The 144,179-nt window shown below is 42.3% G+C and overlaps 1 protein-coding gene across 2 annotated transcripts; it reads left to right on the top strand.

Annotated features, from left to right (window-relative positions):
* The first annotated feature begins 574 nt into the window (after nucleotides 1–574).
* Nucleotides 575–73,705, top strand: acsl3 (acyl-CoA synthetase long chain family member 3). 2 transcript variants are annotated; one of them, XM_033031126.1, is made up of 16 exons: nucleotides 575–710; nucleotides 17,425–17,850; nucleotides 23,155–23,208; nucleotides 35,484–35,661; nucleotides 46,111–46,220; nucleotides 48,043–48,181; nucleotides 52,310–52,460; nucleotides 54,906–55,029; nucleotides 55,445–55,516; nucleotides 57,134–57,273; nucleotides 58,680–58,852; nucleotides 61,726–61,800; nucleotides 62,829–63,020; nucleotides 64,104–64,218; nucleotides 65,909–66,066; nucleotides 71,008–73,705. In XM_033031126.1, exons 2-16 carry the CDS (start codon nucleotides 17,512–17,514, stop codon nucleotides 71,163–71,165), a joined length of 2,178 nt encoding a protein of 725 aa, XP_032887017.1. In that variant the 5' UTR covers nucleotides 575–710; nucleotides 17,425–17,511; the 3' UTR covers nucleotides 71,166–73,705. The 2 variants fall into 2 exon arrangements, with proteins under 2 accessions (XP_032887017.1, XP_032887019.1); XM_033031128.1 differs by lacking the exon at nucleotides 23,155–23,208 and having other exon boundaries at nucleotides 71,008–71,300.
* Nucleotides 73,706–144,179: the final 70,474 nt, after the last annotated feature.

The following is a 144,179-nucleotide window of genomic DNA, read 5'->3' on the forward strand; positions in this document are numbered from 1 at the left end:
GAGGACAGTGGAGGCCAAGTCACTGGATGGATTTAAGAGAGAGTTAGATAGAGCTCTAGGGGCTAGTGGAGTCAAGGGATATGGGGAGAAGGCAGGCGCGGGTTATTGATAGGGGATGATCAGCCATGATCACAATGAATGGCAGTGCTGGCTCGAAGGGCCGAATGGCCTCCTCATGCATCTATTCTCTATGTTTCTATGGCTGACCCACCAAGGCCTGCGGGCCGGGCCGTCGCCATCTTTGGTCGCCAGGGACCGTCCTCGCCGTCACGTCACCGCCCTGCCACGCCCCCCCCCCCTCCTCGCCGTCACGTCACTGCCCGGCCACGCCCTCCCCCCCCCCCCTCGCCGTCACGTCACTGCCCGGCCACGCCCTCCGCTCGTCTCGCCACCGTCCGATTTGAACGCATCACCGGCCTCTCCGCCAATGAAACCGTTGCTTTATCCTCCACCAATCACTTTGCTAGTTCACCCTCCGTCAATCGCATCGTTAGTTCCAGTCTCCGCCAATCAGGACACGGGTTCGGCCTCAACCTATCAGGTCACGGGTTCAGCCTCAACCTATCAGGTCGCGGGTCCACCCTCCCGCCAATCAGGTCACGGGTTCACCCCTCCGCCAACCGTCAATCCTACTGACGTCGCCGCCCAACGGCGCAGGCGCGCGACCTGGGCCGAGCGCGGCGACGGGGACGGGGAGGCTGCGGGAACCGGTGAGTGCGGCCCGGGCAATGGCGTGTGTGTGTGTTTGTGGTGGGAGAGCGCGGCTCCAGAGTCACTGCGAGGAGGTTGTGGCGAGGGTTCTTTTCAGAGTTTACAATCTGTAACCCCCACCCCCTTAAGCCGTTGCCGGGTAGAACCAGCGTTACTTGTCCTGTAGGCCACCACCATGTCATGGGGCGGCTGCTCCTCACTTGCTTGCCCAGCTGCCTGTCGCCGGCTGGCTGCCTCCCTCCCTCCCTCCGTGCTCAGGACCTCGGGCCTTCTTTACAGGTATTTAACCCACATGTTACAGCCACACTAAAGGCTACCTCCTCCTCCTCCTCGAATATCTGCTCGAACTAGACGAGAGAGATAAAATGACGGTACACAAAAAAGCTGGAGAATCTCAGCGGGTGCAGCAGCATCTATGGAGCGAAGGAAATAGGCAACGTTTCGGGTCGAAACCCTTGACAATCGTCACTCTTCACTGCACGATTTAATTAGTAATGAACCAAGAGATTTCCTGGGCTCCTGTAATTATAAAGGCAGTGGTGGTAGGCGATGAGCAATGATTTAAGTCGGTTCATGTTTCTTTTATAATTTTGCTGTAATCCAAGTCTTAACAGTTGTTACCCATCTTTAAACTCCTTGAGATGGTGATGCTTGGACTAACAGGTGAAAATTAATTATCTGAGTGTAGTTAATATATCGGTATGCAATCATCCTTAATGGTTTGTTACTGATGACAATGTGTGCCGTGTCCTTTCCCAAATATCATTAATAAACCTACTGGAATCTTATAACAATCCAAAGACTTTGGGGATTTGTTTTACTGATATTAGTTTTTAATTTAATTCCCTAAATGACTTTTTAAAGTCTCTGGACTATGTGTCTATTAGACTAAAGTTTGCAGTACCCAACCTTGCCTGTTTCATTTGGCGATGTGACATCATCAGTGTGTCTGAGTATAAAAGTGTAAAATATGTATGCCAGTGTAAAATTAACATTATATTAGTAATTGTAGATTAACCTCTAGATAACGTAATTGGTTTAGAAAATATTTCCAGAAACATTAATTTGCTGTGGATCTATATATATTTATATAATTAGTTGAGTTTATTGTCACTTGTACAAAGAGGTACAGGGACAATGAAATACTTGCTTGCAGGGTCACTATGTAAATAACTGCAGAATGCCAGGTGATATGTGGTTTATTTTTGTTTAAAATTGAACTGTATGTTTCATATAATTGTCCTCTGCAGCTCTAAGGCAGAAGAAACTCAAGGATCTACCTAGCAAGGCAATTAGAATCTTCTGTGTCTCAGTGTAAATGTTTCATTCCTCTTAATTCCTTGAGGCTCAGTCCACTTAATCTTCCATCTTTCTTCCAGAAACAAATTTTGTTATCTTTTTCATTGAGTCAGGTTCAATCCCGTTACACTACATTACAAGTATGGAGCAGGGTCACTTAGTTTTATACCATGTATCACCTAGCTTCTCTCTCCCCCCCCCATCCCATAGAAAAAATCTGAAAACAAATGCTTTAAATAAGAATCAACTAATTTTTGAATTGTTGATAATCTTCTGTCATTGTCCTGGACCAGGACTAAAATAAGCTGTTGAAGTTAAAAGATATAAAAGTATCTCGGTACTATTTAAGAAGGACCCCCCCTCCCTTCCCCCAGAAAAAAACATAATGTGATCTAGTGTATTTGCAGTGTAAGACTTGATGGGTGTAGGGGTTAAAGACATTGCTGGAGAGTGAGCCTTGTGTTGTTATGGGTCTGGTGTGAATTTGTGCTAGGATCATAGAACTTCTGCCGAGAGAGGAGTGGCCAGGATACGTTTAGTTTGATCAACGATATTCTGCTCTGGGCAAGTGTGGCGGAGTGCTTGTGTTTGGACAAAAGAGTTAACTTATTATATCCTCAAATTAGTCATTTATAAACCCGCGACTACGTCTTTTTGTTTGTCGAACAACATTATTAGCGAAGCAGAGGTGCTTCAGTAATGAATATTTATTTGTTGAGGTGCAAATGTGTGACTATCATTTCTGAATCACAACCTCAATGACTCCAATTCAATCTAATGTGCTGTGTGGAGATTTTGCGTTCTCTCTGTAACTCTTGATTTATGCCGTGTGCTGAGCTTTCCTCCCACGTCTCAAAGACATACTACCAGGTTAATTGGCAACTGTAAACTCTCCTAGGTGTGGTTAAGTTGCAAAAGGATCAAAGGGAAGTTGCTTAGAACATTGGAGAGAATAAGTTGCAGGGCCACGGGGAAATAAGGAGTGGCAAATAGGACTGATGCGAGTGCTCTGTTTGGAGCCAATCTGGACCTGATGGGACCTGTGTAATTATTTTGAACTTGTAGGAGCAAATAATGCAGGGTTGGCTATCTTTTTTAAAGAACAATATCTTGAAGTTGGTGAGTGCACTTAAGATGGGATCCAAATATCACCATTCAGAGAGAAGTAGAAATGCAGTGGAGAATGCTGAATATAGTGCTTCAGGTGGTGAACTGCAGTTTTCCGGCAGCCATTCCAATCCATTGGGGTGCTCAATGCTTTTGTCATAGCTCAGGTATCGTAGCTTGCATAAAAAGTGAAAATGTTGGAGATACTCAGCACGTCACATAGCATCTTTGGGTAGAGGGAACTGTTACTCATCAATGAACTTTCATCAGATCCAGCTAATTCAGACACAAACTGCAGAAGCTGGTTATCTGAAATAGTATAATTTAGTGTGCCAAGTCAACTGATCAGTTTTTGTACCTTCGTGTATTGGATATTAGAAGAATGTCAGGGTCAGAAGATGTTGAGGTCGGAGTATGATTGAGAAGTGATGCTTGGGGGTCACCTCGTGAACTGAATGGAGGTATTTTGCAACGTGGTCAGTCCGGTCTGAAATTGATTTTGCTGTTTAGCTGGCACTCTATGCACGCTAGGGGGAAATTTAGAGGTTAATTAACCCAACAACTGACGCTTCTTTGGGGTAGGGGAGGAAATCGGAGCACCCGGTGAAATCCCCGCATAGGTTGGGCACACTCCACACAGGCGGCATCCAAGGTTGAGATCCAACCCGGGTCTCGAGTTGTAAAGCAGTAGCTCTACCAGTTGCGGAACTGTAGATATTTGCACGTGCATTGCTATAATCCAAGTTCCTGCATCGCAGAAGATGCCTGCAGCCAGTGCATCCACCCTGCAGGTCTCCTAACTTTGTTTGTGTCCATAAGTCAGACATTAATAACCTCATGAGGATCTGTATGCTATATTGGAAGTGGTGGTGTGACTCCCTGCTTTATCTTGGGTGTATTTGGGAGGGAATGAAGTAAAATAGTTGGGATAAGGGTAAGCATGAGAGTGCAGTGAAAAGGGGAGTACATGTTGGTGACAGGAATATAGTGCTGGGACATAGTTTGGAAATTGGTGGCACACAGTTTCCAGTAATATAGGGATCTCCACATTTATGCATGTACATGGAATAACCTAAAGATGCTGGTGTTTGTCGAAGGAGAGTTCAATGTGGAATTGCCTGTTAAATTACAACCCAAAAACAGATTTTCATAAATGTAGATTTGAAAACAATACCAGTGATTGCTGCAAATAGGGGGAAAAAACAGCATTATTTTTAAATGTACATAATTGGAGTAAAATAAATGAGTTAGCAAATTAATGCCTTGTACTGTAATATGTTAGTTCAATCAATTTTTAAATGAATGGTGAGTTTGTCATGTGGCTGCATACTGCTTCTGTAAAAAGAATGGAACAATCAGAATAATTGTTGAGGAATTGGTGCAGAGAATCTAATATAGAACTCTAATATAGACAATACACTAATGTAACGGTTGTTTGACCCAACTCGTACGTGTCGACCAGGGTGCCAACTCAAACTAGTTCTATTTGCCTATGTTTGGACCATATCCACTTACATCTTTCCTATCTGTGAATCTGTCCAACCATTTTTCAACTGCTGTAATAGTACATGTCTCTACCACATCCTCTAGCAGCTGTTTCAATGTACTCACTGCCCTCTAGTAATAAAAAAGAACCTATCCCCTCCAGGTCTACTTTAAATCTTTCTGTTCTCACTTTAAACCCCTTGCCCCCTCGTTTTAGACTGCTGTGATGGAGTGGGGGAGGACTTTAACCATCCATCTGATCTATGCCTCTCATGACTTTGTGAGGTTACCTTCAGACTCTTTCATTGCAATGAAAAGTCCAAATCTATCCAATCTCTCCTTATAACTCAAGCCTTCCAGATTTGTGATTCTCTGAATCTTTGAATAGTTTGAGTCATTCCTGTTTTATGAAAAAAAAAATTTTTCTTAATACCTCGCTAGTTAGTTAGATCATGGTTAATCTGATCTTGGCCTCGACTCCATTTCACACCTGACCATCAAGCCTGAATTGCCCTTAGTCCGGCCATCATTTTATCTCGGCCTGGACAAGTTTGCATCTGCTGTCTCTTGGGTGGACAATTCCAGAGTTGAGAAGGCCATCACATTGCTTTCCTAAATTGGGTTTCTCTTATTATGCAATTGTGCCTAAGTTCTAGATTCCTGAGAGTGTATGCTTAATTATTCCATGCTTCTTCTTAGATATCTAGTGAACTTTGTATGTAGTCCCTCCAGGATAAATGTGTGCTTAACTAAGAAGATTCAAAGTTTGTGCGTTCTTCCAGATGTATTCTCAGCAAAACACTGGTCTTCTCTGGTTAGAGAACACTTGCATAAGTTTAGTTTAGAGATGCAGTGCTGAAACGGGCCCTTCGGCCCACCGAGTCTCAAACGCCCAGCTATCCCCGCACATTAACACTACCCGACGCACACTAGGGACAATTTCCATTTATACCGAGCCAATTAACCTACAGACCTGTATGTCTTTGGAGTGTGGGAGGAAACTGAAGCTCTTGGAGAAAACCCACACGGTCACGGGGAGAAGGTACAAACTCCGTACAGACAGCATCCATAGTCGGGATCGAACCCGCATCTCTGGCGCTGAAAGCGCTGTAAGGCAGCATCTTTGCCACCGTGGCGCCCTTTTTGCTACAATAAAGAGTTGTATTTAATTTATTATTTAAAGGTTTTATTTGTTGCAGTGAAGAGTGAGGAATGCATGTAGAGATTGTGTAATTAACAAGCAAGGGATTTAGAAGTTGTGGGAGGAACTCTTTTGCCCATGCGATCTTTCTGGCAAGGATGGCCACTAGACAATAGGTTTAGTAGTAGACCATTTGGCCCTGCAAGCCAGCACCGCCATTCACTGTGATCATGGCTGATCATCCACAGTCAGTACCCAGTGCCTGCCTTCTGCCCATACACATCCCTTGACTCTGCTATCTTTAAGAGCTCTATCCAACTCTCTCTTGCAAGCAGCCACTTGGAGTTTAACTCTGGAGTTTAGAAGGATGAGAGGGATTCTCATTGAAACATATAAGATTGTTAAGTGCTTGGACACGCTAGAGGCAGGAAACATGTTCCTGATGTTGGGGGAGTCCAGAACCAGGGTCCACAGTTTAAGAATAAGGAGTAAGCCATTTAGAACGGAGACGAGGAAACACTTTTTCTCACAGAGAGTGGTGAGTCTGTGGAATTCTCTGCCTCAGAGGGCAGTGGAGGCAGGTTCTCTGGATGCTTTCAAGAGAGAGCTAGAGAGGGCTCTTAAAAATAGCGGAGTCGGGGGATATGGGGAGAAGGCAGGAATGGGGTACTGATTGGGGATGATCACATTGAATGGTGGTGCTGGCTCGAAGGGCCGAATGGCTTACTCCTGTACCTATTGTCAGCCAGAGAATTGGCCTCCACTGCTTTCTCTCTGGATAATTCTCAGCTCCAGCTTGTCAAACAAGCATGGTTTGATTTGAGGCATCCTCAGTTGGAAAAGGTCCATGTACTTCCATATCTTTTAACCACCCAGGGCAGCTGGTGCACCTATAAAAGTTAAGGATTTACTGTAGTTCCCACTATTTGAGTTTGTTGCATATTAAAGTGCCCTTGAGGAAGCTAACCTATTTGTTAACTAGTGGAGTTATGATCAGCCCAATGCACTCGTACTCCACTGATCAAAGGATGACTGCATTACTGATATGTGAACATTTCAAAGAAGGCACAAATTTATTGTCCATCCTTAATCTATTAGGGGCAGCACAGTCGTGCAGCGGTGAAGTTGCTGCCTTACAGTGCCAGAGACCCTGGTATGATCCTGACTATGGGTGCTGTCTTTACGTAGTTTGTATGTTCTCCCTGTGACCACGTGGGTTGTATATTCTCCCTGTGACCACCGGTGGAGGCGCTGCGAGTCATTGCCAGCAGCGTGTTAGTCATTTCTACTTTTAAATTTTTTTTTTAGTATGCCCAAATGTGTGTTTTAATGTCCTTTGGTGTGTTTTGTGTGGGGGGTGGTGAGGGAAGGGGGGGGGGGGTAAGGGGGAAACCGCTTTCGGTCGCCACCTCCACGGAGAGGCAACTTTTTCCATGTCGCCTCCCTCGCGGTCTAACACGGTCGGCCCGGAGCTTCAGCAGCGGGCGCAGTGTGGACGTTTCATCGCGGAGCAGGGTGAACCCATGCCGGGGTCGTCAGAAGGGAGTGCTCCGATCGCTGGCCTGCGAACTGTTACAGCCTGAAGCCCGCGAACTGTTACAGCTTCTAGCCGTGGGCGCGCCGTACGGAGCCTGGGACCCGTCGTTGGGGATCCCCGGAGAAAAGCTCCGACCGCCGGCCTGCGGCCTACAACATCCTGAAGCCACGATCTCTGGTAGGGAAGCAACGATTCGGGACTTAACTTCCAGAAGAGAGGGCCTGTACATCTGGCCGCCCGCAGCGGCGACTGAGGAGGTTTATGGTGGATGATTGTGTTCAATTTTTATTGTGTATTGTGTGTTCTTTTTTGATTGTACCGCTGCTGGCAAATTCATTTCACTGCACTATAGTGTATGTGATGAATACATCTGATTGATTGACTTATGGTGTTCCGGTTTCCTCACAAACTCCAAAGACGTACAGGTTTGTAGGTTGATTGGCTTTTGTAAAATTGTAATTTGTCCCTAGTGTGTAGGATAGTGGTAGTGTGTGGGATGGTCGACGCGGGCTCGGTGGGCCGAAGAGCCTGATTCCACACTATCTCTAAAGTCCAAAGTAAAATTATAATTCCATTATCAGATTTGTCGTCTTTGATCCAGCATCAAATAGATATTCTCACGGCACATTAGTTTTATAAATTGCATGCATGTGATTTCTGCAGAAAAATATTTAAAAACATGCAAAAATGATAATAAGGCACAGGTCAAGTGGTCCATCAACCCTGCTAGAGAATAATGAATATACACTTCCTATGGTACACAAAAATGCTGGAGAAACTCAGCGGATACAGCAGCATCTATGGAGCGAAGGAAATAGGCAACGTTTCGGGCCGAAACCCTTCTTCAGACTTCCTATTCCCTGCTGCCTTCTGCAGGAAGCAAAAATATAATGGTTAGGGAAGAAAGACCTCTGGAAAATTTCCCTCTTAGCCTCACAGGCTATCAAAACCAGTACAGGAGATTATTCTGACCGTTCATGTTCACTCTTAATCCACTTAGTTGTTATGTAATGATGATCTTTGCCCCAATTCCTCTTCAAGCTATGTGGAAAATCAGAATGCATCACATTAGTTTACAAGCTTTTGGAAACTCCTTATTCTGGGAAATGAACTGCCTAAAAACTTCACGTAACTAACTTGCAACCAAATTGTACCTGCATGTGTTTTGTCAGACTGAAATTAATTCACTCCAGTTTCAGTTTAATTTATTGTCACGTGTACTGAGATACAGTGAAAAGCTTTTATTACGTGCCAACCAGTCCGCAGGAAGACAATACATCATTACAATCTATCCGTTTACAGTGTATAGATACATGATAAGGGAATAAAGTTTCGTGCAAGGTAAAGTCAACAAAATCAGATCAAGGATAATCCAAGGATCACCAAAGGGGTAGATAGTACAGCACTGCTCTCTGGTTGTGGTAGGATGATTCAGTTGCCTGATAACAGCCTCTTATGATAACATTCTTCTGCAGAGCTTTATCAGTTTGCCTTAACTTCTCAGAGTTAGCATTGTTGCTTATACTCAGAGTTAATATTGTTGCAATTGTAGTTGAATTTTTATGGTGGGGGGGAGACAATGGGGACCCGGCTTGTGGGGACCACCATGAAGAACAAAGGAGGACCCAGTGTGGGGGAGGGGGGAACCACTGTAGTTTTAGAATCCTCTGCGCAGGGGATAAGTCTGCGTGCGTTCGTTTGTTTTAGGCGCATTGCACATGGCAGCCATCCAACAGTTGCTTGAGCTTTTTTTTCACTTTTAATTTCACAATTTTGTGTACCTTGCGCGTTGTGACTGTTGGCAGAACAATTTCCCTCTTTGGATAAATAAAATTTAGCGTATCATATTGTATTGTAATTAGTTTAAAAGTGTTCACTTAGAATTTATCTGTAGTCCTGTTGCCATTTTATTTGCTGATACGCACCCAAAAAATTGTGGTCTGCTAAAACGATACTAGGAATTAAATGGGTAGTGATTTGGAAGGTGTGAAAAGATTTGTATCCATTAGAAAGTCAAATTGATTTTTGTATTACGAAATATAATATGTAATCCTGTTTGACATATTAGTCATAAGGGCGCCTCTCTACATCCTTATGACTAATTTTGTCAGAGTTTTGTAATCGCTTTGGGGAATGAAATCGGGTGTCTTCCCAATTTTCTACTTTTGCCTATGTCAAAAATTCTCCACCGGGTGGTGCCAGCTATAGCTGCCTCGCTAACAGTCTGTCTGTCCCTTTGTTGTTTTAATAGTATGTGTTAAATGTATGTTTTTAATGGTCTTTAGCTTGTTTAATGGTTGGGGGGGGGGGGGTGGGGAAAACTTTTTTAAAATCTCTTCCCTCAACAGAGATACGATCTTTTTTTCCCCCTCCGTATCGGATCTCCGTCCGTACTGTGGCCTAATATCGAGGAGTTGCCGGCCTTTCCTGGAGACCAACTTCGGGAGCTCCAACCATGGGAGCCTGTGGACTTGACATCGCGGAGCTCGCGGTCTCTGGTTAGAGTCCGACTTCGACTGCGAGAGAATAAAGAGGAAGAGGATTGGACTTTATTGCCTTCCATCACAGTGAGGAATGTGGGGATCCGCTGTGGTGGATTTTTAAGTTAATTTTTATGTAGTTGTGTGTCTTGTTGCTTTTTTTAATATGGCTGTATGGTAATTCACAGATCACTGTACCTTAATTGGTACACGTGACAGTAAAAGATCTTTGAAACCTTTGGACCGTTGAAATAGTCCCATTCTATTTTCCTATTTCAATCAAGAAAACCTCAATGCTTTTACATTTGTTTCAGGTTCTTGCTAAATACTTGTTTCCTCTGCAAAGAGGTTATGTGAATATTTAACTTGCTTTTTCCTTGTTTTTGCAGATCTCCCTGCATTGACCATATCAACCCTTTTTTATCTATGTTCATGATTTTCTTTAATCACATTATGAATTGATTTAAATGTCCATTCCAATTTCCGTTGAACTCTATTACAATCATATTCTTATTATGTGGCGATCAGAATGGTACTTAACTAACCAACGTTTTATATAGTTGCTCCATACCCTGTCTCCTGTATTCTCTGCTCTGGTTAATGAAGGCAAAAATCTATATGTGCTGCTGCCTCCAGAGATCCTTGGACATTTACACTGAGGTCCCTTTGTTTGTCAGTAGTTTCTTGGGTTCCTTTTGCTTATTTTTGCAACACCTTTTTTCTGGAATCAAATTCTATCGTGCTTCTGTGCACTTTATCATTTCATCACTATTACCCTGGAGCCAAAGGCTGCCATATTCACTGTCACCATCAAATTCACATCCTGGTTGTTAATTTATATGTCAAACAGCAAGGGGCTCAATACCAATCCCTGTTTAATGGATTTCATTTTTGATGGATACAGGTGGTTGATTGATGCATTGTTAATTTCAATAGAACGCAATTTTGTTGAATAGCAAAACACTAGATGCAAGAAACACAAAAAGAAGGCCTCAATGTTGGGAATACCCAGCTGGATTTTGAACTATTACTTTTACCTGCTAGTGTATTGATTCTGGTTATATCAGAGTGTACCAAAGACAATGGTAATTTTGTAATGTGGTGGTCCACACAGCAATGAGGTAATCTCTTAAAGCATGAATATCAGCCAAGACACCCAGGAATACTCTTTTGTTTGTTTAGGTCTATTGAGAAAGCTGAAGTACTGTTTTGCAAACTGCACCTTTTAATGTATAAATATCCAATTATTCTCATGATTCTGTGTGCAAATTTCTGGATTGGGTTTTGAACATTTGAAGCAAGAGTTGACACGGAAAATATTTAAGTTGCTTCAGCTGTATGACAGACATATAAATATATAAAATTACTTGATCATCAGGATTTATAATGCGCATACTGCTTTTTGCAAAACAATTTTGTCCAAAATTCAATTATGTTTGATGAAAGCAAAACCATCCAGGATAAAAAATATCAGATTGATACAATAACAATTCAGTGCTCTTTTAAGAGCTATTGTGTTGCTACTTTGCCTGTACTTTCCCTATTACTTATTTTTGTTCTTTCACGTGTGATTTGAACACTGCTCTGAATCTGCACCCCTCCTCCCCGACCCCCTCTTTCATGATAACAAATCGCTGCATTAAAAAAAAAATCTGCACTCTACATTTGCATTGGCAATCTGCGCCTAGTGGGATGTAATGGGGATCAATCCTGGGGTCTCAAATATTTACTATTTTCTTTCGTAACTAAAATGAAGAGCATTATAATCAATTTGATGGTACAAAGATAAATGGGAAAACATGTGCTGAACAAGTTAAAGCCTGCAGAAGGCTTTAGATAAGTGACAAAAATCTGGCAGCTGGAATGTAATACGGAGATGGGTGAAGTAATGCATTTTGATGGGAAGAATAAAAAAACAGTATATTGCACAAGATATGCTAAGAGCGATCTGTGGTGCACATGTCACTTCATTCTGGATTTTCAAGCCAGTGCACTTCAGAATTACTGTGTAGTCGACCTACAGTTTATAGTCCAGAGGCATTGCTGAAGGGCCTGAGTTGAGGAGCCAGTTACACTGCCAACACATAGTGTCGTGTTTCATTTGATTTCAAAAAATGGTAAATGATTTGGGTTTTAATTTTTATCAGAATTGTTTAAACAGGTTTTAGTTTAGTTCAGAGATACAGCATGGAAACGGGCACTTCCATGCCAGCCAAATGGCAACCTGTTCACACATAGTAGGGGTAATTTACAAAGGCCAATTAACCTACCAACCTGCATGTCTTTGGTCTGTGGGAGGGAACTGGAGCAGCCAGAGGAAACCCAGCATGGTCATGGAGAACAAACTCCGCAGAGACAGCAAACAAGGTCAGGATCGGACATGGATCTCTGGTGCTGTGTGGCAGCAGCTCCACCAGATGTGTCACTGTGTCACCCCTAATTCGTCATTAACTTTTTTTTGCACCAATGTATCTCGCAATGTCTCTGATGAGGAAATGACTGCAGTAATTTTCAGAAAACCATTGGGGCAGTTTACGGGTTGGATCTCGGCTTCATCTCGAGGTATTAAAAGTTGCATGGCAGCAAAAGATTCCTGTAAATGAGGACCTAGTGCATGAATGGCTATGAGGTGGTTACTTGGTGTAGTGAGATCATAAAGTTAGTATGCAGGTGCAGAGAGGAATTGAGAAGCCAAATGGAATGTTGGTCTTTATTACAAGAGTGATAGAGTACAAAAGTGAACTTTTGTTATAAGTCTATAGGATTTTGGAGCAATCACACCTGCAGTGCCCTCCTTAATGTTTGGGACAAAGATTTCCACAATTTGAGATTTGTAATAGAAAAAAAATCACTTGTGGTTAAAATGCACATTGTCAGATTTTAATAAAGGCCAGCTGTGTTTATACATAGTCCCCCCATTTCTGGACACCATAATGTTTGGGACACATTGCTTCAAAGGTGTTTGTAATTGCTCAGGTGTGTTTAAATTCCTCCTTAATGTGGGTATAAGCGAGCTCTCAGCATCTGTTTCTTTCTTCTAGTCTTTCCATCACTTTTGGGAGCTTTTGTTGCAGTTCAGGAGTCAAGTGTGGATTTGTCAATGATGTTCCAAACAGTTGATTTTGGTAAGCCCAAGATTTGGCTGATGTCCCTAACAGTTTTATTCTTGTTTCTCAGTCTCAGAATGGCTTCTTTGACTTTCATTTTCACAACTTCGGTCCTCATGTTGATAAACATCAATAAAGGTTTCCAAAGGTGATGGAAAGACTGGAGGGAAGATTAGGTGCTGAGAGCTCTCTTTTACCTGCATTAAGGAGGCAATTGCCTGTGAAGCCATGTGTCCCAAACATGGTCCCCTGATATGGGGGGGGACTATGTGTAAGCACAGCTGTAATTTCTACATGGTGCAACCAAAATGTATAAAAATGGCCTTTAATAAAATCTGACAATGTGCACTTAACCACATGTGATTTTTTTTTTTCCTTCTATTACAAGCAGGGCTCAAAATTAACGATTGCCCGGTTGCCAATGGCTACCTAAAGTCCTGCCGGGCAACCTAAAAGCAGTGTCATTTTGCACGGCTTGGCCCCCTCTCTATCTTTCTCTCTGTCACTCTCCATCTCCGCCCACCATCCGTGTCCGGGCTGCCGGGTCTCCGCTCTCCAGCCGCTCCTCATCTGCCGGCATGGCCGGCCGGCCGCCTTGCACATACGCACTGCCACGGCCAGCACATCATTGGCCGCCCTGCACATGCGCACTGCCGCGGCCACTGGTCTGCGCTGGGCACTGTCTCCCTCCCTTTGCATTGTGGGAGATCTGGCTGCCATTGCTGTCAGCTCGCCGCGACCGCTGAAACCCAACGCAGAATCACTCCCTGGAGCTGGAGTAACTCCCTGGAGTAACACTTGCTTCTTGATTTCCTGGTCCTCCAAAAATATTCCAAATGGAATTCAAACTGGAGGTGGTGGAGGGAGGACTTAAGCAAAAAAGGGTTCTTGAGGGAAAAAAGAGCTACCTTAAATTTAGTTGCGTCTGGTTGGGTAACTATGGTAGGGTGAAGACTATTCCATGCTTTAATTGTGCGGGGGAACTCCATGGAGCAGCCAGCATCTCCCGAAAGAAGAAATTAGCTGACGTTTCAGGTAGAGACCCTTCTTTACACTCCCTCTGGTTTTAGTGTTTTTAATTTAACTTAAATGTTACAGCGCGGAAACAGGCCCTTCGGCCCACCGAGTCCACGCCGATAGTGGCACAGCTGGTAGACTTGCTGCCTCACACACTAGAGATCTGTGTTCGATCCTGTCCTCGGGCACTGTCTGTGTTGAATTTACACATTCTCCCTGCAAGCGTGTGGGTTTCCTCTCACATCCCAAAGACGCATTGGCTTTGTAGGTTAACTTGTCTCTGTAGAATTGTCCCTCGTGTGGGGAGTGGGTGAGGAAAGTGGGATAACAGAACTTATGTAGACAAAAAAGCAGGAGAAAATCAGCGGGTGAGGCAGCATCTGGAGCAAAGGAATAGGCGATGTTTGGGGTCGAGACCCTTCTTCAATCTGATGTCGGGGGGCAGGAAAAAGAAAGGAAGAGGCGGAGACAGTAGGCTGTGGGAGAGTTGGGAATGGGAGGGGAAGGAGGGAGAAAGCAAGGACTACCTGAAATTGGAGAAGCCAATGTTCAAAGGTCGGATTCGCAATGGGAAGGGGAGTTGAAGTGTTGAGCCACCGGGATACCAGGTTGGTTATTGCGAACTGAGTGGAGGTGTTGTGCGAAGCGATCGCCAAGCCTGCGCTTGGTCTCACCGAGGTTGATCATACGTTGAATAATCCAACCACATTTTTGTTTGGTGGAAAGAAATAATAGAAATTGCATTCATTGCAACGTGTAAAAAGAGTAGAGATACTGTATTATAATTTTGCTGCATGTCATTGTGGTATATATCATGTCTTGATTGGTGAATATGTTTAGTTTGTGACTTTATTTGAAGCAGAAATAATATGTGAATGCTTCATTGAGCATAATTCCGACTGGTAACTACGCACTTTGTCCGAGCACATTATCGCACGCGTCATGGAAGCCGTCTTAAATGACCACCTAAACTGTTATTTGGTAACCTAAAAAGCTGCATAGGTTGCCCGGCTAGCAACAGTGAAAAAAAGTTAAGTGAGAGCCCTGCCAAGTCTTAAATTGTGGAGTAGAGAGGCAAATAAATAAATGATGAGTCTTTGGCCCAAACATTATGGAGGGCACTATTTATTTTTATCCAGTTAGAACATTTGCCAGTGTTGAAGGTCCATGTTGGTGTAGCTATATGTGTAGGAACTATGAAGACTATAATGAACTGTGTAAGCATTCATTTTGCGTTACTCTCGTTACTACATAATTCTCTTCTGACACTTGTTACCTCTCCCTCACTATAGGAAGGAAATCAAAATGTAAGGTTGGCAAGGCAAAGGTAGTGAAAGTATTTATCTGTAGTAATGCCTACCCTACCCACCCTGTTATATTTGCAAGATTAATTAACATCAGATTCACAGTGGATTATTGACGATAAATTTCTGAACGGTTTGAATAAAATTGACGTTCAACATAAATTTCAAAATCGTACTGTGTGGAAAAACACCAGCACATTGTACGAACATTTGGGATGTGACTTTCGGCTTTTGTTCACGTTTTTCTTCAAAACCTAAACCGTTTTAATCATTTGTGCATTTGTGTAAAGGTGAACTATGTATCTGTAAAGTAGTTCAAGTTTGTTTTTAAACTTTAGACCGTTTCCTTAAAATGCACTCTTTCTGAAGTCGTTGCAATAGTTATCACTTTTTGATGGTCAATTAAAATTGCGAGAAATTATGACACTGCACATGAAACTTTTATACATTAGTGAATAGTGAACTTTTTTGGTGGAATGTAAATGAGTCCATATTTTTTCTTTCACATATGAAAAGTATAACTTGTCGAATTTTACAAGATGCATTTTTTTTTTCCATTTTGGCACGCCCTTGCTCAGGTCTGCTCAGTATTGAATAAAATTCTGATAGCTTTTAATTTGGCACTTTCCTGTACTAACCCCATATCTCTTGATTCCCTATCTTAAAAATCTGATCTGGTTGGAATTTATTTGTCAATTGAGCTTACAAGGCATTCTTAGTTGCTGAATTCCAAATATTTCCCATTTCCCATTCTCTAGGTGAAGATCCCCCCCCCCCACATCTGTCCTGAATGGTCACCCGTGTATTGTAAGGCTTTGATCGCTAATTCTAGGGAACCATCAACTAACTCAACATCTACCATGTCAAGCCCTGGTGAACATTGCCTTGTCTGCTTAACCTCTGCTCTTAGGACAGAGATTAATCTGGTGAACCATTTTGTTGCAGTTGATAGGAAGAGAATTTTCCAAGTGTGTTCTCGCATGAGCCGCAATCAGGACAAGGCATCTCCACTCTCACATTGGTGCATATAACAAGGAATTACATTTTAATTTCTGGATGTTCAATTATGCTAGAGCCCATTAACAGTTTTTTGTAAACCTCCATACTCCTCCACTGCAAGGCTCTTCTAGCTGGCCTCATCCTCCATTTAACCTCATTCAAATAACTTTTGTTATTTGTCTTAGCCAGTACAAACCCCCAATCACCCATTCTTTTTAAGTTTTAGTTTAGTTTATTGTGACGTGTACCGAGGTACAGTGGAAAGCTTTTGTTGCGTGCTAACCAGACATCAGAAAGACAATACATGATTCCAATCGATCCATTTACAGTGTATAGGTACATGATTAGGAAATAACGTTTAGTGCAAGATAAAGCCAGCAAAGTCTGATCAAGGATAGAGTTAGAGAGGTAGATAGTAATTCAGTTGCCTGATAACAGTTGGGAAGAAACTGTCCCTGGACCTGGTTTTGTGCGTTTTCACACTTCTATACCTTCTGCCGGATGGGAGAGGGGAGAAGAGGGAGTGGCCAGGGTGGGACTCGTCCTTGATTATGCTGCTGGCCTTGACGCGTCGGCATGGGGTATAAATGGAATAGTCAATAGAAGGGAGATTGGTTTGTGTGATGGTCTGGGCTACGTCCACAATTTGCTGCAATTTCCTGCGGTTTGATGTAGCTGTTGCCAAATCAAGCTGAGATGCATTCTGATAAAATGCTTTCTATGGTGCATCTGTAGAAGTTGGTGAGAGTTGTAGTGGACATACCAAACTTCCTAAACTTTCTAAGGAAGTGCATTAGGTCTTGATTACAAATGCTCCCAATATTAGTTGCTCCATGTGTTATGAATTTCTTTCAGCTTTTGACATCATTGGGATATTTATGAACATATTCATTTGAAGATCTCTTCGGGATTGTACCTTTGGGCATTTGTCCCTTTGTTCGAGATTTTCTACATACGCATCGTTTCCAGCTTTGCTTTGTATTTTAAGATGCTTAATAAAACCAGTTTATTTGACTAATTCTTGTTTTGCTCAAGTTTGGAGGGACTTTATTTTGTTTACCACATTTAAGCCAGATATTAAAGGTTAAATAAATGGAAATTATTAGCATGTAATGATCTCTTCAGCAATCAATATGCTCTCTTCAGAGTACATAAAAACTTAGTTTCAGTAAGTGTCTTGGATTAAAACTAATTTGTGGTATATCATATCTAATGTTTTTTCATTTTCTACTTTCAGACATAAAATTGCAGACATTAGATCACTGGCCTCAGTCTTGGAAGTATTCTGGTTTTCTGATAACAACAATCAAGGCCTCCAAGCAAAATGAAATTGAAGAATGGTGTCAATCCCGTATTTTCATTTTTTTTGCAATTCATGATCATGGCATGCAATCTTTTATTTATTCTGCCATTACAGCTCTTCGGAGGTTCGCAACGAAAATCCAGAATAAGAGCAAAATCAATTACTAATCATCCTGCTGGCCCTTATAGATGTGTGGAAAGTTTGGATAATCTGTTAGCAAGTTTGTATGGTGGTACCGATACCCTGGATAAAATTTTTCAGTTTGCTACTGAAAGCTTTAGGCATAGGAATTGTTTAGGAACTCGTGAAATTCTTAGTGAGGAAGATGAAATTCAGCCAAGTGGAAAAGTCTTCAAGAAGGTAATTGATGCATTTTCTTGCACTTGAGCTTTTGTTTTATTATCTTGTATTGTTATCCTGAGTGTTTGTTTTTGTTTAAGGTGATTTGCACACTTTTGCCTAATTCTTATTTGTTCAGTTATTATTTACCTGGCCAGTGAAGATCTTACTGCTCCAATGGATAAAATTGGTTACGTTTTCTTTGATTTCTTCACATTTTTAGTTTTGGATTCTGCTCGCTGCATATTAGTAGCCTAAATTTTGGGAGGATAAGGGAATTTGATATTAAGCATAACTTGCAATGCACAGATTATGTTAAGTTCTACTATTTCCTGCACTCAAAAACATTTAGTTTCTTTAACATACCTGCTCAATTACTTTTGAATACAGCCATTCAAGTTCACTGGTTTAAAAAATTAACCTAATTTAGTATTATATTAAAAAAACAAACACATTCTGCTAAGTAATAAATCCTACAGATAACTGGTGGAGCAGTGGTTAAAATCTTTGATCGTCTGTCCACAACTGGACCACTTAACAAAAATTGCAAATTCACGTCCCACCATGCCAGTGAGGAAATTTACATCACGCTTCTGGAATTAAAAAGAATACATAACAGTAACTGAAATTTTCATGTTAAAAAACCTATCTGGTTCATTAATGTATTTGGGGAACAATTTATCATCCTTATCCCCTGGGCATCCTGACTTGCTGATGTGGCTGTCTGTTAACTGATTCTTAATTCCCAGGCAATTGGGATGGAGCTGGAAATGCTGGATTCTTTAAGGATGGCCACATCCTGTGGAAAGTAAGGGAAAAAAGGTCATTTATGGTTTTGAATCCTATGCATAGCTAGTCCACCACTCTCTAATGTGGTTATCGGATGAGTGAAAAGGTGCAATAATCAAGCCTTTTAACTCATTTGCTAAATGCTAAAACAGTTGCTCTTCAGCTTGTTTGAGAACCGTTAACTTTGGCATCAAGCCATGCTCTGGTCCGCCTTCCTCATTGAAATTATAGGAACTCCAAGAAAGGGTCAAACATTATTTCAGCCAGGAACTAATAAAGATTTGGAGTAAGACAAAGATCATATCTTCACATGCTGAAAATATAGATCAATATTTAACTCTATCTACTTCAATTGGTGGACCTTGCTTTGTGAATTACTTAAAGCATCTTGCACTTTGGGCTAGAAGTTAGTTAATTAGATGATTGTACCACTTATTATTACATTAACCCATTCTGTGCACAACAATACGAAACCCTTCTGTGTACAACAATGTGAATTTGACACAAACATCTGGATTGTGAGGATGGTCTTGTATTTGTGATGAGATATGGCTCTTCAAATCTCTACTAATGTGATCCTATACATGAGCAAAGAATTTCAGTGTATTTTAGCTCTTGGTCTACTTTGAGAATTTGTGTCTGCTTTTCTTTGTGATGCAGTTGTCTAGATACTGAACCAATTTGTCTTCCAGCTTGATCTCGTTCAATCTTTATCCCCCAAAACATCATTATCCTCTGCATTCTTTCTGAAATCCTTCAAAGATAACCCCACATATTTATTTGTCTCTTAGCACTAGCTCTGAAGAAACCATTCAGGTACTCATTGCAGCAACCATCTCTTTTGCTATGTATCCCTAATGTTGGCAACTATTCTCTCCAAACGCCTCGCTAGCTAATTCATTCAGTCCCACATTGAATTGCTGGAATCTGCTAGCAAGTAATAATCACTACTGCTTTCTCCATTGCTTATTAGAATTCTCATTCACTGTCAAACTTGGTATTTAACAACCATGACCTTACCGTAGAAAATTGCACCTTTCTTCCTTGATCTCGTTCTTTGCATAAATTCATCTACCTGTAATCACACTCTCTCAATGTTGCCATATTCCAGTGGTGCCTATGGCCTTCATCTCAGATTTATCTGTCTACACATCTTTTTTTGCATCATTATCAATCACTTATTTTCTGCTTCCTTTTTGCCTTATCTTGACAAATACTTTTATTCTTCTACATTTTCTCATGAAAGCATTTTGTAAAGTTGACGGCCAAATCTTAAACTCTTATCTTAACCTCTTCATCTGTTGAAGCACTTAATCCATTTCTCCAGGGCAAAGCCTTTCATTTTCTGAGCCCTTCATTCTCAACATCTCACTTGCTCAAGTACAATCTTCCTTTCTGAGCTCCCTTCTGCCTTCACCTACCAGCGCTACCATTCTTTTTGTCCAGAAAGCCATGCATTTGTTTCAAATGCCCTCATCTGTGCCCAAGGCCTGAACTAGTGTCTTGGGTTTCTGCAATGCCCTTGCTCATGACACCTAAAATGTACTATTTTCTATCTTGACATAAACCTGAAAATGTTCCTACATTTGGCATTCGCTCCATGCTTACTATTAATCCAAATCATTCTGCTTGTGCAGGAGCTGTCCTGGCTGTTTTTAAAACTGCTTAAGTAATGTACTCTTGTGCAATTTGCATGTGTAACCCATCTACAATCATTCCTCTTAACTGTTATCTCTTCTCATTTGTGTCTTTTCGTCCTGCAAATCCATCTAAATTCTGCTTCTGTTCCACATACTGAAACTATTCCCACCCAGGATTGCAAAGTGATATCACGTGTGGCATGCTGTGTAGCCTTGTTCCGTCAGGGGTATGGGGGAGTGAGTGCAGAACTATGGGATGCAGAGGAGACACAAGTGAGGAATCTATGAGACACCTCTGATGTCGTAGAGTGGAAAGCCTCATCTTGGGAGTAGATGAGACAAAGAGTAGGGGAAAGCTTATTTGCAGGAGGCAGGCTGAGAGGAAGTCAAGTCCAGATAACTGGGAGTCGGTGGGTTTATCGTAGATATCGGTCAATAGTCTGTCCCCTGTGATGGAGATAGATTGCAAAAGGGGAAAGAGGTGTCCCAGGTGGTTCATGTGAATTTGATGGCAGGGTGGAAGTTACTGGTAAATTTGATGAAGTCCATGCATTATGCGTGGGTCCAAGAGGCAGCCCCGATGCAGTTGTTGATGTAGCAGAGAAAGAGTTTGAGAATGTTCTGTTCTCTAGCTTTCCCTGGAGTAGAATTGTACACTGAGTAGAATTGTACTCTGCTTTTTAGAGGGGCACCTGATTTGCACATCCCTAATACTGGAGAATATGGAGGGTGGAGAGTACACAAAAATGCTGGAGAAACTCAACGGGTGCAGCAGCATCTATGGAGCGAAGGAAATAGGCAACGTTTCGGGTCGAAACCCTTCTTCAGACTGATTGAGGGGTGGCGGGGAGAAGAAAGGAAAAAAAATATTTCTAGCTGCTGCACCCGCTGAGTTTCTCCAGCATTTTTGTGTACCTTCGATTTTCCAGCATCTGCAGTTCCTTCTTAAACATTATGGATGGAGAAGTTTGTGCATATCAGGTATACATATTCCCAATAAACTCTTATTCTTGGATAACTATTGGGATGTCTGTGCCCTTCTCCCTCCATATGCATGCATAGCATAAAAGATATTTTCAAACCACACAAGGATGAATTGTTTTGGTTGGAGTGGGTTAGTGGTATGATACACAGGCTTTGTCCATTAAGATGTCTAGCAGCCAACAATGAAGTATAAAAGGCAAGTTATTGTATGCAACATTTGTGCTATCAACTTTGGCAAAAGAAACTGGGACATTTTAGCACTACAGAGAATAGCTATTTATCTCATTGTTAAAGCAACTGAAATTAGAACCTCTTTCATTGTAACCATTTTTTTAGAATTACATTCAAATTGTTTTTGTATAAACCTAAAGAGAAGAGAGTCTTAAGTGAATTATTCAACTGGAAACATTTCAGTTCAGCTGTTCAGTTCATATGAGGTTTTTTTGTCCCCTTCAATAGGTAGTTAGACCAATTGCAACATCAAAATGGTACTCTAGCTAACTTAACAAATTGCCAAAAAAAACAACCCAGAGCCATCCACATGAATATAATTTTGTGGGAAACTACTTGGGAGGGACTATTTTTTTCTATTTTGATATAATTTTATTTGAAAATCTTGAATTTTAAATGTGTTACAATATTTTCCTCATCTAGGGGCATGTCACAGAATTAAAAAATCATTGAGGAACTAGCTTGGCAGATATTTAATTGTAAATGGCACAACATTTTTATTGACGGCTCAAGATTTTGAGTTTGATGGGTCAATTCGCAATTCATTCTGGGTTTATATTTCTCTTCTCCCACAGTACTCCTTCCTAAACTATTGTAGAAATGTCCATGATCTGTAAAGAACAAATAAAAAGCAAGATTGGTTACTTTTGCCTGGTCCCAAATCTTACATTTTGAAATTTGCATTTGATGTTCCTGCTTTCCCTTTAACATTCTGATGGTTATAGCATTGCATCTGATTTTATGAGCTTAAATGCATTTCAAGTCGGTCATGTCGTGAGCACAGATAGTCCAGTGAACTGTTTTCATTGCATTCCCTTTACAATTTAGGTGTCTTTCAATACTCGTGCAGTATTGAAGAAGTATCAAATTGAGATGAATAGCTACGAGATGTTACAGAATTATTCGTATCCAATTAGATTGTAAATAAATTCAAATTTTGCTGAATGAACACATTGTGGGGTGATTTTTGCTAGACTAATGTGCTTTACAATACGTGGGACGAAATGTGGAACATGGACATTAATGAAGAGAAAAATTTAGTTTTTAAATGATAATTGATTTTGCTTTATCACAAATAGTTGATTAGAATGTTTTGTTCCACTTTGGCTAAAGTGAGTAATCTAATACTATTTCATAAACACAAAATAATTGTTAATCCAAATGATTCCACTTTAATTACATTTAATTAGTTCTGAAATTTTTCATATTTTTAAAATGAGAGAATTCATCATTTTGGTAGAAGTAATTTATTTTCCTATTTTCTACCATTAGCCTCCTTAATCTTCCTCACTGAATTAAGACCATGAAAGAAGGTCTGCCCACAGGTCTGTTCGATATAAAATTATAAATACAGTCCGTCAGCACCGAGCACATGTATTTTCATACAACTTTGGGTTATACCATTGCTGTCAAGCACCTGAATATGTTGTATTTTACAGGCTTTGTCTTGAAGTAGTTCAAGTTCTGATATTCTCCCATGTGACATTTCTGTGGAATACAGTGATGGCGTTGATTTTAATGAAGTATAGTGTAACTAGTTCAAGTGTGTGTGAGTTAGATATTTTATATCAAGAAAAATGCATTGGGGGGGAAAAAAGGGAAAAAGGGTAAAAACATAGGTTTCCTGTCCTACTGGACAGCTACTCCTTTTACAACTGTTTTCTGACCCTTCACCTTATAGAATTCTTCAGATGAGACAGCGCAGGAAGAAGACAAGGTCATAGTGACAGAGAAAGTAAGTTTGATCACAGTCTATTAGAATATTCTAGGTATTATTGAAATTCGATTAAGCATCAAATTCACTTAATCTGTAAAGCAAAAGTATAGGTGTAAATGCAGTATGAGGAATTTATGAATGAGCACCTGCTGTATTTAGTTAGGTGTGTTTCATTTTTTTTCCCTGAGGTATGCTGTTTGAACTTTTTCTCAAGTAATTTAACTGTTGGTAAACTGCAACTTATTAGGTCGGCCATTGGCTTTCAAGATGTATAGGGGCCTGTAATTTATCAGTGCTCTGTGCCATGCAGGTAACATCTTCACTCTTATTTGATTCGGAGCAATAAATGAAAGGTTAGTGAATATTATGCATTTTTGTATTTGTTTTTAATCAATGAGTCCTAATCATCATTGTGGTAAACTATTATAGGTATGAATGTCATAAATTAATTAAGTCCAATAGAGTTTTCAAGTAGCTGCAGTTTAAAATTGGAATTTTACAAGAATTATTGGTAGAGAGAAATATCCTAAATATATGATTTTTGCTCATGGTTGTGTTTTAAGGATATGTCGTGTTACATAGAAGGTTATGGGAATTGTTTCTATAACTTGCTATGTAACATGACAGATTCCTAATACTGCCAGAGAGGACTTCTTAAGTATTTTTATTTTCTAAAATAAAATATTTAAAATCAATATTTACTAATTATTCACAATTTAATTATCGGAGCAAAAAAGGCAGATGTTAGCTGGTATGACACATGAATTGTATCCCATTGTACAATGCCTGAATGGGAAACTTTGTCAGAAAAGAGTTTGCAGTGAGTTGTCAATAATAATGGATGATATAAAAGATAACTTGTTTTTGTTTAAAAAAAAAATTGTGTAGCATGCAATAGACAATAGGTGCAGGAGTTGGCCATTCGACCCTTCGAGCCAGCACTGACATTCAATGTGATCATGGCTGATCATCCCCAATCAGTGCCCCGTTCCTGCCTTCTCTCCATATCCCTTAACTCCGCTAGGCATAAAAGCTTTATCTAACTCTCTCTTGAAAGCATCCAGAGAACCAGCCTCCACCGCACTCTGAGGCAGAGAATTCCACACACTCACAACTCTGTGTGGAGAAAGCTTTTCCTCATCTCCGTTCTAAATGGCTTACCACTTATTCTAAAACTATGGCCCCTGGTTCTGGACTCCCCCAACATTGGGAACATGTTTCCTGCCTCTAGCGTGTCCAAACCCTTAATAATCTTATATGTTTCAATAAGATACCCTCTCATCCTTCTAAATTCCAGAGTATACACGTCCAGCCGCTCCAATCTATCAACATATGACAGTCCCGCCATCCCGGGAATTAACCTCGTGAACCAACTCTGCACTCCCTCAATAGCAAGAATGTATTTCCTCAAGTTTGGAGACCAAAACTGCACACAATACTCCAGGTGTGGTCTCACTAGGGCTCTGTACAACTGCAGGAAGACCTCTTTGCTCCAATCCTCTTCTTGCTATGAAGGCCAACATGCCATTCGCGTTCTTCACTACCTGCTGTACTTGCATGCTTACTTTCAGTGACTGATGAACAAGGACCCCCAGATCCTGTTGTACTTCCCCTTTTCCCAACTTGACACCATTTAGATAATCTGCCTTCCAGTTTTTGCCACCAAAGTGGATAACCTCACATTTATCCACATTAAACTGCAACTGCCCACTCGCCCAACCTGTCCAAGTCACCCAGCATCCTCCTCACAGTTCACACTGCCACCCAGCTTTGTGTCATCTGCAAATTTGCTAATGTTACTTTTAATCCCTTCATCCAAGTCATTAATATATATTGTAAATAGCTGCGGTTCCAGCACCGAGCCTTGCGGTACCCCACTAGTCACTGCCTGCCATTCTGAAAGGGACCTGTTAATTTCTACCCTTTGTTTCCTGTCTGCCAACCAATTTTCTATCCATGTCAGCAATACCATGTGCTCTACTTTTGCCCACTAATCTTCTATGTGGGACCTTATCAAATGCTTTCTGAAAGTCCAGGTAAACTACATCCACTGGCTCTCCCTTGTCCATTATCCTGGTTACATCCTCAAATTCCAGAAGATTAGCCAAGCATGATTTCCCCTTTGTAAATCCATGCTGACTCGGACTGATCCTGCTACTGCTATCCAAATGTGCAGCTGTTTCATCTTTTATTATTGACTCCAGCATCTTCCCCACCACCGATGTCAGGCTAACTATATAATTATAGAAAACAAGGAATTATATTCTATAATTCCCTGTTTTTTCTCTGCCGCACTTCTTAAAGAGTGGGGCCATTAGCTACCCTCCAATCCGCAGGAACTGATCCTGAATCCAAAGTACATTGGAAAATGATCACCAATGCGTCCATGATTTCTAGAGCCATTTCCTTAAGTACCCTGGGATGCAGACCATCAGGCCCTGGGGATTTATCAGTCTCCAGTCCCATCAGTCTACCCAACACCATTTCCTGCCTAATGTGAATCTCCTTCAGTTCCTCCGCCACTCTTGATCCTCTGGCCACTAGTACATCAGGAAGATTGTTTGTATCCTCCTTAGTGAAGACCGATCCAAAGTACCTCTTCAACTCATCTCCCATTTCCTTGTTCCCCATAATAAATACACCCTTTTCAGTCTTCAAGGGTCCAACTTTGGCCTTAACTAGTTTTTTCCTCTTCACATACCTAAAGAAGCTTTTACTATCCTCCTTTATATTCTTGGCTAGCTCACCTTTGTACCTCATCCTTTCTCCCCGTATTGGTACTAGCTGGAAAGTAGTCCCTCTTAGTACTAGCTGGAAAGTAGTCCCTCTTAGTACTAGCTGGAAAGTGGCTCTGTATTTTTGGCTTGATCTATTTGCTAATCTATTTTCAGCCGCTTAAAGCTACTAACACTGTAAAGTATATGAAATGCTTTTGATAATCTCATTTTGGTAACTTAACTTTTCCCAAACATGAACAATACTCTCACTCAAGAATTGAGAACTAATCTCAAAAATGAGACCACGCTGCAGGCTTAGTCTTTGCAGATATTTAAATCATATATACAAAACCCTTTCAAGTTCCTGGTTAATGAGAGTACTGTGCTGACTGAGCTTGGAATAAAGGATCCTTGCACTCAGAACAAAAATGACATTGTATTATTAGAAGCATAATTTTCACTGGGGTGAAATGTTCAATTTCTCTGTACTACTATTTCATAAATATCCCTACCGTTTGCTTCCACTTTCCAGTTAAATATGAAGTAATAACTTTATTGCTGCCGTCTGTATTTTTTATTGTAATGTGCACATTGGTGCTGAATTGTATGCATTTTTGTTTTTTTTTCCAAAGGTCCTGTTTGCATCCAATGGCTCTATTAACTCCAGCTCATCATATGATGGTCTGATGGCATAACCACCAATTCAATTTCTAGTACACTACATTGATAGTTCAGACTGCCAGAAATTATTTATAGTGTGATAAACTAGTTCTAATACTATTTTTTTTTTTAATTGCCTGTTGTAGACAGGATTTGGACTGAATTAATGTAGTGAAGTAATTAATTGCTAATTTCTGTGGGGTAAAATCCAGTCTTTAAATTGGATAAATAAGCAAGTAAAGCATTTTGCAACAAACATTTATAACATGCTGATATTTCAATTTGCATAAAACGTCAGATTTTTGAGACACAGGAGCTGCAGATGCTGCTTTACAAAAAGACATAGTGCTGGAGTAACTCAGCATGTCAGCAGCATCACTGGTGAACATGAATAGGTGGTGTTTCAGGTTAGGGCCCTTCAGCCTGATGATAGTGGGGGGGGGAGGGGCTGGAGAGAAAGCTGGAAGAATGGTGGGGGTGAAACAAAGTTTGGCAAGTGATGGGTGAAAACAGGTGAGGTGGTGTTTGTTTGGCAGGTGGCTGACAAAGTTAGCCGATTATAGGACAAAGGCCTGAGATGAAAAGGCAAAGTGTGAGATGAGGATAGAAGATATGTGAAATGTGAAGCTAGAGGAGGGAATATATGTGGAAGAGAATGGAGAGGGTTAGTGGAGAAATGGATGTGCATCCACGTGAGGCTCAAGGAAGAAAGAGAAGGGGAAAGGGGGGGTGGGGGGGGGTTCATGGGTCACCTAAAATTGAAGAATTCAATGTTCATACTGATGGGTTGTAAGTTACCCAAGTGGAATATGAAGTGCTGTTCCTTCCATTTGTGTGCGGCCTCAGTCTGATGATGGAGGAGGCCCAGGACAAGAAAGATCAGTACAGGAAGGGGGGTTAAAATTGTTGCCGGCCGGGCTTTATTGAAAAATTGTAGATGCACTCCAAACAACTTAACGCATGCAACTATTTAGGATTTCATATTTTGCGCTGATTCCACCGGGTGGCGCTTCGATGGCAGCCTCGCCCACAGTCTGTCCTTTTCGTCTTTTTTTTGTTATTTGTTTAGTGTGTTTTAAAAATTTGTGTTAATGTTCTCTGGTTTGTTTTATGTGAGGGGTTGACGGGGGGTCGGGGGAATTTTTTTTCCATCCCTTACCTTGCCGGAGATGCGATTGTTTTCCAGATCGTATCTCCGGTTGCTCTGCGGCCTAACATCATGGAGCTGGAAGCCTTGCTCGGGACTGACATTGAGCCCCACCGCGGGGCGTGGACTTGCCATCGGAGCCGATTCCTTGCGTCGGATCGACGCTCCAACCGCGGCCTGCGGACTTTTACATCAAGGAGCTCGCAGTCTCGGATTGAGACCGATGTTGGGAAGTCCAAAAGACTCGTGACGTTCGAATTGGGGTAGATCGCCCGGCGCGGGGGAGCTGAGATTTCTCCCCCCCCCCCCCCCCCCGATGCAGGAGTTTGATCGCCCCGACGAGGAGGCTCGCCACTGGCTACGGGAGTAAGATCGTCCCGTCAACGGAAGGGTAGAGGCCTCCAACCGCTGGAGGACTAAGAAGGGAGAGATCCAACTTTTTTTCGTCTTCCATCACAGTGAGGAATGTGGAATAGTCACTGTGGTGGATGTTTATGTTAAAATGTATTTTGTGTGTTCTGCTGCTTTTTATTGGTATGACTATGGCAAATCAAATTCCTCGTATGTTGCAAAACATACTTGGCTAATAAGGTATGATTATGATTAGATTGGTTGAGTTTATCCTCTGGAGCAAAGGAGGCTGAGGGATAATGTTTATAGAGGATTATGGAAATTAGGAAAGGATTTTTTTTTCCCCCAGGGCTGGGGTCTGGAACTGCATGGCCTTAAAATGGGAAGGGAGATCTGAGGGGTAGAATTTTCCACACAAAGGATTATTAGATATCTGTGACTATCATTAGAGGAAGTTGTGGAGGCAAATGCAATCAATATGTTTAAAAAGCATTCCAGACCGTTAATTGGATAGGAAAGATGTAGATGAATATAAGCATGATACGAGTAAATGGGGTTAGCTGAGATGAGCACCACTTTTGGCATGAATGAAATGTGGCAGAAGGGCCTTTTTTTAATGATGAGAGGGAAATTCTCCCCTGGCTGAGAGTCCTTTAAATTTTCATTGAAAGAGCAGGAAAGTTAAGGTCAAGGTTAGATTAGCCACACTTATTCAATGGCAGATTAGGATTGAGGGGCCTACTGCTGCTATCATTGCCTGTGTTTGTGGCAGGCCATGCATGCTTCCACAGCACTGAAGCAGCTTGACACCATGAAGAGCAAAATAATCTGATTATTTGGCAATCCATCCATTATCCTAAACATTTGTTTGCTCCATCACTGGTACATCCTGGCTGCAATTTGCCACCAACAAACGTCAGACTTTTACTTGCACAATTAAACAAACATACAGCAAGAAGAGTAACAGTTGCATTGAAATATCACCTCCTGCCTCGGAAAGAAATTGATTTCATTCTCAGTGTTGCCTACATCCTGGCACTCCCTTCGCAATAACATTGCACTATCAAGCCTTCCTGTCGAGCTGTGCGGAAGAAGACTCCCGTTGCGGAACCGAGAACTGCTCCGTCGGACGGCCAAGTGCGCAAATGGGCTTCACCCGTCAGCTGAAACTGGCAGAGAGGCTTCGCCAGGCGGTAACCTCGCTTGGAGGCTCCTCAGAAGTGATATCACCCGAAAACCCGTTGGATGGAGTCACTGGAGACATTGGGCTGGAGAACAAAAGCCAGTAGGGGATATGAATCGGGGTAATACCTCCAGCGCCTTTAAGGTATGCTGCAGGACGTTGCCCCCGGGACACAAAGGTGGCCAGCGAGGAGAGAGTTGACTGTTCGCGAGCCGAGCAGCTCGTGGGCGACGGGGGATTGGCAGCCGCTCGGGTGGAATGAGCACTCGGGAATCTGGACTTTGAACTTGATGAAATGGTGGCGCCGGCATTAAATGCAAAATGAATTTCACAATGCAATGTAACCAATGTCACATACGCTGCCCAGTTTCACTTGGTGTGAGGTGATGGTGTGAAAGCCCTCTCACAGCTATTAGTTGTCTGTCCATGGCTCCAGCTTAGCTCTTCACTGGTTCTTGGTGCTCTTTGTGACCTTCAGGAACTCGCACCTGGACTTCTTGGATGATACTAGATCACCAGTCGTGAACGGCACAGATCTACAGATCTAGCCCTCAGCAGATTACCAGTCTCTTGGTTTGTCCAAGTCTGGTTGGGAACACTCGAGTGTTTTTGTAGTTATGCACTCGTCCATGTGTTTCTTTATGAAGTCGGTAGTGACTGGCATATTTATTCGGGTCTGCTGACAAATCCTTGAAAGCGGCACAGTCCAATATCGCAAAGCAGTCCCGTAACCCCTCCTTTAACCAGCACAATATTATCCTATTCGGCTGTGCTACTCTGTTCAGTCTCTGTTTGTAAGCAGGAAGAAGCACTGCTGGGTGGTCAGATTTCCCAAAATGTGGACGAGGGATGGAACAGCATGTGCCCTGATGATTGTATGGCAATGGTTGAGTGTGTTGCATCCTCTGCTGTTCATGGTGATATGTTGATTGTAGTCCGAGCTAGCCTGGTTGAAGTCGGAGGGAATGGCTGCTTTGGAATGCTGAAAAAAGAAGGCACAGTCCGCTCCATAATGTTTGGGACAAAGACCCATCATTTATTTATTTGCCTCTGTACTCCACAATTTGAGATTTGGAATAGAAAAAATCACATGTGGTTAAAGTGCACATTGTCAGATTTTAATAAAGGCCATTTTTATACATTTTGGTTTCACCATGTAGAAATCACAGCAGTGTTTATACATAGTCCCCCCATTTCAGGGCACCATAATGTTTGGGACACAGCAATGTCATGTAAATGAAAGTAGTCATGTTTAGTATTTTGTTGCATATCCTTTGCATGCAATGACTGCTTAAAGTCTGTGATTCATGGACATCACCAGTTGCTGGGTGTCTTCCCAGTTTTCAATTCAGCATATAAAAGGCATGCTCAATTGGGTTCTGATCGGGCGATTGACTTAGGCGATTGATTGACTTAGCCACTCAAGAATTTACCATTTTTTAGCTTTGAAAAACTCCTTTGATCCTTTAGCAGTATGTTTGGGATCATTGTCTTGCTGTTGAATGAACTGCCAGCCAATGAGTTTTGAGGCATTTGTTTGAACTTGAGCAGATAGGATAGAAACATAGAAATTAGGTGCAGGAGTAGGCCATTCGGCCCTTCGAGCCTGCACCGCCATTCAATATGATCATGGCTGATCATCCAACTCAGTATCCTGTACCTGCTTTCTCTCCATACCCCCTGATCCCTTTAACCACAATGGCCACATCTAACTCCTTTTTAAATATAGCCAATGAACTGGCCTCAACTACCTTCTGTGGCAGAGAATTCCACAGATTCACCATTCTCTGTGTGAAAAATGTTTTTTTCATCTCGGTCCTAAAAGATTTCCCCCTTATCTTTAAACTGTGCTCTCTCTTTCTTCTTAAAGATGTTCCAAACAGTTGATTTTGGTAAGCCTAAGGTTTGGCTGATGTCTCTAACTGTTTTATTCTTCTTTCTCATAGTGGCTTCTTTGACTTTCATTGGCACAACTTTGGTCCTCATGTTGATAAACAGCAATAAAAGTTTCCAAGGGTGATGGAAAGACTGGAGGAAAGACTAGGTGCTGAGAGCTCTCTTATACCTGCATTAAGGAGGCAGTTAAACACACCTGAGCAATTACAAATGCCAGTGAAGCCATGTGTCCCAAACATTATGGTGCCCCTGAAATGGGGGAACTGTGTAAACACTGCTATAATTTCTACATGATGAAACCAAATGTATAAAAATGGCCTTTAACAAAATCTGACAATGTGCACTTTAACCACATGTGATTTTTTTTTTTCTCTATTCCAAATCTCGAATTGTGGAGTACAGAGGCAAATAAATAAATGATGGGTCTTTGTCCCAAACATTATGGAGGGCACTGTATGTCTGAATGGAATGAAGATGCTGAAAGTTATGCCAAATAATTTGAGTGTTGCCACTGATGGATTGAAAGTGAGGACAGTGATAGCCTAACCTAACTCGGTGGGAGAAGTGCAGAAAGCAAAATATTTCTGTATTTATTTTATTTAGTCTTGTAGGGTACATGCTCTTCTGTTAAAATAATGGAAAACTTAATTTCATTGTTTTGCGCAACAAAGTAAAAGAAAATGCTAATTGGAGCCAAATAGCACCTTTTAATGGTGTGTACTCTATTTTTATATGGAGATTGCATATTACATCACATTTTCAAGGATGTGTATTTTCGAGTTGAATTCGTTGGTAGCACTTAGACTTTCTTGTCACTGGATGGCAGTGTTGTTGTTCCAAGCAAGTGAACCATTGGATCAGTACATAACACTAAACATTATTTTTATGCCAGAATCCAGTATTTTTCAGTGCTTGTTGTCTTGTTCTTGGGCAGTACTTTAGGATGAATGATGAATTGCTTCCATTCTAGTTCTGTGGAGTTTCAGGTGAGAGAAGCCAAAGTTGAAACTAAATTTTTCCACTGACTTGGTGGGAAATGGTCAACAAGATGGATGGGTAATTGTGAGACGGTATCCTTTTTTGCAAGGTTCTTCTGTTTGTTCCTAATACATAGACTCGTAGTTCTATATACCATCCTGAATGCTCTGTCTACACGTTGAATGGTAATGGTACATGGATTCTACCTTTCCAAAGAATCTGCACTCTTGACCAGAAAATAGGGTGAGCCTTGACTTGTCCTTTGGTCTCTGGTCCCCGAGTGTATCAGACCAGGCCCAGTGTTGCAATGGTCCTGGGGACATGATCATTGTATTGGGAGGACCCTGTGGAAATAGGTTTGTCTTTCTGGTAGGTCTCAAAGAGCAAGATTTTCACATTCAATTTGGCAGGCAAATGATTCAGTGTAACTGTTCATTCATCTTATGCCCTTTTGCGTTTCTATTGTGCAAGTGCAAACTCTTGTTTTTCAGTGACAAATTCTGCCCTGGTATTTTTCCCTCTGCTTCTAGGCACGGCCATAATTTTTGAATCCTCCAAATCATGTAATGCATATTTGAAGTGACAATGGTCTTCCAGATTCCAGTAAATTAGTTGAAAGCCCTTTTGGATTTTGTTGTATTTTCTTTGATCTGTATCCTTCAGTGAAATGCATCTTTGGCTCTCGCTCTCAATCAGATAATTAACATTTTGGGCAGATTATCTCAAGTGTGCAGTCTTATTGGTTGTCGATACAGCTTCCTGCTGTGTAACAGAACACAATTGTCACACACACGGCATTTTGCCTTGGAATAAAATATGCATTCATTGAATATGTAGTCATCAGTTGTAGATGTTTTGTAAACATCCTGTTAATCCTTGCCAGCATCAGAGTTTTCTGATGTTTTCTCATGTGTCATCTGTGATTCTAAATCCTGTGATTGCCATTTCAAATTGACAAACTCACATTTCCCAGCAGGCAGAGGTAAACGTAAGCCAGAACAGGCCAGTAGAATGTACCAGTAAGAAAGTGGAAGTTGTATGTTTGCATTATTACTGAATCTATAAGAAATTTACAGGATCATTTCAGTGAGAAATGAAAGTTGTTCACCCGACTAACAAGACCAGACTGACAATGACTTTTCCATTGTAGTGTAGAGACACTGAACATAGTGAGCATTACTGTTTATTTGTGTATTTTCGACATTTGTTGGCAAGTACAGTTTTGGTTTGATTAGATTAGGTGTGAATTTCTGTCTTTGGTACCTACAAGGTTAAACAACAAACTCCCTTTACAAAAATGATATAGTCCCACTACACAAAGAGCAATAACAGAATTAATTGTGGTAGTGAGACACAAATGCTTGAGCTAATTATAACATTGTCAGTCTGCTTATACTAATCAATGTAAATTTTGGTTTAGCTCTAGTATCGATTTCTAAAGTCATTTTGTTGCTCATTGAAAATGAGTCTCCATGCTGCTGCTTTACTATCTTGCAATTGGCTGCATAACCACTGTGCAATGTTCTTGAAAGATAAAGCGCAGTGATGACAAATCATTTGAGTTGTTAGTTTGGAGGATTCTGGTCAAACTAAATGGCGCAATATGTAACTTCACAGATCAAGATTTAATTTGATGCATGTTGAAAAGAGCTTATTCGTTGGGATCAGAGTTCAATCTGATATGCACTCAGAAGCATTTTTTTACAGTGTTAATTATCCTCATTGGAAAATCAGCTTGAATCTTCTGTCTAGCAGGTTCTGCATATGAAATCAGACGTATGTTGGACGAGCACTGAATTGTTTGGAAACAGGCCCTTCTGCACTGAGCAGACCCGTTCACTTTAGTTCTATGTATTTCCACTTTCCACATCAACTCCCTACACACTAGCGGAAATATACAGAGACCTGCACGCCTTTGGAACATAAGGGGTGGGGGGGGGGGGGGGGATGAAGGGAGGGAGGGAGGGAATCCATAACAGTCAGCAGAAACCCACGCGGTCTAAAGTAGAATATGCAAACTCCATGCAGTCTAAAAAACCTGAGGTCAGGATCAAAGCCGTGTCTAGTGCTATGAGGCTGCAGCTGTGCCACTGTACCACTCAATATGAATTTGAATAGTTTCAAAATGAAGCTTGCTATATATGGAAAAATGCAAAAAGAATGAGGTTACCAACGCGTTCTGGTGGCTGTCTGGATTTGCCGAAGATGGAAGTGCTTGGTTTAGAGCAGGGGTTGGCAACCGTGTTGTGCATAGGGGCCGGGATGGCAGGCCACATACATCATGTATACTCATGGATCCCGCTCCGGAAGGTAGGCATCAAATCACATGTTCACAGAAGGTAGACAAAAATGCTTGAGAAACTCAGTGGGTGAGGCAGCGTCATGCAATCCTTTGTTGACCTCCACTGCTCGGGGCGCCCGGCCGTCGCTTGGGACGCCCGGCGGTCCAGATGATTACGGGGGAAAAAATCTGCCTGCGGGCCGGATGATTTCTGGTTACGGACCACAGGTTGCCGGCCCCTGGTTGAGAGGGTAGTTCGGTGGAAAGAGGAAATAAAGTTCACGAAGTTGTTCCCACACATCCGTTGTAGCTTTAGCAGAGTTCGAGGGATCTTGAAAGGGTATTCATAAATTAAGCAAACTGAAAAACCGCTGGTAATTGTACTTTGATTTAATTAACAAATTCTCTGTTCTTTTGCTTGTTTATGGACATCTAAATCTTTCCTAACATTGTTGCTAAAGTGATGAAGGCTGGGAACAGGAGGGAAATTGGACATTTCAACAATAGGATGGTTTTGAATGTTGAATATGAAATTGTGACATCCTGCTCTCAGTGGTGTTTGGTGCACCTGCTATAGTGTTACACTATAGTATTTGTCTGAACATCAGATAACCTGTCTAACCAACATTCAACTGATTAAGAGTGGCTGGATTGGAAAATAATTTGTGTAGGAAGGAACTGCAGATGCTGGTTTAAACCGAAGATGGACTCAAAATCGCTGGAGTAACTCAGCGGAACAGGTAGCATCTCTGGAGAGGAGGAATGGCTGACGTTTCGGGTCAAGACCGAAGAAGGGTCTCGACCCGAAACATCGCTCATTCCTGCTCTCTGGAGATGCTGCCTGCCCCGCTGAGTTACTCTAGCTTTTTGTGTTTATCTTTGGAAAATAATTTGACTGTACTACTTTTTACACATCATATCTGCACATCAGTCGCCATATTTTAAAGTAATAATAAATATAAGAATTATGCTGTTAATTTTTATATGCCTATTGATTTTGTGCGTATGTAATTTTTTTAAATGTTGCCTTTATTAGTATTTGAAAATAATGATTTCTATATTCTCTTTTGTCCAAACTAGTTAATTCTTGGGGATTACAAATGGCTGACCTATGATAAGGTCCATCGCCGTGTTGTGCATTTTGGCAGTGGGTTGGCTGTATTGGGCCAACGACCCAAGTTCAACATAGCCATCTTCTGTGAAACCAGGGCTGAATGGATGATAGCTGCACAATCCTGCTTCATGTACAATTTTCCCCGTGAGTAAATCTTTTCTTAATGTATTGCACTAATAAATGGTGAGGTGGCTGGGGATACAAAGCAGCCATTAACTGCATATGAGGCGCAAATGGATAAATACCACAGAGCAAATGAATTGCGTTTTAGCAGTGCTGAGGGGAAAGATAATGGGCCAACAAAAATGGGGAAATCGAACTAGCTTAGATGGGCACTTTGGCATGGACGTGTTGGACCAAAGGGTCCGTTTCCGTGCTGCATGAATCTGTGGTAGCTGTTGCGTTGTAATGAAACCTGATTTCCGGTCTGGAATGCCGCATGTGGTATTATACTAAACCACTTGGTTTAGGGCATCTTGAAATTTTATCCATGTTTTCCACTTAGTTGGCATGCAGTAATCCCTGATTTAAAATTGTTTACTGTGGGGGTGTCCTATGAAAGCTAGGTCATGCAGTGTTGTGGTGACCATACAGACAGATATTTCTGACAAAATACCAACTCGGATAAATGGAACTCAGCTGATGAATTGTACCATGGGGTAGTTTGCTGCTTTCTTCAGGGGAAGAATTATAATATGGAAAGTGAACAAAGCAATCGGCTTGCTTTGTATTTGTGTGCTTTCCTGGCAAGCTTAAAGCTTGTATACATAACTTGTTCTAGATTTTATTATTTTTTAATTATCTGGAGGTTTCAAATTCAAGGTATGTTGTAATTTTAGTCTAGATCAAACACACTCTGTGCAGCTTTGACTGTGTAGTGTACATTTATTCTCCCCGCAGGTTATTATTGGTATGCTGCTGTATACCTTCAAAATCCACTTGACTACCCTTTCATCTCCCTAATCCTCAAAATAGCTCCAATATGTACATAATGTACTTCTCGATGTCCACATACTGTGTCGGTTTTTTTTAATCCTGAACTAATATTCCAAGAAGATTACTTCCTCCTATTCCTATAATTTTCTGTATCCTTTTTGATGCACATTACATAGAAATAGTGCGGGATCTTAAAGCCATTCAGCATTGCTGAGTCTGGGCCCCTTTCCATTATTTCTAGATCTCATGATGCGTGCACATGCTGTTCATTCAGTGTACCAAAATATTAACACTTTTTGTCCTGGGAATCTCCACTTTACTAAATAACCCCACAGGAGTTGTGCAAGTAAGTGTAATGTTCTTTGCAGCTGTCAGGAAAGGAATATGATTTTTATTGACCATTAAAACATGGGATTACATTACTGAGAAGTTCAATAGATGACTTAACTTGTCGTAATAAGAGAAAATCCTGCAACATAAATTTTTGGTGCAAGGCGAGGCTCAGATTTTGATGAAATAACTGTCACCTTATGCTTGGATCTATTGGCCTGAATAAAGCTATCAGAAATAAACTTAAGTAAATTGCCATTGATCCAAACTTGAAAAAACAGATTTATTTTCAGTGTACCTCTGTTGCAATATGTTCATATTTCCCCTGCCATGAATTGTGCAGTATAAATGTAAAGTGCTTGGTGCTATCAAACCCAGAAAAAAAACTTAATTTTGGCTACAACCTGCCCCAACTTCATGTATTTCATAGAATTCAAAAATTAAAGAAATCCTAAAGAAATTTGGCTACTTTTCAACACTCAAATGACTTGTGTTTTTTTTTTTAATGAAAGTCAAATATTTCCAAGTTTTTTATAAATGACTTTTGAAAAGTCACGAGAAAGTCTTTTAAATTGAAAAGGCTCTGTTGGGGAACTGGCACTATAACCTAAAAAAACATTCTTTGTGCATTGGACTTGGTTGATAATATATTCCTGATGAGTTGCTTCCATGAAAAGTGGGCAATTAGTCCAAATGTCATTCATTTGTTGAACTCCATGTTGAATTCAACTTGGAGTGAAGCCAAGAGGTTCTAGTTGAGTCACTGTTAGAGACCAGCATTTCCAAGTTCAAATGTGCATATGTGGGAATGCCAAAATTGCTGCCGCATTCACATAGTAGTAGTGGCAAACACCACTGCCTTTGCTGCCAATACCCTTTCAAAATCTAAACTAATTGTTTTCATTAACAAATTATACCAGTGAGTTTAAAGAGAGACACAAAACAGACAAAGTAACAGGCTGGAATTTGCTGGGGTGTTTTTTTTAAAGCCCAGTCGGAAAAGGAATTATATGGTCAAATGTTTTCTTTCCTCTAAAAATAAATTATTCTGTCCAAATTTGTGTGTAAATCTTTGTTTCACTTCATCAGCGAAAGCAAAATATCAGAATTGCAAATTTAGTTGTAACATAATATGTGCGGTTTTGGTACTAAATATTATGGTTCTAAGGCTGAACTTGCAATATTGAAGCAGTTGCATTTAGTCAGTGAGGTTATTTCTTTCAAGAAAGCTATGAGCTGGTTCTTAAATATAACGAGCATGTTGTATTTAAGAACATGCTCAAACTTCACCATCAGCTGAAGTTTCCCATTACCGCTGACGGCTACCTGCGAGGGGTATGTTGGAGGCGCAGTGCAACTTTGGGACAGGAAATGTGAAAGTGTCAGGATAATGATACAGCCTTGTTTAATGTTGGTCTCCACTGAGAGAGGTTAGGATTACGATCATGATGGAGGTGAGATTCTGTGAGCATATGTATTTGAAAAGTCCACCCTTCTGGTTAATGGAGTCAATAGCTTTTGTGATGTTGAATGAAGCCACTTGTAGTGCTTTGTGCAGCTTGCAATGTTTCTCCTGAGTTGTTTCTCAGTGAAGTTTATGTTCTCTGCACTCCTATTTGGAGAGCAGCCCTTTGACCACGGGGAGCAGGTGTCATAGGATAATACAGTGTGGACACAGGCCCTTTGGCCCAACTTGCCCACACCGGCCAACAATGTCCCAGCTACACTAGTACCACCTGCCAGCATTTGGTCCACATCTCCAAACCTGTCCTATCTATGTACCTGCTTAACTGCTTCTTAAATGTTGGGCTAGTCCCGACCTCAACTACCTGCTCCGGCAGCTTGTTCCATACATCCACCATCCTTTGTGTGGAAAAAGTTACCCCTCCGATTCCTATTAGATCTTTTCCCCTTCACCTTAAGCCTATGTCATCTGGTCTTCGATTCACCTACTCAGGGCAAGAGACTCTGTCCATCTACCCAATCGATTCCTCTCATGATCTTATATGCCTCTATAAGATCATCCCTTATCCTCCTGCACTCCAAGGAATAGAGTCAACCTCTCAGATTCAGATTCAGATTCAACTTTAATTGTCATTGTCAGTGTACAGTACAGACACAACGAAATGCAGTTAGCATCTCCCTGGAAGAGCGACATAGAATATGATTTCAATAAATAAATCTATTTACATGCATACATAGTGTTTTTCCTGTGGGAGGAGTGTCCGGGGGGGTGGGGTGTGACTGGCAGTCACCGAGGTACATTGTTGAGCAGTGTGACAGCCGCAGGGAAGAAGCTGTTCCTGGACCTGCTGGTCCGGCAACGGAGAGATCTGTAGCGCCTTCCGGATGGTAGGAGGGTAAACAGTCCATGGTTGGGTTGAGAGCAGTCCTTGGCAATGCTGAGCGCCCTTCGCAGACAACGCTTGCTTTGGACAGACTCAATGGAGGGGAGCGAAGAACCGATGATGCGTTGGGCAATTTTCACCACCCTCTGCAGTGCTTTCCGGTCGGAGACAGAGCAGTTGCCGTACCATACTGTGATACAGTTGGTAAGGATGCTCTCGATGGTGCAGCGGTAGAAGTTCACCAGAATCTGAGGAGACAGATGGACCTTCTTCAGTCTCCTCAGGAAGAAGAGACGCTGGTGAGCCTTCTTGACCAGAGTTGAGGTATTGTGGGTCCAAGAGAGGTCATCGGAGATGTTCACCCCCAGGAACCTGAAGCTGGAAACACGTTCCACCTCCGTCCCGTTGATGTGGATGGGGGTGTGCGTGCCGCCCCTAGACTTCCTGAAGTCTACAATGAGCTCCTTGGTCTTCTTGGAGTTAAGGGCCAGGTTGTTGTCAGCGCACCATGCTGCTAGGAGCTGGACCTCCTCCCTATAGGCCGACTCATCATTGTTGCTGATGAGGCCAATCACCGTTGTATCATCTGCATACTTGATGACCCTCTATTCCTGGCAACATCCTCGTAAATCTTCTCTACACTCTTTCCAGTTTGACAACAGGTGGTCGAGGAAGACCCTGGCAACTGCAGATGCTGGTTTACAAAAAAGACAAAGTGCTGGAGTAACTCAGCTGGTCTGGCAGCACCTCAGGAACACATAGATACAGGGCCTTAAGTCAGACCCAAAACGTCACCTATCCATGTTCTCCAAAGATGCTGCCTGACCCGCTGAGTTACTCCAGAACTTTGTCTTTTTCTGGCGAAGACCCCCTTGTGGCAGACATCAGGGTGAATGAACCGTGTAGTTGCAACAGCTGGACTTGCCTCCTTTTCTTGAAGATGGTCAAGATTACAGCATCTGTGAGGTCCTCTTTATGCTCAGATCATGGATGCTGTAATTGTGACAATGTGAGGCAAAAACAGCTTCATCTGTAATTGGGTAGTGTGGTATTTTACCTGGGCTATAATAGTGATTACAGAATAAAATCTGATTTGTGTTGCCGATTGTTACGATGTCTGTGTTCTCTGCCATTCAAAATCTCTGAAAAATTGTTCTGAATATATTTTATGGTATACGAGTGACTTCAATTACCATTTCACATTGGTAGGTACTTTGCTTATCAAACAATTGAGTTTTTTGAAGAATGTTTTTTTTTTCCATTCCTCATCCATTGTTGATAGGTTTCCTTTGCATAATGCTTAAAATGCTGCACAGTAGATTACTGCCCTTTTAAATGGCCTCAGTCAGCCTGATTGCAGCAGCATATGTGCAATCTGAAGTTTATACTCCAAAGAAGCTTTCATGATCTTGCACACATATCCATTCGGCAATACCTGAGAGAGTGTTAGGTGCCTTGAATGAAAGTTAATAGTAAGATTAAACGAGAACTTACCAGTTTGAAGTTTGATCTGTATTTTATGAGGAGTTACGATGAGGGATTACGTGAAGAACCCCGCCACGACGCATGCGTGTCATTCTTCAAAGCAGCGGTGTGAAATCACAGATAACTGTAATGACTAAACATAGTAAGATTAGAGAAGAGATACCAGTTAAGTATATGATCAAGGGTGGGAGCGGAGGGCACGTAATCCCTCATCGTAACTCCTCATAAAATACAGATCAAACTTCAAACTGGTAAGTTCTCGTTTAATCTTACTATTTTACTTCGGAGTCACGTGAGTGACTACGTGAAGATTTTAAAGCTCTGATTTCATGCCGTGGAAACGAGTCCATGTATCACGTCTGCCTTGATGACTGTAGGAGGAATTGTGTTAACATAATTTGGACATGAATTCGCCATTGAAATCATAAAATTTATTAACACAAATTTATAACCCCTTTTTATGGGTTTAAATTAATTTACAGAACTTAAAATTGTTTCTGCAAACGTTCCAGGTTTCATTTCTGGTTTATTGTAAAATAATTGGAATGTTTTTTCCCCAGACCATCCTGCTGCCTTGAGGATTTGGTCCATTGGTACATCCAACTGTATCGCTGCCAATGTAGCTGCAGCTCTGGTGGAATGAGATTTAAATATTAGTATCCACCCCAGCCTGTGTTAGCACCTGTTTCAGCCATCTTGAGATGGTCTGGACCGTCACTCTTTTGTGTGGTTGCTAGTGGCTGACCAAAAAGTGCCTTCTCATTGCCTCTTAGGATTTTCGTTTTCTCCATATATAACGACAGATGTATTACTATACACAGACGGTCATCTGTTGGGTATGACCTAAATTGTATATTGAGGCCTGCTGATCCCTGTCTGTTCTGCTTACTAACTCATAGATATGAAACTTAATATTTTCTGTTGAGGAAGTCATGTTGTCCAGTCTTAGTTTATGCAGTGACCAATGCCATTAGCATGACTGTTTTTAATATCAGTCTGTGTAGGGACAGAGCTGTTGCTTGAGACCAATTCCTGAGCATCTTCAGGATAATAATTACATCCCATATTTGGGAGTACCTGGTTCTTGGGGGATTAGAATTAAAAATTCCCCTCATAAGTTTTGTTACCAGTGGGTGAGTCCCAACAGAGTAACGCTCCGTCCCCTGCCATAGGTAAGTCGATAGGGCACTTCTGGCGCAGTTGATGGCACTGTAACTGAGCCCCTCATCATAGTGGAGGCCTGCCAGATATTCCAGAACAGACGGGATGTTCATGTCTCTGTAGGTGATGTTGTTTTTATGGCAGTGCATCGCCCACTTCCTGATATAGACCAGATACTGTTTTTTGGTTGACTATCTTTGGGCCGCCGAGATCATGTTCACTGTTCGGTCCATCAGTCCCAGTTGTAGTAGAGGTGTTTTTATAACTCTACAAATTAATAAGTTCAAATGTTTATGGCATGGGTGGCTATCCCTTGTTACGGGATGTAGCAATAAATCTGGTCTATGTGGGATGGTGATACATGGTTCTAATACCATGTTTAATACCACTGGGAACCATGGTTGAGTAGGCCAATCGGGTACTACCAATACCAGACGCAGAGTCTTGTTGTATTTTCCTTAATACCCGACTGATGAGGCAGAAAGGAGGGAATGCGTAAATAAGCAATTCCCCCCCCCCCCCCCCCCCCCCCAATGCAGCGAAAATGCACCTGTCGCCGCTGCCCCAGGGTCTGGTTCCCATGAAACATAATTTGATAACTGGTGGTTAGGTCTGGATGCGAATAGATCGATATCTCGTGTTCCATATTTTGCTGTAATATCAGCAAATACTTTTTTATTCAACATCCATTCGGTGTTTTCATTAAATTTGCGTGACCTGGTGTCTGCCACTAAATTTAGTCTTCCTGGTAGGCAAGTGGCTGATATCCAAATATCTCTCTGGATACACCATTGCCAAATTGTATTAGCCAGATTGTCACATGATGCCGATTTGTTTCCACCCATGTGGTTAATGTATGCTACCACGGTGGTATTGTCTATCTGTAGTCTAACATGCTGGTGATATGACCCAGTACAATATGACTTTAGGCCACGTAATGCACCCAACATTTCCAGGTAGTTTATGCCCAGTGTGAGTAATAATGATGCCTCCTGAGCAGTCCATCTACCTCCACAGCTGGTGATGGTATTGGTGGCTCCCCACCCAAGTGCACTGGCATCAGTTTGTAGTACCATGGAAGGGTTACTGACAATGATTGGATTGGAACAAAGCCAGATGTTATCTATCCACCATTTTAGTTCCATTTTAGCTTGATTGGTAGTTTCATAGGTCTGTCAAAGTGACCTGCATTAATTTAGAGTGCTTGTATTTTTGCTCTCTGTAAGTTTAGGTAATGTAGAGGTCCAAATTGTGTGGCTGGAAAGGCAGCCACCATTTTGCCAATTACTTTTGCTACCAATCTGATGGATGGTTTGCTGATGTCAATGAGGTTATTGCAAGCCTCTATTAAATCTCTAGCCTTTCCCTTAGGCAGAGTCACCGACATGTGAACTGAGTCAATGGTGAAACCCCAAATAGTCCATAGTAGTGGAAGGCGTTAGTTTAGATTTAACTGGATGGATAATAAATCCCAGTTTTTCAAATAACTGTTTTGTGGCTGTTACAGTTTGTTTGGCCAATTCCAAAGTTTTGCCCACAATGAGTATGTCATCTAAATATGCCATGACCATGTGTTTATGTTTCCGTAGAAACGCTAGGGCTGGTCTCAAAATTTTTGTGAACAGCCTGGGGCTGATGATAATCCATTTGGCAGTGCTTTATACTGCCAGAGTTGTCCCATCCAGTTGAATTTTAAGTAACATCTGTGGTCACCTCGTATAGGCACTGAATAGTAAGCATCTTTTAAATCGATGCTGGCCATGAAGTAACCTTTGGAAATTAATTGTTTAGCAGTAACAAAGGTATCCATTTTGTCAGATCTATGATGATGCGACAACCACCATCTTTTTTGTTTTTGATAAATATATTGGACACGAATTCTAATGGTTCGTGTTGAGTTTTCTCAATTACACCTTTTATGTAAAGCCGCTCCAGTTCAGCTTGCGCTTTTGATTTTTCTTTATCAGAAGGCACGAACATTCGGTTCAGTATATGTTGAACTGGAGGGCTATATTTGTGTATAAACTCTATTGTATATCCCTGGATACTGCTTAAGATGTAAGTATCGGTTGTTAGCATGCTCCATGCCTTCAGAAAAGAGTGTAATCTCCACCCAACCTCCATGCTCCCTGTATTTTGTAGGGAACCAGACCCACCTACCTCCATAGTTACCAGTGGCAGGTTTACTTATTTTTGTAGGTTCTTCACTGCTGTTGTTGCGCTGGTGTCTGGATTTTCGGTTTGGTTGGCGTTGGAGGTCCCCGCATCTTCCAAGAAGGCCGGCCTGGGCCATGGCCTAAAAAAGACTCATGTTTTGAGTACCGGGCCTTCGAGCTTTCACCAGTTCTGCTGGTGGGTGCGTAGGGTGCTGTCTTTGGCTGTAGTGGGTTCCAGTAGGTTCTCTTGTTCCTGCACCCCTTGCACACTTGTCTTTCCTTCTGCGGACCCCTCTTCCAGGTCAGCCCAGAACTGACCCGCAGTGCTCCCCTCTGATGAGGTAGAAGCACTGTGCAGCCCTTCAAGAGGTACTGCTGTGGGTTTATCATAGGGCCCCACAGTGACCCGACTCCATCTCCAGGAGTCTGTCACGTTGGAGCAAATGCTCCACACACCGCTCCATCCGGCTCAAGTGCTCTCGGGCGCTGGCCGCCCGCGGTTGTTCAAAGTCGGACTCCTCTGAGTCCACGACCTTGTTTGTTTTTGTGTCTAGCCTTACCGCCCGGCCGCGTGGATCTGGCCGGTGCGGAGGCGACATCAGGCACAGCTGATCCCACTATCGGTGATCCGAGTGCCGCTGGCTGCTGCTGGCTGCCCGCTGCTCCGCGGTCCTCCCTCACCAGCTTTGTCCTTACTGCCCTTCCGTGGAGTGGATCTGGCCGGTGCGGAGGCGACATCGGGCACAGTTGATCCCATCTAGCCCACCAGCTTTGTCGCAGCCCGTTGGTTTCTCCACCTGTAATCAGCATGGTAAAAACACAAAAAGACCGCAGCTCTTACCTGCAGGTCCAGGTTAAAATTGTCGCTACGGGGGAACGTCGTTCCACCCCGTCTCCTGCCGTTTTTGACGTCCAAAAAGTCGACGGCCCCATTTGAATAGTCTCCCGCCCGGCCGTGGTGTTCTGGCCGGCGCGGGACCAAAAGTCGGCACAGCTGATCCCTTACGGGGCTTGTGCCTTCAGCTGCTGCTGGCTCCCGCAACTTTGCGGTCCTCCCCAGCCAGCTTCACTCGCAGCACTTGTGGACACTATTTTGTCCAGCTTCCCCCCCCCCCCCCTGTGTAAAAACAGCGCGGGGAACAAAACTACCGCAGAGTAAATCACTTACCTGCAGGTCGCGATTTCAAACTTACCGCTGCGGGGGACACTCCACCCCGCCTGTCGTTTCACAAGCGTGAAAGCGATATGACACGCATGCGTCGTGGCGGGGTTCTTCACGTAGTCACTCACGTGACTCCAAAGTAAAATGACATCCAGGCCAGTGACCGTGTTAATTAAGTAACTCTGTCCAGCTATCCTTCCTGCTTTGCTCCATGACGTCAATACATAATTGTGAAACCTCAACTATTTAACCCTTCATGTTGCAGTTTCACAAATGTTTATTTTAACAATCATTTGTTTGATTGCCTTATGAAATATGTACAACCGATCTGTTTGTATGGAATGTACTTCCCTGATTAAAGATATCATTTTCCTCTATTTTTGTCAAACAGAAATGGTGAGCTTTATGGTGAGTGTTCAAAGAAATAAAGTGGGTAACATTGTTCTTGCCAAAATAAAAGCACCTGTAGGATATTCTCGCCCTCTTTCTCTCTTCATCCTTCAATCCCCCTCCTTCTCCACACCACCTGCTAAACCAAATCCTACCTCAGCCATGGAACACTGCAAACCACCTCTTCTGCTATCGTGGGTTTATTTTCTAATTGTATCATTTTGTACTGATGTCTTTTAATGGAACATTTTTTTTTGTCATCTTGTAAAATTTGTGTGCAACTTGTAACTGTTTGGAATTTGTATGTAGTCCATGTTTATATGTATGTGATACTGCTGCAAGCAATATTTTTCATTATTTAACTCACTGTACTTGTGCATTTGACAATGAACTTGACTTGACGACTAAACGTGAATTGCCTCAATGTTTTTGTTGAAGAATGTGTGAAAATAGGTGTTGTTGATGCTTTTGACCTTTAATTTCAATTTATAACCGGATCATTTTCTGGCATTTTGGTTTGTTCTGACTGTTCAGAGGACTTATTGATTTGTTATTTTGGTGAATATTGGTACAGTGTGTTCAGTAGTATAAATAGTACTGAAATTATTTTGCTTTTAATTTTCAGTGGTTACCTTGTATGCAACTTTGGGAGGTCAAGCAATTGCGCATGGTTTAAATGAAACTGAAGTGACTCACATCATAACTAGCAAGAAACTGCTTCAAACCAAGCTGAAGGTAGGTCACAAAATGTCATTGCTATTTGAAGATTTTATTTTAGTTTGGTTTCGCTGCAAGAGATTTTAAGCATTAATGTGACTTGCGAAACATTGACAAGTAATTTCTTTTGTTAGCATACTTGCAATCGGATAATATGGCAGCCTTTCAATATGTAAAAATGTCTGGAAATGAACAGCAATTCTAACTTTAAAAAATATATATTTAAAATTGCATTCCAAATATTCCCCTATTTAGGATAGTTTAGGATATTAAACATTTATTCTTGTTCCCAAAAATCTAAAATTCAAGGGAACTGAGGGATAGGGATCACCTGCAGGAAGAGGAGATCAGTTTAACATGGGCGTGTGGGTTAAAGGGCCTGTTCCTTGCTGTATTGTTTTATATTCTAATTTATTAGTTTACATGCCCACATTCTAGTATTGTAGCCACAATTTTTGGATGCTCATCTTTGCACTATTTTGCATTGATATCTTTGTGATATCCAATTTATTTTATGCTATTTATTTCTGGTTTCTGTGTCCTACCCTAAGTTAAATACATTTTTTTGGAACCCAAAAGAGTACTAAATATTTTACTTTCACTTTATTTCACCACGATTTCTACTTTTTTGATCTTGATCCTTATCTTAACAGCTTGAGTTTTTTTTTTAAACTTGACTTCATAGATCGGCACTCGTAGAGAGCAGTTTCTTAAATGCTTACAAATCCATCCTGTAACTAAATATTGGATTGAGTTTTAATGACAATCCGTAAACCAACGCCACTTTGAAGAAATCTGCTCCACAGGGATCAAACAATGTCTGTGGCACAGACTCGACATTTTCCAAATAGTTGCTGGCGGCTATCACTTCAGTGGAGGCCAGGATTAATGGGTTGTATGAGATGTATGGGTTCAAATCCCCTTGTGGCAGATGGGGAGTTTATGAATTCAATAAAATCTGTGGTTTACTCATGTTTGTGGAATGAAGCAGAAATGCATACCCCAGTTGACGTATGTGTAACTCTAGCTTATGTGGGCATCTCAAAAGAATCTACTAGATTTCAGGGATTCACACAGCGAACTAATAAAATAAATAAATAATTCAGCAGCAATTAAATCATCAACTTGGCTGAGAGACTTCACAGACAGCAAACCAGAAAAATAAAATGCGAATGGTTAAAATGATTGGCAAAGCATCACCTACTAAAATAAATTAAAGGCAAAATGCTGAAATATCAACGATTAAAATAAAATATTGGAGATGGCTGTCAGGCCTGGTCGTATCTATGGAAAGATCTGTCATTGACCAGAAACTTGTATATTTTGGGGGACTTATCACCTGCATTAGTTTGTTTAGTACTATAGATTTGCAGCATTTGATGTTCACTGTTTTAAATCTCATTTAAGAAAATGTATTTTTTTCATTGCATTTTTCAGTGTAGTTGAAGTTGGCCTATTCACTCATTTCCACAGAATCCCTGTAGAAAGTGACAAAACAGAGCACTCAGTGAAGTAGCAGCAAAAATAGCACCAGCAAATATTGGGAAAAGGTGCCCTTCAGTGCCAGGGCAACAAACAATGAATATTTTGTTAAATTGAATCTGTAGAAACCATTAAATTTTAGTGTAGCTTAATGAATGCAATGCAGCATCTCTGAATCCGAAGGAAAGTGTTCCACTATTTGTCTTGCAACATTACCCAAGTTTAGATATAGCAGCAGGTACAAGAATGTCATAAATATAATGACAGCTGGATTCCATCAAATGAACATAAATTTATCTTGCAGTTGAGATGAACCTATGTTCACTCTGAACTTTTCTTTTCCTTTCTTTCCCAACAGGAAATCCTCCTTCACGTTCCAAAACTGCAACATATCATAATTGTAGATGATAAGACAACTGCATGGGCTGATTATCCTCGTGGAATCATGGTTCACAACATGACAGGAGTGGAAGCATTGGGTGCAAAACCAGAAAACTGTATGTCATTTGTTTTATTTTCTCCCTACTTAAATTTTTTTTTTCCATGTTTCAAAATCTTTTTACATAAGGTAAAGGAAAGAAAGCAAGTTCATAAGTTCTAGGACCAGAATTAGGCCATTCAGCCCATCAAGTCTATTCTGCCATTTAATCATGACTGATCTATCTTTCCCTCTCAACCCCATTCTCCTGCCTTCTCCCCATAACCCATGATAGCCATACTAATCAAGAACCTATCCATCTCTGCCTAAAAAATATCCATTCTTGGCCGCAGCCTTCTGTGGTAATGAATTCAACAGATTCACCACCCTCTGACTAAATAAATTCCTCCTCATCTCCTTCCTAAAGGAATGTCCTTTTATTCTGAGGCTATGACCTCTGGTCCCAGACTCAACCACTAGTGGGAACATCCTCTCTGTCTGCTCTATCCATGCCTTACACTAAGTTTCAATGAGTTTCCATTTGTTTTCATTTAATTAACAATGTGCATGAAATGAATGGCTGATCAATCAACATTTGAAAGCGAAAACAATATAATATTTCAACTGAAGCCACTGAAAGAATTTCTACTTTAAGTAGAAAAGTAAGAGGAGCTGAACCTCTTCTTTGCTCGCTTTGAAGTGGAGCCACCCGAGACAGCCACATCACACCACATGGTCCACAGCAGCCTAACCCTCAAGATAGAGGAGCATGAGGTGAGGCGCACGCTGCGGGCCATCAATCCAAGGAAGGCTACTGGACCCGACGGCGTCTCTGGACGCGTGCTGAAGGACTGCGCTGACCAGCTGGCTGGAGTCTGTACGAGGATTTTCAACCAGTCTCTGGCCCAGTCCACTGTTCCACCCTGTCTGAAGTCCGCAACCATAGTCCCCTTGCCCAAAAAACCCCACATTTCCAGCCTCAACGACTACCGGCCAGTCGCACTCACACCAGTGGTGATGAAGTGTTTTGAAAAACTGGTCCGGGGTCACATCACATCACTCCTGCCCCGAAGCTTTGACCCCCACCAGTTTGCGTACAGAGCGAATAGATCTACAGAGGACGCTGTAGCCACAGCTCTCCATGCTGCACTGTCCCACCTGGAGCAGCGGGGGAGCTACGTGCGGATGCTCTTTGTGGACTACAGCTCTGCCTTTAATACCATCCTTCCCCACAAACTGGTGGACAAACTGGGGGACTTGGGACTTCCACACTCCACCTGCATGTGGATAAATAGCTTCCTGTCGGGTCGCAGCCAGAGAGTCAGAGTGGGCCATCACACATCCACGGCCCTCAGCCTCAGTACCGGCTCTCCACAGGGCTGCGTGCTGAGCCCCCTGCTCTACACCATCTACACACATGACTGCATCCCCGCCCACCACAGAAACACCATTGTCAAATTTGCGGATGACACTACGGTGGTGGGACTCATCTCCGGGGGGGACGAGTACGCCTACCGGGATGAGGTGGAGCAGCTGACAGTGTGGTGTGGAGAAAATAACCTGCTCCTTAACACCTTAAAGACCAAGGAGATAATAATAGACTTCAGGAAGAATAAAACGGACATGGTACCATTAATTATCAGAGGGGACTGTGTGGAGAGGGTGGCGGATTTCCGCTTCCTGGGAATCCATATTGAGGAGGACCTGACGTGGAGCGTGAACACCTCTGCGCTGCTGAAAAAGGTCCAGCAGAGACTGCACTTCCTGAGGGTGCTCAGGAAGAATAACATCACTCAGAGACTGCTGCTGTCCTTTTATCGGTGCTCCATTGAGAGCCTCCTAACATACTGTGTATGCGTATGGTACACCAGCTGCACAGCGGCTCAGAGGAAAGCGCTCCAGAGGGCCATTGACAACGCCCAGAGGATTGTCGGATGCCCTCTCCTTACCTTGGAGGACTTACACAGTTCCCGCTGCATCAAAAAATCCCAGAGTATTATAAAGGACATTTCCCACCCCGGACACTCCCTGTTTGAACTGTTACCGTCAGGCAGACGGTACAGATCTACAAGGACAAGGACAAACAGACTTAAAAACAGTTTTTACCCCACTGCTATAAAGGCACTAAATGTAGCCGCCAAGGAACGCAGGGGCGATACATACATACATGAAATCGACAGAAGGATGTAGGGCTGGGTGTTTATGCGTGCTATTTTTATGATATTTATTTTAGTTGTTTATCTTTTTAAATATTTTACTTTGTATGTATCGTTAGCTTTTAGAAATGTTTGAATGGTGCACTGACTGGCTGACATTTTACAATTTCGTTGTACATGGTTCATGTTACAATGACAATAAAGAAACTATTCTAAACTATTCTATTCTATATTCTAATGTTTTCTCGATGATTAGCTGATGTGTATTTCCTTGTTTCAGAATTCTAACATTAGATTTCTTTGCATCAATTGAATTTACTGATTTCTTAATTAGATATTTTGCCTTGTTTATCATTTATTTGGTATTGCCGAAATAAATAGGGACGATGAATAAAGAAAAGATTCTCTTCCCTGCCATTTGATTTTTCATTTCAATCTGTTCGGGTGCATTTGTAGAACAACTTGAACAATATGCATCAATTAAAGGATCACTGCCATGTGTATCTTAGTTGCATCAATGTGGTATTTATATTTCCCTCGATCAATAACAGAAGCAATGGCTTTGCCATGGCTTTTTATGCTTTTGGTTCCATTAAGACCTTTTATGAATTGCCAAAATGCTTTGCATTGAGTGCAAGGTTGCTTCAAAACATGCAACCAAACAGTACAATTTTGAGGTTTGCCACAACTTGATTTAAACTAGAGTCCACATGAGAAGACAAATGCAATGTTTTGTGAGACATTTATGCAGCAGTTTTAGACAGGGTGCTATACAATTCTATTTCGAACAGACTTCTGAGTAGAATAATCCAAAATGAGATCCCATCAAATGCCATCTTATTTTTTTTTAATTTCTGACATGGACTCGATGGGCTGAATGGCATTTCCGTATGTTGCCTTTCAGAGCAATCTCATTCTCCAACTTTATATTTCCCTAAGGTACACAAAATTGCTGGGGAAACTCAGCGGGTGCAGCAGCATCTATGGAGCGAAGGAAATAGGCGACGTTTCGGGCCGAAACCCTTCTTCAGACTGATGGGGGGTGGGGAAAGAAAGAAGGAAAAGGGGAGGAGGAGGAGGAGCCTGAGGGCGGGCGGATGGGAGGGTGGGAGGAGACAGCTAGAGGGTTAAGGAAGGGGAGGAGACAGCAAGGGCTAGCCAAATTGGGAGAATTCAATGTTAATGCCATAAGGACGCAAGGTCCCCAGACGGAATATGAGGTGCTGTTCCTCCAATTTCCGCTGTTGCTCACTCTGGCAATGGAGGAGACCCAGGACAGAGAGGTCGGATTGGGAATGGGAGGGGGAGTTGAAGTGCTGAGCCACCGGGAGGTCAGGTAGGTTATTGCGGACTGAGCGGAGGTGTTCGGCGAAACGATCGCCCAACCTACGCTTGGTCTCACCGATGTAAATCAGTTTATATTTCCCTGTTGCTCGTTCTTTCCTGCAAGCCAATCAATTCTCTCCCGAAACTCCTCCAACAGACCTACACATGGGGTAATCTGCAGTGGCTGAGTAACCTATGAGTCGTCGTGTATTTAGGATGTGGAGGGAAGCGTATGTGGTTACAAGGAGAATGTGCAAACCTGGCACAGGCAGCACCTGAGGTTGGGTTGGAATCCAGGTTGATGGAGCTGTGAGGCAGCAGCAGGACTTGCTGTCCCCTCCCCACTGATTGGAAATGCCAGAAGCAATCCCCAAAAGGAGAAGTTGTTCCTTATTCATTGAAACATGAAAGCATTATTTAAAAACTGGAGATCGACATGGCAGAAGTGAAATTTGTATGAGAAATGTCATTATGTGCCTTTTAATGCACTTTGGAAGCCAAAGAGGAATTTATCAAAAATGAAAGCAGTAGCAGTAGAGAGCTGCAAATCATTGTACGTGGTAGATTAAATAATTGCCAAATGGATGGTATTTGGCACTGGGAATTGGTAAAACAAATAGATTGCTTGCAAATGGTGAATGACATCAAGCAATGGGGCAAATTGTTTTTAATGTTTGCTTGTCTTTTAAATTATTTTTATAAATTTAATAATTTCTTCTCCCTAGTGAATCGAGCTCGGATGAGACCTACAACTTTAGATATTGCAGTAATAATGTACACAAGTGGTTCCACAGGACTACCAAAAGGAGTAATGATTTCACACAGCAACCTCGTTGCCGGAATAGCGGGGATGGTTGCCCGAGTTCCTGACCTGGGGTACGTGTTATTAATGATCATTCGGGAAAGGTTTGTTGAAAGGTTTGTATTGGGGAAAGTTAAAATATATGACAATTATGCTTTTTTGACTTGGACCTTCATTGAAGTGGAGAAAGATCTACACATTTAAGTACCAGGATGGAATTTAAGAAGCTGTTTTTAAAATTAAGTGACCCAACAGAGGCCCAGGTTCAATCCTGACTATGGGTGCAAACGGTATGGAGTTTGTACGTTTTCTCCGAGATCTTCGGTTTCCTCCCACACTCCAAAGACATATAGGTTTGTAGGTTAATTGGCTTGGTATATATGTAAATTGTCCCTAGTGTGTGTAGGACAGTGTTAATGTGTGGGGATCGCTGGTCGGTGTGAACTTGGTGGGACAAACGGCCTGTTTCTTCGCTGTATCTCTAAACTAAACTAAACTGCACATTAGTCTGGGGATAATTTTTCTCATTTGATCACTCAATGGAGATATGACTCCAATCTGAATGTTTTGTTTTAGGAATAGAGGCTATTAATAACAGGATTTCAAATGCAAATTACATTATACGGTATCCTTTGTTGAGCTATATCTTCCTTGAGTGGTTCCTGTACCTAAGAGGACGCGTTCGAGCTCCTCCAATGACTACAGACTGATGGCGCTGACTTAACACATCATGAAGTCCCTGGAGAGGCTGGTGCTCACTAACCTGCGACCACTGGTTAAACCCTACCTTGACCCCCTGCAGTTTGCTTACCAAACAAAGATGGGGGTTGATGTCACCATCATCCACCTGCTCCATCATATATGCTCACCTGGATAAGCTGGGAAGCACTGTGAGAGTCATGTTTTTCACTTCTCCAGTGCTTTTAACTGGCTCCTCTGTGGTAGCCAGTGACATCTTCCTCGCTGTCGTGTGCTGGGGCAGCAGGACGAAGGTCGTGGGCGCCAACAGGATTAACCAACTCATCAGGAAGGCTGGCTCTGTCCTGGGGAGGTTGGATTGATGGGAGATGGTCTTGGAGGGGAGGATGCTGCTCAAACTGCAAATAGCATCTTGGACAGTACAGCTCACCCCCCTCCGTGACACTGGTCAACTTGAGGAGTACCTTCAGCAACAGTGGTTCCACCAAAATGCAGTGCAGAACGCCACAGGAAATCCTTCTTCCCGGTAGCTATCAAACTGTACAACTTCTCCCCCTTCTGTCGTGCGGTCGACTGATTTTCTCCTCCCCCCCCCCCAATCTTTGCACATCCCCAATCCTTTCCACTCATCACTTTAATTTTATATTTCACGCATTGTGTGTTTTATGACTGTTGGAAGATCCCTCCTGGGGTAAATAAAGTTCTATCGTATCATAAAACACTGTATTGGAATCTTCCACTTAATTTACATTGCTTCATCTGCAGTCGATGCTAATTCAAATCCAATCTTCATGAATTCAGAAACTTTACATATGTGTAATATTCAAATATAAATTAGCATGTTTGCTGTAACTTCTCTTAGAAGGAAGAAAACTTGCTTGCACATTCACAACGCAAGGACATTTTGAAATTGCAACAATTAAAATATTGTTGAAATGTGACATTCATAATTTAGTGATGTTCAGTGACGAAAATATAATTCTGAAAATGAGAAAATAGAAACGTAGACATAGAAAATAGGTGCATGAGTAGGCCATTCGGCCCTTCGAGCCTGCACCGCCATTCAATATGATCATGGCTGATCATCCAACTCAGTATCCTGTACCTGCCTTCTCTCCATACCTCCTGATCCCTTTAGCCACAGTGCCACATCTAACTCCCTCTTAAATATAGCCAATGAACTGGCCTCGACTACTTTCTGTAGCAGAGAATTCCACAGATTCACCACTCTCTGTGTGAACATTGTTTTTCTCATCTCGGTCCTAAAAGATTTCCCCCTTATCCTTAAACTGTGACCCCTTGTTCTGGACTTCTCCAACATCAGGAACAATCTTCCTGCATCTAGCCTGTCCAACCCCTTAAGAATTTTGTAAGTTTCTATAAGATCCCCCCTCAATCTTCTAAATTCTAGCGAGTACAAGCCAAGTCTATCCAGTCTTTCTTCATATGAAAGTCCTGCCATCCCAGGAATCAGTCTGGTGAACCTTCTCTGTACTCCCTCTATGGCAAGAATGTCTTTCCTCAGATTAGGAGACAAAATGTTGCCATTGTCTCTTCTGTCCGCTGAGGACGGATTGCAAGCTTGATTTAATATCTCATTGGAAAATCCTGACCTCTTACTGTGCAACATTGGATCAGTACTATGCTAAAATGTTGGTCAATATTGTACAATCAAGTACCTGCTGTGAGCTGTGAATACTGTATCTTCTGAAGAAGTCACCAGTGAACTATAATATTGTGTCTAATACTGTTAAATGTAATTGGGGATTTTAAGATTTTTTTGGTGATGTTGTTAAATAATATATCAACATTTTTTACAGACCAAAGGACACCTATATTGGTTACCTGCCCTTGGCACACGTCCTGGAGCTGAGCGCAGAAACGCTGTGCATGGCTTGTGGCTGTTGTATTGGTTACTCTTCCCCCCAGACCTTGGCAGATCAGGTACACGTTAAGCAAATCGATTATTTTTAAAAATCATATTAATATTTGTTTTACCTCTAAGAATTTAAACTATATTTTAAACTAATATTTTGGTTTGGCCTTAAACATCCTACCAATATTTTCACATTATTGCAGGTTCAAAGTGCATTTTGTGTTGACTTCCGCATGCACCAACTAGTATAGCTGATTTTTCACCATGCATTTAAAAGCTAAAAAATGCTGATATGTATCTAATTTGTGAGGATCTTAGTATTTTTCTATACATTTGATATGTATTTTGAAAGCTTATAAACATTTATCTTTAAATGCACATCATGTATGCTTGTCTGAATTGCAAGGACAATTAAATTTAATTGTTCATATGGAGACAATTAAATGGTCCTATAACTTTATTTATATTCAATTTATTTTATAGTCTGCCAAAATCAAGAAAGGAAGCAAAGGTGATACAACTGTACTTAAACCAACACTATTAGCTGCTGTACCGGTGAGTTCTAAAATCTGAATTTCAATAAATACTAGAGATGGTGATTGCCTGAAATATTGAAGTGTTGCTTATTTACAGACTGCTCAATCCTAGTTCTCTTGTGCTGCACTAACTGAGTGAGACAAGGAGTATATTTTTGCTGCTGGGTTATGATCATTTCTCTTTCAAGGAGGGATTGGCACATGTGTGATTATCCATAGTTTGATATTTTCCCATGGATGCCAAGGATAATCCCATGTTTTTGTTCTTGAATACATATGGAACCATTTAGTCGAACCCAAGCAATATGAAATTCTATCTTCCAAGTCTTTTCTGACCACATCTTTCTGGCTTGGCTGCAATTTAGTGCAGAATTGGTGGTTTCACAAGGATCTGATTACGTCAAAGCAAACCTGAATAAGAGTCAGTGAAGAGAAGAGCCAGCAATCTGGGTTCTTGTCAGTCCCACATTTGACTGTACATTAATCCAGCAATAATCTTTTATTTAAAAAGTTTAAAAAAAAAATAGATATTATACAGTCACAGTCGTAGTTTACGGGGGGGGGGGGGGGTCACAGAGACTTGAGGCTGAAATCTTAAGCAGAAAACAGTTGGAGGTATTCGGAGGGTCAAGCCGCATCTGTGGGAAGAAATGAATAGACAACGCTTTGGGTTGGAACTCTTCAGAGTTTAAATGGAATACAGGGAACTGATAGATGGGAATTGGGGCCCTGGCAAATGGGCGGTGACTTCAGCAAACATCACCTGGTTAGCTGGATTACAAACTGCATGGAGTTCTGAACCGTCAGATAGCAGATCATCAGAGTTTTATTGAATTGCCATTAAATTAGTGCAAACTCAAAAGGCACAATATCTCTGCTGGAGTATAGTACTTTTCCAACTTTTTTTTCTTCTAAAAAAGACTACCATTGTGGTAGTTTACCATTGAGATGTTAGTGATGCAGTCTAGATATTTAGATAAATAATCAGCATGGTGAGATGCCTCTAGTAAGTGGAGCGGTTTGAAGTGTGAATTTTATTGTTTTATGCTAGTATCTATAAGCCTGTCTTCATTGACGGGTCAGCAGTTGAGAGAGTCAATAATTTCAAGTTCCTGAGCATGCATATCTCTGAAGATCTGTCCTGGGCCCACCATATTGCAATTGTAAAGAAAGCCCATGAATGCCTCTACTTCCTTAGAACAATGAGGTCTAGAAACACATTGCTCAAATATAACAAACAAAAAAATAAGTAAATACATTTTAAAAATGATTAGTGCAATACAAATGGCAAAGTCCCGAGTGCAGCCATGACAGTTTCTATTTTAGTTGATGTTTGTAGTGTTCAAGAACGTGATGGTTGTTGGGAAGAAGCAGTTCCTGAACGTGAAGGTGAGTTTTCAAGTTCCTAAATCATTTTCCCGATGGCAGGAGTGAAATGATCTAGCACGGAAAGCGCCCTTGATGTTGGCTAGCTTTTTGAGGCAGCACCTCCTTTTAATCCCTTCGCAGTGTCCATCAGTTTTTGTAATCTTTGTTTCTGGTCATTCAAGTTGTCGAACCAGGCCGTGATATATCCAGTTGATATGCTCTCTTTCCTGCTCTTGAATCTACTTTATTTCTCATTTTGTGCCAACAGGAAATTATGGATCGAATTTATAAGAATATAGTAACCAAAGTAGAAGACATGAATAGCATACAGCGAACTCTTTTTGTCGTTGCCTACAATTACAAGAAGGAACAGATAGCTGTTGGGTATAACACACCTATATGTGACTGGTAAGACAATTGATATTGCTAAATTGTATTTAACAAATGTATGAATTTATGCGACTGATGTGAATAGAAACAAACAAACATGCGTCATTGTTATACTTAATGGTGCGGTAGAGGTTTGGGTGGAAAAAAATCACATCAGTGTAAAGATTCTACCATGAATTAACTTGTCAAATGCCTTAACATCTATCTAGAGATCATCCATTGTCCTACTCTCAACAATAACCTGTGTGTTGCCTCCTCAAAAACTCCTTTCAAGTTTATATGGGGATCTGACCCAGCCAAACCCCTGCTGTCTTGTCTTTAATTCACCCATTCTTTTCCAAATATGAGTAAATCCTTCCCCTGCACATACTTCCCTCTCTCAATGTCCTGTGCCCACTCAGACATACTTAACCCAGGCACCAGGGAAGTAACAGGCAGTCCTGAGTCTCACTTGCTGCAACAGAAACACCAGTCTGCGCACCTGACTAGGGATTCCACCATCAGTATTGCTCGCCTAGACTTGACCTTAACCTGCTGTTTAACAGAGACAGATGTGATGCCACTGTTCTGGCTACTGTTATTGTTCATCTTCCTAATCACAGTATGCAAAACAGTATACTTGTTTGAGGAGGGAGATAGCCACAGGAGACTCCCAACAGATTTGGAGGGCAGAGGCAGCATAAAACATTTGTTCTTCATTTTGCTTAAAATTATTGGGGAAGAAAATTATTAGTACTGAAGATTATGTACCTACTTTATTATTAAAAATAATATTAAAACGATTCCATTGATTGCAAAATCTACAAACCATTTTACAAGTGGAAATATTCTCTATTTTCAATGACTAAAACATTGCAAATGTGAAACTGTTAATGCAGTATTCATAATTGGTGATCAGAATATTGAAATACTCATGTGTGAAGATGAGAGGTTTTTAAGGATAATGGATATGCTGCCCAGAATTATTTTATCTATAGCATCTTTGCACAAATCCTTCTTTACAGTCTCTCTATTGCAAATTACTGATCATTCTACCATCATGCTAGTTCCATCCTCTTCCACCACTTCCAATCCTACGCTGCCTTTTGTTCCATTTGCTCTGACTTTCAGGGACATGTTTTAATCCTATTCAAAAGCCACTTCTACCAGCTCTCTGGTTACCAGTCATTAAAATATGAACCCTTATTGGCAAATGTCTTGAGAGTTTTCACTATGTTACAAGCTGTTGCAAGAACAGCTTGTAACAGAGGCATTGGTGAATAACTATAAACAGACAATTGTTTTATAACTTCCCTACTATTGGTCGTTTATACAGTCAACTATGTTACATTATTGCAATATGTTTAACTTATTTGCGTTGAATGATCCCGAGTCTGATGCTAACAGGCAGATAATTAAACTGTTTTTATTTTTCATTCTTGTAGGTTGATTTTCCGGAAAATACGTTTATTGCTCGGAGGCAAGACTCGACTCATTCTGTGTGGGGGTGCTCCATTATCACCATCCACACAAAGTTTCATGAACATTTGCTTTTGCTGCCCTGTTGGACAGGGATATGGATTAACCGAGACGTGTGGAGCAGGGACAATTAGTGATGGTTAGTCATCTCCTGGGAATTGTACTTTGTCGTTGCTTTGTGTTTAGCATGCCCATAGATTTATGTTAAGAAGTAAACTCGTATAGGTGGCTCAAGGAACTCCTCTTTGAGAAAACAAAAATCATTTATTTATTTTGCTATTTTTCCCCTGTAGATTCAATGAAATAAATAGTTAACTTGTCATTTTATAGTATTAATGATTGATTTAACACAATATAAGGTAACGTCAAGTGAAAAGTAAACCATTACTGAAGAGTGAACGTTTATAGACATGTAATCATGATTGCAGTTGGCACTTCTGTAAATATGAACTAATCTAGGTTAATTGTGGCAGTTAATTCTTGGAACATCTAATTTTCATCAAAGGCCTATTTCCATCCTCTGACTAACACCATAAAGTGACGTGAATATGGACTTTCATGTTCATGGATTATACTTGAAAACCCTTGACATAGAAAATAGGAGTAGCAGGCCATTTAGCCCTTTGAGCTACATTATTCAATATGGTCATAGATGATTATTCACTTCAGCATCCTTTTCCTATCTTATCTCTTGATCTCCTAAGCATTAATACATTCAATAACCTTGTCTCCATGCGTTCTGTATTAGGGCATTCCATTGAGTCAACAATTAGGAGAAAATTCTCCTAATCTTGGTTCTAAATTCCATAGTCTAAGTAAGGCGATGATCCCAGTTTCTGGATTTGCAGCAATCAAGAACCCTCCTCCTCTCCCTTCATTTAGTCATTCTGGTCTTGTTGATATCTTGTAGACTTTGAGATCCAGTGAGCATAAATAAGCCAACTGCTCAATCCTACCATTTCAGAGTCTGTCTTGTAAACTTTCCTTGCATGGAGACCAAAGCTACACTCGCACATTTGCAGAAGGCTTTTCATCAAGGCTTCATGGATAGTTAACAACATGGAAACAGGCCCTTCGACCCAGCGTCCATGCCAACCAAGATGCCCCATCTGCACTAGCCTCATTTGGCACATATCCTTCTAAACCTTTCCTATGTATGTAGATGTTCAAATGTCCTTTAAATGATGTCACAGTACGTGCCTCAACTACTTCCTCTGGCAACAAGGGACAGGTGTTGCATCCCCTGCGGTGACCTTAGTGAGAGCTTCATCTATAATGGAAGAGGGGAACCCACGATCCCTAAGGAATGAGGACCTTCGATGCCCTGGTATGGAAAACCTCATCCTGGGCGCAGATGCGACGAGGACGGAGGAATTGGGAGTAGGGGATAGAGTCTTTACAAGAAGCAGGGTGGGAAGAAGTGTAGTCAAGATAGTTATGGGAGTTCTATTACAACATCTATTACAAACCTACTGGCTCCCATTCTTTAGGGTACGGGGGTTCCTCTCATCCATTATAGATGAGGCTCTCACCAGGGTCTCCTCGAGATCCCGTAGTTCCGCTCTTACTTCCCCCTCCCCCCACTTGTAACATTGACAGTCCCCCTTGTCCTCACCTTCCACCCCATCAGCCTCAAACATTTGCACCACCTCCAAAGGGATCCCACCACTGGCCACATCATCATATCTCCACCCCTTTCTGCTTTCCGCAGGGACCGTTCCCCCCATAACTCCCTGGTCAACTCTTCCCAAACCACCCCCTCCCCAGGTACTTTACCCTGCAACCGCAGGAGGTGCAACACCTGTCCCTTTACCTCCCCCCTCAACTCCATCCAAGGACCCAAACAGTCTTTCCAGGTGAGGCAGAGGTTCACTTGCACCTCCTCCAACCTCATCTACTGCATCCGCTGTTCCAGGCGTCAACTTCTCTACATGGGCGAGACCAAGCGCAGGCTCGGTGATCGTTTCGCTGAACACCGCTGCTCAGTCTGCATTGACCAAGCTGATCTCCCGGTGGCCCAGCACTTCAACTCCTCTCATTCCCAATCTGACCTTTCTGTCCTGGGCCTCCTCCATTGTCAGAGTGAGGCCCAGTGTAAATTGGAGGAACAGCAACTCGAAACTTCACCAATTGAATGAATGAATAGGTTTATTAGCCAAGTATTACCATACAAGGAATTTGCCTTGGTGCTCCGCCCACAAGTGACAACATAACATACAATGACAGTTAAGAATGATACATAAAACATTAAACATTGAAACATTAAACATTCCTTCTTTCCATTGATGCTGCCTCACCCGCTGAGTTTCACCAGCATTTTTTGCCTACCTTTGATTTAATCAGCATCTGCCGTTCTTTTTTGGAACTTATCTCGGCTTGATGAAGGATTTTTACCCAAGTAGAAAACAAATCAAAAATGCAAATCAGTAGTAGAAGAGACTTCATTTAGCTCTTTGCTCAATCATTCCATTGCTTGCGGTATTAATCTTGATACGGAAAGTTAAGATGTAGTCTGGCATGGTTTAAGCAGAAAACCAGCTTGTGTAATATTAATGACTAACTTTTTTAACTCTTTCGCTGACCCTTGAATCAACAGTTTAGAATAGAGACAAAGTTGGGAGGATATACAGAGTAAAAAGCGATCATCATCTTTATGTTGACTGTAATCAGGCAACTGAACTGTCGTCTCACCCACTAGGGAGAGGTCCTGTTCTTCTACCTACCGCATTGAAGATCATCAAACTATCTTTAATCTGACTTTATCTTACACTAAATGTTAAATCCTTTATCTTGTATGTGTACACTGTGGACGACTTGATTGTAATCAAGCATAGTTTGTTTGCTGACTGGATAGCAAGAAACAAAGTTTGTCACTACCTTTGTACACGTGACGATAAACTGCTTCTAAATGTAAAGCTAATCTATATTCAAGTGTCCATAAACTCCTGTACTTTGGTGTCTTTTACTATTTTTAAAGGAAACTTTCATTCAAGTAACTTTTTTTGTTTTTAGTATGTGACTTTACCACTGGCCGTGTGGGAGCACCTCTACCCTGCTGCGAAATTACTTTAAAAAACTGGGAAGAAGGTGAGCAAAGTCTATTGTTTGAAATGGAAATATCTAGTAAGAAATAAAATAAATGATTTTCAATTTGTTTCATTTAAATTGATCTTGGATTTATTCTGGAACAATTTTTCAGTAAAGAATGATAATGGTTCCATCCGTACTAATTTATAGTTACATTATAAGGTTTTATTGCATGATATCATCTTGTATTTACATACAAAACATGGAACAAATACAGCCCTTCAGGACACAACAATTAAATCTGAAATAATCCCCTTTGCCTGCAAGAGGACAATATCCTTTGTGTCGGAAAGAACTGCAGATGCTGATTTAAATCGAAGGTGGACATCAAATGCTGGAGTAACTGGCAGCATCTCTGGAGAAAAGGAATAAGTGACGTTTCGGGTTGAGACCCTTCTTCGGAAGGAGGGTCTCGACCAGAAATGTCATCCATTCCTTCTCCCCGGACAATATCCTATTCTCTGTATGTTCATGAGTTTGTCCAAATGCTTCTTAACGGTCAGCATTAAGAAGCATAAGACTCTAACTGTCATCTGCTTTCCCCTGGCAGTGTGTATAATTATTTTGAAACTTGCCTTTAAACTTGTCCCTCCCACTTTAAACTTATGCCCTCTAGCATTTAACATCTTGGTAAATTATCCCAAACTGCTCCACAGAGGAAAGATTTGAAAGCAGAGTTTGACACTGAGCCAAATAAGGAACAAGTAACCAAAAGTTTAGTTGGGAATGCAGCAAGAGGTGGAGCATTTTGGGGAGGGCTTGGGCAAAAGCACAGTTACCAAAAATAAAACTAAGGCAATTCAACTACATGAGAACAAAGTTGGACCCACAACAAATCACAGAACTGCAAGGTTTAAAGTGGCTATTGAGGTTACCATGAAAGGAAATTTAAACAATAATTTTGAAATAAAATTGACACCTCCAAATACATATGCTGACTTGGATATGTAATACACAATAGGTCACTGGAATTTTAGGTGTCAGCTCTGTGACATGACCTGTGTTTTTTCCCCCATTTCATTGATCAGGTGGATATACCGTTTATGACAAACCACACCCCAGAGGAGAAATCGTTATTGGTGGACCAAATGTTACCCTGGGATACTTCAAGAATAAATCCAAAACATTGGAAGATTATTTTCTGGATAAAAATGGGCAGGCATGGTTCTGTACTGGTGATGTCGGTGAATTTCACCATGATGGATGCCTTAAGGTCATTGGTTAGTGTCTGCAGACCTCACACTTAACAGCATGTAAATTTCAATCATTATGCCTGGATCTCAGGTAAAACTAGAATTGCAAAAACCCATAACATTTTAATTGTAATGGTTGGTGTAAATTGAAAGCATATCTGGGAAGATTTCCAAATTCTGTTTGAGATCTTCCTGAAAAAAATCAACTATTATTTACTGGTGGCTTATTGGGATCCTGCCAGTTCCAGCTCGGTATAATCTTGGGAAAATGTGCTTTTTCACAGAAAAAAAACCTTAATTTAATGAGATTAACGATTGTGCCCTTAGGGGAAATTTAAATTCCATTGGAGGAATTTGCCCCCAGAATTAATCAAATTTTCTTTCTAAATTACCCTACAAATATTTATATTTTAGCCATTGTCTGGTGAGGGCTGTTTGCTAAAACAATGGTGTAAAGCATTATAGGCAATTTGCATTTGCTGCTAATATCTTGTGCAAATATAATTAATTTAGTTTTATTTAACGCATGTCCGTAATGCCACTTTACAATAAAAGTTTACAATGAAAAATAATATGCTTCATTAAAATAATACTAATTGTTGGCTTGTTCTACACATGCTCTCATTAGAAAAGCATTCCCCTCTATTAGCTCAACAATCCGGCATTGCATAAAACATCAATTGAAAGATTAAAGGAAGGCATACAAACTATAACTAAGACCAAAATGACTTATTTTCCCATCTCAGTCTTGTGGTGTTGTGCTCAGATAGGACTCACTATATACCATCGCAGGCCAATCTCCCCTTATATTGAATTTCAAAATACATTTTAAATTATCCAGAATATTTCTAAATCTTTGGCGTACTGTGAATGCAGACTATTGTTCCATACAGCACGATGTGATCATTATTAATTTACTAAAGTCAGCAATGCTAGGGTTAGAATTTAACTTTCATTTCAGATGAAAACAGCCCAATTTTTATACAGTTTGACTTTGGGTAAATTATTTTGTATTGATATTGGATGGATGTTCAGATAATGATCATGAGCATTTTTTTAATAGAATGCATTTAACTTCAAGAATTGTAACTAATTATACATTCTCTGTAGATCGGAAGAAAGATCTTGTCAAACTGCAGGCTGGGGAATATGTTGCCTTGGGAAAGGTGGAGTCTGCTCTGAAGAACAGTCCATTAATAGATAACATCTGTGTCTATGCGAACAGGTAGGATCTTCGTAAATGTGCACTTTTTTGAGTTAGCTGTTGATTTTACCCATATGAGTACAAAGTCAGAAAGTACATTTTTAGTTTACATGGATGTAAGATTTTGGTGAATGGATTATTTTTGCTTGGCAACATTACAAGATAGGTGATGAGATTAACTTGCATGGTGCAAGCATTCATTACTCTTCCTTACTACCAGAGGGGGAAAAAAAGCATTGCAGATTGTTTTTCCTTTTCCTTCATGTAACATTAGGGGATAAAGTGTGTTCAGTGTAGAGCTGATGGAATTCTGCCCCTTATCACGATAACTGTCAATATTGGATCATACTGAATAATTGAGGATATTTGCACTAAATTTCCTTACAACTGATAATTATTAGTTGTTCTCTTTTTAAAATAAAAAAAATAAAGTTTTTGTTTCCCGTTTTTTTAATGTTCTCATGAAAGTATTTAATCCCATCTATTTATTTGATATTAGTATATTATTGTCACATGTACCAAGATGCAATTTAAAAAAAAGCTGTTTTACAAGTTATCTAGGTAAAACAGGTGTACTTTATTAAAATCAAAACCTTGCACCAGGATAACAGGTAATGCAAAGAGAAAACGATTGGGGGATTGAAAAATACATCCTTATTCACTGATATTAACCTATTCTAAATTACAATTCCTTGTGCTGTCTGTTTCACATTCACTCAGGCTAATTGAATAAAGGTAAATGGTTGCTTTTATTCTTTACTTGAAGCCTCTAGGCTCTGTTTGGTTAAGATTTTATCAGTTTGTGTCCAGCAGTTTATAACAAAATAGCAAAATCTTACTAAGGTCAAGTATACGAATGAAAAGCATTAGATGCTTTGAAACGTTATATCGTGAGTGAGTTAAGTCAGTGTATTTCACTTACTATAAAAATAAGTAATTGTCTTCCTCAATCTTTTCGATGTATATTTACACACAGTTGAAAATTAGCCTCATGTGTTGAAAATGCATCTCCTGATTCGCATCTGGAAACTGGATCTTGTTAGATAAAAGCATGTATGACCTTAGTAACAAGGCTGTAAGCATGTGAATAATGTAAATAAGGTGTGTTTACGACCTAACCCTACCCACAAAACGGCTGAAGACGGACATTGAGGGACTCAAATGTTCAAAACTCAAACCAAGTCCTTTGAATATGAAATTTTTTTTAAACAACTAAACCTATAAAAATGAAGACAATTAGGGACATTTACATTTTTTAATGTTCTTTTGTAGACGAAGATGCCAGTAAGAACAACGAAGAAACATGTGTCATGTGGCCAGAAAACTAGCAACATTATAGAGCACTTTATAGAGGCGTCGGTACATTGTACCAGTGCTGTCTATCACAACGAAGGCAATGAATGAAAATAATATTTTGTTAAATTTCTTAAATTTTTGGAGAATTCTAGACCAATTCATGCCATGGAGCATGGCATCTCATTCATGCCATGGAGCATGGCATCTCATTCATGCCATGGAGCATAGTTGGGTAATCACTGGAAGAGCGGCCCAGAATAGTTGACATTTCTTTGCAAAATCCAGTCAATGAATTGTGTGTGTGGACAGTGAGGGAAAACGGGAATGCAAAATACGTGCAAATATTTTATCGATTAATAATGCTTACAAATGTTTAACAGCCAAAAGTTGATTAACAAGTCTGTTTTATTTTCAGCGACCAGTCTTACGTCATCTGTTTTGTGGTGCCCAATCAGAAACAGCTGCTATCTTGGGCTCACCAAATGAATATAGTAGGAAGCTGGATTGAGATTTGTAACAACCCAGAAATGGAGAAAGAAGTGCTGAGAGAAATTACTGATGCTGCTGTATTAGGTGAGCTTGAAAGGATAATACTGATTGCTCCATTAATGAATTCAATCCACATTTAATGTACAAAAATAATGTTATGAATAACTTGATTGGAGAGCCATCTACGGTTTCAACTGCATAGATCAAATACAATAGATGTGGTTTCAAGATCTGTCATTTTTAATGATGGGACTCAATGACCTCAGCAATTCTGTCAGCAACTTTTATTAGCAGCTTTCCTGCAGGAAAAAAAAGGAGTATAGATTTATCAGATAAAAAAGCAAAACTAATGTAAACAGAAATTCTCATTCAAAAAGGCGCTATTTAATAATGAAGAGCTTTATTAACTCAAGATGATCTTGTATACAATGAGCTATAGAGCAAAATAAACTGTAAAAATAATATGAGGCTGAAAACTAATATAGCACAAGGAGTGGGAAAACCCTCGAGGAATTTGAAAACTAATGAGGGAATTCTAAAGTATCCTTGAAACGATAGGCAAGTACTGGTGAGACTTTGGGCTAAATTGTGAGTGAGCCTGGACAATTTTATTAAATTATACAACTACGCTTAAGTAATTTAATAAACTAAATGAGGTCAATAATTTGACCCAACAATTTAAAAATGAAAGGAAGACAGAAGATGCATTGCTGCTGTAAAATGTGGGAGCCCACTTGTACATTTTTGTACAAGTGGGCTACATCCACAGCAACTATCAGTGGCTCAAGGGCTTTTGGCTCTGTGTTGAAGAGCTGGAATGCAAGCTGCAGACATTGCGCAACATCAGATGGAAAGAAACTTCCCAGGAGGTTTTGCTTCAGGAGGCAGCCATAATCCTTGGATAAAATAAAAGCCCAAAATGCCATAGGTGATGGAAATCAAAATAATAACAGCAAATGTTGGAATTAACCGCTGGGTTAGACTGCATCTACGGGAAGAGGAACCGAGTTACTGTGTCGGGTCAAAATGTTTCATGGAGCAGTGCGGTAAAGATGCTCGCCTTGAGCTGACGTCTCCACATTAAGCAGTTGTGGGCTGGATTTTCTCAGCTTTCATCAGCGATGTTGAGTTTCTTGACCACCAATGCCTTTTTTTCTGCAAGAAAGTTCTGTCCTTGCTGTTTAGTTCAGATAGGGGCCTTGGTTAGCATGGATGAGTTGGGCTGAAAGGCCAGTTTCTGTGCTGTATAACTGATTCTATGCAAGGTAAGTTTCCTTAAAATGATGGGCTTTGCCGATTTCCACATTAAGCATTATCAAAGTCAAATAAACTGGATGGACTTCCACTTTTGATTCCAAATACCTTTCGTCCTTGACTTTTGGAATATGCTTTCTGCACTGGACCACGCTAAGTTTCGGCTGCAGTTTTTCTTTGCAAATGTCTTTAACATTTCAGAAGCCAGATTTGTGGGAAATCAGTGTCAATGCAGACCTTTCCATGGTTTAGGAAGTGGCAGTTTAAATTAGCAGTTAATCTATAATTTAGGAGAAATGTTCAAAAGTCTTATACCAGTTGCTCACCTTGCCATTGACATAAATAATGCCTGTCAAGAGGTGTAGAATGCATGACAATTGAGTTCATCCAAAAATTACTATTACTTGGGTAAAAGTCAAGACATACTGGGATCTGGCGCCAAAATTACGTTCCGTTGTAGCTTTATTGAATTTTTGCTCTGGCACCTGTGATTGAAGGCTCACCATTTACCTAAACCTGAAGGTAGTAAAGTACTTGTATAACAAATTCTAACCATAACTCCAATTTTGTTTGCTGGCAAGATTTTTGGTATGTTTTTTTTTTTAATGTTTAAATTTTAAAATGCCACATTTCTGTTTGCAGCATCAATATTGGCTGCTGCACTATCTTTAAATATTTATCTGGTTAATAATATTTTCTTTGAAAGCCATTTAGTGCAGAAATGTTTCCAATGGGAGATTTGTAAAGGATATGAACTGTCAAGAGCACTGATTTAATATACAATTTCTATCTTGGATGCAGCGAATCTGAATTTGGAAACGGTTTTCCAAAATGTGTAGAATTACATAGTAATTAATTATAGAATAAATCAAGAGTGCGTCTTTGTTCTTTCAGAAAAATGCAAGCAAGAATTTTCTCACATTATTTACGTTGAAAAGCATACTTGTTCACAGAAGCTGCATTTAGAAATTAAGTTATTGTAAAAATAAAAATAAGTTCACTGATTATAAGGCAGTGGATACCCTTTCACTGAATTATTTTGAATTTATTCCTTAATATGACACGAACATTATTGACCATGCCGGTATTTATTATCCTTCCCCAATTGCATCTGAACTAAGGGTGGGGGCACATAGAAGCCAACCACCATGGTGGGTAGGATGTCAAACAGGACAGATTGAGTTGGGACAACAAATTTACTCCCAGGTTGTGTATTATTTATATAACCTTGCATTATGACATCTGTGTGGAATTAGATGTGCTTTGTACAACTCTTTACAATGTAAAAGATTAGTTAATCAGATAGGTTTCTAGGATTGTCCAGTGAGTTCATAGTTATCATTATTGAGACATATTTTGAGAGAAAAAAAATCCAACTTTATTTAATAATCACAACATGAATGCCCCAGCTCCTCCAGCAGAATTTAAATTTGTGCTTTTGTATCAATGGTCCAGAACTGTAGTGTTTCAAAAGTGACAACCACTATACTACTAAACCCCAGAGGAAGCTATTCCCATCATTATGGCATAGGGGGAGGCCATTCGACCCATTGAGTCCACTCTGAAGTTCTTTGTAGAACAATCCAATCAGTTCCATTCCTCCCTTTCCTTTGGCTCCGCAATTTATTTCCCCTCATTTCAATTCAATTGCTATTTGAAAGTCCTGACCTATGCCAACTTCATGCAGTACATGTTGACCAACTGGGCAATCAGTCACTTTTCATTGGACTTTAAGAATCAATTTCCTGGCATCTTGCATTAATATATACCCAGATTATATTGTGTAGGAAGGAACTGCAGATGCTGGTTTAAATTGGTGGACACAAAATGCTGAAGTAACTCAGCGGGACAGGCAGCATCTCTGGAGAGAAGGAATGGTGACGTTTCGGGTCGAGACCCTTCTTCAGACCCTTCGTGTCAGGGAAGTGGGCAGTACAGAGATAAAATGTAGTCGGAGACAGTAAGCCTTGTAGGAGAACTGGGAAGGGGGTGGAGAGAGAGGGGAAGCAAGGGCTACTTGAAGTTAGAGAAGTAAATGTTCATACTGCCGGGGTGCAAGTTGCCCAAGCAAAATATCAGGTGCTGTTCCTCCAATTTGCGCTGGGCCTCACTCTGACAATGGAAGAGGCCCAGGACAGAAAGGTCAGTGTGGGAATGGGAGGGGGAGTTAAAGTGTTGAGCAACCTGAAGATCAGATAAGTTTAGGCAGAGGTGTTCAGCAAAATAATCGCAGATATACAGGAGTCCACACCTGGAACAGCAGATACAGTAGATGTGGTTGGAGGAGGTATAAGTGAACCTCTTCCTCACCTGAAAAGACTGTCGGGGTCAGGGGACAGGGGAAAGTACCTGGGGAGGGGGTGGTTTGGGTGGGAAGGGACGAGTTGACCCGGCAGTTGCGGAGGGAATGGTCTCTGCGGAAAGCAGGAAGGGGTGGAGATGGGATGTGGCTAGTAATGGGATCCCATTGGAGGTGGGGAAGATGTCGGAGGATTATGTGCTGTATGCGACACCGGATGGGGTGGAAGGTGAGGACAAAGGGGACTCGGTCCTTGTAACAAATGGGGGGAAGGGGAGCAAGAGCAGAGTTGCGTGATATCGAAGAGACCCTAGTGACCCTTGTTTGACCCGGATTATATTGTTTGATGCGGTAGAACTACACCATTACATTCTACCCAAATACCAAAATTCAGAGGAGTAATTAGATTCAAGGTTTAAGGATAGATTAAGTGGACAGTTGAGAAAGGTCAAGGGAATAAAGAAACAGTAAGCAAAGGGTGGAATGAGAATAGCATAGCTCAAGTCAAGAGAGTTTGTCATGTGTCCCAGATAGGACAATGACATTCTTGCTTGCTGTAGCACAACAGAATATTGTAGGCATAAAGACAAGATCAGTGTGTCCAAATACATATATGTATGTATCTATGTCGTATGTATATATAATGTGTGTATATGTATATATATGTGTATGTATGTGTATATATATATATAGGTGTGTGTGTGTGTCTCACACACGCACGCACACACACACATATATAAATAAACAGATAAAGTTTAATAAACAGATTTCAGGTTCCTGTACCTTCTACCTGAAGGCAGCGGAGAGATGAGTGAGTGGCCAGGATGATGAGGGTCCTTGATGATGTTGGCAGCCTTTTTGAGGCAGCGACTGCGATAGATCCCCACGATGGTAGGGAGGTCAGAGCCGATGATGGACTGGGCAGTGCTTACAATTTTTTGCAGCCTTTTCTGCTCCTGGACGTTCAAGTTGCCGAACCAAGCCACGATGCAACCGGTCAGCATGCTCTCTACTGTGCACCTGTAGAAGTTCGAGAGAGTCCTCCTTGACCTACCGACTCTCCGTAATCTTCTCAGGAAGTAGAGGCGCTGATGTGCTTTCTTTATAATTGCATCCGTGTTCTGGGACCAGGAGAGATCTTCGGAAATATGCACGCCCAGGAATTTGAAGTTCTTGACCCTTTCCACCATTGACCCGTTGATATAAACGGGACTGTGGGTCCCCATCCTACCCCTTCCAAAGTCCACAATCAGTTCCATGGTTTTGCTGAGAGCCAGGTTATTGTGCTGGCACCATTTGGTCAATCGGTCGATCTCACTTCTACTATACTCTGATTTATATACTTCAATTATCCTGTATATGCATTTATCCTTTGTTTTTTTTAATGTTCTAATTATTTTGTTTCTTGTTCATTCAAATCTTATTTGTGCATTCTTGTATTTTAATTTCTTGTGTGATGTTTGTATTTGCAGCGAGATTGGAGAAATTTGAGATTCCATTGAAGGTTCGGTTGAGTCCTGAAGCCTGGACTCCAGAGACGGGTCTGGTGACAGATGCCTTCAAACTGAAACGGAAGGAACTCAAAAGCCATTATCTGGCAGACATTGAACGAATGTACGGAGGAAAGTAATAACCGCAATCCACCCAACCCGAATATATAGGAATGACCTTGAAACATAATAATAACAGATCAAAACGCAACAATGTTTTCAAATCTAAAGCCATAGGATTAATTAATCTGAAAGAGTATCACATTATAAAACAAGTGACCCTGTAGTATTCTTTGATTATAGGTATTAACATTTATTCCAGTCAGGATTACTAAACCATTTGAAGCAAAAGTAACTTGTTTCTTTTTGTGGTCTTATATAAATTAAATGTAATTTGATAAATGATTTACGAGAACAAACATAACTACATGATCTCATGAGCGGCTAATAGTCATGTTCTCTCAAAATTGTGGAAACGTATAGTTTATTTATTATACACTTGTGCAATGTTTGATTAAGCAGGGTTTTAATCAGTGCAGGGATTGCTCGGTCAAAGAGGTCTTAAGAAATCCAGAGTAGTACCATTGGTAGGCAACTTAATGGTTCATTAAATGTTTAGCCAGTGTCTAGCTGAGCATCAAAAGATCAACTGAGTCTCGGGTTTGTTCCCTGCTTTCTAACTAGTTAAGGTAATAGTTTGTGCAACTGGGAAAGTAAAACTGACCATGGTTGTAAACCCCTAGTGTTAACTAATCATTCCAGTTGGAAATGTTCATGTGGTTCTCAGCTGAGCTCATAGATGCCATCTAAATTGTTCAAATATACTGCCTGCACTCACTGTCAAATTCCATGCATGGGCTGTGTCCTCTTGGATAAGTTTGTAAGTAGGAAAGAATGAGGGGGGGTGTGGAGGGGTGGGAGAATTGATCTTGAGGAACAGCCTAGTAAGCACTGACCTCTGAGACATCTGCAAGTTTACGAATCTTTTACTTTTAAACCCATTTTTTGCCTTTTTGTGTTATGTACTTGTTCTCTTGGGTAGGTTGGTGGTAAAGTGTTAATGAGGAAAACAAAAACAAACTGCTGTATGTAAAATTATGCTGTTGAACTGCCTCTGAAATTCCAGTTAGTTTTGCATTTTAGTAAAGCTTGGGCAGCTGAATGTAAAAACACTACAATGGAAATGCATTCTGCAATTCATATTGTTGACTGACGGTACAAAAACCTCCACTTACAGATTCAGAACAGTTGTTACTCATGTGTCAGGAGAGGTTTACACAATGCTCATAATGTTTCCTTCATATTTTCGTAGATGTCCGATGCGTTAATGTAAGTAGGAACTAAAAGTTACTAACTCTTGGAAGAGAAATGGTGTCCCTTAAAGCCTCCAGTGTATTCAACGTAGACATTTTGTGTTTTGCATCACCACCTTAAAATTGGCAAGAACCAAAGTGGCGTTTAAGAAGTTGTTTAGACAGGTTTTGAATTATTGTTCCTGAACAATAAAAGATCCTTGTTTTCCTAAGACTTTAATCTTTATGTTTGCAGAATTGAGATATTGCAGCTTTAAGATAGACACGCTGAAATATCAACATGCATAAGACAGATTAATAAAATACAGTGGATTTTATCCTTCATTTTCCCGAATTCACTATTTTCATGCTTGTGACTTGTGTGAGCGATAAGCTTAATTGCAGCTGTGAGATGACCTTTGTGATTGATACACATGGTATCGACAGCTACTTTCACAGTGAGAACAATACTTGCAGAAAAACAGAGCCCTGAAAATAATGCACAGATTTTAATCTTTCCGCCTCTTGCTGATCTTTGACTTTTTTTGGTTCTCGGATATTGGTTACTGTTAAGAAAACTGCTTTAAGTTAATTTTCTACTGGCTATCAGTTGTAGTTTCAATGACCGATTAGTATGTTTGCGCCAAATGTAGTTCAATGAGTAGAATTTGGAATGCATGTCAATTGATTTATTGAGAAAAAAAATTGTGAACGTTTTTAAACAAAAGCAATCATGTTCACAATGTGTTGGGAGAGGGGAGAGAAAGGGGGCAGGACAACTTCTGAAAATGAATCCAAGTTACTATTTTTCCTAAGAGCGGTGATTCAGTAGCACAGTACAGTAATGATTAACACTGTTGTAAGTTGCTCATTTTTCACGGTGTCTCATTTTATGGGAATGCATTTGAACTTGTTTGTTTCATGTGAATAAGCTTTTGTTATGTTTTATGCATGGTTAATATAAACTTTCTTAAATGTAAATGTGAAGAATGGGAAAAGAGGGTTAAAATGTACATAAGATAAAGGTGCACACACTTGTATAAACTGAGTGGATGGTGAAACTTTGCTCTTTGACTACTGTTCATTTTAAGGAATTCTAGTGTGGCAACTGCATTAAATCTTGTTGGTATTTAATGGTTGATTTCTATCTGTAAATACCTATAGGACTGTAAATTTGGTGAAAGTTCCTTTTTCTTCCACTTAGTCAATTGTACAGCAATCTTAGTATTTAATGTCATGAATTTCAAGACAAAAGTCTGGAAATTTTCGTTGGACTTCCTGCAAAGATCTGTGTGAACCTTGGTTACAAAATATATTCAGTTATTTATTTGTATTTGGATATGTTTTCAGTTACAAAATAAAATTGTAATTTGTGATTTCCACTATGATTTTGGTTAGTTAAATTCTGACCTTGCTGTTGATATTCCTCAGTTGCAACTGGATAACGATGAAAAAGTTTGCACTTTTTGCCATCACTGACCTTATGTGCGACAGCTCTTCAGCTTGTGTGATATTCCCATAACTATCCAGCATCGACCGCTCAAATCTGTGAGAAAACACCTGCTGTGAAGGAAAGGCTGTCACAAAACCAAAATGTATAAATGTCAAGTTTAGTTCTTGCTGGGTCAAGCACCATCTTTGGAATGAAAGGAATAGTCGACTTTCTGTTAGACTCAGAGCTCCAAGCCTGAGTGTAAGCCAGGCTGTGGGAGAGAGAGATGAGATCAGATTAATGTCAGCTTCGTGTAGGAAGGAACTGCGGATGCTGGCGTAACTCAGCTGGTCAGGCAGCATCTCTGCAGTGAAGGAAAAGGTGATGTTTCGTGTCGAGACCCTTCCTCAGCCTCATTTACTTTGAATGGTAAGATAATGATGCAGCTGCCACAGCTGTAGCAACCTGAGCTCTGGTGCTCCTTGGAAGTGGAGTTTACTATTCTGATTCCCACCCACATCTCAAAGAGGTGCTTGCTGCTAAATTAATTGGCTAATGTAGATTGACCGTTGAAGATAGGTAAATCAACGAGGTGTTTATGGGCAAAAAGATTACAGATAATGGTTCGTAATGAAATGGTTCGTAATGAAATAGGGTGATATTACAATATTTTCCAGCTTCTGTTCAATTCGTCGTGTACAATCGTGTTTTTATTGAATGCCAGCAAGCAAATAATTAATTCCCGTAGCAGACCATTGGCCAAGTGAAAACGCACACTCCCCCTCCCCCCAATACACGCAAAAGCTTTAATGCAGACGTGTGGTTCACCCCGTGAGACACAGCGGGGACCAATTAGAAATTGAAGTTTATTTACGTGTCTGTCCCTGGACCAAGATTGAGTTTACAAGCAACAGCCTCTGGATTAATAACAAGACCTTGATGATATACAGCGTCTCAGTGCAACAGCAGCAACTGTTTCAGGAACGACGTGACATGTGAACGCACTCTTACAACATTTTCCCATGAGCTTCGACATCTGTATTTTAGAGCGAAGCTTTCCTCCCCACCCCCTACATCCTCTCCTTCAATGTCATTGTCACAGTTGCTGTCTGTTTCGAGTAAACTCGCAACATGCACAATGACCAGAGAGACTGGAGGGGGGGTCTTTTATAACGACGTTTGACCTTAAAATATGGAATCATTTTCTACGCCAGAAAATTCAAATTGTTTTGTTTTTGTTAATAAGTACTCTATCCGCCATGGGAAACAGCCCGAAAACATGGACTTGAGTGGTGGAGATTAACCGGCCGGGATTCCCACTTTTATCACTGTCGTGACCAGGCCTATGCCGACCATGGATCATCCGCCCACATCAGTTCGGTTTAGATACAGCATGAAAACAGACCCTTCGACCCAGCGTAATTGAACGCCGAACATTGCTCAGACTACCCGATTCACACTAGTTATTCCATTACACACTAGGGGCAATTTACAGAGGGGCAATTCACCTGCAAACCCGCACGTCCTTGGGACGTGAGAGGAAATTGGAGTACTCGAGGGAAACACACACACACAGTCACAAGAATCAAAAGTTCACGTGCGAACTCCACACAGACAGCAGCCGAGGTCAGATCGAACCTGGTTCATTGGCGCTGTGTGAGGCAGCAGTTCTACCAGCTGTACTACTGGGCTGAATTGAGAATTTCAGACCAGTGGGGGGGGGGGCAGAAAGTGAAGTTCAACACGTTTGTCCATTGACTGCACTGCTCTCTTTTCCTGGTGAACTATGTTTAAGAGCATAGTGCACGCGTCACTAGAGTGAGTTTGCTGCCAATTTTCCCTGCTTAGGTCAAAAGTTCGTTTCGCCCGACATCTAACAGTAAAATGAATCCAGATCCCTCATCTCAAAGTTAACATCCCTCGACACGTGATGGTGCTCCGTGGAATCTGTATATAAAGGCCTGTCGGCTGTATGGATAATGAACGGAAGCGAATCGCTACACATGTAGCTGCTCTAAGCTGAGCTCCCATCATTTCATCATTGGCACACGTGTGAAAGACGACTTTTAAAGTGAGTAAAGTTCTGCATTACAAACAAAAAATTAAAAATCGGTGGGTTGGTTTACATTTGCTACAAATCCTAAACGTCACGCTGGTAAACATTACAAAATAAATAACTTTTTTGGATTGTAGTATAGTGCAAATTAGTTCATTCATTCGTTTGAATGGTGTAATGGTTTACTTTAAAGAAACATGGCGCAGTTTTAATTAACTATTTTTGGATCATAAAATGCAAATTAGTTCTTTCATTAATGTTATAGTTTTCATTAAAGAAAGGCGACGCACACTTTAATTCGTTATTTTTTTGAATACAGTAAAATGCAAGTTAGTTCTTTCAGTCTTCTAAAAGTTGTCATCGTTTAATTTAAACAAACACGAAGCACTGTTTAATGTATTTAAGGAGGAACTGCAGATGCTGGAAAATCGAAGGTACACAAAAAAGCTGGAGAAACTCAGCGGGTGCAGCAGCATCTATGGAGCGAAGGAAATAGACAACGTTTCGAAACGTTGCCTATTTCCTTCGCTCCACAGATGCTGCTGCACCCGCTGAGTTTCTCCAGCTTTCTTGTGCACTGTTTAATGTACTCTTGTTTAGATAAAAAGCAAAATGTAAAATAGTTCAGTCGTTTTCATGTTGCAATGGTGTTATTCAAAGAAACACGGGGCACAGTTTACTTCTGAGTAGTTCTGATATCTTTGTTAATTGTCTCTGCACTAGGTTTTTCATTCCCCCTGAAGTCTGTCAACTTAAAAGATGTACAATTCCAATGAGACCAACTTAGCCGAAATAAGCATTCACACAGCGAAGGCTGCCAGTGACTCACAAGACAGCGAGTATCTGTACATCTTAATAGTCATGTCTTTCTACGGATTTTTTCTCCTGGGAATAGTGCTGTGTTACATCAAGTCGAAGAAGCGCCAGCGGAAAGACGACACGCTGTTTCTGTACGACTACAGGGGCGAGTGGGCCGGCCCGAAGTCGGTGCATATCCCCTTGGTGTTCAGCAGCTTGTCGGAGAGCGTGGTGCCCGCACTGTCCTGCGCCGTGTGCTCCTTGGAGAACAGCGTGGAATCAGAGGCAGCTCTAGATGACCAACTCAACGTGGAAGAAGAGGCGCTGGTTGGAAGCGAACCTCTCGCCCACGCCCACGCCCACGGCATCTCTCGCCCGCCGGCTGAAACCCATTATTAAACCGAGAGAAAGCCCATGATAGGGGCAACGCTGGACATATTCTTCCTATCTTTCACGCCCGGTGCTTGAATAATTCAGCACCTCCCAACGGACAAGAGCAAAATCTAAAGAAGCGTGCAAGATGTTTCTGCAACTCAGTGACCCAACTACAAATTTGCACCACGAGTGGCAATGTTTATAAGGTGTATGATATACATATTAAATGTTCAAATATAAGTCAGCCAGAGAGCTGATATTTTATATTTAATCTGTAGATATGTTGCTTTCAAATTAAAAAAATATATATAAACAAGAAAATCAAAACATCATCCCTAAACCAACAATCTGGTGTAATCTGTTGCGGCTCTGATTTGTCCTGCTTCCAGTCTCCCCACAATGAGTCTGAAGAAGGGTCTCCACCCGAAACGTCACCTGTCCATTTACTCCAGAGATGCCGTCTGAGCCGCTGAGTTACACCAACACTTCTTGTCTATACCATCTGCAAGACTTCCTCTGACGCACCAAAGGTCTGCCCTGTCCCAGGGTCAAGTTCAAGGCGCCGATCTTCGCAATGCTTACAAGCTCTTACTGATAGTCTGGAAACACTTGAAAACTGTAAAATCTTCCAGATAAAACTGGCGGTTGGATTCTACATACTTTAAAATAACCGATAAATTAATTTGTAAATATTTGGTTAATCTGTAAAATATTTGTAAATATTTATTGCCGAGTTGGAATAAAATTATTTGAATCTAAGAATATCGCTCGCCAATCAAATTATTTGATTTTAAGAATACAGCTTGTCCATATTCATGTTTGAATATTGCTTACTCCACTTCAAGTAACCCTTGCATCCCCCCTCTCTCCATCCCTCCCCCACCCAAGTCGTATCAGCTTCAAAGTCGTCTTGTTGAATCTCATTGTCTATACTCGGTTTCACCTAGGCCACATCTAACAATGGCCTGTTTCCTTTATCATGTGTACTTTTTTGCATCTTTCACTCATTTGTTCTACAACTCTCTACATCACCACCCACTGCATCTCTCATTTCCCTTTCCCCTGACTCTCAGTCTGAAGAAGGGTCTCAACCCAAAGCGTCACCTATCTCTTTTCCCCAGAGATGCTGACTGACCCGCTGAGTTACTCCAGCTTTTTGTGTCCATCTTCAGATTTAATGAAGTTCTCAGTCGCTAAATATAATTTAGTGCTCAGTCGGAGGTCCCTGGTTAAGTGACTATGAGAGCACGAATCCCATGACCGTTGATCTCGAAATTGCCAGGATGAGTAAAAAAAAGTCGATCTCTGGATCATCCAGGCGAGTGTTTTGATGTGACCTAAGATGCTGCCAAATATCTTGTGTTTAGTTTAGAGATACAGCATGGAAACGTGCCCTCTGGCCCACCGTGTACTCGCCGACCATAGATTACCTGTTCACATTAGTTCTGTGTTACCCCACTTTCTCATTCATTCCCTGCATTTTTCAGTATAGGAGTAAAGAGGTTCTTCTGCAGTTGTATAGGGCTCTGGTGAGACCACATCTGGAGTATTGTGTACAGTTTTGGTCTCCTAATTTGAGGAAGGGCATCCTTGTGATTGAGGCAGTGCAGCGTAGGTTCACGAGATTGATCCCTGGGATGGCGGGACTGTCATATGAGGAAAGATTGAAAAGACTAGGCTTGTATTCACTGGAGTTTAGAAGGATGAGTTGTGAATTTATGGAATTCCCTGCCACAGAGGGCAGTAGAGGCCAAGTCACTGGATGGATTTAAGAGAGAGTTAGATAGAGCTCTGGGGGCTAGTGGAGTAAAGGGATATGGGGAGAAGGCAGGCACGGGTTATTGATAGGGGATGATCAGCCATGATCACAATGAATGGCAGTGCTGGCTCGAATGGCCTCCTCCTGCACCTATGTTCTATGTTTCTATAAGAGGGGCAATTTACAGAGGCCAATTCTTCTGCAGACCCGCAGGTGTTTGAGATACGAGAGGAAACCGAGGAAAGCCATATGGTCACAGGGAGGACGTGCAAACTCCACACGGCCATCGCTCTAGTTCAGGATCCAACCCAGTTCTCTGGCACTGTGAGGCAGCAGCTCTATCAGTTGCTCCACTGCTACCCTAAGTGTAGATTGCCCAAGTGAACCAGCCCTATCTTTGGATGGGATGTTGAATGGAGGCGCTTCTACTCTCTTATGGGGTTGAAAAACAAAAGTCCCCAGTCCCTTTCCAAATCAGGCAGGATAGTTATCCCCGTGTCTTACACAATATATTCGATTCAGAGCTAATAACATCTTTGTTGCATATTATCATTTTCTTCTTTACAAGAAATACCTTTGTGCAAAAAAATAGGGACAATTTGCAATCTTTACAGAAGACAATTAACCTACAAACCTGCACGTCTTTGAAGTGTCGAAGGAAACCAGCGCACCCGGAGAAAACCCACGCTGTTACAGGGAGAATGTACAAACTCCGTATCAACAGCACCCGTAGTCAGGATCGAACCCGGGCCTCTTGCTCTGTAAGGCAGTAATTCTTATTTCTTCACCACTGTGCCGCTCCTTAAGTCATAACTTTTAAAAAAACCCCGGGAGGTCGACCAGTGAAATGTTGAAGTGCCATTAGAGGCCTATTAAACAAAACTTTTATGGAATTAGTAGGGTCTGTGTGCCAAGGAAAATAAGTAGCATTTAGGGAGCATTCAGAAACCTTCATGAACTGTGGAAGCTCCTGGTTTCAGGCCAGTATCGGGGGAATGTCATGAGGCTGCTGTGTAACGTCAGCAGGGCCTGTTTTGGATGAAGTGAATCCATGTCAAAAAAAAATTGCTGAAACTACAAGTTCACACTGATAATCACCCAATTGATTCTAACGAGACTGTAGTAAAATGGTTGCAATATAATCCAAAGGTATAGTCTCACTCTCAAGAGACTTACATTTAAATATAGATTTACATGGAAGCAAATTGAGTCTAGAAAATTCCGTGAGGTAATCAGCTTCCAGAAAAAAAGCTCAAGAAAATCAAAAGTAAAGCAGTGGCAAAAATGTAGGTGAGAGGTAGAGTGAGTTGTGGAAGTTCAAGTACTTGAGCCGTATCTGTGCAGTGACGGAAAAGATTGATGCTGGCGTTGTTCCAAGTATCATGAACTAATCTATGAACAATGTCTCTGAATGCTGAGTCTTTCCATCTGGCCCGTTCTATCAAACAGTTGACCATCATCTCATAGCAAATAGGTGCAGGAGTAGGCCATTCGGCCCTTCGAGCCAGCACCGCCATTCAATATGATCATGGCTGATCATCCAAAATCAGTAACCCGTTCCTGCTTCTTCCCCATATCCCTTGTTTCTGTTAGCCCTAAGAGCTATATCTAACTCTCTCTAGGAGATCCATCATGAGCCTGTGGGGAACCAGCTCCGAATGGAGGTAATGACAGCTGTGGGGAAAAACATCCTTTGCGTATCGTAGTTGAGTATAGTTCAGAGATACAGCGCGGAAACAGGCTCTTCGGCCCACCAAGTCCGCGAAGACCAGCGATCCCTGCACATTAATACTATTCTACACACATTAGGGACAATTTTTACATTTATACAAAGCCATTTACCCACAAAAATGTACTTCTTTGGAGTGTGGGAGGAAACTGAAGATCTTGGAGAAAACCCACGCGGTCACGGGGAGAATGTACAAACTCCGTACAGACTGCACCCGTAGTCAGGATCGAACCCGGGTCTCTGGCACTGCAAGCGCTGTAAGGCAGCAACTCTATCGCTGCACCGCCATGCTGCCCCTTTCTGCCGTTACGACAAGGATACAATCCTTGAAGTATTGAAGCTAGTTCTTCAAGAAGCGTGCTGTAAACATTGTACATCACACTGGCAGTTGGGACGGCTGGAGGCCAGCAACAGTCTGGGACTCGTCTGCTACAGACACCACTCGTAATTGAGGAATGTGAACATGGCCACAAAACATGGTGCCTTCTGCGTGCATCTCAGTAGATTATTCCCGTGCACTTGCTAAACGGGGATCGGGGGTACGGTGTGATACTCTACTGGACTGTTTGTAAGGAAAATAATTTCACTCTGTTAATAATTAACATGTGTGACACTATAAAAACACTATTGACTGTTGATTATTGATAATGACACTCTTTTATGATATGAATTTTAATTAAGACTGAAACACTGGTCAGATATTTTGCAAATCATGAGCATAATTTACCCTCAGGCAACTTCTCACTCGTTTCATTTCATGCTGATAGATTACCATTTACCATGGAGTAAAAGATCACGGGGAGAAGGCAGGAGAATGGGGTTGAGAGGACAATCAGATCAGCAATGATCGAATGGAAGAGCAGGCTGGATGGGCTGAATGGCCCATTTCTGCTCCTATATCCTATGATCTGATTTATGAACATGTAATGATTATGTGCAGCCTGGGTTCTTGTTGAAAAAAGTTATATATGAGTTTTCAAAAACTTCAAATTCAAACCCATTCGTATTGTTTTCATTATCCAGAAAGATCATTTGAATTTTCCTTGGTTTCCAGTGTTTTATCATCATAACAATGCCACAACTGTGTTTTATTGATATTTATATTTTGTGGAAACAAAATCCAATAAAACTGTAAAGAAGTTTTGATTTTGTGTTACATTGTGGATGAATAACTAGATCGAACTAGTTAGTAGTTAAAGCTACATAGCGGTTTGATGTACATCTTTCCTCAACACTCTCTTCATGGGGGGAGTAGTTAAGGGTGAATGGACAGAGTCTTTTACCCAGAGCAGGAGAATCAAGAACGAAAGGACATAACTTTAAGGTGAGAGGCGAAAGGTAGGATCCTGAGGGGCAACTGTTTCACAGAGAGGCTATATGGAATGTTCTTTCAGAGGAAGTAAATGAGGCAGATACAATAACAATATTTCAAAGGCATTTGGACAAGGTCATGGATAAGAATGGTTTAGAGGCATATGGGACACACGTGGGTAGATGGGATTAGCTTAAATGGAGCATCTTGGTCATCATGGGCAAGTTGGGCCAAAGGGCCTGTTGTCATATTGTATGACTCTAATGCTTGCCTGCTCCGCCATCTTGTCCCACATTGATTGGGCACTTGGTGGTGCAGCGGTAGCATTGCTGTCCTACAGTGCTTGCAGTGCCGGAGAGCCGGGTTTGATCCTGACTACAGATGCTGTCTGTACAGAGTTTGCACGTTCTCCCCATGACTACGTGGGTTTTCTTCAAGATCTTCGGTTTCCTCCCACACTCCAAAGATGTACAGGTTTGTAGGTTGACTGGATAGCAAGCAACAAAAGCTTTTCACTGTACCTTGGTACATGTGACAATAAACTAAACTTAAATAAAAATATTTACCCCGTGGTAGAATGGATCCCAGTGATTTTAATTAACATGTTTCCAACCTCTTTAGATTGGACACTTACAATACTATAACATTCCTCCAATGTTAAAATAGGCAAAACTGGGAGAGCCTTTTAACCTTGTTTCTTTACTTATCTTAACTCTTGGCACTTGCCACTACCATCTTCTGCGAGAAGACCTTGACATTGGTTCACATGCTTAATCAATGGTGTTTTATCATTAATGTTTTAATATTATTAATGTTCAGTGTTTTTAGATATTTACAACATAGATTATGTTAAATCACATACGCAAGAATACAGAACTAGAGAACCAGAGATTCTATATGAATGTTTGAATAAACACCCTAACACAGTCAAATTAATATCTTACATTTATAATACTCTTTTAGACAGTGAGATTCCGTCGATGGAATTATATAGACTAGCATGGGAAAAGGAATTAGCTCAACCCATAATGAAATATATTTGGGACGAAAGTCTACAACATATACATCAATGTTCGTTAAATGCCAGACATTCTTTAATACAATTTAAAGTACTACATAGACTGCATTATTCTAAAACAAATTTAAATAGAATTTTTGTGATAAATGCCAATACTCTGCGGCTAATTTAACGCATACTTTTGTAAATTGTTTAAAAATTAAAAATTACTGGATAGATATTTTAAAAATAACCTCTGTAGTTGTTAATATCCAATTGGATCCCGATCCTAAATTAATAATATTGGGCATATCAGAACAATACCTAAAATGTTCAGTGTTTTCTGAGTAATTTGTAACTGTCACTGTATGTCATGTTTTTATTTGTGGGCGGAGCACCAAGGCAAATTCCTTGTATGTGAATACTTGGCCAATAAACTTACTTACTTACTTACTTACTTACATCTATGTATCAGTTCAAATGGCAGCACTCTGATTCCACCCTCATGTCATGTTCAATATCAATGTTGTATCTGTTGGGGCCAGACTTGGTTACAGAGCAAGGGAAATATTCTGTGATGCAAGGGCTTAAGTGGCCCTGGAAATTTCCTGTAAGGATTTAAAAGCCATAATTTACATCCAGTTCTGATGAACCAGATAAAGTAACAAATCAATAAAATCAGTATGTTTATCTATTTATTGCCAATACTTCATGAATACAGTATTTCCTTTTTTTCTTCAGATTTGCAGCCTCTCCTAGCTGCCTCCGTTTTCACTGACAAGACACAATATTTAATTTTAGGAATGGTTTCCTTCAGTTAATGTCTGAGCAGTTGATATGGCAATTGAATACTCCACAAATATTCTTCTCATCTGTCTAGTAGGCTTACGTTTGCCTCTGCAACATTGCTTACTCTGGATCAGGAGAGGAGGTCCATGGGGAGGAGCGAATGCCACCTGAACACAAGTCGTGGTCTGATCAACAACGGCTGGGTCGCCTGGGTGAGGGTGTCTGATGTTGAAAGACCCGAAACACCCAATGACCCCAGGTTACATCACTGATGATGTGTTCAGGAGCATCTATCGATGTATTTGTATCAAACTCAGTCTGAAGAAGCGTCCCGACCCGAAACACCATCTATCCGTGTTCTCCAGAGATCTTGCCAGTCCCACTGAGTTTCTCCAGCACTTTGTGTGCAGTATATTGATCTGTTTAGCAAGGCTTCTGGGTTAACATTGTGTTAATCATTCACTCTATGTTCCTATTGAAGCTTTTGCAATTTAAATGTAACATTTGATTTTAGTCAAATGTTTCAAAATAAATGTGTTTTGAACTCCCAACGCAGCTTTTATCTTGTTAATGCATGTTTTACAATGATTACTGGGTCAATAGTGGGCTTTGACTGACCCTTTCCTGAATTCATTGATATCAGGACTGCAAACTTCATAGGGTCTTCCCACTAAACCACAACACTTCTGGAAATTATATGCTGCAGTTCTCTGCTTAAAGAGTTGCACCCAACCCCCCTGCTTTGTGGTATGCAATAATCGGACAGGCCGGGATTATAGTGTACTTGATGTTGGGGTGGCCCATTGGCACAGCAGTAGAATTGTTGCTTTACAGCACCAGGGACCCATGTTCAATCCTGACTACGGAATTTGCACGTTCTCCATGTGACCGCGTTGGTTTTCTCTGGTTTAGCTCCAACACTCCAAAGACGTACAGGTTTATCGATTAATAATTGGCTTTGGTAAAGATAGTAAATTTTCCCTAGTGTATGCAGGATGGTGCTAATGTAGGGGAAAACCACTGGGCGGTACAGACTCGTTGGGCCGAACGGCCTGTTTCCGCGCTGTATCTCTAAAATCTAACGTCTAAAGAGTCTAAATAGGCAGATTGCATGGATACAAGATGGAGATGTTCATGAACATAAGTGTGTCGTCACTGATTTAAAAAAATAATCTTAGTTTCTAGATACCTTTTGCTGCAGAGAGTTGGAGATCGGAGCATGACTCCCTCATTAGTCCCGTGGGATAGAGTCTTTGGACACAGGCCCGACTTCCTGCCTTGTCTGTTTTCAATGTCTGTCCATAACACAGTGGGATCACCCTGGGCGTTGCCATGGTAACACTGGGAAATGACAGTGAAGCTGATGCAAGGCCCTCACCCCCATCCACCTCTCACACCCCACCCCCCACCCGGCACCTTTCAGTAGCCTTCAGCGTTTGCATCCAACCCCAAAATCCACTAAAGCAGATTGCAAGTTAAGTGTCAAGTGGTTGAGGTGCAAGGAATCAAATGCTTGTCAGTGAGTGACCATAGGTCATAGTGATACAGTGTGGAAACAGGCCCATCAGCCCAACTTGCCCACAGCTGCCAACATGTCCCAGCTACACCAGTCCCACTTGCCTGCCTTTGGCTCACATCCCTCTAAACCTGTCTTATCCACGTACCTGTCTAATTGCTTCTTAAACATTGCAATAACCCTGCCTCAACTAACTCCTCCGGCAGCTCATTCCATACACTCACCACCCTTTCTGTGAAAATATTATGGTGCTCTAGGGAATAGAGTCCCAGCCTGCTCAACCGTTCCCTATAGCTCAGACCCTCGAGTCCTGGTAACATCCTCATAAATCTTTTCTGCACACTTTCCAACTTGACAAACATCTTTCCTATAGTTTAGTTTAATTTATTGTCAGGTGTACCGATGTACAGCAAAAAGCTATGTTGCGTGCTATCCAGTCAGAGGAAAGACAATACATGATTACAATCAAGCCATTTACAGTGTATGGATACATGATAAGGGAATAAATGCTGCTGTGGGAGTAGAGATTTATGAGTGTGGAGCAATTGTAATATGTGATTGTCGATCTGCTATTGTGGCTGGCACGCAAGTAGTCGCCTGGGCTGGCCGCCATCTCGAAAGCAATATTAACATACAGTATAACATTGTGCCCAGAGTTAGCTGAACACAATACTCTAAATGCGGCCTCATGAACGTCTTAAAGAACTGCAACATGACCTACCAACTTCCATACTCGTTGTAAAATATGACCCAGCTTCAACATTCACTACTCCAAACATTAAAGATGTTACTCCACACACATCCTATGCAGCAAACATCGGAGGTGTATCAGTATGAATTGCCACCAGTTGGGCAAATCCTGCAAACTGTTCAGAGTGGCCACAGTTTTGTGATTTACACATATAATAAGGGCGACACGGTGGCGTAGCGTTAGAGCTACTGCCTTACAGTGACAGAGACCTGACTACGGGCGCTGTCTGTGCGGAGTTTGTACGCTCTCCACTTGACATACGTGGGTTCTCTCCGAGATCTTCAGTTTCCTCCCACACTCCAAAGACTTACAGGTTTGTAGGTTAATTAGCTTGGTGTAAATGTAAAATTGTCCCTAGAGCGTGTAGGGTAGTGTTAATGTACGGGGATCGCTGGTCAGTGCAGACTCGGTGGGCCGAAGGGCCTGTTTCCGCAATGTTTCTCTAAACTTTTTACACAGAGAGTGGTGAATTTCTGGAAATCTCTGCCACAGAATGTAGATGAGGCCAGTTCATTGGCTATATTTAAGAGGGAGTTAGATGTGGCCCTTGTGGCTAAAGGTGTCAGGGGGTATGGAGAGAAGGCAGGTACAGGATACTGAGTTGGATGATCAGCCATGATCATATTGAATGGCGAATGGTGCAGGCTCGAAGGGCCGAATGACCTACTCCTGCACCTATTTTCTATGTTTCTATAGTAAACTAAATACTCAAAATCCAATAACTTTTGTTGAAAAAAAAGACACAGTACTGTACAGTTCAATTGCTGAGCACATTTTTCTGTATGGTAGCTGGAGAGAATTTCTTGTTTCCATTTTCCTTGAGTGAGCTAGACGACTAATGCAAAACTAACCAGCTCATGGGAATTATCGTTCTTTTTTCTTCTGATTTATCGTGTGCCAGAGTTATTAACTGTTCTTACTGACTCAAGGGAACAATATGTTCTTCCTTATTGCAGTGCATAAAGAAATACTTTCGATAATTTTCACAATTTGAACAAACTTGAAACTAAGTTAAAGCTTTGCAAAGTGTGGCACAGCTGGTATTCAAGTGTACGTCCTAGCAGGTAATAATGCAATAAAGACATCCTGGGAATATGGACATAATTTGTCAATGAATCCATAAAAATCCTTTGTTGGTAGTCAATATATTCACCAGAATGAAGAAGGAATTCACTGTATGATTTGTAAATTTTGTTCATTATCTATATTACTTAAAGTCTGATCTTGACCTATTCCTGTTGTTCTTTGTATTGATTTTAGAAAAAACGCTGCCACTTACGGCTGTGATTTTTGGCCATCTTACCCAGAGTCCCCCTCCGCTGCGCAGGACAAGATGATTTTTCCCATCGATGAAAAATAAAAGAGTTATTAGTGTTTAAAAAATGTTGAGATTCTCTCTCCTGAAGGCCACGCCCTTTCCAGAGGGACTATAAAACACAGAAGTGTTGAGTGTCTCAGTCAGTCTCTGCAAGATGGGGGAATGAGAGGGTCACGTCTCTCAGTCTGAGCTGTGAATAACACTGAGCACATGTCTACTAAACTGTGAGTGGTTTTACTGACCCTTCAGTGCCCTTAATGTGATTTGAAAATATAGTTTGGAAATGCTAAAGCTGTGTTGCCTTTGGTTTGGAAATGCTAAAACTGTGTTGCCTAATTAAAGTTGCCTTGCCTAATTAAAGTTGCCTTGCCTAATTAAAGTTGCCTTGCCTTCTATATAATTAAAAATTTAATCTTGACCACTTCCTGTTTGCGCTTTATATTGATTTTAGGAAAAAAACACTACCACGTACGGCTGTGATTTTTGGCCATCTTACTCAGTCCCCCTCCGCTCCTCAGGTGCCAAGGATTATTCCCATCGATGAAAAATAAAAGAGTTATTAGTGTTTAAAAAATGTTGAGATTCTCTCTCCTGTCAACCAAGCCATGAAGACCACGTCCCTTCTGGTGGGAGGGGAAAGGGACTATAAAACCCAGAAGTGTGGGCATGGCTCAGTCTCTGCAAGATGGAGGAGGGAGAGGTCACGACTCGATGTCTTTAGTGGCCTTGCACCCTGCTTAAAATGGTATGAAACTGCACTTGAATTTGGTGGCCTTGCACTCTGCTTGAAATGGAATTTCAAGGAATAGCCGTGAGTCAACTGCCAGCCCACCAGCTGTGAGTGAGTGAGCTGCCGGCACAACAGGCATGGCTGATCTATCTCTCCCTCCTAACCTCATTCTCCTGCCTTCTCCCCATAACCTCTATCTCTCCCTCCTAACCTCATTCTCCTGCCTTCTCCCCATAACCTATACTAATCAAGAAGCTATCTATTTCTGCCTTAAAAATATCCACTGACTTGGCCTCCACAGCCTTCTGTGGCAAAGAATTCCACAGATTCACCACCCTCTGACTAAAGAGATTTCTCCTCATCTTCTTACGTCCTTTAATTCTGAGGCTATGACCTCTATTCCTAGACTCTCCCACTAGTGGAAACATCCTCTCCACATCCACACTTCCCAAGCCTTGCACTATTCTGTATGTTTCAATGAGTTCCCCCCCCTCTTCCCCCCGCTCATTCTTCTAAACTCCAACGAGTACAGGCCCAGTGCTGACAAACACTCACCATAGGTTAACCTACTCATTCCTGGGATCATTCTTGTAAACCTCCTGTGGACCATCTCCAGAGCCAGCACATTCCTCCTCAGATATGGTTCCCAAAATTGCTCACAATACTCCAAATGCGGTCTTACCAGTTCCTTATAGAGCCTCAGCATACATCAGTCTGAAGAAGGGTTTCGGCCCGAAACGTTGCCCATTTCCTTCGCTCCATAGATGCTGCCTCACCCACTGAGTTTCTCCAGCATTTTTGTCTACCTTCGATTTTCCAGCATCTGCAGTTCCTTCTGGAACACTCAGCATTACATCCCTCTTTTTGTATACAAGCCCTCTTGAAATAAATGCTAGCATTGAGGATGCTTTCTATATTACCGATGATTTGAGTGAGACCCTTCATCAGACCCCAAGGGTGAAAGAGTTAGCTATTAATTGATTGTTGTCATATTTAAGCTTTCCTGTTGTAAAAGGCCAATTGTAATTCATGATGGGGATATGGACAACTCCCATCATGACAAGGTTTTTTTTAACTTAAGGTGAAAAGTTTGCAGCTCTCTTGCAAGGTTTTTTATGTAAGTTGAAGAGGTTAATCAGATAAGAAGGGGCCCAGAGGATGCCATTTGGGATGACTGGCTTTTGGCAAAGAGTGAAAAACAACTCCATATTTGGAGGTGGATGATGGTTTTTGTACATTACATCATGCAATTGGTTTTATATCTGTACGTATATAAACTCGGGCGTTCTGGTATTTCTTTGTGTGTGCTGCTGGAGATTCAGACGTGAAACTGTTGCCTCTGGGTCTCTAAGTCCACACCCGTCAGACGTTAAATTAAAGCTTTGTATGGTCTTAAGAATTTGTACTTTGTCTATCTTTTAAGTGAACTTTTTCAAGGGTACAATCAACCTTATCAAGGTGCTGGTGTAGATTAATTACTGCGGCGTGGCATAGCGTCTTTGTTGAAGGAATCATTCAAGTTCACAGCTCTCAAACTAAATTTTGGAGCAACAAGCGAAACAGCCTTTAATATAGAAATAAAAATCAGCATTTGGTGTGCTCATCTCTGCAGGACAATATCTTTAGTCGGTGTTGGAGCATTAACAAATGGATGGAATTTCGTTGCTTTTATAATACATGAATAATAAATATTTGCACTAAGAACAGGTAAGTGATTGAAGACATCTAATGAAAACTTGAAGTTTATTGTTCTATTCATTCAATGACTCAGTGGTGCTCTGATATCAGGTTTAAATGAGATTTAGCAAGGAAATTATTTGGTGGAAAAACACAAAAAAAAACTGATATCAAAACATCCCTTTACTGATCTCAGTAGTGGCAACTCTAGATAGTCACAAAGTGCTGGAGTAACTCAACAGATCGGGGAGCATCTCTGGAGAAAAGGGATGGGTTTTGTTTTGGGTCTGAACCCTTCTTTAGACCGGCTTTCAGACTTTCGGTCTGAAGAAGGGTTCCAACCTGAAACGTCACCCACCGTTTTTCTGCAGAGATGCTGCTTGTCCCGCCAAGTTACTCCATCACTTTGTGTCTAGCTTCAGTGTGAACTAGCATCTGCAGTTCCTTCCGACACATCAATGGCAACTCGAGTTGGAATAATGCAATGTAAAAAAAAGATTGCCGGATGGAACTGAGCGGGTCAGGCAGCATCTGTGGAGTGAAATGGACAACTGGCATTTTACCCAGAGTAGGGGAATCAAGAACCAGAGGACATACAGTAGATTTCATGTATAATAATAATAATAATAAATTTTATTTATTGGGCGCCTTTCAGACATCTCAAGGACACCTTACATGGATTAATAGGAATAAAAACATATAATCAGAATAAAATAAGTAATAAAGACATCACAGAGACACAAATTAAAAACAGAATTCAATCCAAAAACAGAAAATCAAAAACACAATGTGAAGAGAGGGGAAAAATTTAATAGGAGCCTGAAGGACAACCTTTTCAGACAGAGGGTGATGGGTGAATGCAAGAACTGCCAGAGGAGGTGATTGAGGCTGATACTATAATTACATTTAAAAGACATCTGGACAGGTACATGGATAGGATAGGCTTAGAGGGAGGGATAGGGGCCATAGGCAAGCAGGTGGGATCACCCCTCATTCCCCTGCGCTCCAAGGAATATAGCCCTAGCCTGCTCAAGTTCTTCCCCCGAGTCCTGGCAACATCCTTGTAACTCACTGCACCATTTGCAGCATAACAACATATTTTCTATTACAGGGTGGCCAAACCCGAACACCCTCTCTAATAAAGATACTCTAAATGTGGCCTCAGCAGAGCCACTGTATATAATGCTACAATGTTTCTTGAAATGCAAAGTGAGCATTAAGTGACATACAGTTCACTCATTCATAAATGTGCCACAGGTATATTGTTAGTGCCGCCACAAATCCTTGTGATACTTTCTAACAGGAGACTATTTACTAAAACAAAACTTCAAGGTGAACATGAAAGTACCCAACGGATGATATCTTTAGTGGAGTCCATAGGAAAGCATCAAAGGCCTGATAAACACTATTTTGTGATAGTGATAGTCTTGTCAATTGCATCAATAATCTTCATAATTGCTCAAGGGCAGGACAGTGGTGCAGCTGGTGGAGCCTGGCCTCGGGTGCTGGCTGTGTGGAATTTGCACGTTCTTCTTGTGACTGCGTGGGTTTTGTCTGCATGCTCCACACATCCCAGAGATGTGCTGGTTTGTAAACGGATTGGCCTCTGTAAGTCGCCCTTAGTGTGAAGGGCGTGGATGAGAAATTAGGATGAGGCAGAACTAGGGTGATCGACGGTTGACGTGACATCGACTCGATGGTTTGCGGGACCTGTTTCCATGCTGTATAAAGTAACAATATTTCTGAAAAAATGGATAAGATATTTTCCATGTCTAAGCGATATAAAACTGCTCACAGTCAGGCTCTCAGTCCGAAGACGGGTCAATGCCCAAAACGTCACCCATTCCTTCTCCCCAGAGATGCTGCCTGACCCGCTGAGTTACTCCAGCAATTTGTGTCTGTCTTCAATTTAAAACTGAACCTCTGAGAAAGGAACTCATTAAGATCTATGTACTGTGCTGCATGGAAAGTCAAAGTTAAAACTTCTGAAAAAATGAAATGCTTTTTTCAAAGGTCAAAGGTATTTTATTGGTCACATTCACATACACCGAGGTGTAATGAAGTGAAATGCTTTTTGCCATTTTGCAGCACACAAAAAAAGAATACAGACATAACACCAATGAGAGTCTTAAACACAAAGAACATCCCCCCACAATGGCTCCCACCATGAGGGAAGGCACAAAGTCCAGCAATTTGTGTCTATCTTCAATTTAAAACTGAACCTCTGAGAAAGGAACTCATTAAGATCTATGTACTGTGCTGCATGGAAAGTCAAAGTTAAAACTTCTGAAAAAATGAAATGCTTTTTTTACTGTGCGACTTTTCACGTTCTCAGTGGAAGTTTTTTTGTTGGATTGGAGCAACAGAAAAAAAAGCAATAATGTTTGAGCTTTAAAACAATAAATAAAATCCTGGCCACACACATGGAAATACGCTTCCGGGGAAGCCAGGGATCCTGTTTGCAGTCATTCAGTGAAGTGTATCGCCTTGGCAGCTTTGCATGTTCTATCTCATTTTTGTTGAAACCTCTGAACAAACCAAGTGAATGAGGAGGATTACAAACCCAGAGAAAATCAACCTTCTTGTTTGCTCTATAGAGGAAAACAATACTCCAACTAATAATATACGGAGAAACTGCAGATGCTGGTTTACTATGAAGATAAACACAACATGCCGGTGTAACTCAGGGGGTCAGGTGGTGTTTCAGGTTGAGACCCTCCTTCAGATTGAGACACTAGACAATAGACAATAGGTGCAGGAGTAGGCCATTGGCCCTTCGAGCCAATTCAATGTGATCATGGCTGATCATCCCCAATCAGTACCCCGTTCCTGCCTTCTCTCCATATCCCCTGACTGCGCTATTTTTAAGAGCCCTATCTAGCTCTCTCTTGAAAGCATCCCGAGGACCTGCCTCCACCGCCCTCTGAGGCAGAGAATTCCACAGACTCACCACTCTCTGTGAGAAAAAGTGTTTCCTCGTCTCAGTTCTAAATGGCTTACTCCTTATTCGTAAACTGTGGCCCCTGGTACTGGACTCCCCCAACATCGGGAACATGTTTCCTGCCTCTAGCGTGTCCAAGCCCTTAACAATCTTATAAGTTTCAATGAGATCCCTCTCATCCTTCTAAACTCCAGAGTGTACAAGCCCAGCTGCTCCATTCTCTCAGCATATGACAGTCCCGCCATCCCGGAAATTAACCTTGTAAACCTACGCTGCACTCCCTCAATGGCAAGAATGTTCTTCCTCAAATTAGGGGACCAAAACTGCACACAATACTCCAGGTGTGGTCTCACTAGGGCTCTGTACAACTGCAGAAGGACCTCTTTGCTCCTATATTCGATTTCTCTTGTTATAAAGGCCAACATGCCATTCGCTTTCTTCACTGCCTGCTGTACCTGCATGCTTACTTTCATAGACTGATGCACAAGGACCCCTAGATCCCGTTGTACTTCCCCTTTTCCCAACTTGACGCCATTTAGATAGTAAGATGGTGAGAGTCTGAAGAGAGAGAAACTAGAGGTATGAAGGTACGGAACAAATTAGAACCAGTACCAATGTATCTCTAAATTAAACAAAGCTAAAGGGAAGGTGGAGCCCACAATGGTCATTGTTGTCTGTGGAAGAAGTAATAACGAAGGGATAAAAACAGTGAAACTAGCAAGACGATTGTGTGGGGGAGGGGTGGAGAGAGAAGGAATGCAAGGATAACTTGAAATTAGAGAAATGTAGATTTATACATTTATAAGTTGGGTTATAAGTTGCCCAAGCGAATATGAGGTGTTGTCCCTACAATTTGCATTATTCCAGAGATGCTGCCTGACCCACTGAGTTACTCCAGCACTTTGTGTTTATCTCCAGCTGTTGGCTGGTGTGGGGCAACTTGGGCCAAAGGGCCTGTTTCCACCCAGTATCACTCTATGACTCTGACTCGAATAGGTTTTGTCCGTTGTAATGAGAACTCTCAGGCCTTGTAAGGTAGAAGCGGTACAAATACAATGCATGAAATATTATGCTGGGCCTTTTAATCTGCCTCAAGATGATGTGACGTTGGCCCATCCCATTGTGATGGCATGGTGGGATTATGGTATCGTAAGGTCACATTTATTAAGGTAGGTAGCAAGTTTTGAAAAGGCTTCGGAACTCGCCTTCTAAATACTGATCCCACCTAAAATCAGGCATTAGTTGCCACTTTGATCTGAATCCCTTGTATTAAAGTTGTTTTTTCCTGTTTGTGTCATTGCTTCATTATATTGGCTTCTCCATTACAGGCCATTTTGTAAAGGCTTGTGACTCACTTTTCTCCATCATAGAATCCTATCAGACATGCATTAAATGATCTCCAGTTAGATTTGCTTGGTGAACCGGTAAGTTGCAGAATAATTATTTCGGCTGTACAATGTTATTAATTAACTAATGAGAGCGTTGCTGGCAGGAAGAAATGATGTTTAACAGATTTTAGTTGGCAACGTTTCTCTCTGCCATTTATACTGGTGTTAATGGCATTGTATTCATTTAAACATAAGAAGATGATCGCTGCAAAGTTGTATTGTGTTAGTTTCTCGGCAAAGTCTGGATATTTTTTTGTGATCATATGACCATTTCTAATTTTCTTGGAGCTTGTAAACTGGTTCTGACTTATGGCCGAAATGTCTCCCAGAGAAGATGTTTTGAACTTGCGGTTCTAGGCATTCTCTATGAAAGTAAACTTTCACCAGGCCTTAGTCAAAGATATCAGTTGGTCAGTACAAAGACATTTAATTAATTACCATTCATCTTATTGTCATAGAAGCCATGTGACACATTCATGTGTCTTGTTTCGGGCTGGCACAGTGGCGCAGTGGTAGAGTTACTGCCTTACAATGCCAGAGACCCAAGTTCAATCCTGACTACGGGTGCTGTCTGTACAGAGTTTATGCGCTCTCCCTGTGACCACGTGGGTTTTCTCCGGGTGCTCTGGTTTCCTCCACACTCCAAAGAAGTACAGGTACAAGTACATCACCATACAGCCATACAAATAAAATAAGGAGCACAGAACAAGATAGTCTTTAACATAAACATCCCCACACAGCGGGATCAAAGTTTCCCACAGTGAGGGAAGGCACCAAAGTTCAGTCCCCTTCCTCTGTTGTTTACCCGTGGTCGGGGCCTCCCGAGCCCTCCGTAGTGTACGGGGTAATCGCTAGTCGGCACGGACTGGGTTGGCTAAAGTAAAGCCAAGGATTTGTTAAGCGTACCAACAAATATTCTCAATATATGCAGTATATATTATATTGGGGATAAAATCAGTCATTATAGTTAATATGTATGAGCTAAAATTTAAGCTATACAGGAGAAAAAGATGTTGGTCAGAGATTTATTTAAAAGTAATAATTAATTCTTTCATTCTTCTTGTAAACCTCTACCACCTACTTATCAGGATCACAATCTATTCCTTCATCAACAATATTTGCATGTGCCTTGCTTCAAGCCTCTGTCAATATGTCATTTATGGTGTTGCTAGAAGATGAAAATGCTCATTTTGGAACACCTGTTTCTTTAATTAACTGGCGTTAATTAATATTTGCGGTTTATATTATACTGGCTGTGTACTTTCTTAACTGTATTAAGTACTTGACTGTACAGCTGTCAGGAAGCAGGCATACAGAGAACCCTCTCTCTCTCTCTACCTCTCTCCCCCTCTCGCTCTCTCGCTCTCTCACCCTCTCCCTCTCTCGCTCTCTCCCCCTCTCCCTCTCTCCCTATCTCCCTCTCAATCTCCCTCTCTCTCTCCCTCTCTCTCGCTCTCTCCCTCTCTCTCCCTCTCTCTCTCTCGCTCTCTCTCACTGAATGCCAAACAATCCCTTCCCCATCAGGTTAACAACCTCTTCCAAGACATTACTGACGACTGAGACAGGACTGGCGGAGTGGCGTGGGATGGATTGGAATTGTCCAGTCTTTGACCAGGCTTTCCACTTAGTCTATGGGTGGTGTCTGTACGGAGCTTGTATGTTCTCCCTGTGACCACATGGGTTTTGTCTGGGTGCCCCGGTTTCCTCCCACTCTCCAAAGACGTGCAGGTTTGTAGGTTAATTGGCTTCCGTAAATTGTCTCTAGTCTGTAAGTTAGAACTAGTGAACGGGGATCACTGGTCGGCACAGTCTAGGTGGGCTGATGGCATGTTTCCATGCTGTATCTCTAAACTAAACTAAATGAAATGAAATGTGCCTAGCTTAACTGAACTGAACGTAACTAGACATACAGTATAACTATACAAAGGAATCTCTCATTCAAAACAAACTAAGGTTTAGAACAATGCCAATATTGAACTAACCACACAACCCCTCTATCGTCATTGTTTCTGATTATTTTTGATTTGGGTTTTGGTGATATCAGGACATCTCAATGCCTGGTTTCTTATGCTCACTCCCTGTAGTTGAGCAACCAAACACTCAGTGGCTTTAGTCTCGGTGGAACATGCATCTTTCAAAATAATCTGACTGCCTTGCCTTAGTTTTGTCTTTGATACCCCAACAGAGAGATTGGGCAAATAAAATACCTGCTTGCTCCCCCCTCTTACTTCCCAACTTGCTTCCTTACTTACATCACAGCTTGGTTTGGGAACAGCTCCATCCAAGACCACAAGAAATTGCAGAGAATTGTAGACACAGCCCAGGCCATCACACAAACCTAACCTCCCTTCCATTTACTCCATTTACACCTCACACCAAAGATCCTATAGTGAGCAAGATAGTCCACTCGACGAAAAAGACATAGTACGGTCATGGGCAGATTCATGGGTAATTTAAGGCCCCATTTCCGTAACCGGCTTCCGTTTCCGCATCAAAGATCCCATAGGATACTAGTGCGGAGACGGAAGCCGGTTACGGAAACGTCCTCGTAACAATAAAAGTTATTTGGTGAAAATCTTCTCCTCATTTTCGGAATTTTAATTTATTAACACAAACTGTTTCCCCGCAACGTTGATTACACTGCGAGTCGGGTCGAGTCGGGTCGGGTCCGGTTACGGAAATGGATGGAAAAAAAGGCCCACGTTCCGTTCCGTTGCGTAATACACGTCAGCCCATTGCATTTAGCAGGAGTGGTCTATCTTGCTCCGCTATAGGATCTTTGCTTCGCACTGTCTCGACAAGGCCTCCCACATAATCAAGGACGAGTCTCACTCCCTCTTCTCCCCTCTCCCAAGTGGTACAGAAGTGTGAAAACGCACACCTCCAGATTCAGGAAGAGTTTCTTCCCAACTGTTATCAGGCAATTGAACGGTCCTCTCACCAACTAGAGTGTGTTCCTGAGCTACTTCATTGGAGACCCTTGGACTATCTTTAATCAGACTTTACTGGACTTTGTCTTGCACTAAATTTTATTCCTTTTATCCTGCATCTGTACCATGTGATGGCTTGATTATAATCACGTTTAGTCTTTCCGTTGACTGGATAGCACGCAACAAAAAAGCTTTTCACTCTAGATAGACACAAAATGCTGGAATAACTCAGCGGGTCAGGCAGCATCTCTGGAGAAAAGGAATAGGAGACGTTTCAGGTCGGCGTTTCGGGTCGACTTACTTTTGGGACTTGTTATTCCAGCATTTTGTGTCTATCTCTGGTACAAACCAGCATTTGCAGTTCCTTCTTACACAAGCTTTTCACCGTACCTTGGTACATGTGACAATAAACTAAACCGAACCACAGCAATTTTTGAAGTTGAGAAAAATCCAGGCGAATTATGTTCCTCAACACATTTCTCCACTTGTCAGTTTTTTCTCCCAATGATGCAACCAAAGGAAATTCCATCAGTCTTTGTTTGAAAACTAACAGGACATTTTTTGCCTAGTTTTAAAACATTTTGCATTATAAACAAAGTTGACCAAATTGCCTCCGACAAATCACCAAGTTTATTCCTAGGTTTTTAAGAAGGAACTGCAGATGCTGGAAAATCGAAGGTACACAGAAAAGCTGGAGAAACTCAGCGGGTGCAGCAGCATCTATGGAGCGAAGTTCCTTCGCTCCATAGATGCTGCTGCACCCGCTGAGTTTCTCCAGCTTTTTTGTGTACCTTATTCCTAAGTTTATTTACTTATCAAAGTTTTTGATAATATTTCTCAACAGTTTTCAAGAACAAACCAAACAATCGTTCTAGTTCCTATAGTGTAGTATATCTAATTAATGTATTTAAATGGGAATGAGTAAGTGGGAGCTTATTTTCCCAGATGGATGAATGTACTGAGAAGGTCAGAATGGCAGGCATCCAGGGAGCTGCTTTCTTGTTACATGTAACATTTCTGAAGAAGGGGAGGAGAATCCAGAAGGCTGCAAACATGCAAATTCCTGCAGTTCTTGCCAAAACCACTAGATTTGCAGATTGCACCAACATGTGCCTAATAACATGCTTAAGACTAGTAAAGTCAGTAATCTATGTGGAATGGTTGCACAGCAGGTTAAAGTGTTCTCCTTTAAACATTCAGTATGATGTTAACTCAATGGGACTGAGAGCGTTAGCTGCATGTTGTTAAAGCTCGATGGACAAGTAAATCTGGAAATGTCACATTCAAGATATAAAAGTTAGCAGGGGTTCTGGGCAACATGTCCCTGGAAGGGAAAAGGGCAAACATGACAAGATTAGGGAACATTTAAATGACAAATGATATTAAAGGCTTGATTAAGGAAAAAGGAAAACAAGTGACACATTGATATGATAAGTTTTAACCTACAATTTGACTGGGATCAACTGAGTTTCTTCACAAATATAGAATGTGTAGGTGAGAACATAAGAAAGTAATTTAGGGGGAAGAAATGGGTCATGAAATATTTTTGCATGTAATATTAAAGGGAATGCAAACAAATTCTATGAATACATCAGGAACATAAGGTTGGCCAGGGAAAGATTCGACCCCTTAGGAACTAAGTGTAATCTATATGTAGAGCCAGGCAGTGTGAGTTTAGAGCGTTGTGTGAAGACTGAAAAGCAGGATTCCAGGGTGGTTATCTCTGGATTGCGTCCTGTACCTCGTGCTGGTGAGCGCAGGAACAGGGAGATAGGGGATCTGAATGTGTGGCTGGGGGGCTGGAGCAGGAAGCAAGGATTTAGATTTATAGACCACTGGGATCTCTTTTGGGGTCGGGGTGACCTGTACAAAAGGGACGGGTTACACCTTAACTGGAGGGGGACCGACATTCTGGGAGGCAGATTTGCTAGGGCTACATGTGGGTTTAAACCAAATAGTGGGGTGGGGGGGGGGTGTAACAAATTGGAAGTAAAAAGATGGAGTTGAAGGGAAAGTGAGTACTGGAAAAGTTACAAAAGACTCCTGAATTAATGGGAAGGAAAGTATGAGAAGTGATAAGAGGGGTGTAAGGGTAAAAAGACCCTAATCGGAACTATCTACAGGCACCCAAACAGTAGCCTGGATATAGGGTGCAAGGTGAATCATTAAAATTGTTATGTCGCAAAGGTAATGCTACGGTGGTTATGGGAGATTTCAACAAGCAGGTAGACTGGGAAAATCAGGTTAGTACTGGTTCCCAAGAAAGGGAGTTTGTGGAGTGCCTCCGAGATATATTCTTAGAGTAGCTTGCACGGGAGCCTACCAGGGAGAAGGCAATTCTGGATTTAGTCTTGTTTAATTAATCGGATTTGATAAAGGGAACTCAAGGTAAAGGAGCCATTAGGAGATAGTGACCATAATATGATAAGTTTTAATCTACAATTTGACAGGGAAAAGGGAAATTTGGAAGTGTCAATATTACAGTTGAGCAAAGGGGACGATGGAGGCATGAGGGAGGAGCTGGCCAAAGTTGACTGGAAAGAGACTCGAGCAGGGATGAGTGGAACAACAATGGCAGGTATTTCTGGGAATAATAGAGAAGGTGCTTTTAAAGAGCAACAGAAGATAACTAAAAAGACAATACGGGGAGAAAAGATGAGGTACGAAGGGAAGCTAGCCAAGAATATAAAGGAGGATAGTAAAAGCTTCTTTAGGTATGTGAAGAGGAAAAAATTAGTTAAGACAAATGTGGGTCCCTTGAAGACAGAAACAGGTGAATTTATTATGGGGAACAAGGAAATGGCAGACGAGTTGAACAGGTACTTTGAATCTGTCTTCACTAAGGAAGACACAACCAATCTCCCAGATGTACTTGTGGTCAGAGGACCTAGGATGATGGAGGAATGGAAGGAGATTCACATGAGGCAGGAAATGCTGTTGGGTAGACTGATGGGACTGAAGACTGATAAATCCCCAGGGCCTGATGGTCTGCATCCCAGGGTACTTAAGGAAGTGGCTCTAGAAATCGTGGACGCATTGGTGATCATTTTCCGATGTTCTATAGATTCAGGATCAGTTCCTGTTGATTGAAGGGTAGCTAATGTTATCCCACTTTTTAAGAAAGGAGAGAGAAAACAGGGAATTATAGACCAGTTAGCCTGACGTCGGTAGTGGGGAAGTTGCTGGAGTCAATTATAAAAGATGAAATAGCGGCACATTTGGACAGCAGTAACAGGATCGGTCCAAGCCAGCATGGATTTACAAAGGGGAAATCATGCTTGACTAATCTTCTGGAACTTTTTGAGGATGTAAGTAAGAAAATGGACAAGGGAGAGTCAGTGGATGTAGTGTACCTGGACTTTCAGAAAGCCTTTAATAAGGTCCCACATAGGAGATGAGTGAGCAAAATTAGGGCATATGGTATTGGGGGTAGAGTGCTGACATGGATAGAAAATTGGTTGGCAGACAGGAAACAAATAATAGGGATTAACGGGTCCCTTTCAGAATGGCAGGCAGTGACTAGTGGGGTACCGCAAGGCTCGGTGCTGGGACTGCAGCTATTTACAATATACATTAATGATTTAGATGAAGGCATTAAGAGTAACATTAGCAAATTTGCAGATGACACGAAGCTGGGTGGCAGTGGGAACTGTGAGGAGGATGCTATGAGGATGCAGGATGACTTGGACAGGTTGGGTGAGTGGGCAGATGCATGGCAGGTGCAGTTTAACGTGGATAAATGTGAGGTTATCCACTTTGGTGGCAAAAACAGGAAGGCAGATTATTATCTGAATGGTGTCATGTTTGGAAAAGGGGAAGTACAATGAGATCTGGGTGTTCCTGTCCATCAGTCACTGAAAGTAAGCATGCAGTGAAGAAAGCTAATTGATATGTTGGCCTTCAGAACAAGAGGAGTTGAGTATAGAAGCAAAGAGGTCCTTCTACAGTTGTATAGGCTCTAGTTAGACCACATCTGGAGTATTGTGTGCAGTTTTGGTCTCCAAATTTGAGGAAGGGCATTCTTGCTATTGAGGGTGTGCAGGGTAGGTTCACGAGGTTAATTCCCGGGATGGCGGGACTGTCACATGTTGAAAGAATGCAGCGACTGGGCTTGTATACACTGGAATGTATAAGGATGAGAGGGTATCTTATTGAAACATATAAGATTATTATGGGATTGGACTCGCTAGAGGCAGGAAACATGTTCCCGATGTTGGGGGAGTCCAGAGCCAGGGGCCATAGTTTGAGAATAAGGGGTAAGCCATTTAGAACGGAGATGAGTAAAAAAAATTTCACCCAGAGAGTTGTGAATCTGCGGAATTTTCTGCCTCAGAAAGCAGTGGAGGCCAATTCTCTGGATGTTTTCAAGAGAGAGTTAGATAGAGCTCTTAAAGATAGCGGAGTCAAGGGATATGGGGAGAAGGCAGGAATGGGGTACTGATTGTGAATGATCAGCCATGATCCCAGTGAATGGCGGTGCTGGCTCAAAGGGCCAAATGGCCAACTCCTGCACCTATTGTTTATTGCCTATTGTGAACGAGATCAGTTTACTTTAAACTAAAGTCATCTCTAACTACCATTGGCATGTCCACAGATATTATACCTAGTTGTCATGAGAAAGTGCAGGGGTCATTACAGAAGATATTTAAGGTCCATACACTTTGTGGGACTTGGGTCACGGATAACGAGACTTGTTCGGGTTGCTTGGTTTTCCCTGAAGTATGTCTACAGCCAATTCCACTTTTACCACTGTGATGGTGGAAAATTTCTCATCAGTGGATCTTTGTGGTGGCTGGTGCCGAATAATTGAACCCTTAAACCACTAAATGTTTACAGAATCGTCATTCAATTCCCATTTAAGTAAATATTTCCAAGTATTTAGTTTAAACCCAAATTTAATTGGAAAAAAAATGTATAGAACATGACGTTGGAGGTTTCCCACCAATCTTTATGACCTACATTGAATGGGCTGATCCAGAATCACAGCTCATCTATTTTGTGAGTCGGAATTTCTTTTTACAAACTGGACATGATTCAAGCCCCTTGGGAAAATGACCCTTCACTTATTATGAGTGTGTGCCATGGCGATCCTCTGTGGCTATTTAGTTGCTTGTTTCTTGGCAATGTTGAGCACAGCATTTGCCAGATATGTAAAGCTTGACGATATGTTCACACGAGAGAGGCCATTAACACTAGGGAACTCTGCAGAACTCAGCAATAGCCATTGGAGCTCAATGATCCTGTCAATGGTGCACGTCCAATATAACACAGTATAGTATTATATAATGGGTGGCAAAGTGGCACAGCGGTAGAGTTGCTGCCTTACAGCGCTTGCAGCACCTGAAACCCGGGTTCAATCCCAACTACGGGTGCTGTCTGTACGGAGTTTGTACATTCTCCCTGTGATCGCGTGGGTTTTCTCAGAGATCTTCGGTTTCCTCCCACATTCCAAAGACGTACAGGTTTGTAGGTTAATTGGCTTGGTATAAGTGAAAATTGTCCCGAGTATGTGTAGGATAGTGTCAATCTGTGGGATCACTGGTAGGTGTGGATTCGGTGGGCAGAAGTGCCTGTTTCCACGCTGTATCTCTAAACTAAACTAAACTAAATAAAGAACATGCACGTCTTGTAGTGAAACATCCATTTTATATAGTATTTCATTTTTGTTATACAATCTATATTTTCATGATTATTTCTGTTCTGTGGTGAAGGTGAATATTTAAGGGCATTTAATGGAATCTCACCTGTTCCTTACAGTCAGATTATTTGTAAATTTCTGTTACCACTTTTACACAAGTACCTTTAAAGCAACTTAATAAAGGGCGTGTCTTAATTGGAGAAAGACACAAACTGCTAGAGTTATGCCCCTGTCCCACTTGGGAAACCTGAACGGAAACCTCTGGAGACTTTGTGCCCCACCCAAGGTTTCCGTGCGGTTCCCAGAGGTTGCAGGTGGTTGCCGGAGGTTGCAGGTAGTGGAAGCAGGTAGGGAGACTGATAAAAACCTCCGGGAACCGCACGGAAACCTTGGGTGGGGCACAAAGTCTCCAGAGGTTTCCATTCAGGTTTCCTAAGTGGGACAGGGGCATAACTCAGCGGGTCAGGCAGCATCCCTGGAGAATGCCAACAGACGATGATTCAGGTCAGGACACTTCTTCAGACTTAATTGTCTTAATTTGTCCATGCAGAATGCATCAGAATATTAATATGGTTTTTGCGAAGGTATAGATGTGTAGTTGTGTCCTATGTATGGAGAAATTGAAGACTCTCAATATAAATGTATTCTTCTGTAATCCCCTGAAGGAATCAGGGAACTGCACATCACCGTGACACAGTGACCTTAAACAAAGATAATGAGGTTGAAATTCATCTTGTGCATGAAACAGGCTGTTTGTAATTTAACTTTGGCATGTTTCTCACTTTTGGTAATGGGTACAATGGCATTTTGAAGAGATGACCCTCCGAGAAGAATTAATCAGAACACCCTGGCAACCTTCACATTTCACTTGTATGTCCGTGAACACCTGCAAAGAAGAATTGAAAGCGGTTGATTCAAACTACTGGACATTTACTCTATACCACAGCGCCAGAGACCCAGGTTCAATCCTGACCACGGGTGCTGACTGTATGAAGTTTGTACTTTCTCCCTGTGACCACGTAGGTTTTTTCTGGGAGCTCCGGTTTCCTCCCACATTCCAAAGACGTGCAGGTATGTAGGTTAGATAGACGCAAAATACTGGAGTACTATCTCGAGAAGGGTCTGGAGAAGGGTCTCGACCAGAAATGCCACCTATTCCTTTTCTCCAGAGATTCTGCCTGACCCGCGGAGTAACTCCTGCACTTTGTGTCTATCTTTGGTGTAAACCAGCATCTGCAGTTCCTTCCTACACAGGTTTGGAAGTGAACTGGGTTTTGTAAATGATCCCTAGTTTGTAGGATAGAAGTAGTGTGCGGGTGATCGCTGGTCGGCGTGGACTCGGTGGGATGAAGGGGTTGTTTCCATGCTGGTTCTCTAAAAAAAATAAAAACACAATTACCTCTATTTCACTCAACTACACGGTTTTATCGGTTATTATTCACCATGGTAGATAATATTCCACAGGAATATTATTTGTTTCTCTGTGTTTGAATGTTGATGCAATCAGATTAACATATAGCTGTCTGAATATATTAGACTTGGCCTTAATTATTATGAGAAAAGCAATTAAATTCTAAGAACTATACAAAAGAACCGACTGTGACAATTTTTCAGATAGAAACTCGCAATCCATTTCACATAATTAATTTTTATTTAGCCATTATCCTGAATAAATCAAGCAAAAATATCTGCATTAATGACCCGCCTCCACATATCTTAATTTATCTGTATTGATGTGATTCAAACTCTATCATTCACCTCCTCCTCTCTCATAGTGAAGGAAAACCATTGTGATCTTGGAATCTCTGGGTAATACAATTAATTAATCTATGGTGGAACACATTACACTTACTGAAATAAATAACTTAATAAGAATTAATTAAAAATGTTCACACCCCATGAATCTCTATTGTCATTAATAACAGAGACATAGAGAGTAATTTACTCTCCCGCACTGTCCCACCTGCAACTGGTCCAAAACGTCGCAGCGAGACTCCTGACGGGCACCCGAAAAAGGGACCCCATCACCCCGATCCTGGCCTCTCTCCACTGGCTCCCTGTGCGGTTCCGTATACATTTCAAGACCCTCATCTTTGTCTACAAAGCCCTCAATGGGCTTGCCCCCTCCTACATTAAAAGTCTTCTCACCCACCACACCACCTCCAGGTCCCTCTTATCGGCCGACTTGGGGCTGCTGAATATCCCGCGGTCTAGGCATAAGCTTAGGGGCGACCGTGCCTTTGCGGTTGCAGCTCCTAGACTGTGGAACAGCATCCCCTTTCCCATCAGAACTGCCCCCCTCCATCGACTCCTTTAAGTCAAGACTAAAAACTTATCTATACTCCCAAGCCTTTCCTGACGTCCACTGAGCAAGGGCTATATGTATATATGTATGTAGTTTGTTTGTTTATACTATTCTTATAACAAATGTAAAGCACTTTGGCCAACGAGAGTTGTTTTTTAAATGTGCTATTTAAACAAATGTGACTTGACTTGACTTGATTTAGTCACACAGTGTGGAAACAGGCCCTTCAGCCCAACTTGCCCACACTGACCAACATGTCCCATCTACACTAGTCACACTTGCCAGTCTTTGGCCCATACCCCTCCAAACCTGTCCTATCTATGTTTCTGTCTAATTGCATCTTAAACGTTGTGACAGTCCCCGCCTCAACAACCTTCCCCGGCAGCTTGTGCCACGCACCCACCACCCTTTGTGTGAAAAAGATTCCTATAACATGTTTCCCCCTTCACCTTAAAAGTAAATTCACTTAACTTAAATAAACTTAAATTCCTTTGCTGAAAGAAATATTTAAATTGTGCTTTCATACCAATCTGGTAGCTCATTCCACAATCCCCCAGAGCTGCAGAATGAAGCCAGAAACATAGTTAAAATATATGGGAGGAACCCATGGAAAAGCTGAGAAGGGACTTTAAGTTGCGTTGAAGGCAACAGAACATGTACACATTCAGTGGGAAAATTCAATCACAGAATATCCTTGACATACAACGGGGCATCTTGGTCGGCATGGACAAATTGGGCCGAATGGCCTGTTTCTGTGTCGTGTGTCCTGTGGCACAAGAGATAAACTCCTGGAGTAACTCAATGGATTTAACAGCAGCAGCAGTGGGGGAAAAGAATTGGCAATGTTTTGGGCTGAGATTCTGACACAGGACGGAGAGTGGAGAGGGAGGATAACCAGTATAAAGAGGAGAGGACAAGCGATGAGACAGGGGCCCCTATGTAATTAATGAGGGTGAAGGATGGTGGGCAGGTAAGGCAAGGTGGGTGAAACTTGGAAGCAGGGGGTTCCGTTCCGCCAAATACCCACATTCCCCATATTTGCAAGTTGAAGCTGCTCATGGTCTTTAGCAGATAATTTGTGGAATTGGTGCTAGTGCACGTGGTGAATGTTGGTCGGATTGGACATGCTGGGCCGAAGGGCCTGTTCCCGCACTGTATCACTAACGTCTAAAGTCTAAACGACCCCACAGCTCTATAAATGGGAGAGAGTTGGAAACTGGGCACTGGGATCCCCTTGTAAGAACCAGTGAACAATGCACCACACTCTTATCATTGTGATTGGGTAATTACCATGCAGTTGTGGAAATACTCAGCAGTGAGGAGGTGCCTGGTAGACTCACTGTGGTGGATGTTAAATCTGTGTTAAGTGTGTGTTTTGTTATTTTATTCTATGTTATGATTTCAATGTATACAATATCGTTCAGACTAAAATGACAATAAAGGATACTTTACTTTACTTACTTTACAATCGATTCCATCTCATCCACCCTGTATCGTTGAGAATCCCATCCCGTAGCTCTGCGAATCCATGCTCCTGAAATTGAGCGGGTATGGACAATTTATATGAGCAAAATATGACTGCATTTAGCCTGGGAAAATTCTGAAAGATTGAAGCTGATAATCAGTGTGACCATCGCAGCCACTGGCAACACAGTCCTGGCCTCCCTATGTGGGCGTTGTTGTGGTTCCAGGAGGCCCTTTATTACATCTGCAGCCACAAGAAGAAATAATACATCTTGTCGTTGTCGAACACACAAGAAGTGCTGGAGGCTCCGAAAATTAAACGTTAAAATATGCCCCCTAAACTCCTTTATAGGATAGGACTGCCTGATCACAACCCCCTCCTCCCCTCTCTTCTGGTCGGCCAGTCTAATCCAGAGACGACTTTTTATTCTCTATATCATTTTGCACGCTGTGTGTATTTGTCACAGAATCATCCATGTTTCAAATTAAAAATAGTTTGCTGAGCCAGGGAGGCACGGTGGCGCAGCGGTAGAGTTGCTGCCTTACAGCGACAGAGACCCGGGATCGATCCTGACTGCGGGTGCTGTCTGTACACAGTTTGTACGTTCTCCCCGTGACGGTGTGGGCTTTCTCCGGGTGCTCCGGTTTCCTCCCACTCTCCAAAGATGTGCAGGTTTTTGTAAGTTAGTTGGCTTCTGTAAATTGTCCCTAGAGTGTAGGATAAAACGAGTGCATGGATGATTGTTGGCCAGAGTGGACTCAGTGGGCCAAAGGGCCTGTTTCCACACTGTCTCTCTAAAGTAAACGAAATATTGTTGAGGTACTTAATCATGAATGATCAAATTTATGAAACGTTCTGAGCAGTTCACAAAATCACCGCACGCACAGTAACACTTTATTTCAATTACCTTAGACAGCACTTCAAACCATTCCACTTAATCGGAAATGTCTGCTGCTCAAAACTGCTACCATGATATTCAGGGCCAGCATCTTCCTTCAAAAACATACCTCAACCATTGGCATGAATGTGATTTATATGTGACAAGAATATAATGTCACTAAAGTATGGAACAAGGGGATAAAACATTGAGAATTTGTAAAGATAAATATTGGAGATTTGACCATCCAATTAATCCATGTGACAGAGTCTCTCATATAGCCTGTACTGGCTGTTAAAATATATCTCCACATTTTCTCATAAATTATGTGGGAATTATTTAATAAAATGTAATGGACTCTTTTAAATGGCAGAGAACTAACAGAATCCGTCTCTTGTTTCCTGCTATGTTTTACATGCTGTATATATTCTCCTTTTATTTGGCGATGCTTCTTGTAACCCTGGCAACCATTAGTCTGTCTCTACAGCTTCCATGGATTTTCAAAATTATGTTTCCATAGCAATGAGATATAGATTGGTTGGATAGCAGAGGTAAGCTTCTGGATAGTTTCACAGTCATAGACCTTTCGAGCCCGGAAACAGCCCCTTTGGCCCCACTTGCCCATGCCAACCAAGATACCCTATCAGTAGGGTAGAATCTGCCTGCATTTGGCCCATATCCCTCTATTTTTTTCCTATCCATGTATTTATCCAAATATCTTTTAAATGTTGTTATTGTATTGCCTCAATTATCTCATTCCATACCCCAACCACCCTCTGAGTGAAAAGGTTGCCCCTCAGGTTCCTATTAAATCTTTCCTCACTCACCTTAAATCTATGTTCTCTAGTTCCCGATTCCCCTATTACAGGTAAAATACTTTGTGCATTCACCTTATCTATTCCTCTCATGATTTTACACACCTCTATAAGATCACCCCGTAGTCATCTGTGCTCCAAGGAATAAAATCCTAGCCTGCTCAACCTCTCCCTGCAGCTCAGCTCCACAGGTTCTGGTAACACCCTCATAGGTCTTCTTTGCATTCTTTCCAGCTGACCAACATTCTTCCTATGGCAGTGTGACTTGGTTTTTTGAGAATAATTTTAATGCAGCAAGCAAACTTGTTCTTCTCTGCAGCGTGAGGACTCGGCCCAACTCCAGGTGACTAAGTTGGGGAAGGCCAGGACAACAAGCGCTGAACATGGCAGTGAAGACCAGAGAGATTTAAAATCCTAGGCCTTATTTAAACTTCTCAAAACTTGACGCCTGCCCAAAACTAGAGAGAATCACGTCTCTGCTGGTGGACAATATCATAGAATTTCCTGGTTATATTTTAAGCAAATCATTCCTCATAATGAGTATAGGAAGGAACAGCAGATACTGGTTTACACCGAAGATAGCCACAAAATGCTGGACTAACTCAGCGGGTCAAGCGGCATCTCTGGAGAAAAGGAATAGGTGATATTTCGGGTCGAGACCCTTCTTCAGACTGAGTGAAGGGAGAGGGAAACTATAAAAGGTATGTTAAGGTTCAGAACAAATCAGAGATGGCATCGATGACCAATGGATGGCCCATTGTTGGCTGTGAGTGTTAACAAGGGGATATGAACAGTGAAACTAGCAGGATGTCTAGGGTGGGGGATGGGCAGAGACAGGGGGAATACAAGGGTTGCTGGGTTGTAAGTTGCTCGAGCAAAATCTGAGGCCTTGTTCCTCCAATTTGCATGTGGCCTCACTCTAACAGTGGAGGAGGCCCAGGACAGAAAGGTCTGCATGGGAATGGGAAGATCGTTTAGGCCAAGGCAGACTGGGCCTAGGTGTTCAGCATGTTCAACGTTGGTTGGGGAGTTACATGACGGACAGGGGAACTTCAAAAGCCATCCACAACAAGATAATTAAGGATTGGATAAAGGGTGGGGCTGAGAGTGTTGTCTTCACACTCCCGCCATTAAAACTAATACATGAGTAGATTAAATCTAAACTCCACCAGGTGTTAACAATGCTGCTAAGGATTGATGGGTATGAATTGTCTACGTTTTTATTACATGTCACAAAGAATGAAAAATTCATAACACCAGAACTCCCATAAGGAAACACCACTAATGGAATACATTACAATCAGCTTTTAAGACCAAATTAGGACTCTAAATTTTTAAGAACTTTGAAACTTGAAGGATACAAAATGGTGCTGGAAACATGGCGACTCTTGTGTACTGACTTGGTGAAATCTACTGTTCTCACACTCTTGTACTTAAGTCTTTTAGGACCGAGATGAGAAAATCATTTTTTACACAGAGAGTGGTGAATCTGTGGAATTCTCTGCCACAGAAGGTAGTTGAGGCCAGTTCAATGGCTATATTTAAGAGGGATTTAGATGTGGCCCTTGTGGCTAAAGGGATCAGGGGGTATGGAGAGAAGGCAGGTACAGGATACTGAGTTGGATGATCAGCCATGATCATATTGAATGGCGGTGCAGGCTCGAAGGGCCGAATGGCCTATTCCTGCACCTATTTTCTATGTTTCTGTTTCTATCATTGTGCAAGACGTTTACTGAATTGTTTGCAAAACAAGAAATACCTGTAAATGCTGATGTTTGTCTCAGTCTTTGCTCAGTCTTGGATTCAACTTTGTATTCTTGGTGTTCAGCCTCGCACTCTTGTTTATCGGGATTCTAGTAAAACGCTTTTTGAGTTTAACCTACTCCTGACTCCTGTGCCTTCTCTGTGCTTGTGTCTAATCATCTCTTGACCTCGTTACAAATATCTGTTCCTCAATTTACTGACTGAAGTAATACTTGGTTTGAATTTCCCATTTATTATTAAGATTCTTACTAGAAATAAATGGAACTAAAATCAATTCCAGGAATTTAAGAGCGGCTTAGTGGCACAGAGGTAGAGTTGTTGCCTTACAGCACCAGAGACCCGGGTTCGATTCTGCCTACGGGTGCTTTCTGTATGGAGTTTGCATGCTCTCCATGACTGCGTGGGTTTTCGGCGGGTGCTCCGGTTTCCTCCCACATTCCAAAGATGTACAGGTTTGTAGGTTAATTGGCTGGCAAAATTGTAAATTGTCCCTAGTGTGTAGGACAGTGCTAGTGTATGGGATGGTGATCGTTGGTTGGCGCAGACTCGGTGGACCAAAGGGCTTGCTTCCGTGCTGTATTTTTTAGTTTGGTACAGTTTAGTTTAGAGATATAGCGTGGAGTCCGCGTCAATCAGTGATTCCCGAATATTAACACTATCCTACACACACCAGGGACATTTTATATTTATACCAAACCAAGTAACCTACAAACCTGTAAGTCTTTGGTGTGGGATGAAACCGAAGATCATGGAGAAAACCCATGCAGTCACGTGGAGAACCTACTAACTTTGTACAGACAGCACCCATAGTCAGGATCGAACACGGGTCTCAGGCGCTGAAAGCGCTGTAAGGAAGCAACTCTACCGCTGTGCCACCATGTGCTGTATCTCTAACTCTGAATTGAATATTTCTGATGTGATGCTGCTTTTTTAGAGATCTAGTGTGGAAACAGGCCTTTTGGCCTACCGAGTCTCCACCGACCAGCGATCCCCACACTTGAACACTCTTACACACTAGGGACAATTTACACTGATACCAAGCAAATTAACCTACAACCCGGTACGTCTTTGGAGTGTGGGAGGAAACCAAGGATCTCGGAAAAAAGCCAGGTGGTCATGGGGAGAACGTTCAAACTCCGTATAGATAGCACCCGTAGTCGGGATCGAACCCGGGTCTCTGGTGCTGCAAGCGCTGTAAGGTAGCACCTCTACCGCTGCGCCACCGTGCCGCCCTTCCTGTCGGACATATTTAAAAAAAATATGATGATGAGAATGAATTTTCACGTTGAGTTGTCTTTAATAAAGTGGGGAAGTACTTCCTTCCCTTAGAAATATAATGGCAAATGCACCTAATATTCTGCTACTCTGTTGACTGCAATCGGGCTGCAGGTGGTTTTACATGTCCCTGTCACATGTTAGGTCAGTGGGCAGGTACTTGTTTGACGCGAACCATTTCCCTGGAAGCTAAACAGGGAAGCGAGACACTAGAAAGCTGATGAATGCTGTTTCTACTGTCCACAGCAAAGGGTCGGCAACCTACGGCCCCCGGGCCGAATGCGGCCCGTAACCCGAAATCATCCGGCCCGCTGGCGTTTTTTTTTCCCTGTAATTATCCGGCCTGCAGGCTTCCATCATCTCTGGTACCTCCCAGGCCCGAGGCCACGGTGCCCAGGCGCGGTGACGCGGTGATACAAGGAGGCCTGCGCTGGCGGCCGCAATGGCAGAGCCGTGCCGAGGAGCGTCGAGCTCTCTCACGTATACGTGATAGATGTGGCCCACCATCAGCTCACAGTCATGTGTCCTGGCCCCCTTTGCAGAAGAAGGTTGCCGACCTAAACTAGTGCTGGCTCGAAGGGTCGAATGGCCTACTCCTGCACCTATTGTCTATTGACCCCTGGTCTACAGCAGATAAAGGTCAAAGCCTGGATAGAGAGGTTGTTTCCACCAGTGGGAGAGTCTAGGACCAGAGGGCACAGAGATGGCGGTTGTGCGGGAGTGGGCGCCGTCTGTGTATGGCAGCCTGCCCGCAGTCCGTCTCTACACCTTTTTTTTTTTAAATTTAATTTAATTTTGTCCTGTTAAAAAATGTTAGTGGAGGTCTTCTATGTGGGGGGTGGGGGTGGGGAAGGGGGAAACTTTATTTCTTAGTCCCCTACCTGGTCGGAGAGGCAGCATCCCTCCAAGCTGTTTCTTCGCCCCGTCCTCGCGGCCTACCATCGAAAATGGAGCGGCGTTTCCTGTCGGGACCGGCCAGGACTACAGCTTCGGCGGCGGCGGTGCAGCGCTGGGATACCAACAGGGAGCGGGCGATGCCTTACCGGGTCGCCGTGCGGTAAGCTCCGGAGCGCTGTGGCCGTCGATCCCAACATCGCGGAGCTGGGGCTGCGGGCGGCGCTGGATTTGGAGCGCCGCAGAGCCAGGGATCGAGTTCGCCGGGGTCGGAGCTCCAACCGGCGTGGCCTGAGGACTACGAGTGCCGCGGTCTCCGGGGAGGAGGCAGCCGCTCCAGACTTTTCCAAGCCGCTGAGGAATGTTTCATTCGACGCCGAAGTTCCATCTTCACGGCAAGAGGGCCCTGAAAATCATCGGACTGGCTGCAAGGCCACAAATGGGCCCCGACCTCGGGTGTTTCACAGAGGACTTAACTTTCTGGTGCCTTTCCCCACAGTGGACATTTTTGATTCTGCTGTGGGGGGACGTTTGTGTTGAACTCTATAATGTGTCCATTTTATTCTTTAAAAAAAAATATTTTTTAACCTTTTTCTATGGTTTGTATGGAAAATTATTATTTAATTTATGTAAAGCACTTTGGTGTCAATGCGAGTTGACTTAAAACGTGCTATATAAATAAAACTTACTTACTTACTTACAGCCTCAGAATAAAAGGACGTACCTTTAGAAATAATTTATTTCGTCAGAGGTTGGTGAATCTGTGGAATTCATTGTCACAGATGGCTGTGGAGGCCAAGTCAATGGGATTTTGTATGGTGGAGAATGACAGATTAATATGGGTGTTATGGGGTGAAGGAAGGAGAATGGGGTTGAGGGAGAAAGATAGATCAGCTGTGATTGAATGGCGGAGTAGACTTGATGGGCTGAATGGCCTTATTCTGCTCCTATGACATGAACTCCACAGGTGATGTTTGGGAGAACTCTCTCTGTGAGAGGGGGGGGGGGGGGGGGTTGACATTCTACTGCACTGGAGTGTGATTAAAAAAATGTAAGTTACATTATTGAAGTGAATCAACATTTACAAAGTTTCCAGGGTTCCATTTTGGATAAAACCATCCCGGTTAGACTGGAAGCCAATACACTCAAAGCCATAAACTATTAAAATCAATTTTTAAAAGATAAAGTCAAAAATAAATAAACTGAAAATGCTATTTCCCAGAATGTTAATGATGTAATGGGCCTTGATATAACAAACAGCAACTAAAGAATTAAACTAGTCTGGATACACAAAGAATGCACCATAATTTATTTGAAATGCATTACGGTAAATCTGGTGACACAATGACTTTTAGATGCTTGAATCTTGAGCAGCACACAAGATGCTGGAGTTACTCAGACAGCATATTTGGAGGGAGGGATTGGACAGATTGGACAGGTGATGTTTTGGGTCAGGACCCTTCTTCACACTGGATGGGCAACATTTCAGATTAGGATTCTTCTCCAGACTTGGGAGTCTGAGAAAGGATCCCGACCCAAAAGGCCACATGATCACTCCATCTACAGATGCTGCCTGGCCTGCTGTGTTACGCCTGCGCATTGAATGAATGAATGAATGAATGAATGAATGAATGAATGAATGAATGAATGAATGAATGAAGGAATGAAGGAATGAATGAATGAATGAATAAGATTATTGGCCAAGTATGTACACATACAAGGAATTTGCCTTGGTGCTCCGCTCGCAAGTAACAACATGACATAAAGTAAACCATTAAGAATAAAACATAAAATATTTAAACATTAAAAATAAAACATTATCGGTTTGTTTTGTGATGATACTGTGTTTTGTTTTTTGGGGGTGAATCTGGAGCTGTCGGTCAGCAATCTCACCATTATCCCCACAGATCCTTGTGCACTTTAGACCACAATCACTTGGCCCCACTCCTCTGCTCTGGGTGGCATCCTCCACTTTCTATTGAGAGCCCTGGAACAATGGTGAGTCCTGGGCTGAACTATTGCAGCCTTTGATAAGGTGATCACACCCACAAAAACACAATACCATCACTGATAGTGCCATACAGCAAAGAAATAGGCCCTTCAGCCCAATTCATTCATGCCTAACATACGTCCCCATCTAAGCCAGTCCCATTTGTCTGCATTTGACTCGTATCCTTCTAAAAGTCTCCTATCTATATACCTGTCTTTTAAATATTACCAGCCTCAACTACCTCCTCTGGTAGATCGTTCCTTTACCCTCCATCCTTTGAGTGGCAAAAGTTGCCTCATGTTCCTATTGAATCTTACCCCTCTTACTTTAAACCCTCTGGTTTTTGATTCCCCTATCCTGGGTAAAAGGGATTAACTCCCAAGTCTGTGCATTCACCCTATCTATTCCCCTCATGACTTTGTACACCTCCATCAGATGACTTCTCAGCCTCCTGCATTCCAAGGAATAAAGCCCCAGCCTGCCCAGCCTCTCCCTGTAGCTCAAACCCTCCAGTCCTGGCAGCATCCTAATAGATAAGTCTTCTAAACTTTCCTTGGTTTCTACTTCAATTGCAAATTTATTTAAAGTGAAACACATCTCTCTTGTGCCTCATGTACAGTATTTTTGTTTACAATTTCTTAGCTTTGATGCTGTTTTATACAATTGATGTTACTTACAGTGACACCTCGTGTAACCTCTATTAGTCGAGCTTAAATTAAAATAAAGGATAATGTTCACAATTAATCCAACCCGGATGGATGTAACAACAATACTTAAACACTGCTACTGACAATGCAATAAGCTCTGTACTGCAATGGGTAGAAAAGGCTCGGAGGCAGTGCAGCATCATCTGCAACATACTGTTCTTGTTTTCCATCCCCATTTATTACAAACTGGCTCTTTCTTAAATGGTATTCTATAGTTCTGCATTAACAGTCATTAAAGTGTAAATTTTTATTTCTCATAGTTTAGTTTAGTTTACTATTCTCACGTGTACCAAGTTACAGTGAAAAGCTTTTGTTTGTTCATCAAGCTCATGGGTCATAGGAGCAGAATTAGGCCATTCGGCCCATCAGCTCTACACCACCATTCCATCAGGATTGATCTATCGTTCCCGCTCAACCCCATTCTCCTGCCTTCATGCCATATCCCTTGACACGCTAACCAATCAAGATAGTTTGCATGCCATCCAGTCAAAGAGGAAACAATACATGAATACAATCGAGCTGTCCACAGTGCACGGATAAAGGATAAAGGATACAACATTTAGTGCAAGATATAACATTGAAGTCTGATTAAAGATAGGCCAAGGGTCTCCAATGAGGTGGATAGAAGGTTAGGACTGCGCAATAACTGGTGAGAGGACTATTCCAGCATTTTGTGTCTATCTTCGGTTTAAAGCAGCATCTGCAGTTTCTTCCTACAGATTTGGTGTGAGATTCCGCAGCTTGAACCAGTTAGCAGAGCCGTGTGGCTTTGCATCAACTTAAGGGCCTGTCCCACGAGCATGCGGCAAGCGCGACCAAACCGGAAGCGGGGGCCACGCGGAGGTCGAGTGAGTGACGTGAAGTTCGAGCGAAGTACGTGGGAAGTTCGCACGTGACGTACGGCGTCAATGCGGCTGCGGGCCGGCAGGCCGTTGCCGCGCGGAATTTTTGAACACGGTCAGTTTTTCGGAGCCCCGCGCGATGTCGGGACCAGCTCCGCACAACTCCATACGTCTCCGGCGATCGAAGTGGGACCGGCCCCGCGAGGCCGTACGGCTCAAGTGACCACGTTAGGTCGCGCTTGCCGCATGGAGTCGCATGCTCGTGGGACAGGCCCTTTACCCACTGCTGGTGTGGGCAACTCAGAGGCTAAAATCACATTTCTGTTGCCTGCACAGGTCGGTGGGAACACTGTGTACTCACTTGCAAATGTTTAATAGATTGCAGTCTCTGCTCTCAATTGCTTCCAATCTGTGATTGAACGAGAGACCTGGTCTTGACGCAGCAGAGGTTGTCAGGATGGTTAGGGAGAGTTGATTTGTTGTGACAACATCAATTGTCAGCCTGGCAGATGCCTTGGGCTGTAATGAACAACAAGATGAAGCCTGAACCTGGAGCCACCAGTGCTTGAGAAAGACAAAGACCTTTCTCTCACAATGAAGAACTGAACTTTTCCAACAGTGCTAGGACGTCACGGCTGTGCAGCGGTAGAGTTGCTGCCTTACAGCGCCAGAGACCCGGGTTCAATCCTGACTATGGGTGCTGTCTGTACGGGGATAGGTCATCCCACAATCCAAAGATGTACAGGTTTCTGGGTTAATTGGCTTCAGTAAAATATCAAGTTGTCTCTAGTGTGTGGGATAGTGCTAGTATATGGGGTGATCGCTGGTCAGCATGGACTAGGTGGGCCAAAGGGGCTGTTTCCAACTCTATAGAGTTAAGTATAGAAATTATGTGAAAATATTTCTCCGTATGAATCATTGTTGCCAGATCCTATGAAAGATTAAGCTGTGATGTTTTCCACCTGTTCATCTAAACTAAAGACAATGCTCATCTTTATCTACACTTCACGCTGCCTCACCAAGGCCACCAGCATTGTGGCCAGTCTCATTCCCTCTTCTCCCCACTCACATCAGGTAGATAGCACCGAAGTGTGAAAACGCACACCTCTAGATTCAGGGATAATTTCTCCCCAGCCGATGGACTGAATAGCCTAATTCTGTTCCTATAACTTATGAACTTATGAACTAAAACATCTCAAATTTGCAGATGACACAAAGCTGGGTGGCAGTGTGAACTGTGAGGAGGATGCTATGAGAATGCAGGGTGACTTGGGCAGGTTGGGGGAGTGGGCAGATGCATGGCAGATGAAGTTTAATGCAGATAAATGTGAGGTTATCCACTTTGGTAGCAAAAACAGGAAGGCAGATTACTATCTAAATGGCGTCAAGTTGGGAAAAGGAGAAGTACAACGGGATCTGGGGGTCCTTGTACATCAGTCTATGAAAGTAAGCATGCAGGTACAGCAGGCAGTGATGAAAGTGAATGGCATTTTGGCCTTTATAACAAGAGGAATCGAATATGGGAGCAAAGAGGTCCTTCTGCAGTTGTACAGAGTCCTAGTGAGACCACACCTGGAGTATAGTGTGCAGTTTTGGTCTCCTAATTTGAGGAAGGACATTCTTGCTATTGAGGGAGTGCAGCGTAGGTTTACAAGGTTAATTCCCGGGATGGCGGGACTGTCATATGCTGAGAGAATGGAGCAGCTGGGCTTGTACACTCTGGAGTTTAGAAGGATAAGAGGGAATCTCATTGAAACATATAAGATTGTTAAGGGCTTGGACACACTAGAGGCAGGAAACACGTTCCCGATGTTGGGGGAGTCCAGAACCAGGGGCCAAAATTTAAGAAGAAGGAGTAAGCCATTTAGAACGGAGACGAGGAAACACTTTTTCTCACAGAGTGTGGTGAGTCTGTGGAATTTCCTGCCCCAGAGGGCGGTGGAGGCACGTTCTCTGGATGCTTTTAAGAGAGAGCTAGATAGGGTTCTTAAAAATAGCGGAGTCAGGGGGTATGGGGAGAAGGCAGGAACGGGGTACTGATTGGGGATGATCAGCCATGATCACATTGAGTGGCGGTGCTGGCTCGAAGGGCCAAATGGCCCATTCCTGCACCTATTGTCTATTGTCTAAAGTTAAGTCTCCTATGATACACATCCTTGGGTGATTATGCATAGAAGTAATTCTCTGCTGGAGTCTTTAGCAGTGATAGGCACAAAATGCTGGAGTAACTCAGTGGGACAGGCAGCATCTCTGGAGAGAACTAATGGGTGGCATTTCAGGTCACCCATACTGAAATGTCACCCATTCCTTCTCTCAGAGATGCTGTTACCAGCATTTTATGTGTATGTTCGGTTTAACCCAGCATCTGCAGTTCCTTCCTACACATTTTGTCTTTTGCCATGATGTCTGAATAGTGAGACTCATACATTTCAATCATCTTTCTACCAGCTACCTTTCTTACAAAATGTTGGTCAGAGGTTGAACTGGAGACTGCAGCTCCATGGCTCAGTAGTTCTTAAGCAAGCAGGTAATGGCACAAATGTGTCTCATTACACGCTACACGCATCTGAGAAGACAGTTGTCACCTTTAGATCCTGTGAAAGGCAGGCAAAGCACTAAAAATGGTGCATTTTGTCTTTGATACAGGTTAACGTCCAAGTGTTTCTGGCAGCTATAAACTGAATGACTGGCCCATGAGCATCCGCTGAAAGCCTTTTTTATTCACTATGGCATGTCACCGTACTAACTATCAGTTTAGTTTAGTTTATTGTCACTTGTACCGAGGCGCAATGAAAAGCTTTTGTTGTGTGCTATCCAGTCAGCAGAAAGACAATACATGATTAAAATCGATCCATTTACAGTGTATAGGTCATGATGAGGGAATAACGTTCAATGCAAGGCATTCACCCAACTCTAGAATTTTGAGTCAATTTTATCTTTTCAGAAAGTCTGAGTGTTTCAGCCAACTTTACAAAAATACAAAAAGTGATTGGAAAGAGGAGGATTATTTCTGTTTCCTTATTTCCTGGTAGTTTTCAAGGAGCTTCTGCACAGCTTTTGCCATTTGAGGGCGGCACAGTGGTGCAGCGGTAGATTTGCTGCCTTACAGCCCCAGTGAACCGGGTTCAATCCTGACTACGAGCGCTGTCTGTGTGGAGTTTGCACATGATGAAAGAATGGAATGACTGGGCTTGCATTCACTGGAATTTAGAAGGACGAGCGGGGATCTTATAGAAACATAAAATTATTATAAGGGATTGGACAAGCGAGATGCAGGAAACGTGTTCCCGATGTTGGGGGAGTCCAGAACCAGGGGCCACAGTTTAAGAATAAGGAACTGAGATGAGGAAAAGAATTAGAACTGAGATGAGGAAAAACTTTTTCACCCAGAGAGTTGTGAATTTGTGGAATTCTCTGCCTCAGAGGCAGTGGAGGCCGATTCACTGGATTCAATCAAAAGAGAGTTAGATAGAGCTCCTAGGGCTAGTGGAATCAAGGGATATTGGGAGAAAGCAGGAATGGGGTACTAATTGTGGATGATCAGCCATGATCATATTGAATGGCGGTGCTGGCTTGAAGGGCCAAATGGCCTACTCCTGCACTTTTTTCTATGTTTCTATTCTCCCTGTGATGGCATGGGTTTTCCCCAGGTGCTCTGCCCCCCTCCCCTCCCACCCCACACACTCCACACACTCCAAAGATGCACAGGTTTGTAGGTTAATTATGTGTTTGGTGAAAAAAAATTAAATTGTCCTTAGCGCATAGGATGGAGCTGGTGTATGGGTGATATATGGTCAGCACGGACTCAGTGGGCTGAAGGGCCTGTTTATGCATTGTATCTCTAAGCTAAGCTAAATCCCAGATTTCCATCGCAGATATATATCATCACGGCGTGGACCATTCACAAGTCAATGAAAGACATAATTAAATGTAATAATGTTGAAAAATATGTATTAAAAATCAGCAGTTGAAACACTCATCAACTCTTGCGTGCAACATAATTCCAAAGAAAAACATTTGAGATCACCCTGAACCCCCTTCATTAGCACTGATTTCACAACATCACCAATCTTTTCAACATTGCAAAAGGTATCTATCCTTAACCTGAATGCCAACCCTATGTATTGGTCAGCTTCACTGCAATAATACATTTCACTGAGCTGTTTTCTAGCAGAGTGGGAGAGATTTTCTGGTCCATATTACTCAGTGTCTGAGTCATGCAGAATGCTTCTTCCCCAGTCTCGCTGAGAGCAGTGATCAACGTCAGAGGCACTGCCATCCGAGTACAGTGAGGGCATGATCTATGTTCCCTTATTCTACTCAAAGGTTGCTCCTGCTCCACAATGCCTGGGACATAATAATCTACCATCAGAAGATCAGCCTGATCGTTAGCATGTAGAAAGGGCAGCACAGCGGTAGACCCGGGTTCGATCCTGACTACGGGTGCTGTCTGTACGGAGTTTGTACATTCTCCCTGTGACTGCGTGGGTTTTCTACTGGTGCTCCGGTTTCCTCCCACATTCCAAAGACGCACAGGTTTGTAGGTTAATTGGCTTTGGTAAAAAAAAATGTAACTTGTCCCTCGTTGTGTAGGGTAGTGTTAGTGTACTGAGATCATTGGCCAGCACAGTTTAGGTAGGGCCGAAAGGCCTGTTTCCGGTCTGTATCTCTAAACTGAACTAATAGCAGGCGCTGGTACACGCTAAATGTCACAAACTTTGTGTGTCACACAGCACCCCTGGAGAACGGATAGGTGACAGGACCCTGTTTCAGATTCAAACCAGCACCTAACCATGTTCCCAGAGATGCTGCCTGACTCACGGAGTTACTCCAGCACTGTGTGTCTTTGACAATTAGCATCAACAGTGCTGTGATCTGCACTCAAACATCAACAATAAGAAAGATTTGCCTGATAAATATGCCTCGCCTTCTATCAGCAGCTCATGGTAACTCACTGATGGACCGTTTGCCAATTATTCCATCACAACCAAAATGTTGAATGTTTTTTCTGTTTTCCGAAACCATGCAGAAGTTTATTTTAACAATCTTTCATTGATCATTGAACGCATGTCCTTACCGACACTGAAACTTAATCCACAAACAAGATGAATTTTAATTGTAGACAGACACAAAATGCTGGGGCGGGTCAGTTACTGGAGAAAAGGAATTGGTGACGTTTCGGGTCGGGACCCTTCTTCAGACTGCAAGTTGATGAAGAGACTAGATCTGAAACATCACCTATTCCTTTCCTCCAGAGATGCTGCCTAGCCCGCTGAGTAACTCCAGCATTTTGTGTCTATCTTCGGTGTAAACCAGCATCTGACATATGAATTTTAATTGTGCTGTTTGAGGTAGGAATATACGTCAGGATATCAGGAGAACTTCACGATACTTTTCAAGCAATCCCTTAGGATAATGTTTGAATGTTTTTCTTTCAGCTGAATTACCAAAGCAGGCAGCCAGGCAAAGCAATAGCTTAATATCTCATCTGCAGGAAAACAATTCTGACAGTACCCTGTTAAATCAGCATCTTAGATTGTATCACTGGCATGAATTGGAGATTACAGTGGAAACATAGAAACATAGAAAATAGGTGCAGGAGGAGGCCGTTCGGCCCTTCGAGCCAGCACCGCCATTCCCCATATCCCTTGACTCCACTAGCCCCTAAGATCATTGTTTCACTGTGGGTGGAGATGAACGTTCAACAGCCCAGATTGGAACTTTATTTTATATTGGACAATCTCTGTAAAATATTGTCCTAGATAATGTAGGAAATTAAATGCCAGAGTTTCTTATTTATGGTTGACTTGAGTCTAACGTGGCAACTAGCTGCATCGAGCTGGGATTTAGTGCCAGGGCAACTAATGCCAATACATTGCTACATCAAATGAAATGCCATCACCAGCCTTAATTTAGTTTAGTTTAGTTTAGTTCCATTTAGTTTTGTTTAGAGATACAGCGTAGAAACAGGCCCTTCGGCCCACCGAGCCTCCACCGACCACCGATCCCCGCACATTAACGCTATCTTACACGCTGGGGACAATTTACATTTATACCAAGCCAATTAGCTTACGAACCTGTACGTCTTTGGAGTGTGGGGGGGAACCGAAGATCTCGGGGAAAACCCACACAGGTCACGGCCAGAACCTACAGACAAGCAGCTGTAGTCAGGATCGAACCCAAGTTTCTGGTGTTGTAAGGCAGCAACTACACCCAAATATTGTAGGATTAATGCTGTCAATGAGTGGTGCAGAAATCCTAGAATCATAGAATCATACAGCATGGAAGAAGGGTCCCGACCAAAAATGTCACCCATCCTTTTTCTGCAGAGTTGCTGCCTGATCTGCTGAGTTGCACCAGCCCTTTCTGTCTACGGTGGATACAGACACTTTGGCCAACCTCATCCATGCTGACGAGAGTGCTCCATCTAAGCTAGTCCCATTTGCCTGTGTTTGGACAGTATCCCTCTAAATCTGTCCGATCCATGTACCCGTCCAGCTGTCTTTTAAATGCTGTTATAGTACCTGCCTCAACTGCCTCCAATATACCTACTACCCTCTGAGTGTAAAAGTTTCCCCTCAGGTACATGTTAAATCTTTCCTCTCTCACCTTAAACCTATGTCCTTTGTATTTTGGGTAAATTAATCCTGTGTATCTCACTTGTGATTTTATACACCTCTAAGAAATCACCCCTCAGCCTTCTGCGTTCCAAGGAATAAAACCCTAGTCTGCCCAACCTCTCCCTATAGCTCAGGCCCTCGGGTCCTGACAGCATCCTGATAAATCTACTCCCAATTAATTATCCAAATGCATCACTCCTCATCTCCAATGTTAAAGGGGAACCAGAAGAGGTTTTGTTTAGTTTAGTTTAGTTTAGAGACACAGCACAGAAACAGGCCCTTCGGCCCACAGGGTCCGCGCCGACCAGCGATCCCCGCATTTTAACACTATCCTACACACACTAGGGACAATTTTTACATTTACCAAAGCCAACATACCTACATACCTGTACTTCTTTGGAGTGTGGGAGGAAGACCGAAAACCCACATAGATCACGGGGAGAAGGTACAAACTCCGTACAGCCAGCACCCGGGATCGAACCCGGGTCTCCGGCGCTGCATTCGCTGTAAGGCAGCAACTCTACCGCTGCGCCAGCGTGCCAGTTGTGAGGGAGTGCAAGGATGATTGGGAAAATGAACGGCATTTACACCATTAACCACGAGGCTCTTGAAACGCATTGTCAACCCTAACCACAACCCTGCCTCAGCATCAAAGTACACGGTACTTTACAATATGTAGGCTGCATTGTATACACAGATTTACACGGTCATGGTCTGGTTTACCAAAAATTAATATTCAATCCCATTATAATGTGGTCAGCAATCAGGTTGTCAAAATATTTTCATAGTAGTGAAAAGTTAATTAATAGAGAGCTCCTATCTACTTGCTGCAATGGTGAAGCCTAGTATCAATGGAGAGAAAAGATTGGGTTCAGGTATATTAATAAAGAGTATGGGACTCGTTTGCTAAGGAGAAATTATAAATCATTTTGAAAAAGATGATGGCAAAATAAAATCTGTTCCATTAAATTAGTTGTTATAAATCCATCCAAAAATTAAAACCCTGCTCTGAATCATGGTTTAGTCATAAAAATCTATCCTTCAAAGTACGAACGCAGGAAGAGAATTGTGCATGAATCATGAAAATGGTATCCAGACAGCAGTAGCTGAAACTCAGCACAGATGTCTGAATGTTGAGAAAGTGGATCATGTCTTTGGCCTACGAGCTGAGTAAGTCAAATCAAAGCACTTTGGCCCCGCAGTTTAGTTTAGTTTAGTTTAGTTTAGTTTAGAGATACAGAGCAGACCAGTGATCCCCACACTAACACTATCCTACACACACTAGGGACAATTTACAATTTTACCAACCAATTTACCTACTCTCTTGGAAGCACTTTCACAATTTCCGTCCATCGATCTTTTGCTTTCAGCCTGATTTTACTGGACACTTGTACAGTTACTTGTTCACAATTCCTTTCTTGAATGCCAGGGGGCGGCATAGTGATGCAGCTGGTTCGATCCTGACTACAAGATGCTTGGCTGTATGAAGTTTGTACATTCTCCCCGTGACCACGTGGGTTTTCTCCGGACGCTCTGGTTTCCTCCCACATTCCAAAGATGTACAGGTTTGTAGATGAATTGGCTTTTGTAAATTGACTCTAGCGTGTAGGATCGAACTAGTGTATGGGGCCCAACGCAAACTCGGATCCTCACTTTACCTCTAAATTAAACTAAATTAAAACCTAAGCCAGGGATATAAAGGAGGATACATTTCTGTGGTGATTATATATCTTTTCTGGATTTTCTATAAACTTGCCCTGTTCATTTTTTTAAAAGTGCCTGTACATTCTGTGATGGACATAATTATCTAATACCCAGGCTGTATTTTGATTTAATTTCTTTCTGCACTGGTATTGCAGCAAACAAAATCGTTTGTCCAAAGACAATGGTCGCTGGTATTACTAGAAAGGCAATGTATTCATATTGGCTGTTACGGGGGGTGAGTTTTATATGCTTGCTAAGGAACGATAGATGTTGTAGATGGCACAGTGACTTCACAACCAATGGATTGGAGTCACCACATCCCGAATGAGTACCTGGGGAAAATTGGAGTACCTAGCAAGAAGAGGAAGATTCTAACACCATTTCCACCCTCAGGTTGGAAGAATAGAATGGGGTAACCACAGATAACCAATAGCGAAAATCTATTTTACAGGGTCTTGGTGAGACCACACCTGGAGTATTGCGTACAGTTTTGGTCTCCTAATCTGAGGAAAGGCATTCTTGCCATAGAGGGAGTACAGAGAAGGTTCACCAGGCTGATTCCTGGGATGTCAGGACTTTCATATGAAGAAAGACTGGATAGACTCGGCTTGTACTCGCTAGAATTTAGAAGATTGAGGGGAGATCTTATAGAAACTTACAAAATTCTTAAGGGGTTGGACAGGCTAGATGCAGGAAGATTATTCCCGATGTTGGGGACGTCCAGGACAAGGGGTCACAGTTTAAGGATAAGTCTTTTAGGACAGAGATGAGAAAAAAAAATTCACACAAAGAGTGGTGAATCTCTGAAACTCTCCGCCACAGAAGGAAATTGAGGTCAGTTCATTGGCTATATTTAAGAGGGATTTAGATGTGGCCCTTGTGGCTAAAGGGATCAGGGGGTATGGAGAGAAGGCAGGTACAGGATACTGAGTTGGGTGATCAGCCATGATCATATTGAATGGCGGTGCAGGCTCGAAGGGCCGAATGGCCTACTCCTGCACCTATTTTCTATGATTCTATGATTCTATGATTCTAATCTTCTCCACATATAAACCAAAGTGGTTGACTCAAAAATGCTCTTTGAGATTATCCAGGTAGCGACTCGGTTCAAGAGCGATTTGGGATGAGCAATGTCATATTGATTTGCTTTCCCGGTATTCCGAAATAAATAAAATATATCTGCAATCACCTTCAACTCCATGAATAACCAATCACAGCTTCCTTCTAAGATCCCCCCACTTTAGGGGATCTAGAATATACAAGGAACTGCAGGTGCTGGTTTACAAAAAGTGACATAAAGTGCCGGAGTAACTCAATGGGCCCTGCAGCATCTGTGGAGTACAAGGTGCACTGCGGTAATGTGCTAAGATTTTTATGGCAGTGATGTTGTTAAACACCCCAATTCTCTGGTTTCTCCCCTCAAGCACAAACGCATGCATGCATGCACATACACACGCGTGCAACATGCACACACGCGCACACCCGCCCCTTCACCTGCAAGTTACTAATAAATATACTTGGAACTCCGGAGGAATCTTATCATCATTGTGGATGAGTCAAACCCCTAGAATTTGCATCGTAAAAATGAGGATATTTTACCAAAAGGAATGGGCCATTCAAGTAGAATGGTCCTATACCAAATTCTGAAGGACAATCAGAAATGGGATATAATACTTGGACTATGAGAGATTCATGACTTCCGGGAACAATGAAGGGGCAAATTATTAAGGTCCAATGCAGTGACATTAACATGCCTGAGTTTGAGTTAAGAAACACATTCTATCTCAGCTATCTGCTCTTAAACATCTCTTACTGGGCAAATACAGAGAAGTAAAGGATAACTTTTTCTTTTGGTTAGCATCAAATAATGACAGCTTGGATTTTTAGAGCCCCTTTAATGCAGCAAAATTTTCCAAAGTGCCTCACAGGAACCTTATTGTCAATCAAAGTTTCATGCTGAATAATGTAAGTTAATAACAGGCCAGACCAGTAAATGTTCAGTTAAAGAGCTAGCATTAAAAAAAGGGAAATAGAGGCAGAGGAGTAGTAAAAGCTAAGCAGGGAACTTAAGAGCTGTCAGGCCGTTGGCAACAGCAGGCAATGCCAATGGTGACCAGCTAACGTTGAATATTGTCAAGTTGGACAGAATTTAACGTAGAACATCGAACTGTACAGCACAAAAACAGGTCAGAGGGAGAACGTGCAAACTCCACACCGACAGCACCCGAGGTCAGTATCGACACCCAAGTCTCTTGCGCTGTTAGGCTGCAGCTCTACCAGCTGCGCCACTGTGTGGCTAGTGTGCATGGTGTTCAATCATTTGTAATGTTGCTCTTGAAAATAAACTTACAGCAATAAATGTTTAAGAAGGAACTGCAGATGCTGGAAAACCTGTCAGACCCTATCTGAAGAAGGGTCTCGACCCGAAACATCGCCTATTTCCTTCGCTCCATAGATGCTGCCTCACCCACTGAGTTTCTCCAGCATTTTTGTTTACCTTACAGCAATAAATGATGGCGCCAATCCATGGATGGAGGGATATTCCAGCATCCCTGCCTCACTGGACTCCCATCAATTTGCATACAGGGCAAATAGATCGACAGAGGATGCCATCTCTCTGGCCCTTCACACTGTCCTGACTCACCTGGACAGACAGGGCACGTATGTGAGGATGCTCTTCATTGACTATAGCTCTGCATTCAATACGGTCATCCCCACCAAACTCACCACCAAACTCCACCAGCTAGGCCTCAGCTCACCGATATGCGCTTGGATCCTGAACTTTCTCACGGAGCGACCGCAGGCAGTGAGACTGGGCCCGCACCTGTCCTCCACCATCACCCTGAGCACCGGCACACAACAGGGTTGTGTACTAAGCCCCATGCTCTACTCCCTCTTCACTCACGACTGTGTCCCTGCATTCGACACCAACACCATTGTGAAGTTTGCAGACGACACAACAGTGATTGGGCTGATCACCAACGGTGATGAAACAAAATACAGAGCGGAGGTGCAGAACCTGGCGGACTGGTGCGCCAATAACAACTTGGCACTAAACACCTCCAAGACCAAGGAGCTGATTATTGACTTCAGGAGGTCCCATTCTGGAGAATACGCCCCAATCTCCATTTATGGGGAAAGTGTGGAGAGAGTGTCCAGCTTTAAGTTTCTGGGCACTCACATTTCAGAAGACCTCACATGGTCCACAAACACCGCCGCGCTGATCAAGAAGGCACAGCAACGACTGTTCTTCCTGAGGACATTAAAAAAGACTGGTCTGCCCCAACAGCTGCTGACAACGTTCTACCGCTGCACCACAGAGAGCATACTAACGTATGGCATCTCTGTGTGGTATCTCAGCTGCACGGAGGTGGAGAGGAGAGCTCTTCAGCGCGTCGTCAACAGAGCGCAGAGGATCATCGGGACAGAGCTACCAGCCTTGGAGGGCATCTACCACACGCGGTGCCTCAGGAAGGCCCTCAGCATCCATAAGGACTCATCACACCCCTGCCACGGTCTGTTTCAACTACTTCCCTCCGGCAGACGTTACAAGGCCTTCTACGCCCGAACCTCCAGACTCAGGAACAGTTTTATACCAAGAGCTATAGCGGCTCTGAACCGGCCCTAATGAGTGCCCCCCCACCCACCCCCTTTGGACAGTCTCCCTCAGATGGTCACGTCAATCAATTCAGCTTGTTTATTTATGTATTGTATTTATTTACCTTTCTTGTACATCAGTGGAGCTGCACACTAAATCTCGTTGCACTGACGTGCAATGACAATAAAAGATATATTATTATTATTATTATTATATAGTTGAGCTTGACAAAAACCAGTAATGAGGATGAATAAAAAGTGTCCCCTATTACACTATTCATTATAAGGTTTTTAATTTTCATTGTTCACAACTGGCTGATAGACTGTTGTCTAAATGGCCGGGTAATGTAGTGGAATAAATCACAGTGCTCAGGATTATTTGCAACAAGATTTAGATTTGATTAGTTTTCAAATGATCAGGTTTTCTTCAAAGCTACACGTTGAGGCAAGTTGCTGAACAGATAATGGAGATTCAGTGAATAACATTCATTGCACATTACTGTTGCTTGGATACATGCATGCACCCAGGTCTGGTTGCCATGGAGTTTGTCCAGCACTGATGTGTCCTTTTACTTCTCAACGAAGTCAGGGATTCTCACACACAGCTCTGTTTCCAGTTAGTTATTTAAAATCTACTTGGGCCACATGCATGCACTCATTGTGGGAACAAGACATTGTCGTAGAGTCTGAGAACATCTTCAGTGGGATGCTGGTGTAGCTTAAGCCATCCAGTAAATTATCCAAAGGAAGGAAACAGATTTTATATTGGAGATAAAAAACTCTGCAATGTCTCACTAAATAAACTGGTTGGAATAATGCAAGAGGTTGTTAACTTTGATCAGCCAAACCTTGGAGGTTGGGAAGATTATGTATTCATTGGCCATGATGTCCTGTTGGCTCCTGAACTGAATGGATTCCTTCAATATTTCAGAGTTAAGATTCTGGAATTATTGAAAGTTGAGACTGACTAAGTATAGCAGATGCCTCTCCACAAAGTACATTAATTACCCACGTAGGTTTTTACGACAATGTAGTTATCATTAGTCTGGGCCTCTTATCTATTGGCTTAGAATTGCAAAATGGTGTGTTTTTTTTCCTCTTAATTGCTTTGCTAAGTAGGTTTCTCAGATTGCGCAGTAATTTATAGTCAGGCAAATGGCTGGGAATGTTCTCAAGTTTATGGCCAGTGCATTCATTTAACTGATATGTCGACCACTAAAGTTCGACTCAATTTTCCTTGGGCCAATAAAAGTATCTGATGTTATTTCAGTGAGTGTACATTTGTGTGTGTACGTGCATGTGTGTACGTGCATCTTCCCTTGTGCTAGGTAGGACTCTAGCCAATGGAGATCTTCCCTTTAATTCAATCGATTCCAATATCACTAGGTTGACACAAAATGCTGGAGTAAGTCAGTGAGTCAGGCAGCATCTCTGGTGAGAACTTTGGTGCCTTCCCACCCAGTGGGAAACTTTGATTCTGCTGTGTGGGGATGTTTTATGTTAAATTCTATAGTGTGTGTTCTTTATACCCTTTCTGGCTTAATCCCTCCCTTCACCACCTCCAGTTTAAATTCCAGTTGGAATATTTTGGAGGACCCAAGAACCAAGAGAAGGAGTAGGTGATGTTTCTCTCTAACTTCGGGAAACCCTTGCTTTCCATCTCTCTCCATCCCTCCCTCTCCCTTGTTCTCCGACTCGTTTCACTGTCCTCCTGATTAATTTTACTGTTTGAATGCCTCGTTGTCACCTTCCCCTCAGCCAATAATGAACCGTTGTACATTTCCTTGATCACCATCTGCTTTGATCTGTCCTTTTCACACCTGACGTGCTCTTTGTACCCTTCCATATCTCTAGTTTCTCTCTCCACTGACACTCAGTCTGCAGACGGGTCTCGACCCGAAACGTCACCCATTCCTTCTCTCCAGAGATGCTGCCTGACCCGCTGAGTGAGTTACTCCAGCATCTTGTGTCTATCTTCGGTGTAAACCAGCATCTGCGGTTCCTTCCTACACCAGTCAGATGGAATCTCAATCTCAAGCCTGGCACTCGCACCCTTGCAGGTTGTGGTGTTGATGTCTAATACATTGTGGGCTTGGCTGCACAAAGGTCATAATGTTGGCAATATTTCGCTTGGGCAGTTTGAACCCCAGCGGTATGAACATTGACTTCTCTAATTTCAGGTAGTCCCTACTTTCTCCTCCCCTTCTCAGCTGTCCCTCAGCCCACTGGCTCCACCTCTTCCTTTCTTCTTCCCGCCTACCCCCCACCCTCACATCAGTCTGAAGAAGGGTTTTGACCTGAAACGTTGTCTATTTCCTTCGCTCCATAGATGCTGCCTCGCCCGCTGAGTTTCCCCAGCATTTATGTCTAGCTTTCTCTTTGAATCTTGTGCTTTAACTGGTGACATTTATTGCAGTGCATGAAGGCTTTTAAAAATGATCCTTTGTTACAACACAAGAGGATCAGTGGCCTCTCCAGTTGCTACTCCAATGTCTGGTACTGCTGTGCTCTTGTATAAAATATAACTCCTGAAGAATATAATAATACAACTGCCATTTTGTAGAGCCACCAACCAGTTGATTGCAACAATTTGAATGGGAACTAATTGTTCAGGTTGCTTTTGCAACTTGTCACACAGCTTCATGGCACATAAGTGCCTGGTTTTCACACGACTTCTGTCTGGCACCCACAACAATTCTGGGGGTGGGGGTAGGGGGGGGAATCTTTAATTTTAGTTTGAGAGATACAGGGCATTCGGCCCACCGAGTCGGGGCCGACCAGCGATCCCCAACACACTGGCACTATCCTACACACACACATACACACAAGGGACAATTTATGATTCTACTGAAGCCAATTAACTGACAAAGCTGTACGTCTTTGGAGCGTGGGAGGAAACCGGAGCACCCGGAAAAAACCCACGCAGGTCACGGGGGGAACGTACAAACTCAGTAGAGACAGCGCCCGTAGTCAGGATCGAATCCGGGTCTCTGGCGCTGTGAGGCAGCAACTCTACCGCTGCGCCACTGTGCTGCCCTTCTTCTCATGAAGCCCGGCTGCATTTCTCTGCCCAGTTGGGGCACTCCTGCCAGCTGCGTGAAAGACCAATGTTCTGTTTCTCCGACTGTTGCCAATTATAACTGCTTGAATGCACTAAGAATGTGAATGTACAGGAGTACATTGACACAACACATACGTATTTCTGATTAATGTATACCACGTCGACACCCACACTTCTTCCTTCATGAATTAAGTGGAGTGAGAATCTCCACATTGGACCTCCTCTAGTTCCCAGCAAAACACATTTAAAATAGAAAATGGGATTTATTTTTAACATCAGTTGAAGGAGTGGAGACAGGTAACCTTTAGGACAGGCAAGGCACGGTTATCCGTAGACAATTACTATTCATGTCTGACTGAGCTAATGCCTTGCCATGGCAACAGTCACTTCAGGAGAATATCATCGTCAACCCTGCAAGAGGAAAGGAAGAGAGAAATCTCCCCAGGCGGTTTGAGCGGCAGTCTCTACCATCTTCTTATCTGCAGGAAATTAATCTTATTGCCTGTTTGTGATGGTTATTTATGGTATTTTTTTGACAAGGAGAACAAAATGTCAAAAGATTAGTTTAGTTTAGTTTCAATTAGTTTAGTTTGGTTTAATTTAGTTTAGAGATACAGCATGGGCAAAGGCCCTTCGGCCCAATGAGTCCGCATTGACTAGCGACCCCCGCACATTAACACTATCCTACACCCACTAGGGACAATTTTACACTTATACCAAGCCAATTAACCTACAAACCTGCACGTCTTTGGAGTGTGGGAGGGAACCGAAGGTCTCGGAGGAAACCCACACAGGTCACGGGGAGAACGTACAAATTCCGTACTGGCAGCTCCCATGGCCGGGATCGAACCCAGCTCTCTGACGTTGCATCGCTGTGAGGCAGCAACTCTACCGCTGCGCCACCGTACCGCCTGCCCAAATGTGTCAAAATACAATTGCCCCGACTGACTGGGTGTTAGTACAATGCAGCACAGAAGAAACAGGCTCTTCAGGCCACTGCATCTGTGCTGACTATCAAGCACCCATCTACACTCATTCCCAACCCAATCTGTCCCCCACCCCCATCAATCAGTCTGCATTTACCTAAACTAAGAATAATTCACCGACTAACCAACATGTCTTGGGCAGCTTACAACCCAGGGGTATGAATATTGATTTCTCTAACTTGAAGTGACCACTGCATTCCCATCTCTCCATCCACCCCCAAAAGTCGCACCAGATTCTCGTTCTCACTTAGCAAACAGTTAACAACATCCCGTTTCCTTCATCATAGTTACTTTTTTGCATATCTTTCATTCACTTGATCTATATCTCTCTAAATCTCTCAATATCCCTTGTTTCCCTTTCCCCTGACTCTCATTCTGAAGAAAGGGTCTCAACCCGAAACGTCACTCATTCCTTCTCTCCAGATATGCGGCCTGTCCCGCTGAGTTACTCCAGCACTTTCTGCCCATCAGCACGTCTTCAATACGTGGGAGGGCACAGAGCACCTGGAGGAAACCCACATGGTCACGGGAGAAGGTACAAATGCCACACAGACAACACCCAAGGTCAGGATTGAACCTGGGACTCGACAGCGGTCGGGCAGTGACACTCACCATTACTCTACTGTGCCACTCGATTCTGCTGGAACGAATTCATCAGAGAAGCCTGTTGGCCAGCACAGATGTAATAAAGTACAATGAAACATTGGCAGTGTTGAAATACATCAAAGTGTGGATGGTGAGATGCGATGACAGTATTTTAATCAAGGGTTCAAGAGTTCACATTGAGTGCTTGAGATTAAACTGAATTCAGACATCGGTGGCTTTAAAGAAATAATGGGAATAAATCTACCTGGAAGCTGGACCTGGGAATTACATGCGGTGACCTCTTAAATCCAATCAGTTGTTCACATAATTTACCCATGATATTGGAAATGAAATCAACGCACACACTTGAATCTGCACCCAAAAGTCCAGACTTTCATGTCCGTTTTATTACTGTAATACAGAATCTGTGAACAAATGTGCAGTGGGTGCCTCGTACTAAGACTGAATGGTTGCACCAAGCAATCTAACCATCTTTCTCGAAGGCACTTCAGTTTACTTATGCCCCTGTCCCACTTAGGTGATTTTTTAGGCGACTACAGGTGACTAGGCTGTCGCCACATGGTCGCCGGGGTGTCGCCTGCGTGCTCGTGAGTCGTCTCCTCAAGTCGCCCAAAGAACCGTAGCGTTTTTCTGGTCGCCGCTGGATTTTGAAATGTTTAAAACTTTTCGCCGACAGTTGGCTTGACGCCAATGAGCGCAGCGTGACTTCTCCTGACGTAGGTGCTGGTCGTAGGTTGTCGCCAGGATGACGTAGGTTGTCGCTAGGGTGCTGACTTTGGTGAATTCCATTGGCGACCACCTACGTCAACCTACGCCAACCGGCGACAGGTACCGGCGACTGAATTGTCTTACCTTGTCGTAGCTTGCCGCGGGTGGACGTAGGTTGCGTAGGTGTGGTCGTAGGTGGACGTCCTAATGGGTCACTGGTAGCTTGCCGTAGCTGGAAGCCAACTAGGTGGTAGGTTGTTGTAGACATTGTTGTGGACATTGTCGTAGGGGGGTCCAGTCCCGGTTTTTCAGCAACCTGCTACGACTATGGCAGTCGCCGAAAAAATTGCCTTAGTGGGACAGGCCCATTACCATGCAGCCAGAAGGAATGGGAGCGCTCCTTCCAACTATCCAAAGGGTCAAGTCAAGAGTGGTAAAAAAAGGAACTGCAGATGCTGGTTCATACCCAAGTTTGACACAAAGTGCTGGAGTAACTAAAGAGGGTCAGGCAGCATCGCTGGAGAACATGGATTGGTGACGTTTTGAGTCGGGATCCTTCGTCAGAAGAGCTGTAAGTCAGCAGCTCCACTGCTGTGCCACCATGCTGCCTGAATAACTCCACTCCTGTTCAACTCTTTATAAATTAAGGGCGACTATTGTGGAATTTAAATTGTCCATCATTTTGATATTTCGCAACCCCTAATTCTCAGTATTCCGGTGGTGATTTTGTTGACTGTGTCTCAGCTCAAGAAAACTAATGAGTGATTCGCTGAAGGAAGTCAATAAAGTAGCATTTTCATTTCCAGCACTTTGTGTGAAAACAAATTACCAGTGTTTGACTTCCTATGAAGCTTTTTTAAATTGCCGTTTCTCAGCAAAACCACTCCCTTAATCAGAGCAAACATGAGATGGAGCCAGGTATCTGATGGCGGCAGAGTTTGCCGAGGGTGTTCCTGATTATAGAGTCAACCTCAGTGAGGTTGAAGGCCGTGTACAGTAGCTTAGTTTAGTTTAGATTAGAGATACAGCGCAGAAACAGGCCCTTCGGCACTGACCAGCGATCCCCGTACATTAATACTATTCTACACACACCAGGGACAATTTACCAATTGTACCAAGCCAATTAACCTACATACCTGTACGTCTTTGGAGTGAGGGAGGAAACTGAAGATCTCAAAGAAAACCCACGCAGGTCACGGGGAGAACGTACAAACTCTGTACAGACAGCACCTGTAGTCAGGATTGTACCCGGGTCTCTGGCGCTGTAAGGCAGGAGCTCTACCGCTGCGCCACCGTGCCCCCCAAAGCAACTGGTGCTGCTCATTTCATTTTAGTTGAAGTGACGCATAGAAGATCATGTTTCTTCTTCCTCTACAATCTGGAGATTAACTCTTCAGCCGGGGGGAGAAGGAGGTTAGAGTTATAGAGTCATACAGCGTGGAAACATAGAAACATATAAAATAGGTGCAGGAGTAGAGGCCATTCGGCCCTTCGAGCCTGCACCGCCATTCAGTATGATCATGGCTGATCATCCAACTCAGTATCCTGTACCTACCTTCTCTCCATACCCCCTGATCCCTTTAGCCACAAGGGCCACATCTAACTACCTCTTAAATATAGCTCTTTTATAGAATATAAACTAAATATAGAAACAGGCCCTTCAGGCCCAACTTGCCCACACCGACCAACATGTCCCATCTACACTAGTCCCACCTGCCTGCATTTGGCCCATATCCCTCCAAACCCATCCTATCCTTGTAACTGTAATTGTTTATTAAACATTGCAATAGTCTCTGGCTCAACTATCTCAACTATCTCCTCTGGCAACTCGTTCCATACACCCACGTACCTTTGTGCGAAAAAGTCACCCCCCACAAAGGGGGTTAAGGAGGACTTTCCCTGTGGCAGACAATAGAGAGATTCTTAGATAGAAAATAGATGCAGGAGGAGGCCATTCGGCCCTTCGAGCCAGCACCGCCATTCATTGTGATCATGGCTGATCGTCCCCTTCTCCAGTTAGCATTGTCAGACCTGACATTGACTTCTTGAGAATCCATTTAGCTGTCACTAAGCTATTTGAACAGCAGTCTTTTCTTATGAATTTATTGCCAAGTTCAGCTTCCCGCAACTCACTCTCTTTCAATCTAACATTTTCATTTATTAACGGCCAGGATTGTCCCTAGAAATAAATCTCAATAGTTCCACAAAAGTATCAGGGGGTGTTCAGACTCCCATTGGAGGTCGTTTGAGCCTACGGGTTCTTGGGAAGTCCTCGTTCATCTCCATTCATTCAGCTGCCAGGCCAGCATTTACCCGCAAAACTGGTCAAATGACTGGCTGCATAAAGGGAACAAATAGGGTGAATGCACAGTCTTTTACTCAGGGCTGGAGAATCAAGAAGCAGTGGGCATAGGTTTAACCGTGAGATGGGATAGATTTAATAGAAACTGGAGGGAGCTCACATGGGTATATGGAACGAGCTGACTGAGGGGGTAGTTGAGGCAGGTACTATAACAGCATTTGAAAGACATTTGGATGGGTAAATGGGAAGGAACAGAAAGAAAGGAGGGATATGGGCCAAATGGGGGAAGGTGGGACAAGTGCAGATGGGGCATCTCGTTTGGCCTGTTTCCATGCTGCATGGCTCTTATGACTCGATGTTTCTCTGAACGTGGTTTGTGAAAATTATTTTATAAAGCTTGGAGTCCAGGATTTTAATAAAGATACATTTTGCTCTTAATTTGTTGATAATCCACTCATCGTGCTCAAAAGCATCACAATTGTGTTTAGTTAAATGATGGCAACAGCTGTTTGCCAGCAATATAAAGCTTTCACACTGGTACTTATCAGGTAATACTGATGGACCAGTGACAAGGATGCAGCCAACTTGACTTGTTTCTCTTTGAAACATGTTTTTCGTGACTGAAAGTTAAACATTACCGATGGAGTGATTATTGGTGTTGAGATATATCTGTAGTATGTCTTTGAAACCTTGAAGTTATGTTCTCAGAACGGCAGATTTAAATTGGACTAATTGCAATAAACAAATTAAATTGTAAAGGATCTGCTTGTTCCTAATTAAAAAAAAAAATATGTGAGTGAATCTGTTCCGGTAATACTTTAACTCCACAACGAGGCTAAGCAAAGCCACAAGATTTCCTGGCATTCCCCTTTGTAACAGGAACTCAACTTTTCAACCTATTGTAGAATCCCAAAACTCTTTGATTTAATTGAGGCTTCGAGACAAAGAGAAAAGTCTATTCCTTTCTTTATAATTTTACACTAGTGTAATGTATTAAATTATTTCTATGTACTTTACTGTCTTCAATTAACTTTATTTTGAAAATATATTTTCAATGTCAAAGATTAGTGGCAGTTTAAGCATTAGACAAGGCTCTATTGTGGAGTTGGTTTTGGTTACAAACTGATGGTGTGTTGGGGAGGTAGGGTCTTATATTGAACTGACTTCAACTTTGTTGTCAAAGATAGAACGTAGATCAGTACGGTACAGGAGCAACGTTGCGGCCTACAATGTCTGTGCCCAACATAATGCTAATACCAACTGGATCGCTCCAAGTCAGCATGGATTTACGAAGGGGAAATCATGCCTGACTAATCTTCTGGAATTTTTTGAGGATGTAACAAGAAAAATGGACAAGGGAGAGCCAGTGGATGTAGTGTGTCTGGACTTTCAGAAAACCTTTGAGCAGGTCCCACACAGGAGGTTAGTGGACAAAATTAGAGCAAATGGTATTGGGGGTAGGGTATTGACATGGATAGAAAATTGGTTGGCAGACAGGAAACAAAGAGTAGGGATTAACGGGTCCCCTTTCAGAATGGCAGGCAGTGACTAGTGGGGTACCGCGAGGCTCGGTGCTGGGACAGCAGCTATTTACAATATGCATTATTGTAACATTAGCAAATTTGCAGATGGGTGGCAGTGTGAACTGTGAAGAGGATGCTATGAGGATGCAGGGTGACTTGGAATGGTTGGGTGAGTGGGCAGATGCATGGCAGATGCAGTATAATGTGGATAAATGTGAGGTTATCCACTTTGGTGGCAAGAACAGGAAGGCAGATTATTATCTGAATGGTGTCAGATTAGGAGAAGGGGAAGCACAACGAGACCCAGGGTGTCCTAGTACATTAGTCACTGAAAGTAAGCATGCAGGTACAACAGGCAGTGAAGAAAGCTAATGGCATGTTGGCCTTCATAACGAGAGGAGTTGAGTAGATGAGCAAAGAGGTCCTTCTGCAGTTGAGAACACACCTGGAGCATTGTGTGCAGTTTTGGTCTCCTAATTTAGGGAAGGACATTCTTGCTATTGAGGAATAGCAGTGTAGGTTCGCGGGGTTAATTCCGGGGAAGGCGGGACTGTCACATGATGAAAGAATGGAGTGACTGGGCTTGTATTTACTGGAATTTAGAAGGATGAGAGGGATTCTTATAGAAAAATATAAAATTATTAAGGGATTGACACGCTCTATGGAGGAAACATGATACTGATGTTGGGGGAGTCCAGACCAGGGGCCACAGTTTAAGAATAAGGGGTCGGCCATTTAGAACTGAGATGAGGAAAAACCTTCTCACACAGAGAGTTGTGAATTTGTGGAATTCTCTGCCTCAGAAGGCAGTGGAGGCCAATTCACTGGATGCAATCAAAAGAGAGTTAGATAGAGTGCTTAGAGCTAGCAGAATCAAGGGGATATGGGGAGAAGGCAGGGACGGGGTACTGATTGTGGATGATTAGCCATGATCACATTGAATGGTGGTGCTGGCTCGAAGGGCCGAATGGCCTACTCCTGCACCACCTTCTTCTTGCGTATGGAGTGCACAGCCTAAAGTTGTCAGTCAACTTGTTCTATTTGATCTTGTTTGCGCACGTCGGGTTGATTGCATTAGTCCAAACAGGGTGGACCATGTGAAGATTGCAATCTCCCTCCCCACTCCTGCACCTATTACCTATGTGTGTATGCAACTCTTATCTGCCTGCACATAATCCCCATCCCTCCATTTCCTGAATTTCCATGTGCCTGTCAAAAAGACTCTTAGGTACCACCATCGTATCTGCCTCCACCGCCATCCCTGGCAGCGCACGTGCCCTGCGCATCTTTAATATTCACCCCATTCACCTGAAAGGAATACTCCCTTGTATTTTAGGTTAGTTTAGTATAGTTTAGTTTAGAGATTCAGTGCAGAAACAGGCCCTTCAGCCCACTGGGTCCGTGCTGACCAGTGATCACCCCGTACACTAGCACTGACCTGCACACTAGGGACAATTTACAATTTTACCAAAGTCAATCAACCTACAAACCTGTACGTCTATGGAGTGTGAGAGGAAACCAGGGCACCTGGTGAAAACCCACGTGGTCACGGGGAAAATGTACAAACTCCGTACAAGCTGGATCGAACCCGGGACTCTAGCGCTGTAAGGCAGCAAATCTACCGCTGCGCCGTGATGGCATCATGTCAATGATGCTCTTTTAACATCACAGCTGCATTCAAGGATGCAGAGTGCCTGCAAATTTGGCCGCAAGCATCCATCACAGGATCAATGTCAGATAGAAAGTGCGGTGCACCGTATTCCAGCCCATACCATTTCCTGTAAAAGGCTTTGTCAAAGAATTGCCTTGAGACTAGCATTCATTCTGTTTATCTTTTCCACAGGAATGATTTTTTTTCTAATGCCGTCATGTTTGTCAGGGATGAGTCATTCCACCAAATCTATGCTAACCCTCATTCATCATGTTCCATTGCAGCAAATGTGTCTGAATCGAATCACTTATTATTGGTCGACAATGCTTCCCTCACAATTGACATTAAGTTAACTGTCTGTAGGTGTGCAATGTCACCTTTCTGCCCTTTCTTTAACAATGACGTTGCAGCCACTTCTTATTCAGCTGCTGCAAATTCTCCAGTTTGGTTTAGTTTAGTTTGGTTTAGAGATACAGTGCGGAGACGGGCCCTTCGGCCCACCGAGTCCGCACCGACCAGCGATCCCCGCACACTAACACAATCCTACACACTCCAGACAATTTACAATGTTACGAAGCCAATTAATCTACAAACCTGTATGTCATTGGAGTACGGGAGGAAACCGGAGCACCCGGAGAAAACCCACGCAGGTCACAGTCACGGGGACAACATACAAACTCCGTATAGACAGTACCCGTAGTCAGGATTGATCAGCCATGATCACAATGAATGGCGGTGTTGGCTCGAAGGGCCGAATGGCCTACTCCTGCACCTATTGTCTATTGTCTATAACCGCGTCTCTGGCGCTGTAAGGCAGCAGCTGTACCGCTGCGCCACCGTGCCGCCCCAATATACGTAGAGATAGTGAATTGTAGTCAACGATGTGGCATTAGACATGCGGTTTCCATAGTTACAGGTGAGGAAGCATTTCTTCTGTTGTAAATTGCAGAATCTTGTTTTCTATATTGTTCTGTCTCTGTGGTGAATAAAGGTTGTGTTGCCCACATATAATTGTGGCATACAAACAATGAGAAATAATGGATTAAGATGAGTGATCGATTCGAATCTCTTTCCCAAACAATTCCATTATTTTATTTGAATGTTTCCCCAAACGCCATCCATGCATAATCAATGAATAATTGAACTCAATTCATTTTCCTAAAGCACTAACTGTAGGGAGAGGAAGTCATCTATACAACCTTATCCAAGACATTTTGTGAATTTATATGTTGTTATAAGTTGTTTATATGTTGGAGAATAATAGAATGGAGCTGCTGGGCTTGTATACTCTGGAATTTAGAAGGATGAGAGGATATCTTATTGAAACGTATAAGATTATTAATGGTTTGGACACGCTAGAGGCAGGAAACATGTTCCCGATGTTGGGAGAGTCCAGAACCAGGGGCCGCAGTTTAAGAATAAGGGGTAAAGGGGCTGTCCCACAGCGGCGACCTAATCTGCGAGTTTAGAAGAGTTTGCCCTCGACTCAAACTCGCAGCTTGGTCGACACGTGGTCCTAGGAGGTCCTATGAGGTTACTGGAACTCACCTTCATGCTCGAGGGAAGTTCCCGCATACTCCCGGCCTCAGCTAGGTCACAGAAAAATGTTCAGCATGTTGAAAAATTTCCGCGTGTAAAAATTGGTCGGCATGGTTCTTTTGAACTCGTAGTGCAGTGGCGTGGGGTCATTAGGTAGTTACAGGCAGTCGAGGGCAGCTGTAGGCAATCGCCTTCGCTGGCCGGGCATTTTAATAGGCTCATTGGAGTTTTCAGGACATAGGAAAACCGACTGGTAGGTTAAATGCCCGCTAAACTTTATTAAACGCTGTCTGACTTCTTTAAAGTGTCTCCACTCCTTCTCCCCCCTTCTCCTCCCCTTCTCTCCCCTTCTCTCCCCTTCTCTCCCCTTCTCTCCCCTTCTCTCCCCTTTTCTCCCCTTTTCTCCCCTTTTCTCCCCTTTTCTCCCCTTTTCTCCCCTTCTCTCCCCTTCTCTCCCCTTCTCTCTCCTTCTCTACCCCTCTCTCCCCTTCTCTCTCCCCCCCCCCCCCCGTGCTCTCTATAGGACTTACCGTACACTGTGCAGCCGTCTTTTACCTTCCTCTTCATCGCGGGTGTAAATTTCAGACAGTGCTCCCCCACTTTCCCTGGCCCCCACCTTTTAAGATGTGTTTGCGATGTGTTTACGATGTGTGTGTGTGTGGTCGGTTGATCCAGCTCGCGGTTTCAACGAGGACGGTCGATCCAGCTCGAGGTTTTCCAGGCTTGAAGGTCGAAGACATTCCTCTGAACTCACGGATGAGGTTGCCGCAGTGGGACAGCCCCTTAAGCCATTTAGAACGAAGATGAGGTAGAACATTTTCACACAGAGGGTTGTGAATCTGTGGAATTCTCTGCATCACAAGGCAGTGGAGGCCGATTCTCTGGATGCTTTCAAGAGAGAGTTAGATAGAGCTCTTAAAGATAGCAGAGTCAAGGGATATGGGGAGAAGGCAGGAACGGGGTACCTCTTCTTCTTGCATATGACGTGCACAGCCAAAGTTGCAGGACAACTTGCTCTATATGATCTTATTTGGTTGTGCACGCCAGGTTGATTGCATTCATCGAAACAGGGCGGACCACGTGAAGGTTGCAATCTCCCACCTCAACGGGGTACTGATTGTGGATGATCAGCCATGATCACAGTGAACAGTGGTGCTGGCTCGAAGGATCGAAGGGCCGAATGGCCTCCTGCATCTATTGACTATTGTCTATTGTTCACCACGCTAATTAGTAACGTGTGCTTTTGAGAGTTGTAATAATAATAATAATAATACATTTTATTTTTGGGCGCCTTTCAGACATCTCAAGGACACCTTACAGAGATTAACAGGAATAAAACACATATAATCAGAATAAAATAAATAATAAAGACATCACAGAAACACAAATTAAAAACAGAATTCAGTCCAAAAACAAAAAATCAAAACACAATGTGAAGGTATAGTCCAGTACATCACACAGACTAGACTCCCACCATTGACTCCATCTACACTTCACAATACTTTGGAATGTAGCCAACATAATCAAAGACTTCATCAGTCTGAAGAAGGGTCTCCACCCGAAACGTCACCTATTCCTTCTCTCCAGAGATGCTGCCTGTCCAGCTGGGTTACTCCAGCACTTTGTGTCTATCTTCGATTTAAACCAGCATCTGCAGTTCTTTACTACACATAATCGAAGACTTGTTCCATCATGGTCATTACTTCTTTACTCTACTTTTCTTGGTCAAAGGTACAGAAGCTTGAAAGTGCACATCACAAAACTCAAGAACAGTTACCTTCCCTCTGCTATCAGGCTGCTGAAGAGTCCTTCTGTAAGCTAGGGTAATGTCCAATTCACCTCTACCCTCTGCGGACTCTAGACTTTGTCATAATGTCAATAGTGATCAGAGTAGAATTAGGCCATTCGGCCCATCAATTCTACTCCACCATTCAGTCATAGCTGATCTATCTCTCCTTCCTAACCCCATTCTCCTGCCTTCTCCCCATAATCTCTGACACCTGTACTAATCAAGAATCTATCTATGTCTGCCTTAAAAATATCCACTGACGTGGCCTCCACAGCCTTCAGTGGCAATGTCTAGGGAACTGATGCTGAGGACTATATTCTGCCCTCTGTACCTTTCCCCTTTGATCTACTTGTTGCACTTAAGTTTGACTTGTTTGTATGTATGTAGAGTGTTACCTGATTTGATTGACCAGCATGCAAAAAAATACTTTTCGATGACCTTGGTACATGTCACAATAATAAACCTAACCCTAAACCATTTTATACAAAACTTCAAATTTCATCATTCTACTGCAGTTGTACAGGGTCTTGGTGAGACCACACCTGGAGTATTGCGTACAGTTTTGGTCTCCTAATCTGAGGAAGGACATTCTTGCCATAGAGGGAGTACAGAGAAGGTTCACCAGACTGATTCCTGGGATGTCAGGACTTTCATATGAAGAAAGACTGGATAGACTCGGCTTGAAATCCAGGTTAGCCGGGAAGTGGTGTTAGGTAAATTGAATGGATTAAAGGCCGATAAATCCTCAGGGCCAGATAGGCTGCATCCCAGAGTACTTAAGGAAGTAGCCCCAGAAATAGTGGATGCATTAGTGTTAATTTTTCAAAACTCTTTAGATTCTGGAGTAGTTCCTGAGGATTGGAGGGTAGCTAATGTAACCCCACTTTTTAAAAAGGGAGGGAGAGAGAAAACGGGGAATTACAGACCAGTTAGTCTAACGTCGGTAGTGGGGAAACTGCTAGAATCAGTTATTAAAGATGGGATAGCAGCACATTTGGAAAGTGGTGAAATCATTGGACAAAGTCAGCATGGATTTATGAAGGGTAAATCATGTCTGACGAATCTTATAGAATTTTTCGAGGATGTAAATAGTAGAGTGGATAAGGGAGAAGCAGTGGATGTGTTATATCTGGACTTTCAGAAGGCTTTCGACAAGGTCCCACATAAGAGATTAGTATACAAACTTAAAGCACACGGTATTGGGGGTTCAGTATTGATGTGGATAGAGAACTGGCTGGCAGACAGGAAGCAAAGAGTAGGAGTAAACGGGTCCTTTTCACAATGGCAGGCAGTGACTAGTGGGGTACCGCAAGGCTCAGTTCTGGGACCCCAGCTATTTACGATATATATTAATGATTTGGACGAGGGAATTGAATGCAACATCTCCAAGTTTGCGGATGACACGAAGCTGGGGGGCAGTGTTAGCTGTGAGGAGGATGCTAGGAGGCTGCACGGTGACTTGGATAGGCTGGGTGAGTGGGCAAATACATGGCAGATGCAGTATAATGTGGATAAATGTGAGGTTATCCACTTTGGTGGCAAAAACAGGAAAGTAGATTATTATCTGAATGGTGGCCGATTAGGAAAGGGGGAGATGCAACGATACCTGGGTGTCATGGTACACCAGTCATTAAAAGTAGGCATGCAGGTGCAGCAGGCAGTGAAGAAGGCGAATGGTATGTTAGCATTCATAGCAAAAGGATTTGAGTATAGGAGCAGGGAGGTTCTACTGCCGTTGTACAGGGTCTTGGTGAGACCACACCTGGAGTATTGCGTACAGTTTTGGTCTCCTAATCTGAGGAAAGACATTCTTGCCATAGAGGGAGTACAGAGAAAGTTCACCAGACTGATTCATGGGATGTCAGGACTTTCATATGAAGAAAGACTGGATAGACTCGGTTTGTACTCGCTAGAATTTAGAAGATTGAGGGGGGATCTTATAGAAACTTACAAAATTCTTAAGGGGTTGGACAGGCTAGATGCAGGAAGATTGTTCCCGATGTTGGGGAAGTCCAGAACAAGGGGTCACAGTTTAAGGATAAGAGGGAAATCTTTTAGGACCGAGATGAGGAAAACTTTTTTCACACAGAGAGTGGTGAATCTCTGGAATTCTCTACCGCAGAAGGTAGTTGAGGCCAGTTCATTGGCTATATTTAAGAGGGAGTTAGATGTGGCCCTTGTGGCTAAAGGGATCAGGGGGTATGGAGAGAAGGCAGGTACAGGATACTGAGTTGGATGATCAGCCATGATCATATTGAATGGCGGTACAGGCTCGAAGGGCCGAATGTCCTACTCCTGCACCTATTTTCTATGTTTCTATGTTTCTATAACTCCACATTAGAAGACTTTAAATTGCCCATTATTAACAACCTTAGTTGGCATACTGTTTCCTTTTTTTAATGCTCCTATTTTGGGTCAACATATTGAATGCAATTTGTTCACTTTCTTGTTGCGATAGTTTATCATTATCTTGTCGCGATAGTTTATCATTATCTTGTCAGATATTTTTTATTCCACAAAGTGAAATACTTGTTTACAAATTCTGTGTGATTCTAAATACCATGGAGTATATGATAAAGCCTAAATGTGATTTGTAAGGTTTATAATGAAACCATTAATTACATTTGCATGTTAAAAAACACATTTTAATTGTGCAATGTTAACTTTATTTAAAAGCGACCTCTACGTGTTTTTGTGCTTCTATTT

The sequence above is a fragment of the Amblyraja radiata genome, chromosome 13 (assembly GCF_010909765.2).
Source record: "Amblyraja radiata isolate CabotCenter1 chromosome 13, sAmbRad1.1.pri, whole genome shotgun sequence".
In the NCBI taxonomy this organism is placed as follows: Eukaryota; Metazoa; Chordata; class Chondrichthyes; order Rajiformes; family Rajidae; genus Amblyraja; species Amblyraja radiata.

Coding starts and splice junctions, on each gene's coding strand:
- acsl3 (XM_033031126.1), top strand. CDS start 17,512: ATGAAATTGAAGAATGGTGTCAATCCCGTATTTTCATTTTTTTTGCAA. Junction 52,461..54,905: donor GCCCGAGTTCCTGACCTGGG/GTACGTGTTATT, acceptor CATTTTTTACAG/ACCAAAGGACACCTATATTG. Junction 55,030..55,444: donor CCCAGACCTTGGCAGATCAG/GTACACGTTAAG, acceptor TTTATTTTATAG/TCTGCCAAAATCAAGAAAGG.